The 136173-nt window shown below is 41.4% G+C and overlaps 2 protein-coding genes and 1 non-coding gene across 5 annotated transcripts; 2 read left to right on the top strand and 1 right to left on the bottom strand.

The window, feature by feature from the left end:
• The first annotated feature begins 31597 nt into the window (after positions 1-31597).
• Positions 31598-34723, top strand: Rps6 (ribosomal protein S6). Its single transcript, XM_036180136.1, has 6 exons — positions 31598-31679; positions 32176-32307; positions 32658-32868; positions 33446-33592; positions 34336-34493; positions 34592-34723. Exons 1-6 carry the CDS (start codon positions 31674-31676, stop codon positions 34685-34687), a joined length of 750 nt encoding a protein of 249 aa, XP_036036029.1. The 5' UTR covers positions 31598-31673; the 3' UTR covers positions 34688-34723.
• A 3668-nt stretch (positions 34724-38391) lies between these two features.
• Positions 38392-131481, bottom strand: Dennd4c (DENN domain containing 4C). Of its 3 annotated transcripts, XM_036177549.1 has the most exons (33): positions 131127-131479; positions 114868-115189; positions 106315-106567; positions 104362-104431; positions 102458-102627; positions 96677-96915; positions 93916-93982; positions 92792-92850; positions 90767-90911; positions 86074-86249; positions 83334-83434; positions 82149-82367; positions 78814-78959; positions 77025-77060; positions 76803-76933; positions 74376-74508; positions 70539-70745; positions 66719-66847; positions 65173-65317; positions 64784-64930; positions 61443-61562; positions 59354-59500; positions 56437-57593; positions 54267-54444; positions 53362-53471; positions 52913-53088; positions 48719-48901; positions 47571-47766; positions 45980-46225; positions 44896-45013; positions 42451-42601; positions 40949-41013; positions 38392-40156 (listed from the first exon to the last, which is right to left on the bottom strand). In XM_036177549.1, the coding sequence occupies exons 2-33, from the start codon at positions 115170-115172 to the stop codon at positions 40020-40022; spliced, it is 5862 nt and encodes a 1953-aa protein (XP_036033442.1). In that variant the 5' UTR covers positions 115173-115189; positions 131127-131479; the 3' UTR covers positions 38392-40019. The 3 variants fall into 3 exon arrangements, with proteins under 3 accessions (XP_036033442.1, XP_036033443.1, XP_036033444.1); XM_036177550.1 differs by lacking the exons at positions 104362-104431; positions 106315-106567; positions 114868-115189; positions 131127-131479 and adding an exon at positions 103752-103827; XM_036177551.1 differs by lacking the exons at positions 38392-40156; positions 40949-41013; positions 42451-42601; positions 44896-45013; positions 45980-46225 and having other exon boundaries at positions 47711-47766; positions 48681-48901; positions 131127-131481.
• Positions 114252-114358, top strand: LOC118578916. Its single transcript, XR_004944306.1, has one exon. It is a non-coding gene; the product is annotated as a U6 spliceosomal RNA (small nuclear RNA).
• Positions 131482-136173: the final 4692 nt, after the last annotated feature.

Here is a 136173-nt window from a genome sequence, read left to right as displayed (position 1 = left end):
GAGCAGGCCAGAGCCACAGAAGAAAATGCGCTGTTAATGTCTCCCTGTCAAGTACCAAACACCAGCGGTCCAGCAACAGATCTACTTTCTCATGTGATCATATTTTACTCTTCCCAATAGCTTAGGTGAAAATAAGCTGGGTGTGGTAGCGCATGCTTGTAATCCCCAAAACAAAGACTATCCACATTCATTCATTCTAATAACATAAAACACTGTTATTATATGTGTCAGTTTTTCTCAAGTTGTGGTCCACAAAGTCAAAAAGTTTCCTGTTAATGCTGTAACATTATCCACTGTAATTGGAGGTTTTTCTCTGTCCTGTCTGATCCCACAATTACTATAAATACTGAGTGAGTATTTAGTGAGTATTTAACTCACTCAGAGACTTATATTAATTATAAATGCTTGGCCGATGGCTCAGACTCATTACTAGCTAGCTCTTACATTTATTTGGTTTTTGTTTGTTTGTTTGTTTGTTTTGGTTTTTCAAGACAGGGTTTCTCTGTAGCTTTGGAGGCTGTCCTGGAACTCGCTTTGTAGACCAGGCTGGCCTCGAACTCAGAGATCCACCTGCTTCTGCCTCCCTAGTGCTGGGATTACAGGAGTGTGCCACCACCGCCCAGCTAGCTCTTATATTTAAATTAACCCATTTCTATTAACCTATGTATTGCCACATGGCCCGTGGCTTACTGGTTCTTTCACATCTTGCCTCTTGGGTGGCTCTCAGCCTCTGCCCTGACTACATCCTTCTTCATCTCCATCTTCGTTGAATGTATCACCTAACCTTATTCTACCTCGCCATTGGCCAACCAGCTTTATTTATCAATCAATGAGAGCAACACGTATTCACAGCATACAGAAAGACATCCTTGCTGTGGGATGTTCTGTATGTCAAATGTGTTCCTCTGATTGGTTAAAATAAAGTGCTGATTGGCCAGTAGCCAGGCAGGAAGGGTAGGGTAGGCGGGACAAGGAGGAGGAGAATTATGGGAAGTGAAGGCTGGGGAGGGAGATACTGCCAGCCGCTGCCATGACAAGGAAGATGTAAGGTAATGATAAAGCCAGGAGCCATGTGGCAATTTATAGATTAATAGAAATGAGCTAAATATAAGAGTAAGAGCTAGACAATGGTAGGCCTGAGCTAATGGCCAAGCAGTTTAAATAATATAAATGTCTGTGTGTTCATTTTACAAGTGGGTTGTTGGACTAACAGGGCTTGGTGGCACCTGGAGAGAAGCTCTCCAATTCTGTAGATGAATTTCTAAACAGTCTTAATAAATAAAAACACAGAGCCAAATAAGGGGGTGAAAGCCTTAGAGAAAGACCAGAGGAACAGGACAGACCATGAGCTAACCCCACCCCACCAACTCCGCAGCTTCCAAAGAGAGTAACTTCCTGTCTACTGAGGCTTATATGCCTTGCTGTTCTGGCATCTGATTTGCTCTCTGTCTAACTACATCATTTCCTCTTCCTGGCCAGCTATGTCACTTCCTGTCTGTACAGGCCTCCAGAACTATATGGTTGGTACTAGGATTAAAAGTGTGTGTCACCACACTTGGCTCTGTTCCCTAGTGTGGCCTTAAACACACAGAGATCCTGCCTGCTAAGTGATAGGATTAAGGGCGTGTGCTACCACTGCCTGACTTCTTTGTTTACTTAAAATGGCTTGCTATTTCATCTGATCTCCTGGCAAACTTTATTTATTAAAGAACAAATAAAATATCACCACATTTCAGGACAAATAAAATATCATGACATTTCTCCTTTTTTGTCTAATAAAAATTAAAATAATAAAAGAAAGTTATAACTAATATAAGAAAACCATATATAATAAGTACAATAACTATATACAATATATACAAGCAATAAATACATCAACAATGTCTAGTCCATTTGCATTTGAAAAATTCAGAGAAAATATTCCATTATCTATCCTATTTTGGTGAGTTCAAAATGTACCTAATTCACTTTCTATTGTAATTTATATTACCAACAGAAAACTATCTTATGATATCTTTCAAACTTACACACTTAACGCCTCTTAGTGAGTTTCTTTTCTGAATTTCTTAAGAAAAATTGTAACTAGGGTTGGAGAGATGGCTCAGAGGTTAAAAGCACCGACTGCTCTTCCAGAGGTCCTGAGTCCAATTCCCATTACCTACATTACATGGTGGCTCACAACCATCTGTAATGAGATCTGGCGCCCTCTTCTGTATGCATAAAATAAGTAAATCTTTTAAAAAGAAAGAAGAAAGAAAGAGAGAGAGAGAGAGAAAAGAAAAAACTGTGGGTTGGGGATTTAGTTCAGTGGTAGAGAGCGCTTGCCTAGCAAGTGCAAGGCCCTGGGTTCAGTACTCAGCTGGGGCGGGGGGGGGGGGGTAAGAAAAACTATAACTATATGCTGGGTGGTGGCGGCAGCGCACGCCTATAATCCCAGCACTCGGGAGGCAGGGGCAGGGGCAGGCTGATCTTTGTGAGTTCGAGGCCAGCCTGGGCTACAGAGTGAGATCCAGGAAAGGCACAAAGCTACACAGAGAAACTGTCTCAAAACAAAACAAAACAAAACAAAAAACCTGTAACTATAACTATCTAATCTTCAACTCCCTCAGAGACCCAAGCAGGAAATATTACCTAGTAAAACAGGAAGTGCAAACAAGTGACTTCCAAAAAATGAGTTATGGCAGAAACAGCCAGCTTCCTGGACAGTCACCTGAGGTTTCTCTACACATTGGGGCATCATCTTCGGCCTCCAGGCTTAGCATATATGATAGACTCACTTGTGAAGTAGGATCTAGACAAAGCCTACAGCTCGACCTCATATTTGGTGTGAGTGTTCCATGTACCAGATAAAATTTAATTCCGCCAGTGCCCTGTCTTGATTCAGGATTTTAAATTCTAGAAATTGCTTTTGTTTTTGGAATTAAGCTGTCCATTCTTCTCAGCTTGTGGGTGACTTCATCTCCTTTATTAAATGCCAGTCTACCATTGAGAGGTTAGTATTGGTGAAATTATTAAGGCCACTCCACATAGTTAAAAGGGAGGTTTATTTTGTGGGCTATCTTACAAATGAAGGGGTAGGTTGCAGGGTCTGGCAAAGGTATAGCGCAGTCCGGCGGTGTTCTCTGGAGAACTCTGCTCAGTCTACCTCCAGAGTCCAGGGTCCAGGAACCAAGCGAGAGACCTCTTCCCGATCCTTCGTCTTCCGCTTCCTCCTCCGCCCTGCCTTGTGGGCATGACCATTACCGAAGCCTCCATGGGGGTTGGAACTTCCAGGCCAATGCTGGGATGGCTATCCACTACAGGTTAGACTCCATCAGCCTAATTACTCTTTAAAGAATAACTGTTTTAACTACTATTCCACTGTGCACCAGAAACCATGGGTCCACTGCCTGTTTAGCTGCCTTCGAAGAAAGGAGCACTGTACCTTCTCTGGATTGCAAAGGCCACTTCAGTGATGGTGCCATTTTGCCCTGGCCTCAGAGGATGCCTGTTGCTAAAGCCACAACCACATTTGTCTTGACAAGGATCGGTAGTCCTCTGCTTTAAATCCTGCTTGTCCATCTTGGACAGCATATTGTCAGCAGTCGATGCGAAGGCACTTTGTTGCCAGTGGCTAACTTTTGCCACAGTGAAAGTTAACTCCATATGTATTTTCTTCAATGCCCATCTCTTCTCTGAAGTAGATTGGTTCTGAAGTAGATTGGGGCTGCCAGGAGCAGACATGTCTCATAGCCATAAAAAAAAAAAAAAAAGAAAAAAATCTATGTTATTAGAACATTTAAAATTCTGGAGATCTCCGAAGGGTTTGAAGATGACCTGTCTATCTAAAATATATCTCTGCTTGACCTTGAAAACATATCTAGTATGACTACAAGTTCAATTGTAATGTCTAATTTCCATCTCTTTATATCTTAGTAGTTGGTAATAATAACTTTCAAAAATTAGCAAATTGCATTACATTGTTAAGTGAACTAACTGTATAGGTAAATATCCTGAACAAGATTAGAAATACACGTACAGTATTTTCTAACAAAATCAATCTATAGCCTCTCTTTTTTCAGAGTAGATTCATGTACCTCATCTATATCCTCCTTTTTTTCAAGCAAGAACCTTAAATCTAATCACCATTGTTTAGCCTCTTTCCTGACCATTAATAATAACAACTTGGTAACCAACCATCCTAAACAATGACCATTATCCCAAACCCAAAACCCATTGAAAGACCATAAACCACCCAACCCACCTCTTGGGAATGTGGGCATCGTGTTCTTAAAATTGCTTCCTGCTGTTTGTGGAGAAAGGCATCTTTAGGGGATCCTGAGAAGAAAATTTTTGAATTAATTGTCAAGTTCTGGGAGAGGTAGTTGTATCATTTGTTGCCCTGTCTCTGTATAATGCAAAAGTGCAGGGCTTATCTCAAGTCCTCATTCAAATAGTCGATGAGGCTGGATCATTTTAGCTAGCCATCTCAAAATTGTCTTGAGCAGTTTGCAGTGCAAAGCTGATCTCCGGGTGATGTTTGTTGGCTTAGTGGTATTATTATTGTCCATTTGGAATTGTCGTTGTGGGGCCCCATCATCTTTCTAGAGACTTCAAATTTGCTGTTAGGCCTGGTCATGATTCCCTGCAGAAAACTGATAGAGACTCCAACACAAAAACATGTATAGGCAGGTAAGTGAAGCCTTTTTTCTAGAATTAGTTAGTACTCTATATGACCATTAATAACATAAGTTTAAAATATTTGTATATATATATATATATATATATATATATATATATATATATATTAATCCTATAAATTTTTACATAAAATTCATACCTTAAGAAAAGTTTAGAGAATCAAAATAGAACCAAAGAATTGAGATTAGTGGCAATAGAATAGTCCCTTAATTTTGGTTTTCTTCTGTCCCATATCACATGGCTCTTTCTTCCGACATGATACAGAGATTTTGCATTTTCCTTTTAACAAACATGCTTGGGTTTAGAGAAGGAGAGAGCCATTCTCCAACTCCAAAGCCAGCTTTAATTTTTAATTGAACTGGGACTACAAAAAGACCATTTGTGTTACGTGTTTGTAGAGAAGAGCATTTAGGAAGACTTATGAAATTTTATATGTCATATACCAATAGACCAATTTACTCCTTTTCTTGGGACATTTTTTCCAGATGATTTATCCTTTTTCTTTAGTTGTCTCATTTGTCCAGTGTTCCTTAGCCTTCATTCTCCTGAAAGACTAAAACAAAAACCCTTCCTCAAGCCTAACTTTGGAGAGGTTCCCTTTTGGCAAGTTATATATGATTAAATGAAAAGCATGTGTTAGTGGTATTAGTTTAAATTGGATGTTCATCCTGGTTGATGAACTGTCACCTCTTTTAATTAAGAGGTCTGTCTTGTTCAAATCGAACCTTTATCAATTTTGATGGTATCCACAGCTTATCTTCTCCTGAGGAAACAAAGGCAAAACCTTGTCTCCAATGTAACACATATTCTGGTTTCCATTCTGAGGTCAGCACATCTTTAAAGTATATAGACTGATTTAATTCTGTAGTTTTTTTCTATTATCCAATGTCTCTCCACAGCTGTTGTTCCTTTCTCATTAGCATTGAGAAAATTCAAAGTAAATAGAGCATTATGTAATCTATTTCTGGGGGATTTTGTTACCCCTTTCTGTTTATTTAGCATAACCTTTAGAGTTCCATTTGATCTTTCTATGACTGCTTGGCCTGTAGGATTATGTGGTATACCTGAAATATGCTTTATATTATAATAATTAAAAAACTGTTTCATTTTACCAGAGACATCTGCTGGAGCATTGTCAGTTTTAATTTGTGCAGGTATACCCATGATGGCCATAACTTCTAGCAAATGCATGATTACAGAATCAGCCTTTTCAGAACCCAAAGCAGTTGCCCATTGAAATCCTGAATAAGTATCAATGGTGTAGTGTACATATTTCAATTTTCTAAATTCTGCAAAGTGAAACACATCCATCTGCCAGATTTCATTCCTCTGAGTACCCTTTGGGTTATATCCTGCTGGTAGTGGAGTCTGATTGTAAAAAGAACAAGTAGGATATTTCCTTATAATTTCCTTGGCTTGTTGCCAGGTTATGGAAAAATCCTTTTTTAAACCTTTACTATTGACATGATGTGTTTTGTTTTGTTTTTTATAAAATTCTGAGATCTCCAGCACATTTCCTATCAATAGTTTATCAATCTTGTCATTACCTTGTGCTAGAGGGCTTGACAGACCTGTATGGGATTGGATATGAGTCATGTATAAAGGATGCTTCCTATTCCTGATTATGACTTGTAACTGAATAAATAGTGAAGCTAATTCTGACTCATCAGGGATAAATTCTGCAGTCTCAATGTGTAAGGCTACCCTTTCAGCATACTGAGAGTCAGTAACTATGTTGAGAGTTTCAGAAAAACCCATTAATAGCAGCAGAATAACATAAAATTCTGATTTTTTTAACCGAATTATAAGGAGTTTGAACCACTTAAATTTTCTGACTTATAACCTGCCTTTTCTTGTTTGTTTGAATCTGCATAAAATGTACAGGTTCCAGATATGGGTGTTTCCCAAACAGTTTGAGGCAGAATCCAATCAGCTCTCTTTATAAATTGAACTCTATCACTTTTGGAATATTTGCTGTTAATCTCTCCCAAAAAATTACTGCAAGCTCTTAGCCAAGGTTCACTTTCTGCCCATAATTTGTCAATTTCATCCTTAGTTAAAGGTACTACAATTTCTGCTGGGTCTATTCCTGCTAATTGACAAAGTCTCAATTTTCCTTTTAAAATCAAGTCAGAGATGTTTTCCACATAAGTGTTTAATTTTTTTTACTCTATTTATTTGGTAGAAATATCCATTCTAATATAATATCTTCCCTCTGCATTAAAATTCCTGTAGGAGAATGCCTAGAAGGTAAAATAACCAAAATGCAATCAAGCTTTAGATCCACATGACCCACATGTCCTTCTTGCACTTTCTGTTCCACCAAGGCCCATTCTCTTTCAGCTTTAGCTGATAATTCTCTTGGACTATTTAAGCCCTTGTCACCTTCTAAGGTTTTGAACAAATTACTTAGTTCATCATTTTTTACCCTAACAACAGTTCATAGATGGGAAATATTTCCAAATAATTTTTTAAAGTCATTAGGAGTCCATAATTGATCTCTCCTAATTTGCACCTTTTGGAGTCTAATTTTTGTAGACTAAATTATTATTTTATATTACATAAAAATATTTTATATCCTAAATAATTAATAGAATCTCCTCTTTGTATCTTTTCAGGAGCAATTTGTAGTCCCCAACAAGGCAAAGTTTTCTTTACTTCTTCAAACTTTCTAAAGTATCTGCATTTGAATCAGCTAGTAAAATATCATCTATGTACTGATAAATTATAGATTTAGCAAATTGTTTATGTATTACTTCTAATGGCTGTCATATAAAATATTAGCACAGGGTTGGGCTATTTAACATCCCTGTGGGAGAACCCTCCATTGATATCTCTTAACCAGCTGAGAATTATTATAAGTAGACACTGAGAAGGCAAATCTTTTTCCGTCTTTTTCTTGTAAGGGTATTAAGAAGAAACAGTCTTTTAAATCAGTAAGAGTCCATCCTTTAGGTAATAAAGTGGGCAAAGGAATTCCAGATTGTAGAGAGCCCATTGGCTGAATTACTTTGTTAATTTCTCTTAGGTCTGTTACCATTCTCCACTAACCAGATTTCTTTTTTTTTTTTTTTAAAGATTTATTTATTTATTAGCTGGGCAGTGGTGGTGCATGCCTTTAATCCCAGCACTTGGGAGGCAGAGGCAGGCAGATCTTTGTGAGTTCAAGGCCACAGTGGTCTACCAAGCAAGATCCAGGAAAGGTACAAAGCTAAACAGAGAAACCCTGTCTCGAAAAACCAAAAAAAAAAAAAAAAAAATCTAAGGAAAAAAAAGATTTATTTATTTATTATGTATACAGTGCTCTGCTTGTATGTATGTCTGCACACCAGAAGAGGGCACCAGATCTCATTATAGATGGTTGTGATCCACCATGTGGTTGCTGGGAATTGAACTCGGGACCTCAGGAAGAGCAGTCAGTGCTCTTAACCTCTGAGTTATCTCTCCAGCCCTAGATGTCTTTTTAATAACAAATACAGGATAATTCCAAGGGCTGGTTAATTCTTCAATATGCTGAGCATTTAACTGCTCTTGTATCAGCTCTTTCAAGGCCTGCAGTTTCTCTGTTAAAGGTCATTGCTGAATCCATACAGGCTTATCTGTTAACCATTTTAAAGGTTGAGCTGTTGGTGTCTTTGAAAGATCAGCAGTTGTTGTACCCTGTTCTTGTACAATTTGGATGGCTGGTGATTGCTCTTTATAATAACACCTCCTAATATTTCTTTCAGAAACGTGTGTTAGTTTATGGTTTGTTTCTGAGGTTGGAGGAATGTTAATCTGAGTATTCCATTGTTGTAATAGATCATGACCCCATAAATTCATAGCTATATTAGCCACATATGGCTTTAATTTTCCTCTCTGTCCTTCTGACCATATACATTCGAGCTGTCTTACATTCTGTTTCACTTGAAATAATGTTCCAATCCCTAATAGCTGAACATTTACCTCCTGAAGAGGCCAATGTGGATGCCAAAATTCTGGTTAATTATTGTAACATCTGCACCTATGTCTACCAAACCTTCCAGGAGAACGTCATTTGTTCATATTTTTAATTTTGGTCTTTGTTCACTTATAGAAGTTTGCCAAAAAATTCACTTTATAGTTTCTCCTGAATTTCCTGTTCTCTCTGCTACAGCTGTTCTATCACCCCTAGCATCCTGATTTATCCCAATAGGCATTTGGTTATTTAATTGCACTGAGAAGGGGGTTCTTCTATGATTGCAGGAAAAGTCTGAACTGAATTTGCTGTGGGGGCCTGCCTGAGGGCCCTCTGGGAGTTTCCTGGTGGCAGAGGCAAACAATTACCTTGTCTGTCCCTTGTTGATCTATATTCCTTGATCCAATGTTTACCCTTACCACACCTTCTGCATAATCCAGAAGGGAGGAGCATTCTGTTGCCAATGTTCCTTGAAGAAAAATTGTTTCTAGAAATGCCCTGTTTATAGTCCCTTTTCAAATGACTTTGTTTACCACAATTAAAACAGCTGACATTATTTTTCCTCAAAGCTTTTAATATCACCTCTCCTATCCACATATCATTGTCATGAAACTCAATATTAATTGTGTTCCTGATCCAATCCTCCAAGGGTGCTGATCTGGTCTTTAATGGCCTGATTATTCTTTTGCATGCTGCATTTGTGTTCTTTTTTGTTGTTGTTTTGTTTTGTTTTTTTGCTTTTTTTGTTATTGTTTTCAAGACAGCGTTTCTCTGTAGCTTTGCACCTTTTTCCTGGAACTCACTTGGTAGCCCAGGCTGGCCTCGAACTCACAGAGACCCACCTGCCTCTGCCTCCCGAGTGCTGGGATTAAAGGCGTGCGCCACCACCACCTGGCTTGTGTTCTCTTATATTTTTGTTGTGAGCCTAGCCTTTAATGGCTAAGCCATCTCTCCAGCCCTGCATTTGCGTTCTCAAAAGCCAATGATTCAATTATTATCTTTCTAGCTTCTTAATTTGGCATAATTCTGTTTACTGATGAAGACAGTCTTTGTATGAAATCCACAAAGGATTCTTTTGGGCCTTGTATAACTTTCGTAAATGATTCAGTTTTCTTCCCTGCATCTTCAATTCTGTCCCACACATTCATGGCTGCCATGTAGCATAGAATTAAGGTTTGGTTATCATATAAACATTGTCTTTGTATATCAGCATAACTGCCTTCTCCAAGAAGCTGATCCTGGGAAATTTTCACACCTCTAGTCCTACATTGTTGTTCTATTGTTTTAGCCTCTTCTTTAAACCAAATTTTATGTTGTAATTGTGCTCCAGCCTCTAGACAGCTGTAATTAATTCTTTCCAGTCCTGAGGGATAATTCTATTACAAATTGACCACAAGTTTAATAGCTGCTTTACAAATGGAGAATGCATGCCATATGTACTATAGCTTCTTTATATCTAACATTTCCACTGGAGTCCAGTTAGCTTTTACATGCCCTTGAGCAGGTAGTGCCTGCAAGGTTACTGGATAGATTAAGTTTGGTTGTTTGAAAACAGGCTGTCTCTCTGTAACCATATAATTCAATCCTGAAATAATTTCTGTCTAGGTCTGAATTTCTCTCTGATTCATTTTAATGGGTTTTTCTAAAGCTTTTATCTTGGCACTTAAATTGATCAACCTTTTTAATGCAAAAACAAAAGTGATCAAACAAATAATATTCATAATACGGGTTGGAGATTTAGATCAGTGGTAGAGTGCTTGTCTAGCAAGCTCAAGGCCCTGGGTTCGATCATCAGCTCAAAAAAACATTCATAATTCATGTTATGTACATCCCATCAACCTTAATTATCCTCTCATTTAATTGTTCCATTTTCAGACTACCTAATGTGTCATCAAACAAAGACCAAATTCTTTCCATTGTAAAAATGTTTCCCATTTTTTAATGTGGGAAAAAATTCTCTTTTAACTAATTTATCCCTTTAAGATATCTTCATATCTGTCTTCAAAGTACCCTCTAACCTTATTCTGCCTCACCATTGGCCAAACAGCTTTATCAACCAACAAAAGCAATGTGTATTCACTGTGTACAGAAAGACATCCCACAGCACTCTTTTTTATTTTTATCTATTTTTATATGTATGGGTGTCTGTCCATTACATGTGTGCAGTGCCTATGGAGACCAGAAGAGGGCTTCAGGCCCCCTGGAACTGAAATTATAGAGGGTTACGAGCCATCATATAGTTGCTAGGAATTGAACCTAGGTCCTCTGGAAAGGCAGCCAGTGCTCTTAACCATGGAGCCACCTCTCCAGCCCACCACTGGAACACATATCATCAGAAACAAATAATCCAGACTTAAAATCCAAGTCCTCTACAGTAAGAGGAAGCAAGCTCATTTACCCCCTCAGTTCTTATGTACGGTCTTTGGCTAGATTTAGGATTGCAATCAATACAAAAGTTGGTTTGTTGACAAGAGAAAAGCATAAAAGTTTTGTTATTTTCACATGTACCTGGGAGTCTTCACAAGAGAGTGAAGTCTGAAGAAATTCTCAAAGAATGATATTTTTGTATTTCTTAAACTAGAGAAATACTTTTTTTTTTTTTTTTTGAAACAAGGTCTGGGTGGCCTTGAACTCATGGAAATCTGCCTGCAGTGTTGAAATGAAAGGCATGAGCCACCATGCTCAGCCTAAGAGCAATAACTTTGTGAAATGTGTGCACAATGGATCTAGAGCAGTGGTTCTCAACCTGTGGGTTTTGACCCCTTGGAGGATGCATATTACATATCCTGTATATCAGATACTTACATTATGATTCATAACAGTAGCAAAATTATAGTTATGAAGTAACAACAAAAATAAGTTCATAGTTGAGGTCACCACACCATGAGGATGGTATTAAAGGGTCACAACATTAGGAAGGTTGAGAACCACTGCTCTAGGGGTTGCTGCTCAGAGAAATATGGGGCAGAAGGATGTAGGCACTAATAGATGATACAGCTTACACAAAGCACTTCTTGATTTGATTTCATATTACCAGACTCTATTTTCTACTCTTGGGATGCACAGGACATCCTTCCCCCACCAAAACTTTTTCACTGTTTTTTTGTCTCTGTGTGCTGGGGATAGAATTCAGGGCCCCAAACGTGCTAGGCACACTCTCCTATATGTCAAGCTGTCCTCCAGAGATTCCTTGTGACTTATTGCATATAGGGGAAAGGCTTGCTTCATACAGGGGGAAAGACCAAACTGCCCTTTAAGAAGGTCGAGATCCTGAAGTGATTGCAACTTGAAATCATCAATATATCAGCCCAGAATTTTCTTCCTTCCACCTCCTTGATACCTTCTTATTACAAACCACAGTGTGAGCCACTGGCTGTATGTAGGTGGGTGGCAGAGAGCACTAAAGTCAGAGACTCCTCCAGTGACACCAGTGCTGGTCTGCTGACCACTAGTGAAGTTTTTCTGATGATTACATTTCTTTCCAATAACTAGAATGTGCTAATTTAATATCAGAAGCTATTGTCAGGTAATCAATTTTGAGATTGAGTTCCATTAATGCTGTGGTGCTTTAGCAACTATTCAATGGTTTCATACTCAATTCTGGTATCTTGTGAACAGTTTTCAGGTGTGGGGAGTGGGTGGCAACAGGAACAAAGCCTGGTTCAGTTCAATGGTGAGTTTGCTCATAGTATCTTTGCTCTAAATATGACTCACTGATAGCCATGAGACCTGGATCTGGAGAGCCACTGTGCAAGCGAGCCAACATGCCCATGATATCTTCAGTACTTAATGTGCAACAATATTTACATAAGCAAATATCTGATGGGAAGTATCCAGCTCAGCTGGTTCCACAAGTGATATTTATCAGATCACAGTCTTCGCTGGGAAAAACACAAACAAAATTGTAGGTACCTGAGTAAACGAAGCAAGAAGTGCCCAATCAAGGATGAATTCTCCACATGTTCCGGTTTGGCCAGAATATCGGTCAGCTGGTGATTCCCAAGGTCAGACCAAACAGCAGCTGGAAACTTTTCAGACATGCAGATTGCCTGGCACCCACTACAGACACAACTGGATGAAACTGTGTGAAATACCCCAATCTACTCTCAGGAAAGTTCAAGAAGTGTGGAAAAAGGGGGGGGGGGGTGTACAATTCACTCTGGACTTTGCTTCTTTAAAAAGCCAAACCTAACAGTGGGTGAGTGGCGGAAGGCAAGGATGTGAGGTGACGATGGCAAAGGGTAATCTTTGTCACTTTGCCTGGATTTGGAATCACCAAGGCGATACAGAGAAGGAAGAGGGTCCCTGGATGTGGCCAGTGATCCCATTCCATCAGCTTTTGCCACTCACAGCTTCCAGAGGGGCCACACAGTGTGACCTGCTTGCCTTATGCTTGAGGGCATCTCCATGTTTTCCTTCTATAATGGACAATATTTCTATAAACTGTGAGCCAAAATAAGCCCACTCTTCTTGACAGAACCTTTCGTCAGGCATTTGGTTGCAGCAACAAGAGAAATAATTAAAAACATTTATGTTAAAAATGTCATAATGAAGCCCATTACTTGCTCATGATCCTCTTACCTCTGCCTCATGAGTAGTAGTTTTACAGCATGCACCACCGTACCTTACTCTTTGCTTTTAATTTGAGACTCTAGGCTCGGGGATGAGAGAGAGGAGTGTTTGTAATTCAGTGTGTGTGTGTGTGTGTGTGTGTGTGTGTGTGTGTGTGTGTGTGTGTGTGTGTGTGTTGCACAAGGCCTGGGTTCTATCCCCAGCACCAAAAAAGAAAAGGAGGAGGAGGGGGGGGAAGAAGGAGAGAGAAAGAGAGAGAGAAGAGGAAGGAAGGAAAGAAGAAAAGGAGGCAGAGAGGGAGGGAGGGAAGAAGGGAGAGAAAGAGAGAGAAAAACGAAAAGTGGGGTTTGCAGGCAGCAGGTCCTTGCCAGGAAACGCTGCAGCTCCAAGTAGGCACGTGGTTGCTGGGTCAGGTGCCTGCTTCTTATTTGCTGACAAGCCCTTGATGGCCGATAGAAGCGTCTCTCTTCTGGATCTAATCTGCACTAAAAAAACCACAAACAATATTAGGACTGCATAAATAATAAAAAGTGGGTTTGATGTTGGGCATGCACTTCATTTGGTAGAATGCTTGCCTAGCAAGCGTCATTGCTATGCCAGTGAGGCCCAAGGTTCCATCCTCAGCAGCATATAAGACTGTGTGGCAGTACACCCCTGTAATCTCAGCATTTGGGAGATGAAGGCAGAAGAATCAAAAGTTCAAGATCATCCTTGGCTACATGGTGAGTTTGAGGCTGGCTTGGGCTTTATCGGAACCTACTTCAAAAACAAAACAAAACAGAACAAACAACAACAAAAATAACAAGGAAAAAAAGTAGAAAGCTTTGCCTGCTTGAAGAGCATGGGGTAATTATGATGTGTTTTGTCTAATGCTTCTGGATAGATGGCTGTTGGCTGACTCTGGCTTGCAAAGATTTAGCAGACAGCTTTTAAGCATTTCCATATTAAGTGATGGATAACATAAGACCAATAAAAATGCTGCTCTTGGCCCAAAGAATCCAATCCACTAGGTGGAAGTTATAACACAACCCTGTAACCCCAGCACGAAGAATGTAGAGGTAAGAGCCTTACTGTACGTTTGAAGGCAGATCAGCTTCATAATGAGTTCCAGACAAGGCAGAGCCACAGGGTGACATCTCATTAGAAAAAAAAAAAATTAACAGGATTAATTGGTAAAAACTGAAGGCTGGATGTGGTGGTGAATGCTCTTAATCCCAGCACTTGAGAGGCAGAGGCAGCCAGATCTCTGAGTTCGAGGCTAGTTGACATACTTTCAAACCTATGGGCACAGGGCTTGGCCTATCCCTTGTTAGGGCCAACTGGAATTAATTTGTGCTGTACCTGAACAGAGGTCTGATCATGTTTTTTTCCCCCCTGTTACATCTCAGACTGAGGCTGTTCCTTGGCTTGGATCTTAGGATGAAGAAAATCTATGAAGCAAATCAGAGCTTCAGGCCAATACCTAACTTGGGCAAGTTGTACTATGTTGCAAACTACTGACTTAAAAGAGACTTTGTCCTCACCCCGGCATGACTGAATGAGCAGAGGCCAGCAAGCACAGGAGAGTCAACAAAGCCAAATCCCTAGGAAGAAATTAGGCCAAGAAAGAGTGGGAAGAAACAGAGACAACTTGGAATGACCTAAGTAGTCAAAACATAGGTTACCAGCCTGAAGACCATTTAAGAGGGAAAACGTAGATTCGTCTTGGGTCAAGATGCAGGCTGAATATCTGAGAAGACACATCACTCTGGCCACTGAAAAGGGGAACTAGGAAATTAAGAACACATTGGGATTAGATTTGTAGATCATGGGGATGAGATACTTGAAAGCTGGAGCAGGGGAGGAGAATGGGAACAGGGCAGCACCTCCTTGGGCATGTTGATTGACATCTACAGAGACATCTATGGGAGGCCACAGGGCCTGCCTACTGAGCAGTCAGAGGGGTTTAGAGAGAGCAATGGGCAAGGCTGAGAAGCAAGAGATGCGACACTTCCAGGAACTAGCTCAGGAGGAGGAGGAGGAGGAGGAGGAGGAGGAGGAGGAGGAGGAGGGGGAGTGGGGTGGTCCTGGTGACAGCCAGACCATCAGGACTTCTTCTCCATCGATAGCCATAGTAGTTTATGACTATATTCCAGCATAGGCAGGATGATGCAGGTAGATTGCCTGAAGTTCCAGGCCAGCCTAGGGCTACATTGTGAGACCCAGGAGGAGGAAAAAAAACTCCTTACCTACTCCTCACTACCAACAGAAGTATCCCCATGGATCTTGCTCAGGGTTACTAATGCAGATTGTGATTTAGCAAACCAAGGTTGGGTACACAATTCTGCATTTCTTTTTCCTTTTTTGTGGGGGTGTGTATTAAGACAGAGTCTCATAGAATCCAGAGTGACCTTGAACTAATGGCAATTCTCTTGTTTCAGCCTCCCATGTGCTGATAGTATAAGTTTATGCCATTGTGCCCAGCTCCACAGTTAGGTTTGATTTGATTTGATTTTTCAAGACAGGGTTTCTCCGTGTAGTTTTGGTGCCTGTCCTGGATCTCGATCTGTAGAACCAGGCTGGCCTCAAATTATTTTTATTTGATGTGCATTGGTGCTTTGCCTGCGTGTACGTGTGTGTGAGTGTTGGATCTCCTGGAACTGGAGTTAGACAGTTACCAACGGCCATGTGGGTGCTGAGCACTGAAACTAAAACCTCTGGAGAAGCAGTTAGTGCTCTTACCTGCTGGGTCATCCCTCCAGACCCCACAGTTATGTCTTAGAAGGTGGGCTTCATCTGTATGACATTCCTGCAAAGATGGAGCTATAGTAGAAAGCATATCTGTGCTGCCTGGGGAACTCAAAAGTAAACAAAGAAGGGAACTTTTTGTTTGTTTGTTTGTTTTTTGTTTTTCGAGATAGAGTTGCTCTGTAGCTTTTGGAGGCTGTCCTGGAACTCACTTTGTAGACCAGGCTGGCCTCGAACTCACAGAGATCCACCTGCCTCTGCCTCCCGAGTGCTGGGATTACAGGCGTGCGCCACCACCGCCCAGCTAGAAGGGAACTTCTTTAGAGCTATAGACTGAAGTGTTTATGATGAAGTAGAGCAGGTAAGGTCAGTATTGCTGTAATGGGGGTGCAGCAATCTTGGCCCAAAGGGGTAACTATGGAAACTAAGTGGCAGTTTTCAGAAACAAAGGGCTTAGCTGGGAGGCAGAGGCACCGGGATCTCTGTGAGTTCAAGGCCAACCTAGTCTACAGAGTGAGTTCCAGGACAGCCAGGGTTATGCAGAGAGATCCTGTCTCGAAAACAAAAACAAAAACAAAAACAAAACAAAACAAAACAAAACAAAACAAAAGGGCTTCTGTAGATTGTTTCCAAATGCATGGCTACCCACTGAGCTGTTTTGCCTGCCTCTCTCTGCCTCCCTCTCTCCCTCCCCCTCTCTCTGGTTTCATGTGTAGCCCAGGCCGCTTCAGACTCATTATGTAGCCAAAGCTGGTTTGAACTCCTGATGCTTCTGACTCCACCTCACAAGTACTGGTGTTAGCTGTATGCCACCACCCATGAAGTAAATTATCGTTCTGTCTCCCTGCCCCCAAGGGGTCTACATAGCCCCCACTGGCCTGGAACTAATTATGTAGACCAGGCTAGCTACAAACTCACCAAGATCTGCCTGCCTGCCTCTGCCTCCTGAGTGCCGGAATTTTAAAAACGTGTGCCACAACACCTGGTTTGTCAGCTTCCTTTTGTGACAGTCTCACTGTTTAGTGTATACACTGGCTTGGAACTTAGTCTGTAGCCCAATCTGGGTTAGATCCCATGATTCCCTGACTCTGCCTCTAATACTGTTGTTGCAGGCAGACACTACCACTCCTAGAAAATTATTGTGTGATATTTCATTGAGTGTGTATAGTCCAATTTATGTATCTGCACTTCTGTTAGTTATCTGTAGTCTTGGCCATGTTGGAGAGCTGCTGTGAATGTCTTTTTTGTTTGTGTGTGTGTGTGTGTGTGTGTGTGTGTGTGTGTGTGTGTGTGTGTGTTTTGTTTGTTTGTTTATCGAGACAGGGTTTCTCTGTGTAGTTTTGGTACCTATCCTGGATCTTGCTCTGTAGAGCAGGCTGGCCTCGAACTCACAGAGATCTGCCTGGCTTTGCCTCCCGAGTGCTGGGATTAAAGGCATGTACCACTGCTGCCCAGCATTCCTGTAAATGTATGTCTTTATCCAAGTATCTTGGTGAATGAAAACCCCATTCTATCATCAGTGTTGCTTTGAAGAATTTAAAAAAATTTAAACACATACACACACACACACACACACACACACACACACACACACAATTAACTCTCTTTCCCTCTTCCAGTCTGTCAGGTATTGTAGCTATAAGAACTTGAATAGGTAAATCTGTCAGTATTTTTAAAACTTTTATTCACTTATTTTATGTGTGTGTTTGTGTGTGTGTGCATGTAAGTATGTGTGCACATGTGCCTTGGTGCATGTGTGCATTCAGGGGACAGCTGGTGAGAGTTGATTCTCTCCTTCCACCACTTGGATTCCAGGGACTGAACACAGGCAATCAGACTTAGCCACAATCACCTTTACCCTCTGAGCCATTTTGCCAGCCTCCTGCCAGTATTTTTTAAATGACAAAAGTAAGTTGTGGAAATATAGCGTGATTATATCCACCTAATAAAAAGCTTCCAATGTTACAACTGAAGTTAAGGTCTTCCTGACCCATGTCATGCCTTGCTCTTCTCCTCTCCTCCCCTCCCCTCTCCTCTCCTCTCCTCTCCTCTCTTCTCTTCTCCTCTCCTCTCCTCTCTTCTCCTCTCCTGCTCCTCCTCTTCCTGTTCTTCCTTCTCCTCCTCCTCCTTCTTTTCTTCTTCTTCTTTTCCCTCCCTTTTTGTTATAAGTCCCACCTAACCTCTACCTGTCTAGCTATTGGCCAGTCAGCTTCTTTATTAAACCAAATCACAGTGACATATATTCACACAGTGTAAAGGAATATTCCCCAAGTGAGGATCCTTTCTTTTTCATTTCGTTTTTAGTGTGTGTGTGTGTGTGTGTGTGTGTGTGTGTGTGCATGAATGTTTTGCTTGCATGTACGTATGTGCACTACATACATGCCTGGTACCCATGGAGGTCAGAAGAAGGCATCAGATCCCCTAGAACTAGAGTTAGAGATGGTCATGAGCCACCATGCAGGTGCTGGGAATCAAACTGTGGCAAGAACAAGTGTTCTTAACTGCTGAGCCTCTTGCTTGTTTTCTATATGATTATTTTAACTGAAATGAAGTTAAAGAAGTTAGTTTTCATTTGTATTTCCCTGATGGCAAAGTGTGCTGACCACTTTAAAAACATTTACTGGCCTCTTGTGTCTCTTCTGTGTAGAACTGTATTCAGTTCATTTCCCCATTTATTGATTGGAAGACTTATGGTTTTGTTTATTTTGTTTTTTGGAGACAGGGTTGCTCTGTGTTGCCCTGGGTGTCTTGGAACTAGCTCTGTAGACCAGGCTGGCCTCGAACTCAGAGATCTGCCTGCCTCTGCCTCCTGAGTGCTGGGACTAAAAGTGTGCACCACCACCACCGGCAAGGATGACTTAGTTTTTGGATGCTTACTTTTTGAGGTTCTTTATACACACCAGATATTAACCTCTTCCTGATGTACAGTCAGCCAATCTCTGCCATTCTGTAGGCTGTCTCTTTACTCTGCTGATTGTCCTTGGCTATGCAGGAAGAGTTCAATGTCAGTCCTATTGTCAGCCCTTAGGTGCTGCCGCCGCTTTCTGTGCTGTTGGGGTCTTTGCAGAAAGTGCTTGCTCATGTCTGGCTTTAGGTACTTCCCCTGTTTTCCTCTAGCAGCTCTAACATGTCATTCTTGTATTATGCTCTCTAATGTTTAGTTTATATTAGAGTCTATAATCTCTTGAATTGATTTTTATACAAGGTAAAAAGATATGGATCTGCTTCTGTTATTCTGCTTGTGGCTATCCACCTACCTATCACCATTTATTGAAAAGGCTTTGTCCCCCAATGTCTGTTTCTGAAACCTTCCCAAAAGGAAGCTAGAGGGGTTGGGGATTTAGCTCAGTGGTAGAGCACTTGCCTAGCAAGGGCAAGGCCCTGGGTTCGGGCCTCAGCTCCAGGGGGGGGGGGGGGGGGGGAACCAAACCCAACAACAAAATGCCGGGGATTGGTGGCGCATGCCTTTAATTCCAGCACTTGGGAGGCAGAGACAGGCAGATCTCTGTGAGTTTGAGGCCAGCCTAGTCTACAAAATGAGTTCCAGGACAGGCACAAAGCTACAAAGAGAAATCCTGTCTCAAAAAACCAAAAAAAAAAAAGAGGGGGCTAGAACTGTGTGGGCCATTGTATGGTTGATGGAGATTGCATCGAAACTGTAGGCTGTTTTCAGAAATGTAGCCATTTTTACACCATCACTTCAGCCAATCCATAAACATGGAATCTGTGAGCCTTTCCAACTCCTAGTGTCTTCTTAGATTTCTTTGATGTCTTACGTTTTCATCACGGAAGACTTTCACCCCCTTGGTTTATTTCCAGCTTTTTTTTTTTGAGAGGGATTTCTCTGTATGGTTTTGGTGTCTCTCCTGGATCTCGCTCTGTAGACCAGACTGGCCTCGAACTCACAGAGATCCACCTGCTTCTGCTTGCCTAGTGTTGGGACTAAGGGTATGCACCACCACACCTGGCCAGTGCTTCTTAATTAACACTTAATAATTGTACATATTTATGAAGCACACCATGATAATGCATGTATATGGCATGTACCAACCAAACCACAATATCTAGCACTTCCGTCACACTGAACATCTAACACTTCTTTGTGCTAGGAGCCTGAGACTTCCTCTCCAGTTCTTTAAGAAATGTGTAATAAACTGTTGTAACTACCTTCCCCATGCTGTGCCATGGGCATTAGAAATACCCCTAGTGTACAGTTATCCACTCTGTGCCCCCAATCCCACCCTTTCGTGCTAGTTAGCTCTCTGTAGCACTGACAGGTTGCTTAAGGAACAAAACGGGGAAAGACTGGGGTCCTGGCCTCCAGGAGTCCACTGGCTCTCACCTTGGGCATTAGGTGCTAGAGAAGCCTCCTACCTCATGTTGGGCAGCAAAGAGACTGGGAGGAAAGGGCTCCAGACAGAATATTCTCCCAGGAAGCACCCTCAGTGACTGCTTCCTCCCCAAAATCCACCTGGCTCTGCCTCCCAAGTGCTGGGAATAAAGGTGTGCGCCACTGACATCTGGCATGCCAGCTATTTTTAAAATGTTATTGTGAATGGGGTATTTTCCTAATTTATGTCTTGGCAGGCTCATTATTGGTATATAGAAAAGCCTCTCGCTTTTGTATGCTGATTTACCATTCTGCTACTGAAATCCAGCAATTATTTCACAGGTTCGTTATAAAGGAGGGAAGGAAGGTTCTGTTAGTTACTTGGCGGTGCTCTTACCCTGTGAGGAAATGTCATGAAACATGACAGAATCCACTTACAAGCAAGCGTTTTATTAAGATAGGAAAGAAAGAGACAGATGTGAACAGGCCTGAGGAAACCACACGTTAATCAAGCAAGAGAGAAAGAGAGAAACCAGGGAATATGGCACCGGCTTATAAAGGGTGGGCACGCCTGCACACACGGCTCATGTGGCCACTCCACGCATGTGTGTAGATCACTTGGTTGCGCTGTGCGCTTTACACAACCATGCAAAGCCACAGGGTCCTGGTCACACGAGATGTTTTGACCCGGAGATGGCTAGGTGGAAGTGTCTAGGTCCTCTGATGCCCGACTGTGGGGGTATGTTGTGAATTTATATCAGGTTCCCCCAAGGGACCAGTAGCTAGAGGGAGTTGTTTAGTCAGGATGGACCTTTTAAAGATACCTACCTCAATATGGTTTTAGGTTGGTGGATGACAGGGGAATGATCTCAACACTTGTTATTTCCTGCCTTTGCTATATTTAGCTTACCTTTAAATTTCTCTGTTTTATCAACCTCCCATGCCTGCCTGCCTCCCTCCCTTCTTTGCTTCTATCCTTCCCAAATTCTGGGATCAAACCCAGGGCCTCAGGCATGCCAGACAAGTAGTCTTCTCATCAACTTCAGCCCTAGTCCCCCAGCTCACCCCTTCCCCCAGATTTTTGTGTGTATATATATATTTTATTTTGAGACAAGGTCTTTCTTAAATTACCCAGGCTGGCCTTGAACTCACTCCGTAGCTTAGACAGGCCTGAACTTGTGATCCTCCTGCTTCAGCCTTCCTAGTACTGAGATTACAGGCTTCTACCATCAGGTCCCTCTTTCCTCTTTCTGTGTTTCTTTCTTCATTAGATTAAGCATTCCCTGAAATGATCAATACTTTTTATCTAAGTATTTCCTGCCTATGGCTAGATTGCCTTGAAATAGGTGCTAGCACACATCCATGGAAGGATGTTGAGAACTCCCCCACAGGGCTGCCAGCATCTCTGAACAAATTCAGAACAATTGCTCTCACCCAGTTCAAGCTCCCATCCCTTCTCAGCAGCAAGCTCAGCTTGGGTTAGGAAGCTTAAGGAAAGATCCCAGAGGCCGTTAAACTTAAGCCAGGTCATGGGAGAGGAGAAAGGGGTCCTGGCTTTCAGAAGACTAGCATAAGCCAAGTCAGCAGCACTGGGGTCATGAGTGACATGGTGATGAGTATCTTAGTCACTTTCATATCACTGGGGCAAACACGATGATCCAGGAAACTTATACAGGAAAGTGCTTCATTGGAATTATGTTCCAAGGGTTAGAGTCCATGATGGTGTCACAAAGGCGTGGTGGCAGGAACAGCTGAGAGTGCACGTCTTGATCCACAAGTAGGAAACAGAGACAGAGCACTGTGAATGGTTCAAGTTTTTTGGAATCTCAAAGTGTGGTGGTATTGTGTTCCCCAAAACATTGTGCACCATAATAAACTTATCTGGGGTCAGAGACAGAACAGCCACAATATTAAACATAGAGGTTAGGCGGTGGTAGCACACGCCTTTAACCCTAGCATTCCAGAGGCAGAAATCCATCTGGATCTCTGAGTTCAAGGCCACAATGGAAACAGCCAGGCATGGTGACACATGCCTTTAATCGCAGGGAGTGATGGCAAAAACAAAAAAAGATATATAAGGCGTGAAGACCAGAAACAAGCAGCATTTGGCAGGTTAAGCATTCAGGCTTTTGAGAAGCAGTTCAACTATACTTCATTTGGACTCAAAGGCTTCCAGTCTGAGGAAACAGGATCAGCTGAGGAACTGGCGAGGCGAGACAGCTGTGACTTGTTCTGCTTCTCTGATCTTCCAGCATTCACCCAATAACTGGCCTCAGGTTTGTTTTTATTAATAAGTACCTTTAAGATTCCTGCTACATCAAAGCCTACCCCTAGTGACACACCTCCCTTCAAGAAGCCAAACCTCTAATCCTTCCCAGTTCTAGGAACTGGGTTGAAGTATTCAAACATAGGCGACAATGGGGAGGCATTGTCATTGAAACCACCACAATGAGGAAAGCTAACATTCACAGATGGCCTACTATGTCCCAAGAACTGAAGTTTTTGTCAGGTGTTAAAGCACTGATCTCCCACAAGAGCGCTACAAAGAAGGTATTGTCTTTGTTGTGAGGAAACTCAGGCACACAAAGAGCAACAGGTGGCCCAAGGTCACACAGTTATTAGGCAATGGGGGGTAAAGTGCTTACTATAGTAGCATAAGAACCTGAATTTGGATCCCTGCACCTACATAAGAAGCTATGTGGAATGTATGCATCTGTATCCAAGCACTAGGAAGGCAGAGATGGGTGGATCCCTGGAGCTCACTAGCCCAGCTGAGTTGATGAATTCCAGGTTCAGTGGGAGAGCCTGCTCAAATAATACATCATTTTCTCAAAAAAAGAAACAAAGAAGGAAATACACAGGGACATGGGGCAGAGGTTGCCCTCACATACTAACTTGACCTCCTACAGCAGACTTATTCTGGAGCTGGAGAGATGGCGCAGCAGTTAGGGCACTTGCTGTTTCTGTAAAGAACAGCAGTTTGGTTCCTAGTACCCATGTTAGGTGGTTCACAACAACCCATAAGTCTAGGTAGAGGGAACCTGATGCTCCTTCTAGCTTCCAAGGATACCTGCAAACACACACACACACACACACACACACACACACACAGAGAGAGAGAGAGAGAGAGAGAGAGAGAGAGAGAGAGAGATTGATTTTATATTTAAAAACACTCATTCTTTTTTTTTTTTTCCTGTCATCGCTCTTCTTCATAGCTACTACTAGGTCATTAATAAATATATGCTAGGTACTGGTTAAGGCCATGCCGACAGAGGAGAGTGCTGGACACGGAAGAATCATGAGCCATAGTTACCTTTTAGAGCTTTATTGGGAGAGAGAGAGAGAGAGAGAGAGAGAGAGAGAGAGAGAGAGAGAGAGAGAGGACAGTGTGGAGGCGGGGTACGGGAGGAGCAAGGAGAAAGAAGAAAAAGCAACGCACAGAGGGCCCCCGCTCGCTTTTTCGGCTGGGACACCACCGCAGGCTGGTGACGTAATTAAGGACAGAATCCTTACACTAGGGGATGGAGAGATGATACAAATGTGCTGCACAAACATTAAGGAATCTGCCTGACTCCATTTTGAAGGCAGGGACCATTGTGCTGTATTTTTAAAAATAAGTTTCTATTTACTGTGAGAGTTGTGTTGCTCTCTGTTTCCTGGAATCTGACCTTCCCCAACCCAAGACCTTGTTTTTGAGAATACCCTTACCCTCCCTGACCTTCCCTGACTCCTCCCTAATCACATGGTGGGCGACCACATTATTTTTTTTAAAGATTTTTTTGTATTTCCTTATTGCCCCATTCTCTCCCTTCTGTAAACTGCTTGTGGTTTTACTCCTTAAAAAAGGTCCCAAGAGATGGATTCAGGGCTGCTCTCTTTAACCGGACTTAGGAGGTAGTCACTGGCCAGCTCTTGGGTGCACCCCAATAAAAAAAACAAGTTTGCTTCAAATTTGGCTTAAATTGTGATAGTAGATAATAGGTCTTCTGCCCCTCCCCCAATAGATTTCTCCACTGATGCAGTAAGCTGATCAAGCAGAAATGAAAAAGTATAAAAACAGGTTTATTTGAGCAAAGCAACTCTAGGGCGGGTACTACAGTCTCAGAGATGGAGGCCGGAGAAGCCACGTGCCTGAACTAAAGCAGGAAGATTATATAGGTTGTAGGTGAGGGGTGATGATGTGTCTGCTACAAGCTGGGTTTGTTCAAAAGCTGATGATTGCTTTAGGTGGAGACTTAGGTGGCTGGCAACTTCAGAGGAGGAAGCTGCTCTACCCCTACCCCTAATCCCTAACCCTAACTGCTGAGAGATGCTGAACTGGGCTTCCTGGAGCCTTTGTCCTGAGACTCTCTGAGTGGGCAGGGTTTGGAGAGAAAGACAAGAATAGAGCTTTCTGATCATGCAGGGATGAGCTGGAGGTTCCAGCTAAACAGTGGTCTTATTCTCGCCTTTGGGGTTAACAACATACATGTAGATAAAATGCTCATATGCATAAAACAAGCAAGCAAACAAACAAATGCCAGATCTGACAGACATGGTGCTACATGAGTATTATCCCAGTGCTCAGAAGCCAGAAGCAGGGGGATCAGAAGTTCAAGACTATCCTCATCTATATAGCAAGTTTGAGAGCAGGTTGGGCTACATGACACCTTTCCTCCAGAGACAAACACATGGACACAGAGACACACAAGCCATGTGCCAGATCTTATCTTTCACACCTCTGTAAAAAGTATGTTGGTCCCTTATCCAAAGGGTGAGAGGTCCATGGCAATTTCTGCTCCTGAGGACAGTAACAGATGCTGTGGATATCGCTCTGTATAAATAAAATTCTGAGTGGCCAGTGGCCAGGCAGTAAGTATAGGCGGGACAAGAAGAGAAGAGAATTCTGGGAAGTGGAAGGCTGGGAGAGACACTGCCAGCCGCTGCCATGAGAAGCAACATGTAAAGACACTGGTAAGCCACAAGCCATGTGGCAAAGTATAGACTAACAGAAATGGGTTAATTTAAGATAGAAGAAGTAGATAACAAGAAGCCTGCCACGGCCATACAGTTTGTAAGCAATATAAGTTTCTGTGTGTTTACTTGGTTGGTTCTGAGCGTCTATGGGCCTGGCGGGTGAGAGAGATTTGTCCTGACTGTGGGCCAGGCAGGAAAACTCTAACTACAAACGGAAGTAATTCCAAAGGGTTTCCAACCTTCCTTTTGTGTGTATGATAAAGTGTGCCATGCTTTTAAATTAGTTTCCTCCTTATAAGTAAAAATTGTCCTTAAAATCTCTCTCTCTCTCTCTCTCTCTCTCTCTCTCTCTCTCTCTCTCTCTCTCTCTAAGATTGGGCTAGAAAAAAAACCGTTCTCTGAAACACTAGAACCTATTTCCTCTCCTATAACTTCTCTTCCTGTGTTTTCTTGTTGTTTTGTTTGAGAAAGGGTCTCACTAGTTAGCCCAGGCTACTCTGCAACTCATTACTTAGCCCCATGCTGACTTCAAACTCGTGACCCTCCTTTCTTAACTCACCAAACACTGGAATTAGAAACATGCACCCTCCACGGCTGACTGGTTGGTTTGATCCTCAGCTAGTCCAGGATGGCCTCAGTGCATTATATAGCTGAGGCTAGCCTTGCACTACACTGATCCTCCCACGGAACCCTCTGGAGTCCTGGAGTACAGGCGCACACTACCCTTCCTGGTTGGTATTTCCTCTTACAGTGGTCACTCTGCATGCATGGAAGCTGCATTTCTAGTTACAATAATCTTGACTATTTGAAAAAAAAGAAGAAACTGCACACACAGTGAATATTTGTAGACCTTTTCTTGCCATTACTCTTCTAAAACTACAGCTATTTACATAGCATTTTACTGTATTAGCATTGTAAGTGATCTGGGGATGGGTTAAAGATCACAGGAAGTTAGATGTGTGTGGCACTTGGTGTCACACTATTGTATATAAGGAGCTACAGCAGCCATGGACGTTGGTATCCACAGGTGTCGATAAAACCAACAACTAGAAAGCGAAGGGCAGACCCCACATTTGCTGCACACCAAAGGCTGGCTTTACACTCCTGACTTCCTGCCTCCTCTAGAGGCTGCAATGATGGCAGATGTGTGCCACCAAGATGGACATAGGGTACCACTACTTCAACCTTCAAGCCAGCTGTTATGTAGAACAGCACCCTTTCTGGATTTGCCCCATGACTTTCTTCATACTCAGAGTCCAAAATCTCTACCCCTCTGTCCTTTTAACACACGTCCATTAGTTTGTGAAATATCACTTTCTTTCTAGCACAAATATTCTAGATTTACTTTGTTGTTTATCTGCCCCAGATCTGGAGTCAGTGAAACTTGCTAGAGAATGCTTGATTTTCTGGGTAGGTCATGGATTTTAGAAACCAAGATCTGGGGGGTAGGTATGCCTCCAAGTTCCAGATCCTATCTAACCACCAAGCAGCACACAATTCAAAACAGATCTGACTGCGTACTGACACTTTACACCCAGCTCCTGGGATTCACCTCCACTATCTTCTCTATCCCACAGCAAACAACCAACCTCCATCTCTTTGCCTCTCTCTCCCTCACTTTATCTTTCATTTTGTTTTGTTTTGTTTGTTCTTTTAGACAGGTTCTCTCTACATAGCTTTGGCTGTCCTGGAACTCACTCTGTAGACCAGGCTGGCCTCAGACTCACAGAGATCCACCTGCCTCTGCTTCCAGAGTGCTGGGATTAAAGGTGTGCGCTACCTTGTACATTTCATTTGTTTTGTTTAAAGACAGGGTCTCCCTATGTGTCCCAGACACTCACTCATAGGTAAATGTGTGTGTGTGTGTGGTTTTTGAGATGATGAGTTCTTGCTAGGTTGTGGAGGCTGGCCTGGAATTCATGACTCTCCCACCTCTACTTCCTGTGAGTATTACAGGCCTGACTCTAGGAATCTTACAAAACGATGGTAATCAAACAGTGAACTGGCACTGGACAGACATACAGGTCAATGAAACAGGTCAAGTGTAGAAACAAACCCACACCATGAGTGCCCAATCTGTGAGGTAGAGCCCCCATCACATGTAGTACTGGAACAATTGGATACTCACATGCAGAAGAGACTGATTTCACCTCTGGAAAGTCACACTAGGACGACCACTCCATGTTTTGCAACGGCATGTGCCTTGTAGTTCCAGCCACTCAGAAGGCTGGAATAAGAGAACTGCTCAGATACAGAGACTAAGAGGCCAGCCTGGGAAACGTAGTGAGACTCAGTTTCAAAAAGAAACGAACCTCAAAGTGGACCAATGACCTAATGTAAGAACTAAGATAATTAAAAACAGGGACCAGTCTTCAAGATCGGATTAGTGGTAGCACGGGACTACAATCATCCCAGGACTTGAGAGGTAGTGGCCTGAGGATCAGGAGTCACCCTCAGCAATAATACCAAGTTTGACACCCGCAGGAGCTACAGTGAAAGCTGTCTCCAGATAAAAAAATCCTCAACATTACTTCCCCACCCAATCTCATTTGTTTGTTTGTTTGTTGCTTGAGACAGGCTCTCACTCTGTACTCCTGCTTGTCCTGGAATTTATCATGTAGACAAGCTGGCCAGGAATTTGTGGCAATAGCCCTATCTCTGCCTCCATAGTGCTGGGGCTAAAGGCACACATCACCAATGGCAGGACTAACATCCAAAATTTAAAAACAGGCAACAGGCTCCTGAGAGATGGCTCAATGGATAAGAGCAGTAGCTGTTCCTCCAGAGGACTAGGGTTCAATCCCCAGTACCTTCATGGCAACTGACAACCATCTGTAACTCCAGTTCCAGGGGATCAGACACCTTCTTCTGATGTTTGAGGGTTTCAGGTATGCAAGTCGTGTATAGACATACATGCAAAATATAAAGAAAATTTGAAAAAAAAACCAGGCAACAAATTCTTATATAATTGTGGTGGAACTGTCCATTGGTAAAACCATTGCATAAGACACATTTTTAATTCCTCAAAAATAAAAAACAGAACTACTTCCTTACTCTTGGGATGAATAGGCAGGAGAATTGTGAGTTCCTAGCACGGGTGATATAGTATAATCCTGTCTCAAGAAATTAAATAAAGAGAAAAGCTACTCTAGGACCCAGCATCCACATGTGTGGGTATATATGCAAAAGAGTGGAAAGCAGGGGCTCAATATTTGCACACCAGTGATGACTGCAGCATTATGTACAATAGCCCAAGGGGAAGTAATTTAAATGTTTGACAAAATGATCAATATACATAGCCACACACACAAATGCACACCATCCCATGCTAAAATATAAACCTTGACGTCTACATTTAGTGAGACCAGCCAGTCATACAAAGACAACTGCCATTTGACTCCACCCACACGACATGCTTAGGCAAAATTTTAGAGACAGGAGTTGGTAACATAGTGGTGAGCCTTCTAAATTTTCAGGGGCAGAAGATTAAAGGGTGAACAGGTAAAGAGGGAAGTGTTATTTGTTCAGTATGAATTCAGCAGCTGGAGAGATGCTCAGGTATTAAGAGCACTCACTGCTCTTGCAGAGGACTGAGTTGACTGTTGGGTGGCTCCCAACTGCCTATTAACCCTATTAACTCCAGCTCTGGGGGAGCCAACCCCTCTGGCCTCCTCCAGCAAAAGCGCTCACACTCACATACTCACCTACATATACATAATTAAAAATAGTCTTTTTTGGGCTGGAGAGATGGCTTAGAGGTTAAAAGCACTGACTGCTCTTCCCGAGGTCCTGAGTTCAATTCCCAGCAACCACATTGTGGCTCACAACCATCTGTAATGAGATCTGGTGCCCTCTTCTGTATACATAGTAAATAAATAAATCTTTAAAAAAAATAGTCTTTTTCATTGGGCAGCGGTGGCCCACACCTTTAATCCCAGCACTTGGGAAGCAGAGGCAGGCGGATCTCGTGAGTTCAATGTCAGCCTGGTTTACAGAGTGAGTTCCAGGAAAGTCATAAGGCTACACAGAAAAACCCTGTCTCGCAAAACAAAAAAAGTATAAGTTCACCTTTTACAAGATGAAAATGACTGAGAAATGTTTCTCAACAAAGTTAAGTACACTTAAGATTCCTGAAATGTACACTGAAAATAGTTAAAATGATATTTTATATATTTGTTTTTAAAAGTGCTTTTATTATTTTGTGTTTTAGTGTTTTACCTGAATATATGTTTGTGCAGCCTTTCATGTTTTCTGTCTGTGGAAGCTAGAAGATGATATCAGATCCTGGTTATATAGATGTGGAGAATTGAACCCAAGTCCTGTGAAAGAGCAGCCAGTATTCTTAATCCATAAGCCACATCTCTAGCCCCCTAAATTTTACATATTTTTACAATTTAAAAAACACATAAGGGGGCTGGAGAGATGGCTCAGTGGTTAAGAGAACTGGCTGCTCTTCCTGAGGTCCTGAGTTCAATTCCCAGCAACCACATGGAGGCTCACAACCATCTGTAGTGAGATCTGGTGCAGACAGAACACTGTGTACATAATAAATCTTAAATAAAGGCCAGGCGGTGGTGGTGGCACACGCCTTTAATCCCAGCACTCCCAGCACTCAGGAGGCAAAGGCAGGAGGATCTCTGTGAGTTCGAGGCCAGCCTGGTCTACAGAGCGAGTTCCAGGAAAGGTGCAAAGCTACACCTGTCTCACAAAAAACAAACAAACAAAAACAACAACAAGAAAAAAACCACCATATTTTTTTTTGATATCTATTTGTAGTTATGTGTATTATGCACATGTGGACAGGGTATGTATACATGCTAGTCCAGGCACCAATGGAGCCCAGGAAGCAAACTGGATCCCTTGAAGCTGGAATTACAAAAGTTTTAAAACACGGCATAGTTTATTTCCTTGAAGTGGAAAAAAAAAAAAAAGCATTAAAAATGTATTAATCCCAGCACTCAGGAGGCAGAGCCAGGCGGATCTCTGTGAGTTTGAGGCCAGCCTGGGCTACCAAGTGAGTTCCAGCAAAGGTGCAAAGCTACACAGAGAAACCCTCTCTCGAAAAACCAATATATATATTAGACAATAAGCTGATGTGGTGGCCCACGCCTAAAATCCAAGCACTCAGGAGACAGAGGCAGGACCTGTGGTTTCCAGCCAGTCTATATATTGGATCCCTGGTCAATAAGGGCTACACAGTAAGACCTTTTTAAAAAAAAAAAGACAACAAAGGTTTCTTTAGGATAGTGATTTTAAGTGGAGTTTCCTGTTTTGGAGGACTAATCAAAAAATATGATCTATTTTGCCACTACCCCCATCTTTTTGTACGACTAGTAACTACAACAATGCTGTTTGGAGATCCCTCTGCTGGTTGGTTCTATACTACTACATTCTAAACTAATACACATAGGGCTGAAGTTATAATCATTTAGCAGATATTTACTGAACACATTCTTATTTTGTGTCATGTACTTAGCCGCATCTTGAGGATGCTTGAACTAAAAACCTGGGCTCTGATTAAAGTTATCATCTAGAACAGGGGCAGACCAATCATTTACGTGTAATGAACAATAAATATAAAGCCAGCGCTACACTAGAGGAAGTAGGGATCCTATGATTATGGAAGAAAGGTTTAGAGCTGATATTTAATCGATTTACATAACATTAGTAAGTGTCTATACGTGAGGAAGTTTCTGAGGCCATGGTAAGAAAGTTTGAACAGCTGGTTGGTGGCCCAGTTCTTTAGTCCCAGCACAAGAGAGGTAAAAGGCCAACCCAGGCGGAGGTGGCGCAGGCCTTTAATTCCAGCGCTCCGGAGGCAGAGGCGGGCTCTGGGTTATCACCCCCACCCCACTCGCAAAAAGAGTATAAAAGATGGCAGAAGAGAAAGCATGAAGACTCAAGACTCCGAGGCATCTGACGGGTGTCTATGCTGGGTAAACGTGACTACTTGGCTCCAGCGATCCGGCCACTACAGGAGTCACTCTGATAGATGCAGAACGAAGCGTAGCTTTCAGGATTTCTTGCTGTCAATCGCTAGGACCAGGACAAAATCCTGAACTGGTAATCTTCCGCAGAGATGAGTGACAGGCCAGCCCGGGCGACAATTCTGGTTGTGCTTTTCCACTTCGGTACTACTTAGACGCCGAAGTCGGGAACTGACATTCAGCTCTTCGGAGCAGGCCAGGCACGTCCCAGGTCGCCGCGGGAAAGATGAGGCAGGAAGCGGCTCACCCTCAACACAGATGACCGACTCTCACGGGAAAAACCAGTAAGCAAAGAACCACACCGTAAACAGAGGATTCATCACCGGTCGTAATCCCACCCCCGGAAGTACCGCCCCTCTGGCCTCACTCCCGCCGTCTCCAGCACAGGCTAGTCTCGCGAGATTTGAGAGCGCTATGTGACTTGGGTTAAGCGGAAGTCAGGCCTCTTTTTCGTGGCGCCTCCTAGGCGGTCGGCTGTGTCAAGATGAAGGTAGGAGGTGGTGGCTGGGCCTGTGAGGCTTAGTTCGAGCCCCAGAGCGCAGCATCGCCTCGGCCCCAGGCTTTCGCAGATCCGCCGTGAGGTGGAGGCGGGTCTGGGGCAGGAGAAGGCTCTCTCCCTGGGGCTTAGGGCTTCCCGGGGGAGCGGATGGCGGGCGATTGCGGCGTTGGACCGGCGGACGGAGCGCCATGGCGGCGCCCGGCTCCTGGCCCGGCACGCGCGGGTTGGCGGCGGCTCGTGACCGTCGCCTCGCCACCACTTGCTCGGCGTTCCGGGCTCGCGAGGGGCGCTCTGGCGTCCTCACCGCATCCCACAGAGCTGGAGGAAAGCCGGCCCCATTAGTGTACTTAGCCACGCTCGGGCTTGCCGGAGCTAGAGTCCGTGCCGCCGGGTTTGAGTGTGGGAGCTGCAGAGCGCGTTAGTGCGACTGCGCCGTGGACGTGTAGGAGTGCTAAGGTTTTCTTTCCACCCCCTTTTAAAACCCTAGCTGAACATCTCCTTCCCTGCCACCGGCTGTCAGAAGCTCATCGAAGTGGACGATGAGCGCAAGCTCCGGACGTTCTACGAGAAGCGCATGGCCACAGAAGTGGCTGCCGATGCCCTGGGTGAAGAGTGGAAGGTAGTGGTGTTGGCGTTTGCCAAAGCTACATTAGTAGGGCCCCTTTGGAGGGAAGGTCCAAGCCGGGGCGGGGGACGGGGGGCACGGCTTGGTGCCAAGGGGAGTTGCTTGTTGTAATTCAGGACCTTGAAAGCAAGCCCTTTATGCCCACTCTGGTAAAACCTGGGTGGTTAGTGGAGTGGTTGTAATGGAGACTTTGCTAGTTAAACATAAATTGGAAGTGTGGGCGGAAGGTGAGGTTGGAATTGGTCTCATTCTCCCTAGTGATGGGTGGCTCATTAGAAGTCAAGATCCTGAACTCCGTAGGTTGGAACGGAACTAGTAAGTGTACTATTTTGGTTTCAACGCAGGGTTATGTGGTCCGAATCAGTGGCGGGAATGACAAGCAAGGTTTTCCCATGAAGCAAGGCGTGTTGACCCACGGCAGAGTGCGGCTGCTGTTGAGTAAGGGGCACTCTTGTTATAGACCACGGAGAACTGGAGAGAGGAAGCGCAAGTCTGTTCGAGGGTGCATCGTGGATGCCAATCTCAGTGTTCTCAACTTGGTTATTGTAAAGAAAGGTGAGGTGTTGTCGAATATTATTTCAAGGCGTGCTGGAGCATTTGTTTAATGTTGCAGAGATGTGTTGAATTAAGTACAATTCACCTGCGATCAGGAGGCGGAGTAGAGAGAGTTGCCAGGTGAAAAAGGATTGATATGGAGGGGTGAAGAGGAAGAAGCAAGAGAGCTCTCTGAAGAGCAGAATTCCACCTTAACCTTTGAGTCTTGAGTTGAAGGACAGACAGTTCCCTTCATAGCTTTGCAGAAGTCGGTCTGAGGGAGAATTCCCTCCAGCTATGGCCCTTTCAGCCTAACCGCTGCTAGTTCAGACTTTGAAGCCGTAGCAACAATTTAAAAAAGCACAACGGTGAGGCTCTTGTTCAAGTTCTGTTTGTTGAAACTGGTTGGCCTGGAAGTCAGAGATCTGCACGTGCCTCTTAACGAGTGGAACTAAAGGCAAACACCAGCACCCCTGGCCCAAATGGTTTTTAATTGGAATTGTGTACATGTTGATGGACAAACAATTAAAATTACTAAGTACACATTAAATTATGATGGTAAAAATTTAATGCCTGTGTTCTGATCCTTTCTCCTAAGGAGAGAAGGATATTCCTGGACTGACAGATACTACTGTGCCTCGTCGGTTGGGACCTAAAAGAGCTAGCAGAATCCGAAAGCTTTTTAATCTCTCTAAAGAAGATGATGTCCGCCAATACGTGGTCAGAAAGCCGTTAAACAAAGAAGGTAAGGACTGTATTTGTGGGAAGCCGTGTGTGTGTGTGTGTGTGTGTGTGCGCGCGCGCGCGCGCGCGCACGCACAGCAGCATTGCTTGCCTGGAGTTTGATTCACCAGACAATTAAGTTCATGGCTTTGGGGTTAGGAGTGACAAGGATTGGAAAGTGAGATTACAGAAGTACTCAATACATTTGGAATTTTAATTTTTTAAAGCGGCTTTTGTGTAGGGGCAGGACAGCTTGCAGGAGGTAGTTCTTTTCATCACCTATGTCTTGTGGAGACGAGGTGACTCAGGACTGTTGACCCAGACATCTAGCACAAGTATGCACTGAAGAAAATGTGTGACTTAGTTGACAAGTGTAAAAAGGTCGTTTGCTTCTGGGCGGAGTAGCTCCAACTATAGCAGAGCTTGGATATCCCATCTTTTTTTATAAAGGGTCTATGGTGTGAGAATATCGGGTTTCTGTTCCCAGAGAGGCTGTGAGGAGTGCTAAGTGCAAATCCACACAACTAAAAATAAAAATTCGTAGTAACCATAGACTTCTAATACTGAGTGAGTCTGTCTAGAAATAAAGGTTCAAGCATAGATGGGAAATATGGTGGAATTAGGACTTGTAAAATGAGTACAGTGCTGACATTGGGTGGATGGTGAGGCTTGAATTGGGGCCTTGAGGTTGCTAGGCTGGTGCTAACATACGGCATACTCATCCAGCAAGGCTATCGAGAAGTGTTCACTCATGTGTATTTTTAGGTAAGAAGCCCAGGACCAAAGCCCCCAAGATTCAGCGTCTTGTCACTCCACGGGTCCTGCAACACAAACGCCGCCGTATTGCTCTGAAGAAACAACGAACAAAGAAAAACAAGGAGGAGGCTGCAGAATATGCTAAACTTTTGGCCAAGAGAATGAAGGTAAGGTAGTGGTGTGACACAATGCAGGACTGCCATGGGCCTTGCAGTTTTCGTCCAGATAAAGCCTTAACTGTATTGTGTGGTTTTGTTTTGTTTAGGAAGCCAAAGAAAAGCGCCAGGAACAGATCGCCAAGAGACGTAGGCTGTCCTCTCTGAGAGCTTCTACTTCTAAGTCTGAGTCCAGTCAAAAATAAGTCTTTAAGGGTAACAAATAAATGATCATACCATAAGTCTCCTTTATTGCCTTTTTGTTAATGGAGTAACTGGATAAATGAAATGAGGCAAATGGATGCATAGTCAGGCTTGTGCTAGAAATAGGGGAAATGTGTCTTGTCTTGTTTTGTTTTTCGAGACACAGTTTCTCTGTAGCTTTGCGCCTTTCCTGGAACTCACTCGGTAGCCCAGGCTGGCCTCGAACTCACAGAGATCTGCCTGGCTCTGCCTCCCGAGTGCTGGGGTTAAAGGCGTGCGCTGCCACCACCCAGCGAAATCTGTCCTTTTAAATCCTATGCATGTAGCCCAAGAGTGCTGGAGGCATGGGATGCAGTCCCTGATGTGAGCCACCTCTAGTTCCCACTTAGTGTACATTCAGAGACCATAAAAGTATAGAAAGGGAATAAATAAATGACTCACTACGTGAGATAATAGTTTAGTTCAAGAAGTACAGCCTGGTTGGTCATGGTGGCCAACGTCTTTAACCCCATCACTTAAGGCAGAGGCAGGCAGATCTCTTGACATTCAAAGCCAGCCTGGTTTACAAAGGTCCAGGACAGCTAGGGCTGTTACAGAGAAACCTTGTCTTAAAGAAACACAGCCTATAAAGGCCTTTACAAAGCACAAGAAGTATGCTTTCGACTTTTTTTTCTTTTTAAAGATGACTGCTGTTATCCATTCACCAGCCCTGTAGCGTACCATAATTTCTTCACTGGCTATAGCCTATTTGGTTGCATTCTTGGTGAAGGGCAAGGCAGTTCGTTTTCTTTCAGTAGTGCTAGGGGTTAAACCTAGGTCTCAAGCAAACTGAACAGTCACTGCTACTTAATGGCAATCCAGCCTCTTGGGTAAATGTAACTTGTTTCCAAGGCAGAACCTTGGTAACAGGTTATTTTTTTTTATTGTTGAGACCGAAGGTGTGCTGCAAACACAAGGAAATCGGGAAATAATCCTTCCAAGGACAGGCTTGGGAATTGTAATACAGTAATTTAAGGTTTCTTTACTCTGGCAGAAGAGTTGATTCATGCCTGACTACTGTGGAGATCGCTCTGTAAATAAAATGCTGATTGGCCAGTAGCTAGGCAGGAAGTATAGGCCAGACAAGCAGAGAAGAGAATTCTGGGAACAGGAAGGCTTAGGCGAAGAGAGCTGCCAGCCACCGCCATGACAAGCAAGATGTAAGGTACAGGTGAGCCACGTGGCAAACTAGATTATAAGAAATGGGCTGAATATAAGAGTAAGAGCTAGACAGTGGTAGGTAGGCAGGCCTGAGCTTAATGGCCAAGCAGTTTAAATATAAGTGTTTATAACGGCTTGGCGGGGGCTGGAGAGAAGCTCTCCAGCTACACCTGACTGCTGGAGCACCATTCACAGGTGTAGCCAAAAGAAAAGAGTGTACAGACTACCCAGAGCAAAGCCACCTCATTGCAGATCGCCTGTGCTCAAATGAAATCTTGGAACCTTTTATTTGTAGAACACAGGTAAAATGGTTGCCTTTCATAGCTCCCAGCTGTTCTTGTGTCACAAGGGAAAACTTAGGCCACTGAAAACAGGACTGAGTCCAATTAAATGCTGGCTTGAAGTACATTTTGAGCTGGGCGGTGGTGGTGGTGGTGATCGCCTTTAATCTTGGCAAAGGCAGGTGGATCTTGAGTTTGAGGTCAGCCTGGGCTACAGAGTGAGTTCTAGGAAAGGCTCCAAAGCTGCACAAAGAACCCCCCCCCCCCCCCCAGTAAAGCGTATTCTGATTCTAGAAGTTGGTTCATTCTGGCTGTGAACATCAGAACTACATGGGCTGTAGTGCTTGCTTCATGACATCACATCTTGGACCTGCTCTCCAGCAGTTGGGGCTTCACCCTGGGAAGCTAACCATAACCTCCTTTGCTCCTGTCCAGGCTTCATCTCAGTAACCCATGAGCCACTGCTTTTTGAGGTGTTTTCTGTGCTCCACGCTGGCCTTTGAGTAAAGTGCTGCAGTCAACACAGCCAGCTTTGATTTGGGATTGTATAAAATGTGTTCTCACGGAGATCCGCCTGCCTCTGCCTCCCAAGTGCTGGGATTAAAGGCGCCACCACTGCCTAGCAAAATGTGTTTCTGTGCCACCATGACTGGAAAGAAAAATCTTAAAGTATGTTAGGTTCAAAGTAAGCAACACAAGCTCAATTTCCCTAGAAAACAAGTTCAAATAGTTACAAGCCCAGAGCTTTGCTTTATAACCCAAGTTGTGATCACTAGACAGGCTCCAGGTTATATAGCAAACTCAAACCCAATACTCAATGCCTGCTGCTTATGAGAGGCAATAGCAGGCCTAGTCCACACAATAAATTCTAAGACAGTCAGGGCTGCATAATTGTTTTCAACATGATCTCTGCTGCCTTAATATCGTGGGAAGAAATGCACATTTCTAAAGCAAAAAGGACTTTCCCCAAAAGGGACTCTTGTACTATGAGATAAGTTCTCATGTGTGACCCAAAGATCATCTGGCTAACTATAAATGTAAAGAACACCCTGCTTTCTAGTTGTAGAGATGTAACAAAAAAGATTTGCTTCTTGTTCATGATCAGGATTTCAGGTATGATTCGATGGCTTGGTCACTAGAGTCTTAAACTGGGTACTATGACAGCAGCCTGTAACCCTAGCACTCTGGAAGCTTTGTCAGTGGGGTATGCCACAAGATGTTACTTAAAGTTCTGTGAACTTGCTTTCCTCATGAAAGTCACTAACCATGTAGGCTGCCGGGGTCAGCATAAAAATCAGATAAATCGAAGTACCAAAATTTAAGACATTCTGACAAAATTTAAAATTTTTATAATTGCTTTTAGAAGTTAACAAAGATACTAGGACTTTGTATTTTTTTAAGGTCTCCTATAGCCTAGGCTGGCCTCAAACTGGATCCTCAACTCTCAATTCTGGGATTGTCCTATAATTGTGATTGATAAAGGTGCTAGAGAAAGCCTTTACAAAACATCGAACACATAGCCAGGTGGTGGCAGCATACACCTTTAATCCCAGCAGAAAGGCAGGCAGAATTCAAAGCTATCTGGTCTGCACAGCAAATTCCGGGACAGCCAGGCCTACATAGAGAAACCCTGTCTCAAAACAAACCCCCCCAAAAATCCAAATACAAGAATCTGATTCCTAGTTGGGCGGTGGTGGTGCACACCTTTAATCCCAGCACTTGGGAGGCAGAGGCAGGTGAATCTTGAGTTTAAGGCCAGCCTGGTCTACAAAGTGAGATCCAGGACGGCTCCAAAAGCTACACAGGGAAATCCTGTCCTCGAAAAGCAAAAATAAAGACTGGTTCCCACGAATCTAAATGGTAACAATGACTAAATTTTCTTAAAGTTATAACAAGCCAGGCTTTGGTGGTCCACGCCTTTAAATCTTACTTAGCATTTGGGATGTAGAGGCAGGTAGATCTGAGTTTGAGGCAGGCAATACAGAGTGAGTTCCATGACAGCTAGGGGCTACACAGTGAAACCCTGTCTCAAACAAAAAAAAGTGTAACTTCATATTTAAAGTAACTCTGGTAAGTTTGGTAAACAAAGTAGCAAGTAGCAATTCAGGTTACAAAAACCAGAAAAAAATCCCAAAACAGAAATGGAACACTCAATCCTAGAAATTGCAGCAGCCTTAGAAATGCAACAGACACCAAGTTTAAGTTTTTTTTAAATTGAACTTTAATTTTATATATGCAAGATAATAAATTTATTGGGTCAATAAGTGTTAAGGTATAAGCTGTAAAAATATATATATATATATATATTTGAAACTGTAAAAGATCCAATTTGAATGTAATAAAGGACTTTTCAAAATTTCTGATAAAATTTTCACTTCACACTCAAATTCAGTCAGATGAACAACTTGTAATGTTGAAATGCTGGTACATAATTTTAAAAAGTTCCCACCATGTAGAAGAGATTCATGCTATTACTGTGTACCATACTGAGGTAAGTTTATGTCAGATGGTTTAGTCCTCTGCACACATAACCACTGGCTTCCTAAACCACACAGACAACTTAAGGCAAATTTGCTGTTTCGTTAATGGATGTTTCAAACAAAAGCACAATCAATGTCAGGTGGGCACTTGAGGTCATGATTTTCTTAAACCTACCGGCAATGAGCTCAATAAGCTTTAAGGTTTTAAGACTTAATTGATTCAACCTAAAAAAAAACAGTATTTACAAATACACACTTTTTTTATTCACAAGCATATAAATCAAAATATTGTACAAGAATAAAACTTACGTATGTGCAGTGCAAATTCTCCATCCACAGGGTGTTTTTTGGGGGGAGGGGGTGATATTAGGAACTGAACCTAGGGCCTCACATACACTAGGCAAACGCTCTACCACTGAACTACATTCCCAGACCTTTCAAATTGTTATTCTGAGATAGGGGCTCACTAAAAGTTGTTCAGTTTGAGATCCTCCTGCCTCTGCCTCCCAAGAAACCAGGAGTATAAACAGTATTCAATATCAACAAGTGGCCTGCCTGAATTAACATTTCAGGGTCAAAGACTATATATATATATATACACATTAGTATTCTAAGCATGTTCTAGATAATTTTGGTAGGTTACAAAGTTTAATTTCACTCTACCTATTGGATTCCAATGGAAGCATCAAGGATGAACTTGGTATTGGAAGATGAAAAGGAGAACCTGGATATCCAAGGTACAAGCAAGATAACACATAATTTAAAAGGTAAAGATACAGAATTTAAGTCACAGGGAAGGCAGTTCTTAGGACTTTTAGATACTTTTGGAACTGCTGACTACAAACACATTTAGTAGTCTTCACTGAGCAACGAGGGAGGCCTCCTTCAGAAAACTATTGCAACATGCAACCTAAGTATTTTAATAAATAGACACTTATACACATACCTACTGCACAGCCCCACACATATACATACAATCATACACAGTTACTCTCATCATTGAAATATTTCACTTGTTTTGGGGTTAGGCAAATTCAATTTGCCATTTTCCATCCCAGCAGCTTCAATAAAACCAAGTTTCTAGAAAGATGACAATTTCGTTACTTTTACATATACTGTGAAATCCAAAAATAGTTTTGTTTTCAGCAGAGGCAGAGAGACAGGTCGGGAACTAGAAATCTCCAACATCAATAGAGCTCAGGGAGTTGAGGGGTCTTTTACATTTGAGATGATTCAGTATGAATTAGAGTTCATTTTCCCCCCTAAGAGTTACTTCATTTCAGCTTTCACCAAGTCAGGACTTGGGAAGAAACTAGAAAGGTCCAGATAGGACCTACTTCCCAGTACACTATCAGAATGTGAGTGAATCTTGTTTAAACGAGAGGCGCTCCAAAACACTTCCTGCACCACTCCACACTGACACTTGGTGGGGCGTCGATGTTATCTAACTTTTCAAGAATCTCTGAAGACAGACTTCTGTATGCAAGTCCATATTCATTGTCAAACGCCTCTGAAAGACATTTTCAAAAATGCAGTTGTTATTTTTAATCAACAAAAGCTATGTATTTAATTAAAGTCACATGACGCGGATTACACTGTCCACTTAAAAGTAGTAATTATCTAGTATCTTTTAAGCTGAAATTTCGGGGGTGGAGTAGAGTAGGGAGTATACACCACAGTGTATGTGTGGAGGTCAGAGGACAATTTGAGGGACTCTTTTCTCCTTCCATCATGTGGGTATTGGGGATCAAAGTGGGTTTGGGCCTGGTGGCAGGTGACCTGTGTCCACTGAGCTCGCTCTCACTACTGTTGTTGGAAGACAAGTCCTCCTAGCACACAGCCCACGCTGCCCTCCCACTTGTGATCCTCCCATTTTAGCCCCTGCTGCTCAGAGTACAAGCATGCTCACCAGGCCCAGCTAGAGGCAGTGATCTGGTTTGTTTTTAAAGAAAGCCTTGTTTTAGCTTATAGTTCCAGAGGGATAGTCCACAATGGCACAGAAGGCATGGCAAGATGGCAAGGGCAGGAAGCTGGTCACATTCCACCTTTCTAAGGCGACTATTTATTCTTACCAGCTTCGTTTTCTTTGTGTGTGTGTGCTGGTGAATAAATCCAGGTGTCTGTACACTAGGCATGTGGTCTAACATTTCTACCAGCTCCATTTAAAAAACAAAACAAAGGGTTGAGGAATTAGCTCAGTGGTAGAGCGCTAGGCAAGTGCAAGGCCCTGGGTTAAGTCCTTAGTTCCAGAAAACAAAACACCTTCAACGTAGAAAATAAAACCTTTTAATAATCAACTTACCAATATCAATATTTTCTCTTCCAAGAGACACTAATGATAAGAAAAGGATTTCTCTGTATAAACTCCTATTTAAAAACAAAAAAGAAAGAAAAGAAATATTCTGAAGTGGCCAACAACAAAAATAGGCAAGCAGCAAACAACACATGGAAAACATGCATATGGAGTTGGATTTGGGGATTTCTCTGTGACAGAGGCTCACTCGAGCTCAGGTGGCCTGAACTCACTTTGTAGTCAAGACTGGCCTCAAAGTCTTGGCCACCCTCCTGTCTTGGCCTTTTTTTGTTGTTGTTGTTGTTTTTCCCAAGACAAGGTTTCCCTGTGTAGTTTTGGTGACTATCCTGAATCTCGCTCTGTAGACCTGGCTGACCTCGATCTCACAGAGATCCACCTGGCTCTGCCTCCCAGTGCCGGGATTAAAGGCGTGTGCCACCGCCCAGACTGTCTTGCCTTTTAGTGCTGAGATTACAGATATGAACCAGCACACCTGGCAGTGTATAGTGAAAACACATTCAATTCCATACTTGGTTATCAGCTCTGTAATTATTTCCTGCTTCATGTAACACCTTGGGTATATGAGTTATCTTTGAGGAAGCTGACTGAAGGGTACCCTAAACTCTGTAAAAAATATCCTGTGAGCCTCTAACTCACATTTCAAACTTTTTAAAAAAAGTTAATGGGGGTTGGGAGGTGTGACTCATCACACAGCACTGGCTGAACATGCACAAGACTCCTGTCCCAGGGTCTGAACACCAGTACCATTGCTCTAGCTGTGGCAAAGTGGCATTGTGTCTGCCTAGCATGCATGAGGGCCAAAGTCTAACCCTTCTCTAGCATGGCAAATACTAAAAAATAAAGATGAGGTGGACCTGCCAGATGAATTTACTATCATGGTGGCACATGCCTGTGATCCCAGCACTCTCTGGGTTCAAGGTCAACCTGGCTTATATACTGAGTTCCAGGCCAGCCAAGATTACATGGGGAGACCTTGTCTCCAAAAAAGGAGAGGACTCTGGGAACATTCATAATGCTGGACATAATTAGGCCCCTGTCCAAAGCTTCACCACAAATGCACCTAGTCAAGATGGCAATGTGTACAGACCCCAGCAGAAGGGTCAGGAGAGCAGTTTCACATCTCAGAACTTCACTGCCACTTTCCCAGGCTGACCTACTCCTAGTCTCAGAATCGTTTCTAGCCAACAAGAAAATACTGTATGGTCATCACAGGATGGCAAAAGTTGTGCTTATGAATATCAAAGTTCAGAAATTTAAAAATTTCCAGTGAAGAGGAGAAAACTCCTAAAATACACCACGTACCTTCATCATCAATGCCTTACCTTGCTAAGATTTAACCTATCTTCTTTGACTTACTCACTGTTCACTGGTGATCAGACATGAATGCATGTATTTGAATACTCATTTTGTTTACAATTAGAGGCATTAAAAATAACATACATAAAATGTTAAACTGAGTGGAATCAAGTGAAAGATACTGAGATCGTTACCTTTGTCTCTTCACGTCTGGTTTCATGTTCTGGGAAAGCAGATTGATGGGCTTAAGAACGTCATTCTGCTGAATACTCTGTCTGATAGTCTCAACTAAAGCGCTGGTTGCCTGCTGCTCCTCTGATGAAAACGACAGTTTCTTCTCAGAATCTAAAGAACAGCACATGGAGAGCAAGTTTCCCAAGCAGTAACAAGGTTTCCAGAGCTGTCACCTTGAGTTGTCTACTGAAAATCACCTCCCATTTGCCAGTACATCATGTGACAACGTGCTCTCTAAAACATACTCCCAGCTCTCCTTAAATAGGGTAAGCTCCTTCCCTTTTCTCAAATTTACAGCTTCTTCCCTGAGGCTGAGGTATGATACACTATATTCCAGAAACTATAGTGGGACCAAGGAGCAACCTTTACTGATTGTAAAAGTGAATATATCAGAAGGAACCAGAACTCCCTATGAGGAAGAAATTGCTTAGAAACTATCCAGTTCATAATTAATTTTTATTAGAAAATAAAAATCATAGGCTGGGCAGTGGTGGGCACACACCTTTAATCCCAGCACTATGGAGGCAGAGGCAGGTGGATCTCTGAGTTTAAGGCCAGCCTGGTCTACAGAGTGAGTTCCAAGACAGCCAGGGCTACACAGAGAAACTCCATCTCAAAAAATCAAAAAAGAAAAAAGTTCATATGTATGTAATGTATACAATATAATTTCTAAAACATGAACATCAGAGAAAACTGTTTATGCCACTGCACTTTTTATATTAAATATTGGAGAGCTTAACTATTAGGAACAAAGACTTTATAGATAATAAAAGTGTGATGGAGGGGGAGTGGAGTTGAATCATATGCTAACATTAAACATGCATAAATTTAAGAAGTGTGTGCTTAGGCCTGGAAGAAAGGATACTTTGATGCAGATAATTTCAGGATTTGACCAGGAACTTTCAATGTTGTCTGGGCTGACCTTGACCCTGTGATCTTCCTGTCTCAGCTTTCTGAATGCTTGAATTATGGGTATACACCACCATACACAGCTAAGGAATTTCTGTGCTAGGGACTTAACTCAAGGCTTCTTGTGTTAAATTTTATTATGTGCATGTCTATGTACATGTGTATGTCTGTCTGTGAATACCCAGAAGAGGGTGCCTGATCCCCTGGAGCTGGAGGTACAGATGGTTGTGGGCTGCCTGACCACCCACTTGATGGGGATGCAGGAAGTGAACTTCCAGGAAGCACTCTAGGCTATTGAGCCATTTACCACTCTAGCCTCTAATGTTTGTTTGTTTGTTTTTTTTAAATAACGGTTTTCCTAAGGTACAATCACTAAATCAAGCAATTCATCTTTAAAAAATTCTTGTTATGTGTGTTCACACATGCATGCACACACATGACATAGCATACATGTGGAGGTCAAAGAACACTTTCAGGAATTGGTTCTCTCCTTCCACCACGTGGATCCTAGGGACTGAACTCAGGTGGTTAGGTCTGGAAGTGAGTGCCAAGCATCTCACTAGTCATCTGTTGTTTGTTTTCTTTTTTCAAGACAGGGTTTTTCTCTGTGTAACCCTTGCTGTCCTGTCCTGGGACTGTAGACCAGGCTGGCCTCAAACTCAAGAGATCTGCCTGCCTCTGCCTCCTAAGTGCTGGAATTAAAGGCGTGCACCACCACAGCCTGGCTCTGTTTTTTTTGTTTTTTGTTTTTTTTGTTTGTTTGTTTTTTAAATGTAAAAGCAAAGAGTGTTTTTATTCCAAGTTAACCCAGGGCCTCTCCATCTGTCTGATGCAGCAGCAGAGCAGGGGAGACCCTGAGTAGCAAGGGGATAAGGTATTTATAGGGAGTAAAGCAAGGAAGTGTCTTGGGGTCTACAGACAACATAGGAACAGACTCAGGATTGGTTTATGTGAGTGTCAATCATGGCTTTTAATTGGCTAGGGTAAGTTGGGAATTACAGTTACCCATTTTTGAGCAGGCCTGGACAATTCCCAGGCTTTGTCCTTGAGCTGCCATGGAGGCTGGCTGGGCTAGCATGCACTGACTGTGGGGGCTGGCTCAGTGGGCCAAGCTCGGTGTGTCCTATCTCCCTGTCCCTGCTGGCAGAGACATCAGTGATTAATTGTCTTTTGTTCATGACCCTCCCAGAAACTGCTTGCTCAAGAATCAAGAAACAGAAATTGAGACCTGATCTCCGAGAGAAGACTGGGCAGCCTGTAATGGAGTCTGTTTGGTCCTTTCACATGGAAGTCCTTCTGTAGTGATGATGTAGAAACATTGAAGAATTTAACTCTGGAGCTCTGTTTTGTCTTTTTTAAAAACAAGGTCTCACGTATATAACCTTGGCTGGCCTGAACTCACAGAAATCCATCTGCCTCTGCCTCTTGAGTCCTGGGATTTAAGGTATATGCCACCAAGTACAACCCTGTTGTGTCTTTAATTCTCTTTTACTTACTTAAGTTCCTCCATGAGACATACAGAGGTTCTCCTGGTTCCTGATGAAGGTTGATATTATCCCATAACAGTTGTATATACACAAGTTTGCTGTCCTGGGACAAAGATGACAGAGGAAGCTAAAAGGAATTAATAAAATTAGTTTCCCAAATAAAATGTTACCTATCAGTAATAAGAAAACCTAATCAGTATTATTTTTAAACTCTAGACCCAAAATTCTGAGCAAGTTTTTCTTTTTAATAATGCCTGATGATAAACTGCCTTGTTATTTGCTGGCACATAAGTTTTGTTTTTGTGACATTAGAAGACTGGATGGATGATTTGGTAAACGGTACGAAGGCATAGGAGAGGTTAACCATCATTACAACAAAGTCTAGAAAGACATGGTATCAGGGTGTCTATAACTTTACAAGGTATCTTTTTTCACTCACTACTTGTTAAAATAAACAAGTCAAACTAGAATTTATAATAATTTATGATACTTTAGGAAAGATTGTGTTATGTGCCAAGTGTGTTTGGGGCCTGGTATCTCCCAATGTGCAGTACTGTAAAAGTATGTTTAAAATGCAGTTCCTTGTCAGCAGTCAGTGATCCCATAAGTGCTTCCCGAGGCAGGTGTAGAGGCGGCCTTAGTGTGATCACTAACAAGGTATTGACCTTACATACATTACTTAACTATATTATCTGAAAATTAGGCTGAGACCTTTCAAATAAGATAGCTATGCGTATGTCAGGAGGGGCTATGACAGCTGATGACGAAGGTTTCTTTTCTAGTCACCTGCATAGCTAGACAGAGCAATCTAAGTCCAGGTCACATCAACTAATTTTCTCCTCGCTGAGATATGACTTACAGCCTGAAGACAGAAGTCAGTCACCCTGGACCAGAAAACCTTAAAAATGGAGATCATATACAGAAAAGAAAAAAAAAAAAAAAAAAAAACCAGAAGACTCTCAGACCCCCAAACACTGTACTATTCCACCCCAAGCCTTATCTACTACTTTGTAAAGCTGTTGCACACTTAGTAGCTTGACCTCATCCAAACTACACCAGTGCGCTCCAAGTACTACAGAAGTTGGCACCTCACCTGCACACCTTCATTACAATGCTCAGATGTGAGGATAAGTCCTGGCAAGTTGCTGGGAAGATCCAAACGTCTGAAATACCAGACCAGATTCCAGAAAATGATTGGATGCTGATTGATGAAAGAGGATGTGTGAATGACCTGATCGCCCTCATTTTCCAGCAAAGACTCAAGTTCCTTCCGAAGCACTAGAGGACTCAAATAGGGCACAGACACAGGGGGAGGATTCGGTCTTTTTCCTAGATGGTCCTTTAAAAATATAAAAAAAAGTGGACATTATTTAATTCTGTATGATTGCCAGTACTCTACGGTGAGATTATGCTTCTCTATCCTGTTAAAACTATATTTTGGGACAATTGCAATATGTAGCAAAATATGCTAATAAATGGAAGCAAAGAAAGCCACTAGATTATGCTTAAGCTAAATAATTACAGAAAATTAATAATCAATATTTCAACAGACCCTTTAAATAAATAAATGTAACAAAATAGTTTTGTTTTGTTTTTGGTTTTTCAAGACAGGGTTTTTTCTATGTAGCCCTAGCTGTCTTAGAACTAGCTCTGTAGCCCAGGCTGGCCTCAAACTCAGAGTCCCACCTGCTTCTGCCTCCCAAGTGCTGGGATTAAAGATGTGTGCTACCACCACCTTGCAAATATCTTATTTATTTTTATTTTATGTGCTTATCTGTCTGTGTTAGGGTCCCCTGGAACTGGAGTTATAAACAGTTGTGAGCTGCCACGTGGATGCTTGGGTCCTTTGGACGTACAGCCAGTGCTCTTAACCACTGGGCCATCTCTCCAGCCCCAAAATAGTCTTTAAAGAATTAAAACAAAACAAACCTGTGGTATTTATTTCACCATTCTAAAAGATGGATTTTTTTTTTTTTTAAACTCTTTGTTAGCTAGGAGTGGTGGCTGGCAAAGACTTATGAACTGCTCTAAGTTTGAGGCCAATGTGATCAACATATTGAATTCAGGGTCAGCTAGGGCTATATAGTGAGATGTTGTCTCAAAAAAGGAAACAGAAAAATGAAAGTGTAAAATCCAGTATGAAGCCCCCCAACTTCAGTATGGCTATTCCAAATGCACACAAGTAAGTTCATTGACATAGAGACTTTGGATCTGGTTAATTTTGGTGTCTGACATTTTTTATTTCCAAGTGTTACAATAAAGTTAATTTTAGAAAAAAAAAATTAAAATAAAACAGGCTGTGCAGCTAACCAAGATTTAAATGCGTGCTCGCATCCGTGCTTGCTTGTGCTCCGTGCGATCAAAGTTCGCCACTGGGTATTTCCCTCAATCACTCTCTACTTTCCTTTTGAGACACAGTCTCTCCTGACCTGGAGCTCAGCAATTCAGCTAGACTGACTGAGCATCAAGCCCAGGGATCTTGCTGTCTCCATTTACAGGGTGTCTACATTACTAGGCATGTACCATCTATATAGCTGATTCTTACACTGGTGTAGGAGACCCGAACTCAAGTCTTCACACTTGTGCAGCAGCACTTTAATGTGCTTACTGCATGATACTATGGAATCATGGACTGCTCCAAGCCACATTACAAGAACATACAGGACGATTACAATGATACGTACCACATCTTCCTGCAGACTATTAGGAAGACTAACTGTTGAAATGCCATGAAAGGGTCGCTGGGAGAAGTCAATATTTTGCAAAGGACCTCCAACACTATGACTTCGGGTCAAAGATACATTTCGTTTAGACACACTATTAGGCACAGATGACATTTTCACACTTTGGACATCAACACTGGCTTTCTTTATTTCATCACTTAAAGAAAAATGAAGCAATGCTGTTAGTCATGAAAACAAGTGAAATCTAGAGAGGTACATTATTTTCTACAGTGGACTGAAATTTCCTGAATCATCTGAAAAATGACATGTTAAGAATAAAATGTGGGGCTGGAGAGATGACTCAGCAGTTAAGAGTGCTCTTCTAGAGGACCCAAGTTCAGTTCCCAGCCTCCATAGGGTGGCTCACACTCATCTACATTGGAGTCTGATGCCTTCTTCTGGCATAAAGGTGTACATGCAGATGGAGCACTCATATACATAAAATAAATAAATCTTTAAAAAAAAAAAAAAAAAAAAAAAGGGTGGGTTGGGGATTTAGTTCAGTGGTAGAGTGCTTGCCTAGCAAGTGCAAGGCCCTGGGTTCGATCCTCAGCTCAAAAAAAAAATTAAATTAAAAAAAAAAGAATTAAATATGAAGCTGGAAGTGTGGCTCAATGGTAACCACTTGCCTCCCATGTGAGGCCCGCCATTCAATCTCCACCATCCTTCTCCCCATAAAATGAATAAACATTTTCTAAGCATTTTCAAACACTGGTCGGATGGATAGTTAACTGGTGAAGGACATAAGAGGACATGATGTGAGCTAAAAAAATTTAAGTGTCTATTTCGTTGCTTTATTCAAACATTAGTTCATCTTAATTAAACAAAATCTCAAAGAAGTACTCATCCACGTATACAAGTACAGATTTGCTGAGAGGCATTTAATTTCTACTCAGCCACAATCTAAGAAGAGAGACAGGATCTGATTTACATTGGCAGGGGGCAGGAATGGACAAGGTCTCACTGATTAGCACAGATTGGCCTTGAACTTGCAATCTTCCTCCCTCGGTCAGACATGCACCTACAAGCCCAACCAGGCTGTCTTTAAATATAGAATGTTTACAGGAATACCTCATTTCTTATAGTGAATTCTGTGCACCCTGTGGTACCTTGATTCGACTGTATAGTTCACTTCTTCTATTATAGTCTGGTTGTGTTTCGAGAAGTCCATAAAGCTGATCAAGTCAGGTTCTGCTGAACTGGACAGGGGTTTATGGTCCGAGGGCTCGTTTCCTGATGGGATGCTGCCACTTTGTAAACTGTCACCAGACGTACTTGGTTTCAAGAAAAAGCTAAATAAGGAACAGAAAGAAAGAAAGAAAGAAGAAAAGGCTTTAAAAAAAAATCCCTGAGCCTCGGTTAGCTCAGTGAGTAAACCTGCTTGCTATGCAAGACTGAGGACCTGAGCTGACAGTGTGGAGAAAATAAGATAGCTTTTTACACCAGTGGCTTTCAATGATTGCAGAGCTCTTCTGAGACCATCCCTTAGTATTTGATTCCAAAGAGACAGGCCCTGTGGAATTAGGCTAGCTTGGGCAATGGCACTCTGAGAAACATGGCAGCACTGAGGAATTAGCAGCATCATACTTTGTGCAGAAGCTGGCTAGTAGGCATAATAAAACAGCAAGGACACCAAGGAACTTCCAGGAAAAGTGGGTGGGTCAACTGCTCTCAACCTGTCTAAATCCAAGTCTTCATTGGCCAGGATCCCAGAAGTATCCCTTTCACTGTATGTGAGAAGATGTTGGTCAGGATCCAAGCAACAGTAATGTTGGAGAGGATGCTGATAACCCACCTCCAACAGTCTTGCTGAGATGAAGCCAAAATGCAGCAGCTATTCACCACGTAAGTTTCAGGTTCACTTAACTAGGGACAGTTTCCACATTCACCTGCCAACATCTGAAGTCCCTGGCAAGGGATGCTGCATTCACTCTCATGCCAGCACACACAACACACACATATACACACTTTAAAAAAACACACACAAAGCAAAGTAACAATACTAAAAGCTGTAAAGAGGGGTTGGGGATTTAGCTCAGTGGTAGAGCACTTGCCTAGCAAGCACAAGGCCCTGGGTTTGATCCTCAGCTCAAAAAAAAAAAAAAAAAAAAGCTGTAAAGGAAAAATCATTAGTTAATATATATAGGCAGAAACATCAGAATAACAGACTTGTTGCCGGGCAGTGGTTACGCACGCCTGTAATCCCAGCACTCGGGAGGCAGAGGCAGGCGGATCTCTGTGAGTTTGAGGCCAGCCTGGTCTACAGAGCTAGTCCAGGACAGGCTCCAAAGCTACAGAGAAACCCTGTCTCAAAAAAACAAAACAAACAAACAGATTTGTCACCAGTACCCCTAAAAGCCAGGAAAACATGAATAGTATATTCCAAATCTTGGAAGGAAATACTTATCAACCAAAAGTTCTTTTCCCAGCCCCACACCAGCCAGCCAAACAATAAAGCCATCGGCAACATGAAGAAGTAAGAATATTTCAAGACGTATCTAGCTCAGAAGTTAGGAGCACTGGATGCTCTTCCCGAAGACCCAGGTTTGATTCCCAGCATCCACATGGTGGCTCAACAACCATGACTCTAGTTCCAGAGGATCTGATGCCTATTTCTAGCACTGCAGGGTACCAGGCACATATATGATGCACAGGCATACATGCAACCAAAACATTCATATACATAAAAACTAATTATTAATTTAAAAAAGAGAGCATCACAAGACAAACACAAGTCAAGGCAATTCATGACAATCCAGCAGTGCAAAAAATTCTCACGGTAGTGATTGAAGACAGTTTCATACACAAGAATATAGGACAGAACACAGTTCATGAATGTAGCAGAAGAGAACAGGGAGGGAATCAATCATGCCCAACACAGCAAACCAGTGAGCATCCAACACTAGCAGGAGTGGAACAATTACCAACTGACCAGCCAACTAGAACAACAAACACAACTATAAAGAGCAACAAGCCCAGGGCTGAAAAGATGGCTCAGTGGTTAAAAGCACTCACTGCCTGCTCTTCCAGAGGTCCTGAGTTCAACTCCCAACAACCATATAGTGATTTACAACCATCTCTAGTGGGATCTGATGCCCTCTTCTGGCATAAAGTTGTACATGCAGATAAAACACTCATATACATAAATAAATGATAATTTTAAAAAAAGAGCAACAAGCCCTTCTCAAACATAACCTTGAGCGCAAATGGCCTTAACTTACCAATTAAAACCAACTGATTAAAAACATGACCCAGGGAGATGTGCTGTGGGATGGTCTTTCTCTATGCTGTGACTATGTGTTGCTACCATTGGTTGAAAAGGAAGCTGCTATGGCCTATGCAAGGCAGAACATAACCAGGTGGGAAGGAAGTCTAAGAGGTACAGGGAGGAAAAGATGGGGTCAGAGCAATGGCGCAAGCCGCTCAACCGGAGAAGCAAACTCTGAGAGCGCAGTAATCTCACGAGGCCACGTGGCAAGACATAGATGAATAGGAGTGGGTTGAGTTGTAAGAACAGTAATGAGCCTAAGCCATAGGCCATACAATTTGTAATTAATATAAGCGTCTGTGTGTTGACTTGAGACCGAGCAGCTGCAGAACACAGGAAAGTTTCCAACTACAGAGATGTCTCAGTGGGAAAAAGTGCTAGCCATACAAGTCTAAACAATCTGAGTCTGACTCCAGGAACCCACATAAAGAGACATGTGTAATCCCACTCCTAAGGCAAGATGGGAGGTGGAGGCAGGAGAAATCACCAGGAGCCAGCCAGCCTGGAGTATTCAATTAAGCAGCAGAAACAGGAAGGACCTTGCCTCAACAAGGTAGAAGATAGCAACCAACTACTAAGTTGTCCTATGAGCTCTACATGTGCACTGTGGCATCCATGTACCTGTACTCACACACATATAATAACATTAATAAGTATAATTAATAAATAAAAAATAAAGAAAAGAGGGACTTTGCAAGGCTAATGAAGATTTTATGTCAGGAGTATGATCCAAGCTTCATTGAAGTTAATAAGAAAAGTAGTAAGAAAACACTTCTAAACTTGAGGATTGAACAAACATTATCATCAACAACAGACTCGAAGGGAGCTAAGACTGTAGCTCAGAGAACATGCATAGACCGTGTGCAAGAAGTGCTGGGTACAATCAAAACAAAACAAACATCACCAAAGCAAATAAAATATTAATGTCATTGATTAGATCAGCACACTTCTCAATTACTTACGAAACTCTCAATGGATTACAAACTGATTAATCTCGTTTCTTAGGTTTCCAAGGCCAGGGCCTTATGCATGCTAGGCCAAGTGATCAACTACTGAGCCATAGCCCAGCTTCTAGTGGCATTTCTATTACTTAGGATTTGTTTATATCATTGTGCCAGACAGTGGCAATAAGATGTGTTGAAGATTTAATTTAGGTCACCAAGGCATAAGTGTTGTGTGCATACGTGTTTGTGTAGCCATGTGCACATGTGTATGCGTGAGTGTAGATGTAGGGTCTGGAAGCCAGAGGTCAATGTCCTGTGTCTACTTCAATCATTCTCCAAGCCTGGCTTCAGTGTATTCCCTTCCTTCTCCCTCCCTTGCTTTTTCCTTTCCACAGTGTCTTTCCCTGAACCTGGAGCTCACTGATTTGGTGAGGTTCACTGGCCAGTGAGCTTTAGGACCTGCTTGTCTCTACCTTCCCAGTGCTGGGATTCTGACGGGTGCTCAGCTTCTCCCTGGAAGCTAAGAATCCAAACTTAAGTTCTCACATTAGCTCAGGAAGCACTTTCAAAACCAAGCCCCCTCCCTAGCCCAACAGGTTTTGAAATAACACCATTAGAGTCCAATTTCAAGAATCCACTCCTGGTAATCTGTAGTGGATAGCCATCCCAGCATTGGCCTGGAAGTTCCAACCCCCATTGAGGCTTTGGTAATGGTCACACCCACAAGGCAGGGCGGAGGAGGAAGCGGAAGACCAAGGATCGGGAAGGGGTCACTCTCTTGGTTCCCGGACTCTGGACACTGGAGGTAGACCGAGCAGAGTTCTCCAGAGAACACGGCCGGACTGCACCATACCCTTGCCAGACCCTGTAACCTACCCCTTCATTTGTAAGTACCCCACAAAATAAACCTCCCTTTTAACTACGTGGAGTGGCCTTAATAATTTCACCAATAGTTATCATACATTAAGTAAAACAAAAGCAGTCCAGAGATCAAGGAGATGTGTTTGGACCCACTATGAATGCTTTACCCTTGACCGAAGAGCCCTGACTTCAGGGCACTTACCTCCTGAGGGAGCTTGCACAATACTAACCTGGCAGAGCCTCTTAGGTCTTTAAATTCTACATTGAGAAGAGGCAAGAAGTTGCTTTTACAAAATGGACAGGTTGTATTCAAATTCGAATCATCTGCGGTCCATCCAGCCATGATTTCTTCATCATAAACCAGAGCTCCACAAGCTCTGCACTGTGAGCAGCTTGACATCAAAACCTAAAGGGAAAGCAGGACACTCAGGGTCTCTAAGGTGGAAATGAATGTCCTAGTCAACTGAAACAAATGAGATTTTAGTTAATCTGCTGGTTTCAACTGGCATTAACAGCTCTTTTCTATTATAGACAAAACTACCAGTCTGTTGGCTCAAAGGTATCAAGCATGCATATGACTATCCACATGGATCCCATTGAATCCTATCAAGTGCTAGTATAAGGTAAGAATACGTTTACAGTCACTTGACCACAGGTACAATGGCTACAGAATCTTTACCTCCATTGCACAATTTTGATAGATGCTAGACATACTGGTATTCTGTGAAGAACCATGTTCTGATTTTTCAAAGTCCTGCCCTTTGATGGTTCTTGAAAATGGAACTTCACCTAAAGAGGAGTAAGAAATAGAATATATAATGTAGGAGAATGTTCTTAATGCTTTGGAAATAAGGAAGTACCATGAAATATGGTCTTTATAGACGGTTCACTATATAATTGTATGCGCATATAAACATTGATAAAATTAATAAATTTAATTAAATCTAGGTAGAAAATATTTAACTGTTTACTACATAATCCCCTCAACTTTTTCTAATGACAACCTAGATGGTTCAGGTGTGTATCTGTAATGCTAGTATTTGGAATGGGGGAATAGGAGAATTATGGGGTGCAAGCCTAGCTATGTGATGAGTCTTTGTCTTAGAGAATCAGAAAAAACAGAAGATAACAGTTGTTTTTAATAAAAGATGTAAAAATTCTCTCTGTCGTGAAATTGCAATTGTATCCCAAGAGGTCCTTAAAATCTTTCAATCACTGATTTACCCAGAGAAGAAGTTAAAAAATACATATTTCCAAGGCCCCATTCCATAAATTCAGCTGTAAAGGCTTTAGCTTAAGGTGGAGGAGAGAGAGAGAGAGAGAGAGAGAGAGAGAGAGAGAGAGAGAGAGAGAGAGACTGATTGATTCTCTAATTGATTCAATTGACAGCACATGGTAATAGTACTTAGATGTCATATAAAATCAGAGTAGAATGGGTATGTGGGTATGAAGGACTATGGGCATTTAAACTAAAACTGAGTTCCAGTGTAGCTAAGCCCAGTCTGCATAGGCCCTTATTCAATTTCAGCACCACAAGTAAGTAAAAGCAAGCAGAAACAAAGAGAGAAGGCCAGTCTCCCCTACCTGCTGGACACTGAAGCTTCCCAACATCTCCACTGCTGCTACTACTGCCAAGGCTTGTGCTGCTCTGGGTGAGTTCACTGGGAACCAGCCCTGAGACGCTGGCATTAGGCAGCACATTCTCCCCAAGGAGATGATCTTCTAGGCCGGCAGGGAAACTATAATCTTTATTAGTTTCTTCCTTTAAAAAGAATAAAACCAGGGTTGGGGATTTAACTCAGTGGTAGAGCACTTGCCTAGCAAGCGCAAGGCCCTGGGTTCAGTCCTCAGCTCCACATACAAAAAAAAAAAAAAAAAAAAAAAAAGAACAAGAAGAAGAATAAAACCCCACATATATAATAGTATCTTCTGCAGTGGAAATATATTCACTCTACTCCTTTCAGAATCAAACTCCACTTCTTAAGCAAATAACCTCTATGTTTCTTCAAAGCTTTAAAGTTATCTGACTGACTTAAAACTTACAAAATCTACGACATTCAAAGAGTGACCTACCTGGATGGGGTGCTCAAACACCGTCCCCTCACAAAGTGGCCTACTGCAAAAAGGACTGGGTTGCACCCGAGGTGAACTCATCATCAGCCTATGTCCTACTACCTAGTTAGTAAGTGTCCTATTGCTTCAGCACCCCAAATGCTTTGATTCCTTACTAGGATCAACACTAACACAGAGGTCAAGTCTAAATGGCCGTGTCAAAATCCTTTCTAAATAATTTTAGAGAACATTCCAGAAATAAAATGGTTCATTCAGTTCTTTATCATAATGCTAAACTAAACCCTCTACCACACACACACTCTCTCTCTCTCTTCCCCCGCCCACCCCCTCTCTCACTCACTCTCTGGAGGAGAAACCAAGGGCTTCTATGGGATAGGCTGACCCTCTACCGAGTCAGGCAGGTTAACAACCGTTTGAAGTTATTCTGTGTCGTGTTGACTGATCTTGTAATGCTCTCCAAATACGAAGATTAAGAATGAAGCTAGATGGTTTAATGCTAACCTTGCATGTGCAAAGATCCCAGTAGCACACAGACAGAGTTTGTTGTCATAAGCCTGTACTTTTTATTCAGTTAGTACTTTTCCTAGATGCTTTCCTTCAATAAGCCTTACTTTTCCAGTTTCTTTCCTCACATCTTTACTCTGTTACAGCCTAGAGCTTTAGCAATCTGGAATTAGATTATCTTAAAATACTCAAGTATCATACAATTCTGTGCACAAGAAAAAGAAATTACAACTTTTTTCCACCTATAAAATAAGTAGTTTTTCTATCCGCTTTCACAAAAAGAAAATCTAATGATTAAGTCTATTCACAATGTTTTATGGACAATCATGCTGTATGAGATCTATGGAATAAGCTGCAGGGTCATTTCATGAATATTAAAGGGGTAACACATGTAAAAGCTATGTAAAAATGAAAGTGCTCATTGAAAGCGGGGTGGTAAATACAAGCAAAAGCAATGCTGAAGAGGCTGAGGCAGGAGGAAAATAAGCCTGAAATCTGCCTGGCCTGCACAGTGATGCTCCCATCTCCAAAACCAGAAGAGAAAGTAAAATGTTATGCAAATATAACAATGATGTTATTGTAATTTTAAACACTATTAGTGCTTTCAAAAGTTTTAATTTAGATTTATTTATGGAGCTATAAAGGGCTTCTAATGTCATTTCGTTCATTTTTAATATATATATTTTAGTTTTTATTTTTCTTAATTTGCATGGGTGTTTTGCCTCCATTTTGGTCTATATCATTTGTGTACAGTACAGGTGCAGATCAGAGAATGGTATAAGATCCTCTGAAACTGAAGTTAGAGCTAGGAGCTGCCATGTAGTACCAGTAATTGAACCCAGGTCCTCTGAAGAGCAGCCAGTGCTCTTAATCACTGAGCCATCTCTCCAGCTTCCCATTTTTCCTTTTTAAAGATGACCTTGAGCTCCCAATCTTCATGCCTCTTTCTCCCAAGAGCTGAGATTATAGGTGAGTGCCGACATGCCTGGCAATTCTGACATTATATTTTTACATCATTATTTATCTTAAGTCACTTTATAAAACAGAACATGTATAAAGTTTTAAGATATAAAAATGCCATTAGCAGAAATCTCTAGATTATACAAACACAAATATATACATTAAGGTGCTACAAGCATTTCTATATTAGACAGACTACACAGTAGTATATTCTTACCTCGTCGTCTGAGTAGCTGTAGGCAGATGCGACAGCCACCCACATCTTACTGGCTACTGTTGCTGCTTGTTTCATACTAGATTTTAAGACATCTATCTTGGGCCCTGATAGTATATTGTCCAACTTTAGCCCTGATAAGGAATTTACTACAGAACCCAGAGGGCTAGTTGGTGAAGAACGCACTAATGCTGATAAAGAAGTGGGCCGATCTTTGTAAGTGCGGTAAGGAGTCTGCGGCTTGAAACGCCCAGTCAAGGTTTTAGACCTGGACACTGCAGGGGAGCTCTTCTCAATGTCTGGACTGTCTTGGGATGGTGGACCGTGTTCTAAAGGTAGACTCGATCTCCTTTCTAAAGGGTGAGCAAATGAAGCAGCGGAGCCAGACTCTTGGTTTCCCTCTCCATGCAATTCCATACTAGAAGATTTACTACCCAGAGGACTTTTTAGGTTCATGTAACTTTCAATTTCATCAGCCAGATTACGTGAAATTACTGGAGAAAACTTATCTTCAGAATCAGAAGTTTTTTCTACGCATTCAGTGGCTAAAAGAGACAAAGGATCTAGTCCAGTTTCAACATCTTCCCTCTCAACGGCTTTCCCAACACCATATGAACTACTTCTCTTATTCATGGTATCTTGGGATCTTGCTTTCCTGTCTCTGGACTGGATATTGTTTCTATCATTCTGTAGACTGTCACATGTATCCTTTGCTGTAGTCTCTGCGACATTATCACCAACCACAGTTTCCAGGGGCTCTTGGCTTTCCTCTAACATCTCTAAAACAGGAGATGTTCTGTGCTCAGAATCCCAAGTGCCTTCCAACATTCGAGTCCTAGTATCAGCTGGACGGCAGTTAACAGTCTCAAAGCTATGAGTTCTTGAGACATGAAGTGGACAAGTGTTAGGACAGGTCAGTGCTGCTGTGAGGATCTTGGCATCTGCTCCCATCATGATAGCCATTTCACTTGAATTCAGATCCAAACTGCTCTTCTTACGCAGCATCCCTGCTCGACTTTCAGAACTAAAGCTACAGCTCCTCTCTGAGAAATGCTTCTGTCTCTTTTCTCCTCTCTCACCGTTCTTAAAATTAGCAATCTCACCGAAGACTGCATCTTCAGCTGGAGCTTGAGTAGAAAACAGCACATTTGATGGACTACCTAAAGGGGGCAGTAATAGACTCAAGTGAAACATCAGTATTTTCCAAAGTAACAAAGAAAGTGATTATTGTTCTGATTATGCCCAGAGCGAAGCTACAGAGAATCTGGAAGGTGTATAGAAGCAGCATCTCCCATGGGGTCTAGCAGTTAGTTAGAATGCTCAGTTTCTATCTAGAAACTATATAAAAGATATGCAGGAAAAGTACACTCCAAAGCTATTCAAGCCTGCCCCCACCCTTTTTTGTGTGTGGAGCTGAAGATCGAACCCAGGGCCTTGTGCTTGCTAGGCAAGCACTCTACCACTGAGCTAAATCCTCAACCCCTCAAGCCTGCCTCTTAGCGGTAATATTTAAACATCTACCCTCCTCCTCTATGTACAGGCATTATCTATGAAAACACAGCATGCAGTCCATGCTGGATATGACTGCATTGCTCACCCTTATCAACAAACATATGCCTATCATTCTTAAATTTTAAAAGTCAATTTAGGAAAAAATTCTGAGTTAAACACCAGACTCCAAAAGAAACAATTTCTTTTAATTTAACTTTTATATATCCAATTCAGCCAGGAAGCTGGGATATAGCAGAGTAGTATATCACTTACCCAGCATAAAAAAGGAAAAAAAGAATTGGGCTTAATACCACACACATACAGACACAGACACACACAACAACAACAAAAACACCTGGAAAAACAAAGACTTTTAAGTCCAACTGAACAGTTGTTAAATCCCCCCTACAGTATATATATAAACAAAATTTATGCTGAAATATGAATATAGGAGATAATTAGGTTACAAAGGCAGTTCTCTCATGAATGGATTAGGGTCCTTATAAAGGAGAATCCAGACACCTGACCTGTCTTTGATTTCTCATCTTACCTGTCTCCCACGTTCTGGGATTACAAACATGCTCTATATACCCAGGTCCTTACAACATGAGGACACATGAAGTAGGCAATGTGCAATCTAAAATGACCCTCAGTCAAACTCATCATGTGACACTCCAGTCTTTCCAACCTCCAGAACTGTAGTTGCTGGACATGGTGATGTGCTCCTGTAACTTAGTAACTAGGAGGCAGAAATCTACCAAAAGGCATTTCTGCTGTTATATAAAAGCTGCCAAGCTGTACCGTATTCTTTCATAGCTACTCAACTAAATACCACCATTCAAATTCCATTTTCTTGTTTTTAAACTTATTTTATGACTTTATTTGAGTGGGTCCATGGGAGCTTGTGTGTGCATTCAAACGCAGCAGCCACAGTGCACATAGTTCACACGTAGTACCAGATGACACCCACAGGAGCCATCTCCTTCCACCACATGGATGCAGAACATGGAACCGAAGTTGTAGGCCTGGCAGCAAGCACCTTTACCTGCCCTTTTTTAGAGGTGGAGAGTGGAGGGTGGAGCATCAGGGTCTTACTCTACAGTCCTGGCTGGCCTTGAACTCAGAAATACACCTGCCTCTACCTCCTAGGCGTTGGTGTTAAAAGTGTGCACCACCACAACTGGTTGTTCATATTTTTTTCTTTGACGGGGGAAGGTGTTTCAAGATGGTCTCACCATGTTGGCACTGTCTGTCCTGGAATGCAGGCCCATTCATGGCTTCCTAGTGTATCCATCATTATAAGCAAGCAGAACTAGTATCATTAAAGACACTCTAGCTGGGCATGGAGGAGAGAATGCCAAGGTCAAGGTCAGCTTGACACAAGGTGAGACTCTGTCTCCAAAGTGGGTGGAAGTCACTTTCTACTTACCAGTACTACTTGTCCTATTGCTGGTGTCAAAGAACCCAGATGGAACTTTCACAATACTGCTGCCCCATGCAGGAGCTTCAGTAGGACTCTGAGGTTCTGGACTAGGTTGCGATTGTTTTGAGGCAATAGCAGACACATCACACACCTCTGGAAAAAAAAAAAAAAAAACTGGATGTTGCCATTCCTACTTTTGACAATAATGATCAGAAACCAGAGATTTTCACAAATGGATGCAGTCTTTCTTTAAGTAGGGACAAGCACATCACTATTCTTCACTGACTTACTGCTGTTGAACAATCCTTTTCTATACTATGAATTTGTATTATTCTCATTGGTTAATAAAAAGCTGACAGGCTGGTAGCTAGGCAGGAAGTTAGGCAGGAAAGTCAAACTAAGAAGATAGGAATTAGGAGAGTAGAGTCTAAAGAGACACAAGCCAGTCACCAGGGCAAGCAGGACATGTAGAAAATGATGTTAACAAGCCATAAGCCACGTGGCAAAGCATAAATAGAAATAGGTTAATTAAAGTGTAAGAATTCACTAGTAACAAGCCTGAGCTATCAGCCAAGAAATTATAAGTAATATTAAGCCTCAAGTCAATTATTTGGGAAGTGGCTGCCAGGTATTTGGGAACAGGCAGGTGGAGGAAAATGTCAGATTACAACTTAATGTATCTGGCTTACTTTATGCCATAAATACCAAGAGTATTGACTGACATGGTGTTTTACTCTAGCACTCAATAATCAGGACTTGAGCATTTCTCAGTAAAACAATTAAGCCCTTGGCTTTGACTTACATTCCTTCCATTATCAAGTAGTTTACTTTTTAATTTAATTTAATATCTTATTTATTTATTTATTTATTTATTTATTTATTTATTTATTTATTTATATTTTAGCTCTGTCTGCATGCCAGAAGAGGGCATCAGATCTTGTTACAGATAGCTGTGAGCCACCATGTGGTTGCTGGGAATTGAACTCAGGACCTCTGGAAGAGCAGTCAGTACTCTTAACCTCTGAGCCATCTCTCCAGCCCTTTGTATTTTTTTGTTTGTTTGTTTGTTTTTGAGCTGAGGATCAAACCCAGGGCCTTGCACTTGCTAGGCAAGCACTCTACCACTGAGCTAAATCCCCAACCCTTTCTGTTTTGTTTTTTGAGACAGGGTTTCTCTGTGTAGCTTTGTGCCTTTCCTGGATTTCACTCTGTAGTCAAGGCTGGCCTCGAACTCACAGAGATCCGCCTGCCTCTGCCTCCCAAGTGCTGGGATTAGAGGCGTGTGCACCACCGCCCGGCCAAGTAGTTTATTGTAACTCTGGAGCACGAAATAAGTTCTATAACTAGCTGTGGTGGCACACGCCTTTAAACCCAGCACTTGGAGGTAGAGGCAGGTAGATCTCTGTGAGTCCAAGGCCAGCCTGGTCTACAAAGTGAGTTCTAGGACAGCCAGGGCTGTTACACAGAGCAACTGTCTTGAGGTGGGGGTGGGAGGGGCAGGGATCAAAGGAGCCATAGCCTGAGGATGCACAGTATTTGCATTCTAAGACCCTGGGAATAACTATCAGGTCCAGAGTTGGGAAGGGAAATGAACAGGAAGTATCACTTTTGAAACCTCAGAAGTTTGGTCTTCTTGCTTGCTGGGCATAGTGACTGGCATATCCTGTTGTCCCAACACTCTGAAGACAGAGGCAGGAGGAACAGGAAGAGTTCAAGGCAAAATTCAGTCCTACTTTTGTTAAAAAATTATCCAACGGACGACACTTTTTTCAGTTTTTTGAGACAGGGTTTCTCCATGTAGCTTTGGTGCCTGTCCTGGATCTCGCTCGTAGACCAGGCTGGCCTCAAACTCACAGAGATACACCTGTGCTGGGATTAAAGGTATGCGCCACCACCACCAGGTGACACTTTTTTTGCAAAATAAAGGATGATCTACAAACTTTCTAAAGTCTGCTAAAATCTAAACCTTAGAGCCTATCAAAATCTATCTTATTAAGAAAGCCTTGAAGTCCTAAGAATAATTGTTGAACTAATTATGTAGGATAAAGCAATCTGAGCATGCTTCTACACAAAGCTCACAAACATCAGCACTAGCCTTCAATGTGCAGCTCCGTGGCAGTCAGGTCTTGTGGCACAGGCTCCTCAGGTGCATGAACTTCGGCATCCTCCTTTACTAACTCATCCTTGGACCCATAGCCTTGGTCAGATTGACCGCCTGTTTAAAAGATGCATGCCTGTAAATACTTTCTTATGTTTAAAATAGGTAATAAACATAAAATGCTACAAAGCTATACAATTAAACTCAACAAAAAAATAAAATAAAAATAACTCTCACAAGACACATTTCAAAAACAATGATAAGCAAAGACGAGGAGAGCAGAACAGATTGAAGATAGTTCTAAGTTGAAAACACCAATCTTCATTTCCTCACCTAAAAATTAAAAGCAATTTGGACAAAACACTTTGAATCTCTTATGAAGAGGGCCTATAGCATATTATCTTCTTTATTTTATTTATTTATTTATTTGGTAAGAACAAAAGGAGACTGAAACACATACCTGCCACTTTTGCAAAAGAAATAAAGGAAGGGCAATAAAATAAAAATGGTTTATCTACAAAGGGTAGAGGGAAACAGATTTAAAAAAAGAGAGAGAAAACTTCCTAAAGTATGGTTTACTAAGTTGATTTTATTTTTAATACATTTTTACATATTCAAAAAGTTAAATCAACAAAATTGGGGGAGGTCTCTAAAACTGATGCAAACAGAAACAGATAGCCAGCTAATACTATTCATGAAACAACATAATCAAGAGAAGGATAATCTACCTAACTTTTGAACTGAACGTTTTAAAATTACATTTATTTTACTTGTATTGGGGGTGGTGCATATGTGGGGATCGAGACAATGATTCTTTCTACCATATGGTCCCAAAGACTGAACTCCAGTCATAAAACTCAGCAGCAGGTATCTCTTTACCTAGTGAGCCATCTTGCCATCCCCTGTATTGAATTTTGTTTCTTTTGAGACAGTGTCTCCTATAGCCCATGTTAGTCTCAAATTATGTAGCTGAGCCTTGCCTTGAACTCCTGATCCTCCTGCCCCCAAGCTGGCCTACAGGTGTGTATAACCGCAAACTCCAAGTTTAGCCTTTAAATACTTTACTTGGAGTCCATCCACATTCAAAGAATGGAAGTAAGAGTCAAATCTGGAAAGGCTGAGTAGGTTTGTTTCCTATTGGGGTGTGTGTGTGTGTGTGTGTGTGTGTGTGTGTGACTTTGAAAAACCAAACACTTTAAAACCTATTCTGTGACAATTTCATTCTTGTGAACAATGCATTTTTTTATCACAGTCGCCCCAAACCCTCCCCACCCTTGAAGCTGCTTTATGCATACTGTAGGACTGAGCAAACAACTAAATGGACTGGTAGGAGACAAGGTTTTCACCATGGGAGAACATAGGAGGTTGTGTATGTGTGACACTAGGAACCAAACTCAGCACTGTGCATGCTAGCACTCCATCACTGCCCCCAGTTAAAAAAGAAAAAACAACCAAAGAAAGGTTAAAAAACAAAAAAAAAAATCCTGTGGGGTTGACTTGGAACTGGAGGTATTTCTACAACACTGTACGTAATGTTTCCAGTCCTGTTTGCTGAAAAGTCTAAAAGCCGTGCTACAACACCCTGGTGAGCAGTGAGCACACCGAGACCCAAACTTGGACTTCTAATCTAGTCTCCACTGAGCAGGACTTGGGGTGGAGAATGATTGCTGAGCTCAGGGAGGGTAGGTACAAAAATGAGGTAGGGGTTTCTTGCCTCAGAAAGAACCATAGCCACCATCTAAGAGGCATAATAACCAAGTTTAAAGGAACACACACTGGGCCAACACTGAGGTAATCTGAGAATGGGCAATAGAGCAATCCATAAATCCACACTGATAAGAAAAAAACAGAAGTCCCAGGGGGAGATGGGCAGGAGGGAGGATGTGCTCTTGCAGAGGACCCTCCAGACTCTCTTCTGGCCTCCTCAAGACACCAGGCATGAACACAGTGCATACACATAACACGTACGCAAACATCCATACACATAAAATAAGAACAAAATATTTTTTAAAAAGTCCCACAAAAGTGTCTTGCTAAGTTACAAACAGGGTTGGAAAGGTTAATTACTAACAAGATGGCAACCTCAGACTCACGTTGTCTTCAGTGGTTTACAAACACTCCTGCAATAGGAGCAAGGCAGTTTTAGGCACAAAAGCTAAGCAGACTTCTGGAAAGTAGTAAGTGCCTCAACAACTGAACAATGGATTTTTTCATACCCATGATACCATTTCATGTAACGACATGACAAACAAATCTTAAAATTATCATTACAGCAAAACATACTTTATTTCCAAGTAAAATAATAAATGTTTGTAAACTGGTTATAAATTGTCACATGGAGATTTTTGAAAGCCTATATATGGTTACCCTGTCTAAAGAAGAAAAGCCAAGATATTGAAAATTGACCCTTAAAATATAATACTTAAAAAACAATCAAGTATCTTTCCCCCACCTCTGAATGTCAGCAAACTTTAACCTAATAAATGGGAAATTACCTGAAGTAGTTAACATTCAAGGGTAGAATTAAAGCACACGTGACTCCATAGCTCCAGTTCAAAAAGTCTGTTTGCCCCACACCTTGACAGCCCAGGACAAAGGCAGCACCAAGAAACAGCACAGAGCAAAGAGCAGAGCAGCAAAGAGCAGAGAAAAGGAGACTTCAGTCATCGGACAAGGTCATTGGAGGAAGCACAGGCACTAGACTGGAGTTCTGTAAAGGAGGCTTGGGTACCAGCAACCAGACAACACGCACGGGCAGGGGGTGGGGTTGGGGTGTTGGGGTGGAGGGTGGAGTTTGGGGTGTGTGTGTAGCACGCACGCACGCACACACGCCTGCCCAGTGGCTCTCAGAACAGTCACTCTGACTTCAGGACAGAGGCTGGGCCTGCAGCTACACACATGTAAGCAGCTTCTACACTTAGAAGTCCTAAATGTACACACCCCTTTTCAAAATGACTTACTTTCTTCCCTTTTCAGGTATCTATAATTTCAAAATTATAAGTTAAATTTTCAACTTAATTAAAAAAGGATTTATAAATTGTGTCAGTAATGTTCAAGTTCTCTTGGTTGTGATCTCTGTCAACTGTCTCAGATACTTTCATAAATTTAAGATGAACAAATATAAACATACCATGCTAGCACACTGTACATACACTGCACCCCAAAGTTAGTTTCATACTCTAGGAAGTAAGTGCAGAGGTGTAACCCTCTTGGTGATATATACTACTTTCAAAGCATTCCCTTGAGGAAAACTCAAGAAATATAGGTTTGGGTTTTTTAGAAAAAGAAACATTCACATGGTGGTGGAAGAAAGGTTAGTCAAATACAGACTTTAGTACCTGTGCTCGAGTGATTATCAGTGGAATCAAGGCTGATTAAGTCTCTGACGAAGACTGTGTGCTCCCCACTGTTAGCATCGTTAGAACTGTCCACACTCCCATGGCTCACGGAGTCCCCATCACTTCCGCCTGCAGCCTTCTGAGGAGCTAAAGACAAGGACAGTGCAGTTCAATACTTCATGCACTGGTATTTCTAAACTAAACATAATGGCCCACAGTTAATTTATAATTATGCAACAATTTGTAGATTTCTGTGACAAAAGCATAAGGAAATCTATCTTTAGTTCTAATGAAAATGACAAACAGAATTAAGCTCCCTACTTCATAAAATTAAAACTTCATGTCTATAAACTTATAATTAAAAATATCTTTCCAATCACATGTGTTACCTGATATTGAAAAGACCAGTGATTTTTGCCCAGTCTTTTTAAGTGGCTGCCTAAATTGGGCCAAACCATGTACGACATTCCGTACTTTCGTCCATAAGAAAATACCACTCCGAGTACTGCTGGGCCATGGGCTCTCCAAAACTACCTAAAAGTAAGTTAAAAAACAAACGAACAAAAAGTTATTTAGGGCCAGTGAGCTGCCTCAATGAGAAACAAGCCTGATACCCCAGAACCCTAAGTTGGAGGAAAGAACCAAAAGTTGTTTCTGACCACTACACAAATTAATTTTTTAAAATTTTATTTATTTATTTAACATTTATGGGTGTCTCATCTTCCTATATTATATGACTATGGACTGTGTGCATGCCTGGTGCCCACAGAAGCCAGAAGAGGGTGTTAAATCTCCTGGAAATGGAGTTAAAGCAGGTTGTGAGTTAAAGATGAGTTTAACCATGTAGGTGCTGGGGATTGAACCAGGGTCCTCCTTGAGAACAGTCAGTGCTTTTAACTGCTGAGCCATCTCTCCAGCCCACAAATTAATTTTTAAAAAATTAAAATAAATTAAAAATAAAAAAATAAGAAAAAGAAAAAATTATATATGTTAACAAATACGTAGAGAAAAGAGAACTTTGCACCATTGGTGGGAATTTCAATTAGTAAACCCATAGTGGAAAACAATATGAAAGTCCCTTAAAAGCTAAAAACTACTAAATACATATCCACGGGAAGTGAAATCAGTATTTCACATAGGCATCTGTACTAGCAAATTCACTGTAGCCAAGAAAAGGAACCAACCTAAATGTCCAGGAATGGATAAAAAGAATGTGACATATATACACAATGAAACACTAAGCTTAAAATAAATACATTTAAAAAACAAAACAAAACAAAACAAAACAGGCGGTGGTGGTACACGCCTGTGATCCCAGCACTCGGGAGGCAGAGGCAGGCGGATCTTTGTGAATTTGAGGCCAGCCTGGTCTACAGGCTAGTCCAGGACAGGCTCCAAAGCTACAGAGAAACCCTGTCTCGGAAAAACCAAAAAAAACAAACAAACAAACAAACAAACAAACAAACCCCACCAAAATCTTATCACAATAACCTGGGGGAGCCCTGAGGACATTACATTAGGTGAAACAGGTGGGTTACAGGATCTTGCCTTTCCCATGGAACCCATGAGGTGAATGCAGAAGTAGTAATGCAGATGGGGAAAGGCAGGGAGCAGTAAAGAGGTGTGGGTACAGCTAGACAGGAGGGATAGATTTAAGAACCTATGTCAGCATGGCAACCACAGTTAACAACAACGTACACACTGAGAACTGGTAAAAGTAGATTTTAAGTGTTCTCACCACAAAAATTAGTAAATGAGGTAATATAAATGTTAATTAGCTTGAAGGAGCCATTCTAAAATATAGACATATTTCAAAACATGTGTATTATTTATACAATCTCTGTCAATAGAGATCAGAGAATAAATTAACTAAAGTTTAACAAATAATAAAAAACTTAAAAATATACTGCCTTGCCTAACGTTAATCCAACTTACCTTATTATAATAGCCGTAAGTAATAGCGTTTGGTTTTATTCTAGCAGTTTTCATTTCGAATAAGACTCTCACTGCTAAGACAGGATGAACCCAAAGTCCGCAGAGCTGCATCACTACCCGATAGCACACCTAACAAGAGGAACAACAAAGCAATATCTTTAGCATATTAGTTTACTTGTGACTTACAGAGATTTTAAAGACTACGTATCCAGGTGTGGTAGTTATATGGGAGGCAGAGGCAGGAGGATCAGACGTTCAAGGCCATTGTCCCATACGGAATGACTTCTATGACAGCCTGGGTTACAAAAGACTTTTGCCTCAGAAACAAATAAACAACAAATAAATACATAGATAAAATACAACACAAATAAATACCTAGATAAAATACAACAACAAACCCTATTCAGCCTAACAGATAATAACCAACAGTATTAACTATTCCAGGCACATCTCATCTGAGTATGGGAGGCCAGCTCCCACATTTTACAGGATTCCTATGAGGAGGAGAGAGGAATAAGGAATTTATAGATAGAAAGATTATGGAGATGAGACAAACAGAAACACAGAATAGCTTCAGGAGGACCTGGGTCAAAATCCACCGGCCCCTTCTGTCTCTTCAAAAGGGCTTATTTTATTTTATTTTTTAAATATTTATTTATTTGTTTGTTTGTTTATTTATTTATTTATTATGTGCACGCCTGCAGGCCAGAAAAGGGCACCAGATCTCATTACAGATGGTAGTGAGCCACCATGTAGTTGCTGGGAATTGAACTCAGGACCTTTGGAAAAGCAGCCAGTGCTCTTAACCTCTGAGCCATCTCTCCAGCCCCCAAAAGGACTTTTTATAACAATGCCAAGGGGTGGGGCAAAAGACACCCCCTATCCCCCAGATCAAAGCATATCGCACAGCCAAGTGCAGATCTTTCCACACACCTGGTAACCACATCTGTGGTCAAATCATCCCCTTATGCAGCCCTGCTGGGTAAAGCAAGCTCCAATCTCACTAGCAAACCTCTGTGGGCCTGTACATTTGAGAAAATAAATCTATATACAGAAAATGACTACTGTTCTCCATAATATGAAAAAGAATTTATTTCTAAAAACAAATATAGGGTTAAAATAACTTTTGCCCCAATCAGTATGTGTTACATGCTATGCTAAATGAACAGTAGCTTCAGGATGTCTAAGTTTAACAGATGGGATTTGTAAAATAATGTAAAAAGACTGACAGAGTATGCACAGCAAGGTATTTCAGTAACTGAGCGACTGGCCAGCTTGTGTAAGACTATAGGTTCAATCCCTAGGGGTACCACCAAAACAACAACAACAACAACAACAAAAAAAAAAAAAAAAAAAAAAAAAAAAAAAGAAAAAGAAGAAAAAGAAAAGAAAAGAGAGGAAAGGAAAGGTGGCAGAAAGGAAGAAAATTAAAGACAATGCCATATTATTAGCAAAGACAGTTTTTATTTTAAATTCTGATCTGGCTTGAGTGTCACTTATAACTACTGCAATGCCCAAAGGCATAGTGGCTCACACTTTCAGTCCCAGCACTCTGGAGGCAGGGACTGAGGCAGGCAGATCTCTGAGTTCAAGGCTAGCCTGGTCTACATAATGAGCTCCATGCCAATCAGGGTCACATGGTGAAAAACTATCTTTTTTTTTTTTGGAGCTGAGGATCGAACCCAGGGCCTTGTGCTTGCTAGACAAGTGTTCTACCACTGAGCTAAATCACCAACCCCATGAAACACTATCTTTAAAAGTAAAAGAAAAAAGGCCAGAGGGTGGTGGCTCACGCCTTCAAGCCCAACACTCAGGAGGCAGAGGCAGATGGATCCTGTAAGTTTGTGGATAGTCTGGGCTACAGGGTGAGTTCCAGGAAAGCCAAAGCTATACAGAGAAACCTTGTCTCAAACAAAACAAAGAAAGAAGAAAAAAAAAAGAAAAGAAAATTAAAAAAAAAAACAAAAAAACTTTCAAAGTGGAGAACAGAGAGAAAAGCTAAGTAAGTTCTTCAGTTTCTCCAAGTTCCAGCTAGATGATATAAATACCTCTTAAGGTGGATCTAAGCTTGGAGAGAGAAAGAATATATAATGACATGTAGCACATCATTTACTAATGCTGACTATAAGCCAGGAATGATCTGTCTATTACCTGACTTAACTAAGTCAACCTTATGAAGAAGTGTTATTATTCTCTCTATAAAAAGTTTTCCAGGGGCAATGACTGTCAAGACCTAGGAAGGGGAGAGAAGGATTATTACTGGCCTCTAGTGGGTAGGAGCCAGCAACCCTGCTAAACATCCTGTTACGTACAGGACACACACACCACCACCACCAATAATTTTGTTCATCGTAAGTCAACAGTGCCAATGTTGAAAAATGAATCACATAGTTTCAGATGAATAATCTGAGTTTACATGATTTACCTACTTAGAACAATGCTGTGGGGTGTTCTGTATGTCAAATGTGTTGATCTGATTGGTTAAAATAAATAAAGTGCTGATTGGCCAATAGCCAGGCAGGAAGGATAGGGTAGGTGGGACAAGGAGGAGGAGAATTCTGGAAAGTGAAGGCTGGGGCAGCTGCCAGCCACTGCCATGACAAGAAAGAGATAAGGTACTGGTAAGCCACGAGCCACGTGGCAAAGTATAGATTAATAGAAATGGGCTAAATATAAGTGTAAGAGCTAGACAATGGTAGGCCTGAGCTAATGGCCAAGCAGTTTAAATAACATAAATGTTTGTGTGTTTATTTTACAAGTGGGTTGTTGGACTAACCGGGCTTGATGGCACCTGGAGAGAAGCTCTCCAACTACAGAACAAGGTACTAAGAACCACTTGCAAGTCTTTTACCTCTGTTTCCTAATAAAGTTATATTAAGAACAAAATGAAATCACTATTACATTCTGTGTAAGAACAAATAATGTGACCTAAGTAAGGACATCCTTGCTTCATTGCAAAGTGACAGTTTTTCATTGTTTTAATATGAGACAGCATCTCACAAAGTAACCCAGGCTGGTCTTAAACGGGTGATCCCTGTCTTGCCTCAGGCTCCCAAGTGCTGAGACAGATGCACCACCACTCCCAGGCATGGCAGTAATTTTGTTGTTGTGGGTTTATTTATTTATTTTAAACAGGGTCTCACTATGTAGCTTTGGCTGACTTTGAACTTATTATGTGCATCAGGCTGGTCAGTGCTGGAATTAAAAAGGTGTGTACATTTCCACACCTGTCCAAAGCAGTAACTTTTAATAAATATTTTGAACAAACAATATATATTAGCACCATGAAACAGAATGGTAGTTTTACTATAACTGCTTCATGAAAATGATTTGAGCAAGCTTTAAAACGACTAAGAGCTAATTTTTTGTTTTTTGAGACAGGGTTTCTTTGTGTAGACCTGGCTGTCGGGGAACTCACTCTATAGACCAGGCTGGCCTTGAACTCACAGAAATCCATCTGCCTCTGCCTTCCAAGTGCTGAGATTAAAAGTGTGTACTACCAGGCCCTGCTGACTAAGAGCTAAATTAACTAACCTTCCTACCTTCCTTTTCATTTTTTATTTTTAAGAATGGGTGTTGCTCTGTAGCCCAAGGTATGCCAGCCTGAAAGCTGGGACAATCTCTTGCCTCGAAGGTGCTAGAATTATAATCGTGCATCAATCACCATAACTAACAAGACCCAAACACTTAAAATTATAAAACAACATGTATCAGCATGGGCTAGGGATATAGCTCACTTGCCAAGCACAAACAAGGTCCTAAATTCATCTACTACATTGGAAAAAAAAAAAAAAGGTAACAATATGTGTCTTGTACTTGCCTCATCTAGTGGATCCACATCTGTCTTCCTCATTTTAATAAGTACATCATATGCTTGTTGGAGCGCTCTGACCTTGGGGTGAGAAACTCTAACATAGGCTGGGAGACAGATGAACCACAAGCTGTAACAGTGACTGAAGAGACACTTGGCCCATTGTGGTGGATTCATATAACATCTCTTCGCCAACTTATGAGCTGTTTTTATCTCCTATAAAGAAATAAACATCATTGTATTCATTATAATCCATTATAGTGAGTGATGAAGGAAAAAAAAAGGAAATTCTTTTTTCTTTCTTTTTCTTTTCTTTCTTTTTTCCCCCAAAACAGGGTTTCTCTGTGTAGCTTTGGAGCCTGTCCTGTTACTCACTCTGTAGACCAGGCTGGCCTCGGCCTCAAACTCATGGAGATCCACCTGCCTCTGTCTCTCGAATGCTGGGATTAAAGGCGTGTGCCACCACCACTCAGCAAAAGGGAAATTCTTAACGTAAACTTACACTTTCAAAATGAAACATTTTATAGTCTTAATTCTGTGCCACATGCATGCTTCCATGAACTTTGGTTTGTAGCCCAGCGTCTAAAACTGTGGGTCACAACCCCAAATAGAGTTGTGTAAGTGAATAACAGAAACATGGAAACTCTGACAGCAGTAAAATGTCTGTCTGATGCTGGGCGGTGGGGGCGCACGCCTGCAATCCCAGCACTCGGGAGGCAGAGGCAGGTGGATCTCTGTGAGTTCGAGGCCAGCCTGGTCTACAAAGCGAGTTCCAGGACAGGCTCCAAAGCTACAGAGAAACCCTGTCTCGAAACCCCCCCCCCCCCAAAAAAAAAGGGTTGGGGATGTAGCTCAGTGGTAAGTGCTTGCCTAGCAAGTGCAAGGCCTGAGGTTCGATCCTCAGCTAAAAAAATAAAAATAAAGTCTGTCTGAGTACACCCATGGCAAAGAGTAATTCAAAATCAAGTGTGTAAAGATTTCAAGGTGTTTCTGAGTGCTCACTGTGTGCCATCACATCCCCAATGGCAACAGAAGTGTCTAAAATGCCTTTCCTGTTATTCAATACAATTGACTGTTAGGAATCCAATATATTTACAACACATTGCAGAAAAAAACGAAAAAGAAAAGAAAAAAGATTTACAATTTCCCAATCACAATTCCTCAGTATGTAAACATCAAGGAAGGATGTGTTTTGGACACATGCTCCTGTTTGCATGTGTGCACGCACGTGCATGTGGAGGCCGAGGTCCACCTCAGGTGTCACTCCTTATCATCTACCCTGCTTTGCTTTTCTTTTTTCTCTTTGGTAGGCTCTCCCATTGGCCTGGGCCTCTCTGATTAGACAAGGCTGGCTGATCAACAAGCCCTAGGGACTCTCTTGTCTTTGCCTCAATAAAGAGATTACAAGTTTGCCTCACCTACCTGGCTCTTTGATGTGGGTTGAGGCCAGAACTCAGGTCCTTATGCTTGTAGACTGAGCACTTTACTGAATGAACTACATTCAGTTTTACTTTTGGACTGCATTGCATCAGAATGTTTTACTTTTAAAATCGTGGCATGGACTTGAGTTTTATTTAAAAAAAAGTCACTTGAGTGACTTTTGGCTTAGGATTAGGACAGAATTTCCAATAACTTCTGGACTGGTCCTAAACACACTTTTGTTATTTCGTATTATATATTTATGTAAAGTTGCATTTTCAACACTAAGTATAATCCAAAGTATTGATCAACTCTGAAAAACACTCAATATGCTGAATATCCTGCAACATTCAGTCAAGATTTAATCTTTCATGTAAAAATGAACAAGGATATCAATCTCATTAGCATGCAAATTTGTCCTGGTTGTTAATGTAATTAATTATATATAATTTACATATATGTTTTTAAAAGTTTTATGATACCTGGGATCATATAAAAACTCTCAGGTGAAAAGAGATCATAAGCGAAAAAAGTTTAAGAAACCCTGGTTTACAGTAACATTTCACACTATTCTACAACTATCTGTTGGCAAGTGTTATGATATTCATTTTAACTCCTGATTTTCCTGCTTCCACCTCCCAAACGCTGTGATTATAGGCATGCACCATGATGCCTGGCTCTCTAACTTTTTAGTGTGTGTGCATACTTGCATGCATGCATGCATATGTGCTACACATGGGTCATGGCTCATGTGCAGGAGTTAGAGAACACTGTTGAATCATTCTTTCCTTCTACCTTTAGATGGGCTCTGGGGATATGCTCAGGTTCCCAAGCTTGCACAGCAGGTACCTTCCTTTTGCCAGGCCTCTTTAATCTTAAGCAATATTTTTCTCATTCTTCTCACTACTAAGAATTAAGATGCCCTAGAATATTTCCTGCCAAGATTTCCACTTAACTTTCCCTTCTAAGTGTATTGTCTACATTGATTCTCTGAGTAGGTCTTTAAACATAACTGGTCCAAGGCTAGACAACGTGGCTTTTATACCTGTAATCCCAACACTCAGGAGGCTGAGGCAGAAGAATTGGCACAATTTCAATTCATTCTGAAGAACCTCAAAATACCTGTGTATAAAGGATGTTATTTTAATACATCTCAGCATAGCTTAATCCCTTATTCCTAAACCAGATGCTGTAGTAAAGTAAGATGTCTATCTAGGCTGTCCTGTGTTTAACTCCTTTTTATGTAATTTTTGCTGTACTGTACCTAAGACACAAAGGAAACATAAATCAAAGCCACAGTGAAGTATCACTCCATATTCACCAAATGGCAGTAATTTTTAAAAGGCAGATAATAAGAACTGAAAACGATACTGTAATATCAGAACCCTTGAACAATGTTAATGGAAATGTAAAATAGTGTAGCATTTTCTCAAAAGATTCAACAGAGAATTACCATAAACACAGCAGCTCTACTCCTAGATATACTAAAAAGACACGAAAACATACATCTACTTGGCAACTGCACACATATGCTTGGATCAACATTATTCACAGTAGCCAACAGTAAGGACTGTACATGCCTATGAACAAATAAACTGCTGTGTGCATGCATTGGAATACCACTCAGTCCAAATGAAGCATTAACCCCTGCTAGAGGATGAAAAGATTATACTAAGTTAAAGAAGACAATCACTAATACTGCATTATCCTTCCTCTGAAATGCCTACAATAGATACACTGCACCTATGGGGGCTGACTAGTGGTTACAGAGGGTTGTGAGAGAAAGGCTGTGGTGGTGAATGGCTAAAGGATGTGGGCTTTTCTTCTGGAGTTATCTGCATCTCTAAATTAAACTGAGGTGGTGGTTGTACAACCTTGAGAACACATTCAAAGTCCAAGAGTGGAAGAGAAGCTACTGAATTACACTTTAAGTGGGTAAATTGTGCAGTCTATGGATTATATCACAATGAAGTTATATATAGGCTGGCCTAGAAATCAGAGATCTGCCTGCCTCTGCCTCCCAAGAACTTGGATTAAAGGTGTGCACCACCACTGCTAGGCTAAATTATAGACCTTTTATTTTATTTCTTTTAATTTTTGAAACAGGGTCTCACTATGTAGTAATGGCTGGCCTAGAACTCACTGTATAAACCAGGTTGGCCTCAGACTCATAGTGAGCTTCCTGAGTGCTGAGATTCAAAGCGTATGCCACCATGTCCAGAAAGGTTATAGTTTTACTTAAGGTATGATTGGTTCCAAGACTTCTCTTAAATATGAGTGAGTGCTTTAAGCTTCAGCTTTAGAAACAGAGTTAACTCATGAGAACCACAGAGCTTCGGACGGCTGCTGAGGATTCTATACTACAAGCTGCATGCCAGACACAGTTTGTATTTTCACTGAACTAGGGTTAGGTAAGGAGGATCTGACCTGTTTGGTTCTTTTAGCCATGAGAGCAGGGCTGTTTGTAATGCTATTCCCAGGAGGATGTCTACTGAAGCACAGTTTCAGCTCCTGTGGGCTGTCAAAAAGCTTAGGATCCAACATTGGAAAGCACGTGTAACTGAAATAAAAAGCAAAAACAGAACTGCTGAGTGGAAATCCATTATTTCTTCAACTACTCAGGACTGAGGTAAAAGTTTCACATACCCGATAATATTCTTGAAAATCCCTTACACTTTGTTTCAATTTCTTTGTTTCAAAATTGAGGAAACACAGCTAGGAGCTATAGAATTTCCCATCTGGAACTCCAGCTGCTCCCACCTATTTGTTATTCTGAACCAGTTTCTAAAGAAAAATCCCCGACTCTTACTTAAAAAGAGAAATTCATAACTCTTTCAATAAAATTCATATGTTCAAGGATAATTATATTTAAAAATACCAACTAGTATATTTTATAATCGAGGTTTTCTTTAAGACATTAGTTTAGGTCAGTATTAAAAAAAAAAAAAAAAAACACCTAGTCTTTTTTGTTGTTGTTGTTTAATTTCTTAAAATGAATACTAAACCAATGTTTCTCAAGGGAACTGGACTTATTCTTCCCCACCCCTACTCCCTCAAACTGCCCCCCCCCCCAAAACCCCACAAGAGTTTCTCTGTATCGCTTTAGAGCCTAACTCTGTAGACCAGGCTGGCCTTGAACTCACAAACATCCACCTGCCTCTGCCTCCTGAGCACTAAGGTTAAAGGCATGTACCACCACCGCCCAGAAAGAATTGCACTTATTCTAATCAATAGCAGATGATTTCAAAAAACACTCCAGCAACACAGCTCAGCCTCCATTGGGTAAGTTAAAATGCTTCTGTTCAACAGTTTGGTGTGCATTTCTTTGAATGTTATTACAAGAATGACTCTTTCTCCTTGGAAACTGTTTCTGATTTAGTTTGGCAAATTCTCTTCTCAGAAAGATTGCCTTTCTCTTCTTGATTGTGCCTTACGTGTCAGAACTAAAAGCCTCAACCACACAAGTCAAAATAAAAATGAACTCTACAGCATGAAATCAAACTAGCACTTGACTCTCAAGACACTCAATTGCAAGAACAATCCTGTCTCACTTGGTCCTACTGAGATTACAGTCCCTTTACAAAGGTCCTTGACTTTTCCTTAGAGAACTGTAACATGAATCTTAAATGGTCTTATTAATAAAATCAAACCTGAGGCCAGGTATTGGGATGAATGCTGGAAGATCAGAGAAGCAGAACAAACCACAGCTACCTCACCTCTCCAGTTCCTCAGCTGATTCTATTTCCTCAGATTGGAAGCCTCTGTGTCTTCATCCAAATGGATCTCAGCTGACTGTTTCTCAAAAGCTGGAAAGCTTAACCAGCCAAATGCTTCTAGTTTCTGGTCCTCACGCCTTATATACCTTTCTCTTTTCTGCCATCACTCCCTGGGATTAAAGGAGTGAGTCACCATGCTTGGCTGTATCCTTGAACAGATGCATTTCTGCCTCTGGAATGCTAGGATTAAAGGCGTGTGCTACCACTGCCTATCCTCTATGTTTAATATTGTGGCTGTTCTGTCTCTGACCCCAGATAAGTTTATTAGGGAGCACGATATTTTGGGGAACACAATACCACCACAGAGAATTATTGTACAAATACAGCCTAAAACAAATAAACAAAAACAAAACATGTATCTGCAAAGATACAAAGAACTATGAACAAATCACAGGAAAAAGGTAGTTACAGTAACTGTATACAATGTGGCCACTAAAATCACAAGGCAGGAAAAATTATGATGGCATGGAAGAATGCTCAGACCTGTCATTTAGGCAAGCACAAGTTACAAAGAAAATGAACTCATCTATACAATATACACACATACCTATTAATAAATCTATGATTAGTACTAATTATGTTAGATTTATTTCATTTTTAAGTTTACTAAACTATGAACCATGATGATTACAAAACAAAAACAAATTTATTGTAATTTCTGAAAAGATTTTCATCCAAATCCTATTTGTTAGGTTTTCTTTAAACACAGAATGAATGATCCTTGGTCTTGTACTTTCATGGTTTTCTGTATCTCACTAACTCAAAAATTTCACAGGATTTAAAGTCCTAAAGTTAATAGGAATCTCAAAACAACAACAACAAACCCCTAAACCCAAATTCTAAAGATGAAAACATGATGAAACACTTAAGTGAATGATATCAATGTCTGACTTCCCTTCTAATAAGGCCATTCATCCTTACACTGTTAATGCCTGGTGGCAACTCCATAGAATGCTCATATTATTCACACTGAAAATTATCTACATAAATTACTAAGATGTACATCTCTTAGTAAAAGCAAAAATGGAAATAAACTACCGAAACTATGCCCAAGTTGTTCTTAAAAAGTTCATGCTACCTGTACTGAGGTGACAAGTTACTTCCATCATCAGGAGGTGGCTCAGGTGGCATAATAAACACAGTGTGCTCACTCTTCTGTGAATCATCTAGCTCTATCAATTTGGTGTCTTCTGCTGAATCCAAGTCAACCTGAAAATAAGTATGTTCTCCAATTAATATGCATATAAGCAATATCTAATTCTGAAACCTGACATTTCGATATAAGGAAAAAAAATCATACCTTGTCTGTTTTCTCTATGCCTTTATCTGGAAACAACTGGAAGAGGAAAAGAGAAATTCTTGGTAAAAACCTCTACTGAATTCAATAGTTTAAAATTTTTTAAAATCCTGATTAAAAAAGGAGACGAAACTCAGGGCTGGAGTAATAGTTCAGTGGTTAAGAATTAAAAAAAAGGAGAAGAAACTTGGGGCTGGAGAAGCGGCTCAGTGGGTCAGAGCACTGGTTATACAAGCACAAGGCCCACATAAGAAGCAGGGCAGCTGTGCATGCCTGTAACCCCAGTGCAGTCGAGGAGGAGGATGGCAGAGACACAGAGACTGCTGGAGCTGGCCAGCAACCAGCCCAGCCCCCGGGTTCAGTGAGAGACCCTAGAACATGGTAGAGAGTGGTACAGCAGGACATCCAACATCCTCCTCTGGCCTCTCTGCACATGTGCACCACCACACACGTGTGTATACCTCACACACACAAATAAACCTTCTGTTTCAATGCCAGGCATATACAAAAACATTTCAGAATCTACTTTTAGGTCCTATATGTTTAGATTCAAGCACATTTGTCTTGTGGCTCACAGGACAGGTTATTCCTTTTCGTTAGTTTTCTTCCCTTCCCTCCCTTTCTTGCTTTCACTCTTTGAGACAAGTCTTACTGTGTAGCCACAGCTGGCCCAGAATTTGCTGTGTAGTGTATGCTGGCCCTGAACTTTCCATCTTCCTGCCTTAGCCTCTCAAGCAGGGGGATTACAGGTATGTATTATACTTGATTTTGGTTATTTCATAAACAAATCTTATTCATACATGGTTTCTAAGGAATATGAATCAATGAAGGTCACCAAAAATTAAAACATACTACTCAGTCATTCATGGATACAATCTCAAATCTTTTATGATTTGTGTAAACAAATGGCTCCAGAAATCTAGTTAGAAAAACCGTGAAATCAATTGAAAGGTGGAGGCAGGAGAATAAGGAGTTCAAGTCATTCTTAGTAATGTAGCAAGTTCAAAGCCAACATGGGTCACAAGAGACTTTGGCTCAAAAGAAACCTTGAACAGTAACAAAAAAGCCTTACGGATACTAAACTATTCAGAAAAACTGTAAAGCAAGAAGACATAGTGTACCACTATATATAAATCCATAGCTTTTTAATAAAGCTAATTGTATCCTGTTCATTTAGCTAAAACAAACTGTTGTGGAATATTCCCTTATACTATGTGAAGATGTGTCACTGTAATTGGTTTAATAAAAAGCTAAACAGTCATTAGCTAGGAAGGAGGTATAGGCAGGACTTCTTGACAGAGCTCTGGGAAGAAGAAAGGCAGAATTGTCAGCTAGATGCAGAGGAAACAGACATTAGGAGGAGATGAGAAAGCCACATGGCAACACGTACATGAATAGAAATGGGTTAATTTAAGTTATAAGAGCTAGTGGGACAAGCCTAAGCTATAGGCTGATCTTTCATAATTAATAATAAGTTTCCATGTTTTTTATGAGCAGGCATGCCAAAGAAAAATCCACCTACAACAAACAAACAAACAAAAAGCCAATAAGACCTAGAAAGGTAAGGATACATTCTTAACACTTAACAGGCTCAGAGAGAAAAGTAAATCAAGCAAGGAGACACCACAGAGGAAAGACAGACATAGACACACAGACACACAGACACAGACACACAGACACACACACACACACATCTGTCTGTATCAGATTACTTTGAGCTAAAAACCCAATTATTATGAAGTTAAACCAATGTGTTTTTTTTTTTAAGGTAGCATATAAAACAAAACTTTACCTTCTCAATGCAGTCATCAAAAAATGCCAATCCAGTATCTTTATCACTTACAAAACTGCATTCTTCAATGAAACGAATAAAAATCTGTGTTTTGGATAAAAGGGTATAGAATTTTGTATAGGCTCGATCCCGACTTTTTAAAAAACCTGAAAAAACAGAATTATAACAAATTTTAAAGAGGAACTAATCATATCAAACATTATTTTATACTCATCTATATTATATTACCTTTATACAAACCCACATTTATGGAAATTTCTAATAATCATGTAAAGCTCTTCCTGCCTGATTCAACTATGAAAACCCCAGATACTAATCTCAATGAACTACAAATTTTCTAAGGAACCTCAGCCCTACATCCTCAAACAGAAACTCTCTCAGCTGGGTGTGGTGGGGCACACGTTAAGTCCCAGTACTACTGAAAAAGAGGCAGGTGGATCTCTGAGTTCCGAATTCAGCCTAGCATGGTCTACAGAGCAAGTTCTTGGACAGCCAGATCTACATAGAGAAACTTTATCTCAAAACTAAACCAAACAAATAAACATTCTTCTCTGAGACTCTAAAATTCTATATATTTAAAGGGCTGTATTTTGGTGCTATGTGGCAAAATTACTAAACTTAAATCCTTAATAATCAAGTCTCCAGATCCATACTGTTTATTTCAGTAACCATGCATGGTAACACACCACCTTAAATGCAACTATTGGAACTGTACTGTAAATTATAAAACACATAATGCATTTCAAAGACAATATGAAAATAAAGAATGTAAAGCTATTTCATTAATAATTTAAAATTTTTGATTGTATGTTGAAATGATACTGCTTGGGACATGTTAGAGGAAATGTAGTTATAATTAATTTTTCTTAGTTGTTACATGTTTATTGTGGCTACTAAAAATTTAAAACCATATTGTAGCTCACATGGTATTTCTACTAGGCAGAGTATCTCTTGATACAATCAAAATCTCCAAAAAGTAGATGTAACTGTTAAATAACAACACAGTGATATAGCAGCTCATACATGTGAATCTAGGCAGTTCCAAAGTTGTCAACAGTTACAGGAGAAATGATAGCCTGTTTGCACTTTAAATGAAGTGGATAGGGCAAACAAAAGCACTGAAGTTAATGACACCCATGTGAAGGTGGTGTTGTCGCAATCTAGCAGAGTCACTGTGTCAAGGGTAAACAAGGGTGAATGTTGCTTTCTAGAAGTACTTTGACCCTGAAGAATCATTGTGGGAAGCAGTGATTGTTTTCTGCGATTTGTAGTACTGTTTTTCTGAGGGGAGTGTTATAGTTTTTGCATGATTTTGGTCTTAAGATGCTCTGGCACACCTGAGGCGTGCTGCAAATGATAATGTAATAAGGACTAAGTAGCAAGGGCATGTGATGTTCCTTTAGAGAAACATATAGATTAGATTAGGGACATAAGGAAATACTTTTCCTGAAAAAAACTTTTTTAATATCGATCAATAAATACGCCTTTGTACAGCTGTTTGAGGGTCAGTTCATCAGAGCCTGGACCTTCCTGCTGCCACATAGGCATAAAAATTTCATCTGCGAGTGACCTCTTTCCTTGACCCACTCACTCAACACAGAACACCCCAACACAGAGATTTTGTTTGCATAAAAAGTTAAGCCAAGGCCACTATCCGAGTCCTACCCATTCTTCACTTTGTTATGTCTTCAGGAAAGATCTCTTACCAAGTTAGCCCTTTCATGTAATCAGCCCTGTAATTCATAATTGTAGTACTCTGTTGTCTAAAGTCTGCATTCTCTAAAAAATGTTGTACTATTTATATAAAACCTCAGATCAATGTCATTCTCAGAGAAAGACAGGAGAGACCACTACTGTCCGCAGAGGTTAATATTCTTAGACTGTCATTTAAGGCAACTAGTAACCTTAATATAATCTTAAATTTGATCTTCCATTTAATCTTTTAACATTTACATTTTTTGGGGGGGGACACAGACATACTGTTATGAGCTGGACTGCTTCCCCCTCAAAAAACCAAAGAAACAAAGAAAAACCCTTATATGCTAATGTCATAACTCCTATTATTTTAAATATGACAATATTTGGAAACAAAGTCTTTAAAATCAATTACAGACTTAAAATGGAGTCATTGGATGGGTCCTTCTCTGTGAGACAATTGGTGTCCTATGAAAGGAAATTTAGACCCAAAGTAGTAATAAACAGCCATCTATAGGCCAAGAAGAGAGGCCTCAGAAGAAACCTTGATCTCAGCCTAGCTACCAAACTATCACAAATAAACCAGCCCCTGACACTTGCCGACTGCAGCCCCAGGAAGCAACTCTGCAAGCTTGTGGGTCCTGAGGTTTCTTCCATTTCTTCACCACTATGGTACTAGCTACTACTGTTAACACTGAAGGAACCGTTACTAGCTGCTCTCCTCAGATTCTTATGCCATCTGTACAGCTGTACACAACACCCTCATTTTGTTAGGAGACATGAAGGCCTAAGCACATCTTTACAAATGGCCAAGAAGAAATTCTAACTCAGATGTGACTTTGTGGATGCCTACAAAATATTTTCAGTTTGATAATGACGTCTTCCAAACTACTCATTTGAAAGAATGCTGCCAGGTGGTGGAACATGCCTTTAATCATAGCACTCAGGAGGCAAAGGCAAGATCTCTTTGAGTTTGAGGCTAGCCTGGTCTACAGAGTGAGTTCCAGGACAGTCAGAGCTACACAGAGAAACCCTGTTTCGAAAAACAAAATGCAATCACTAAACAATGTATGTTTCCTCCAGGAACAAAGTTACAGTTTACAAAATGAATAAAAACTGGTGGCTTCAGTCTGTAAATTAATTGTTGGGGAGTCTTTTAAAAGTACAAACTGCAAAGCTGAGGGAAGAAAGGCAGGTGAGTCGCAGATGTGTCTTCCTGAGATAACTTGACTATTTGGGATTGTGAATGCACGTAACACATTGGACTTCAAATCAGACACCTTCAATTTCAGATTTTTAAGGGAAAATAATGGGGTATAAATTTTTAAAATTCGGGGGCTGGAGAGATGGCTCAGAGGTTAAGAGCACTGATTGTTCTTCCAGAGGTCCTGAGTTCAATTCCCAGCAACCACATGGTGGCTCACAACCATCTGTAATGAGATCTGATGCCCTCTTCTGTATACATAATAAATAAATAAATAAATCTTTAAAAAAATTTTTTTTTAATTCTCTACTAATAGAGGTAGGTTACAGAATATGGAAATTCCTTACATTTGAATATGAATTTCTATGGATGTATTAAATATGTCGGAAATACCTTTGACTTCAGTGAAAGCAACTGTGACTTCACTGACACTCACCCTGTCGATCAAACAATGAATCCACAGCTGTGGCTTTATTTGAAGGCGCTTCTGTGATTGGTCTCAGATACGACCTATACCCTTTTAAAACAGATGCCATAAATCGCAAAAACGTCTCTTGGATTTCCATCTCAAGCTGTGTCATCTTTTTTTGCCAAGAGAAATCTGCTTCAATTGGAGTCATCTCAATGGCTGAACTTTCCTGAGTTTTTCGGTGAACTGACAACAGAAGTAAAAACAAACCAAGGCATTACTCTAGAACACCTGTTTATACAATGACTGAACGATAAAGAAGAAAATAGTCAAAGCCCACAACTTCCTCTTTCTTTCTCTCTTTCTTGTTTTGTTTTGTTTCCGAGAGTCTTGCTATATTCTAGCTATATAACCCAGGCAGGCTTCACGCTCAACATCTTGCTGTCTCATCCTTCCTAAGTGCTGGGGTAACTCAACTGCACAGTTGGAACCAGCCCAGATAAACATGAGATCCAGTCTCAAAAATCCTATACAACCAAACAGCCAGGATAGGGACATGACTCAGACAGTAGAGTGCTTACCTAGCCCAGGGTCCACTCCCCAGAACTACACAAACTGGGCCAGTACCTTCCATCTATCTGGAACCCTAACACTTGGGAGGTAGAGACAAAAGGATACGGAGTTTGAAGTCACTTTTAGTTCCCAAGACAGAGAGTAGCAAGGAGGGCAGGGTACAGAGAAAATGCTAAAAAAAGAAATCATTAACTACACATTGTTTATGTCTGTTATGTAATAACTTATTAAGCAGCACACAATGTTTAAATTAACAATTACCTTATTTTAATTATCTTATTCTCTCATTTAAAATACTTTTGTAGGGGAGAGGCAGAAACAAAAGGATCACAAGTCCCAGGCCAACTTGAGCTATATAGCAAAGACACTGTCTCAACAGCAAAAAGGAGTTAGAGATGGGTCAGTGGTAAAGAATGCATACTGTTCTTGCACGGGACCAACCATGCACACTAAGCAGCCTAGGGATCTGACACCCTGTTCTGTGTTCTACAGGTACCCACACATGCATGCACATGACACACACACACACACACACACACACACACACACACACACACATTATTAGAAATAAAATACTAAAAAGAGACTGACAGAGAGAATTCATTTGTGGTCAGTGCCCTACTCCCCCCTCACATTCACCTGAGCAGAGCTGGGGATACAGCCTCCTCAAGGTCCCAAGCAGACTTTTGCATGGCTTTTTGGGAAGCTGCTTCCAGTTTATGTTCTTCTTTTCATCAGATCTATTAAATCAGAATTAGAAAATCTGTTATTTATAATGCATTTGTACTAAACAAAATTCTTATGTCAAAGTTAAAGGGCATTTTTTTATGCACTGAAGACAGACACAGGGAGTGAGATGCTTTTAGGATGCTTCTCTTTCCTTTTCAACAGACCTTAGTCAATGTGGCTGCCTCCATCTAGGCCTCCAACAGCCTTCCCCACTGGAGTAAGTAGTACAACACTGACCTGAAGTCTGACTTCCAAAGTTACAATAAATATTATAATATTTTAAGGGTTAAACTAACTGACTTGAGATATTAGCCTATTTGCAGACCTCTAAAATACTATATGCCCAAACCAAGAACTAGAATTTAACAAAGAAGTAAACTACACTTAGTTCACTGCATTCCTCACAGAGGTGTAAAAAGAAATCAAACACATTATTTAACATAGTCTATGACCATAAAAACATTTTTTTAAAAAAGACACAAATATAAGCTAAATAAAAGTTAAAATTTACAAAATTTTCTAATTCAGAAACATAAAATACAGTAGAGACAATGGTTTTGGAAAATGTTCTTCTACAACTCAGCGTGTATGTACGAGGCTTTCCAGTTTTCAGTGAATGGAAACCTACAGAAACACCACAGCCTCATCTGACCTAAGGCTTAGTTTTGGTCACAACCAAGTATGATGTTAGAACTAAGGAAAATAAAACTAAGACTCATTAGTGTTTGTTTAGCTTAGATTTTAAATGGGAAGAAGGTATTCCCCCTTCAATTACTACAGTCCAACCAAATATTGCCAGCACGGTCCAAGAAAGTCCAAGTCGAAATTCACTTCTAATATTCCCAGGGTGGTAATACCACCAGCACAGAAGCAAATATAGTGTCCTCCCTGGAAAGATAACTGACTAAGGGCTGTAACAATTCCCATGGCCCATGTACTGTTAAAAGACATACTGTTAAAAAAAACAAACAAAAAAACTAAAAACATACTGTAGCTGGGTATGAGGACAAATACCTATGACTTAGGAAGCAAAGAATGGAGAACCACCCCAAGTTTAAGGACAGCCTGGTCTATAGCAAGTTCCAGGCCAGCCAGGGACACACAGTAAGATCTTTCCTTTTTGTTTGTTTTATTTCTGTTTTTTGAGACAGGGTTTCTCTGTGAACAGTCCTGGCTATCTTAGAACTCGTTTTGTAGACCAGTCTGGCCTCGAACTCACAGAGATCTGCCTGCCTCTGCTTCCTCAGTGCTGAGATTAAAGGTATATGCCACGACAGACCTGTATAAGATCTTTCTTGTAAATAAGTAAGGAAATAAATAAGATGTCAAATCAACTATGAAACCATCATGTGTTTAAAATTGATAACATGCCACATTTAACTCTAATCAAGTATTTTCACTTGGTGTAATCACGTAGTATTTATAATGCTACTTTTTAAATCCCCAAATCAACACTGCCATCCCTGTTAGTATTATCACTACCAGTTTGACTATCTATCTGACTTTAAAAAAACAAGCACACACTTTGAAAGTCTGTTACTCAAATTTCTTCTCTCTAAAATGACAATGATAATGTACCTGATGTATAGGAGGAAACTGCCATATGTTCACATTCCATGTTCTGTCTAACGAAGGGACCATCAACTATAAAACTTGTATTTTTATAGTCATAAGAGAAAAGATGTTGGGATGAGTGTATGGTACATACCTGTAATCCTAGCACTTGAGAAAGCACAAAGATCAGTTCAAAATCACCCTTGGCTACTGCAGCTAGCTCAAATTCAGGGCCAGCCTGGGATATGTGATACTTTCAAAAACAAAATTTTACAGCTACCTATGAGGCTCAGTGGTAGAGATCAGATCTAACTCACACCAGACCCTGGGTTCAATTTCCACGAGAAAGAGGGAAGAAGTGTAGGAAATGAGGGAAGCTGAATTCATGAAGTGATTTACTTCTTCCAAGTTGTCTATAAATCTAGATATACATAATAATGAGCCACTATAGCCACACAGTTTCAAAAGACATTGGTGTATCCATTTCAGTATATTTTAACTTTAAATTTTTGTGGGGTTATTTGAGGCAATGGCTCACTTCATAGCTAAGGCTAACCTGGACCTCACTATGTAGAGCCCAGGATGGTCTCCAACTCATGGTGATCTTCCTCTTTAATCTCCCAAGTACTGGGTTTACAAGCATAAGCTACCATACCTGGCTTTAGTATTATTTTTAGCAAATGTTTTCTTCCCTTCATACAACTATTCTTTCAGTTCATATACAGGTATTGTCCCAAACAACTGCACTACAGTGACCACAAGGGCCTGGAGAGAGGGTCTCAGGTAGCATAGGTTGGCTCCAAAGTCATCATAGAGTAGAGGGTCCATGAATTTCTGATCCTGCTGCCTCTGCTACTTGAGTGCAGAGATTACAGGCATATGCCACTATAGCATATACTCAGTAAAGGAGAGGAAAAACAAGGCTTCAAAAGAATGCTAAGCAAACCCTCTACCAACCAAGCTACATCCCCAGCCTCCAATTTTTTTTATCTACACCATTTCCTGCCAATTCAACTTATTTCTAGATGTTTCTAAATAGCTCTAATTATATATGATGGAAACTACCCATGGGAGATAATAAAGATGGATCACTTACACATATATCATGTTCGTATCCAAGTCAATGCAAACAACATCTTGTGGTGGGTCATGCAGATCAAAGTACCTCGAGTCCACTCCAACTATAAATGGTAAAGGTGCGCTAAGCACTCCAGCCAGTGAAAGAGGACAAAGGGGGATATATGGGCACTGCCACTGAAATGGGAAGATCATCTAGGGAAAAGGTTTTAAAAATTAACCAAATTCAAATCTGCAATGACAATTACACAATTAACTAGTACTGAAAGGGACCAGTGAAAAGCAACGCAATCTATGTTTTAACTTTAAATTTCATTCCAAAATTGACACTACTACAAGAATAATATTGATCTCAGCATACTTAAAATCCTAACAGCTCTTTGCAAGTTAATTCTTCTGATGGCTATACAAATCCCACATGCTTTATTTTATGGAGAATCAAAGCAGAGATGACACTGCCTCCCAAATCATAAAAAAACTTATGTTTTTATAAACTTAGGCATTTTGCCCACTAATGAACTCTGACCAAAATCAAACTAAATGCATGAGAGAGGGTGGGGCTTGGGAGGGACAAATTAATGTGGGGCGGGGGTTAAGTTCAATGGTGGAGTGTTTGCTTAGCATACTTAACATCTTTGGGTTCTATCTCAAGTACCACATTAAAATTTAAATATAACAAATCATTAAAACTAAGGAATCTTTTGAGAATCACTTGAAGATCTAACAAAAACATTTTCGATACTTCTAATAAACATATAAAAGAATTCAACTTCAGTGAAGCTTGACCTCTACAAAATATAGTTGATATAAAATATTCTCTGAGAATCTTAAATAAAAAGTCACGCATAATGAGTTCTTTTAGTGGCAGATCTCTGTGGCTGGCTAGCCAATTAGCATAGCCAGTGAGAGAGATGGTCTCAAAAAAAAAAAAAAAAAAAAAAAAAATGGAATGTGGACTGTACCAGAAATGAATGACATCAGAGGTTTGTCTCTGGTCACCATACACATATACCCTCATCCACATAAACACATGAACATGCACAAACAAACATATATACACAAAAAAGTTAATAGGAGTTTTAATTTACAAATTTCTATCTTAATTGGGGTGTGTGTGTATGTGTGTGTTGGGAGGTTTTTTTGTTTTTTGGTTTTTTTTGGGTTTTGGGTTTTTTGAGACAGAATTTCTTTGTGTAGTTTTGCGCCTTTCCTGGAACTCGATTTGTAGACCAGACTGGCGTCGAACTCACAAAGATCCACCTGGTTCTGCCTCCCGAGTGCTGGGATTAAAGGCGTGCACCACCATTGCCCGGCCGTGTTGGGAGTTTTTTTGTTTGACTTTGCTTCTGTTTTTAAAAACAGTTTTAATAGGTTGAAAAAACAGACTAAGGGTGTGAAGAGATGGCTCAATGCTTAAGAGCACTTGCTGCTCTTGTAGAGGACCTAGATTCCGTTCCTAGAACCCATATTGAGAGGTTCACAACTATGGGGGCCCACAGAGGCTATCTAGTGAGACCTTACTAGGGTCAGAGAATCTGGGCTTGTTTTACCCAGCAGGGCTGCATAATGGAACGATATGAACATGGGCATGGTTACCAGGTGTTTGCAAGGGTCTACACTTGGCTGTAAGGTGTGCTTTGATCTTGCAAGGGGAAGGTCTTTTGCCTCTCCCCTTGGCACTGTTTAAAAAGCCCTTTTCAATAAACAAAGAGAGGGCTGGGTATTGACCTAGGCCCTCCTTAAGCTATCCTGTGTCTCTTTCTCCTCATCATCTGCTGTGGATATCACTCTGTGTAAATAAAGTTCTGATTGGCCAGTGGCCAGGCAGGAAGTATAGGCGGGACAAGAGAGAAGAGAATTCTGGGAAGTAGAAGGTGGAGAGAGACACCAACCGCCGCCATGAAAAACAACATGTAAAGACACTGGCAAGCCACAAGCCATGTGGCAAAGTATAGACTAACAGAAATGGGTTAATTTAAGAGTAAGAGCTAGATAATGGTAGGCCTGAGCTAATGGCCAAACAGTTTAAATAATATAAGTGTCTGTATGATTATTTTATACATGATCTGTGGGACCACGGGAGCTTGGTGGAACCTGGAGAAGCTCTCCAACTACAAATGGCGCCCAACGTCGGGCACGAACCCACGACCCTGAGATTAAGGGTCTCATGCTCTACCGACTGAGCTAGTGGGCGCTACCGCAACAATCATCTAGGTCTATCTTTCTGATATTTCCTCATTACTCTCTCCTCCCCGCAAGAACCTTTCAAAAGGTAGAAGCAGGTCAGAGCTGGATTCCCATGGTCCCCTCCACACAATCTCCTGTAACTCCAGCTCCAGGAGATCTGAAGGCTTTCTCTGGCCTTCATGGGTACTAGCCCATATATACACAGACACAAACACATAAAAACAAATCTTAAAAAAAAAGACTAATTATTATTTTTTGGTTCACATAGTTACCTTCCTAACCAATGTACTGTAATAACTACAAAGGGTCATTCAAAAAATATTTTCTATGAGACAGAACATTGTATAGTATAGCTGGCTTCAAACTCACTATGTGATGGAGAATGACCATGAATTTTACCTTCACTCATCATCACCCATCCCAAAGAAATACTATACCACCACCCTGCCAGGCATTACAGATTATTATTCAAGACTGTGGCTTCTGTACTCAACAACTATATACTTAACAGGTACACAAGCATTTATTAGATGCTAAGTACTCTTAGACAATGAGACCACAGTATCAATAAAACAGACCACTGCCCTCCTACTTTCAGTCTAGAATATTAGTCTACTTTTTTTTATAAAACGCTGAGTATTTTAGGCCTCACAGCCTTTGTAACAACTACTTAATTCTGCTATTGTACAAGAAAACAGTAAAAGGTAATAAGTCAATAAGTAGCCTATGTTTCAATAAAACTTTATTACTCGTACTATTCCTGGTAGACATGAACTGGCAGGCCAGACTTGTTCTGTCTGTTGCTGCCTACTCTGACAGGAAGAGGGAGAAAAGAAACATAATAAAGTATATACTCTATTAGAAAGTAAATAATACTGTGGGAAAAGAAAAAGACTCTCAGGAACATGGCTAGAGTTCAGAGCAGGTTATACTAGCACAGACAACATGCGCTGCATTATTAAAATACAACACCTGAAACACGAACGTAAGTGTTCCAGGAATAAAGCAAGAAAGCAGGTGACAAGCATGGCAGCTCTCACCTCTAATCCCAACACAGGAGAACTGCTAAAGTTCAGACCTGTACCAACCTGGTAAGTTCCAGGTCAACGTCAGCTGAGTGTGAGCCTGTCTTTTAAAAAGGGCAAAACCAGGGGTGGAGGAATTAGTACATTCTTGCAGACAACTGAGTTTGGTTCCAGGCACCCATATCTAATGGCTCAGAACCATCTGTAACTCCAGCTCCAGGGGATCCACTGCCCTTTTCTGGCCTCCCCAGGCACCGACACTCATGTGTCCAGGTACACACATACCCCCTCCCCACACACACACACAGAGCAACAAAAAATTCAGCACAATCTGATTTCTAAATGCAGTAAGAAAGTATGACAGTGTTTTAAGTGGAACTTGACTTTACTTGTGATGTACCCAAAAGCTAAGCATTTTATATTACCCTATTCGCAATAAAGCTGTATGTATAACTAAAGAAAAGTTAAAATGAGAAATCAACCATGTAATTAATTTGCATAATTTAAAATAAAATCAACTAGAGTTTCTTTGGTGTTTTGTTTTGTTCTGCCTTATTATTAATTTATTTATTTGAAGCAGAATCTCTTTTTTTGTTTGTTTTTTTTTTTGGGGGCGGGGGGTTGAGACAGGGTTTCTCTGTGTAGTTTTTGGTGCCTTTCCTGGATCTCACTCTGAGACCAGGCTGGCCTTAAACTCACAGAGATCGGTTGAGGCAGGATCTTGATATATATGTATTTCTGTCTCAGCCTTCCAAGTGCTGTGATACCGTGTAGCAACTTTCTTCAAATTGAAACAATTTCCCTGGAGAAATCAGAGTCAAGAGATTCCAGGCCGGGAAACCGACTCAGCCTCAGTAAACAACTGCACCAGCTCACTAATCTGACCTGTCGTGCTGCCTGTAAATCCTGCAGAGATGGCTAGGGTTCCAGTACTGTGGGCTGTCCTGTAGGCCACAGCGGGCACTTCCATGCTGCAGCTGCCTGTGAGCTGTCCTGTAGGCCACAGCGGGCACTTCCATGGTGCAGCTACCTGTGAGCTGTCCTGTAGGCCACAGCGGGCACTTCCATGGTGCAGCTACCTGTGAGCTGTCCTGTAGGCCACAGCGGGCACTTCCATGGTGCAGCTACCTGTGAGTTGTCCCAGTCAGCTGACTGATTTCCAAGTTGGACTTTGGAAGGTTTGCCCCTCCAGTCTCTTCTTGGATCCCTATGACAATGACCAGACCTTTACGTGTGCCTCCCCAGGAAACATGGGACTACAGGTAGACACCACCAGCCTCTACTTACAAGCTTTACTGTTATGTAATAAGTAAGTATTTACTCTCTGGAGAACACTAAAATATTAAAAATTAGAAACTGACTTCTTTTTCTCAAACAAAAGTCACCTTTGTTTTCTTCATACATCCAAATTACATTCATATTAGGCTGACTGGGCTGGAACTGAAAAGATGCTTTCTGTAAAGAAGAGTACAGATCCTCTAGTAGTAAGTCTATACTTACAGCAACAACAGCCTCAGCTACCCCAGTCAGGACAGCTGGCCTAAGAGAATGCAGCAGAATTTTACTCTCAAGCAAAACCAGCAGCAGCAATGTTGCACAATTCTCGGGACCCAAATTCATCAGTAAGGTACTAAAGTTGGCTCCACTAAAAACAGAAAAAGAAAGGGTTGTAAACTACTTTGCCAAAATATACCAAGATTTACTTCCTAAACAAGTTAACAATTTCAATGTGTAACTTAGCAATGAGAAATAGAGTGTAGCTAACTAATGAGGTAGTATATGGTGTGATTCAAATGAGTACTTATTAAGGAAGATTTTCTGAAGCCCAAACATTTGAGCCGAGTTCAAAGGAGCAGAGGCAAGGGTGTGAGGGGGCTGGGAGACAGCATTTGTAAAGGCTCAGGAGAAAGCTAAGGGAGCATGTGAAAACAACAAGAGAGTAGGCTAAAGAGAAATGACTGACTCAGTTATCCTTGTACTCCTAAGAGACGCACTGGCTGCAGGGTGGATTAAAAACTGAAGGAGTGAGGGTAAGGAATAATTAAGAGGCTAATAATCAAACAGTCCAGAGAGTAGTCTGGATTGGTGAGGCAGATGAAGAGCAACAAAGGGGTATGCAGGAGATTAACACCAGCTCACCAGGAACATTTACTTACAAACTGCATATGGGAAGGAAGGACAAGAGGTAAGCACTTTCTGTGTCAGATCTTATAATTCTGGGTTTTGTGGAACACGTGTACATGCCCCTGTGCACATGCGGTATGTGGACATGCATTTGGTGGTCAGAAGACAGCCTCAGGTGTTGGGCCTCAGCACCTTCCATCCTTTGTTTGCAGAAAGGTCTATCCTTGGCCTACACTTCACCAAGTGGGCTACCTGGCTGGCCAGTGAGCTTCCAGGATCCACTTGTCTTTGCTTCCTGTCTGGCCTCTGCTGGGGTTACAGGCACGTACCACCCACCCATGCTTTCCATGTGGGTTCTGTGGACAATTCAGATCCTCACACTTACACAGCAAATGCTTCACCTGCTAAGTCATTTCCCCAGCCTTGAATTCTCTCAAGTGCTAGACCACCCACCGGTATCAAGGATGACAATACTAAGTAAGGGAAGCCTACCTTTACCTAGCTACACCACCCACCGGTATCAAGGACGGCAATACTAAGGGAAGCCTATCTGATAGATAATTACATGTTCACACGGTTGGGCTTTCCCGGTGGACCACCTATTTCCGGTGTAGAATAGCCATCTCCGGGTCAGACATCTTGCGGGACCAGGACTCTGTGGCTTTACGTGGTTGCGTAAAGCGCCCGGGGGCACAGCCATGTAATCTACGCGCATGCGTGGAGTGCCCACAGGAGTCCCTGTACGCATGCTCGGCCCAACCTTTAAAAAGCCGGAGCCATCTTGCATGAGCCCCCTCTCTCCTTATCTCCTCACCCACGTGTGTTTCACGCAGGCCTGTCACCTCTGTCCTCTTTAATAAAACTCTCCCGTGGTCTTGTCGTGTTCGGGACGTGTTCCTAGCGCCTCATAAGTACTAACACTACCTTTACCTAGCTACACCACCCACCGGTATCAAGGATGGCAATACTAAGGGAAGCCTACCCTTATCTAGTTTGTCAGCCTGCCACTAAAGTACTCTACCTTTTCTTCTTTTCTTTATTGGAGATTGACTCAGGGCTTGTGTAAGCTAAGTAAATGCTCTTCAAGTACTACTACAGGTACCCACAGCCTTTTATTTTAAGACAGGTCTCACTAGGTTGCCCAGGCTAGCCTTAAATTTACAATCCTCCTGCCTCAATCTTCTAAGATGCTAGGATTACAAGCTTATGCCACCATGCCTGGCTCAGTAAAGTAGTTTAAAGTATTCTGACTTAAGCAAATAAATATAGCATGTAAAATACTATCAAATGAGATGAGGGTGTGGCTTTTAAGGCCCAACATACATAAGGTCCTGGGTTCTATCCACGACAAATTAACAACAACAAGCAAACAAAGCAAGCAAATGAGCAAACCATTATTACCTCAGTGGTAAAGGTGTGGAAACAGGTTGTGATAATATTAACGCATCATGGACTGACAGCTTAAACAAACAAAAATTAGATAAATTAGCCAAATCAATTTTATGGTCTCAATATTTAAATAAGGGTAAAACAGAAAACTGTTTAATATGCAGAAAGGTATATAATTTTAAGCACACTGAGATATAAACGGTAGTGGTAATTACTCAGAGATATTTGTACTAGTTCTTAAACTGCTGACTGAATTTTGACCTAGTTAATAGGTTAAATGCAGGTATGTAAAAATTTGGAACAATTTTTATAGGAACCTCAAATTTATTCACTCAACAGACTAGTTAATCATTTGTAGTTGTTTAGTACAAATTAATACTTGCTGAACCAAAATACATTCAAGACCAACAGTGTCTGGCTTAATCCTGCTATAGAGTATAGATAATATCTTAGAAATATGAAATGGATCGTTTCATTAGACTAGTGCTACTCAGTGTCAGTTTGTAAACAATTATGATTCAGGAAGAGACAGAAAATAAAATAGAAAGCTAGATATTTAGCAACTTTCACAGCAACCTGATCTGATTCCCACAGCCAAGAAGTCAGTCTATGGAATCTTGTTTTTACTGACCCTTCATAGTGTCACAAGCTGTGCACCTGCCAGGGCCTGAGAGAGAGGCAGGTTGTTCAGCACAGTCTGAAGCACTGTTTAAACTCTTTTAATTATCCCCTTAAATAAAATTTAAATACTCAGCATTTAAATTTTTTTTTGAGCTGAGGATCGAACCTAGGCAAGTGTTCCACCACTGAGTTAAATCCCCAACTCTGCATTTAAATATTAAAATACTAAATATTATCTGCTACTCTGATACTAGGAACATGGGTTTACATTACTAAATTTAGTTACGCAACGGCCAAGCATGGACCAATAAAAACATGTAACTTATGATGCCATGAATCGTAAGTCATACTTACTCCAGTTCTATTCACCTGGGGTCTAAAATACGATTAGGAAAAGAAATGTTCAGTAAAGCTACTAAATAATGAGACAGTCAAAACTCCATAAACACATAGCACTTCATCTCAAACTCAAAGAACTTGGCATGAACTGACATGAAAAGACTTTTTCTCATTACCTGTACAAGGATTCTTGGTCTTTGTGGTGAAGGAAAAGGGATGTTTTGCATAAAGTGTGAGATGTGCCTAGAAAAGATGGTGAAATGCATACCACGTTACTCTTCTTAAACATATCACAGATTTTAGCAAACCTTTCATTCCACTATATATGATCCCAATGGAAAAATCATTTAAAACTGAGCTAAAGAAATAAATGTTTATCAAGCATGGTGGTGCTTTTTTTTTGTTTTGTTTTGTTTTGTTTGTTTCGAGACAGGGTTTCTCTGTGTAGCTTTGGAGCCTGTCCTCGATCTCACTCTGTAGACCAGGCTGAACTCAAACTCACAAAGATTTGCCTGCCTCTGCCTCCAGAGTACTGGGATTAAAGGCGTGCGCCACCACTGCCCGGCTGGTGGTGCATTCTTGTAATTCTGGTATTTAAAAGGCTGAAGCAGGAGGATTACTACAAGTTGAAAACTACCCTGGGCTGCATAGTGAGTTCTAGGCCAGCTTGCACTACAGAGTAAGATCATGTCTAATAAAACCAACAAAAACACTATTTTCATCAGGAAAACAGTAACATAAAAATAGCTCTCCCCTAAAACAAACAAACAAATAAATGGATGAAAATAAACAAAGAAAGAAAGAACTATAGTTCTCATAAAGTAAAAAAGCCAATTTGGGAACTGTAGAGACTGCTCAGGAGCTAAGACCGGCTACCTGCTTGAGAAAGACCGAGTTCAGCTCATAGCCATCTGGTGGCTCACAACCACCTGTATCTCTAGCTCCAAGAGGTCCAAAGCACATCTTCTGGCCTCCACAGGCAACCCCATGCATGAGGTGTACACATGTATACTCACACACTCAAATAAAATAAATATTTTTTTTAAAAAAAGCTATTTGTGCCAGGCGGTGGTAGTGCATGCCTTTGATCCAAGCACTCTGGGAGGCAGAGGTCAGTCTGATCTACAAAACAAGTTCCAGGATGGCCTGGGTTACACTGAGAAACCCTGTCCCGAAAAACAAAAAACAAACAAGCAAGCAAGCAAGCAAACACTACTGTTACAGTCCTGGTTATCAGTGACAATATAAAGAAATATAATTAAGGAATTTAAACCTAGATTTATTACTAGAACTTTAGACAAACCACCCAAATGCTGTTTCTCTACATAGAAACAATGTTTCTCAAGTTTCTCCAGAGTTTTATGCTCTTAGGAGAGACGTAGAATTTACCTTAACAGAAGAACAAGAATCACATTGATCTCGAGTCCGTTGCAAAAATCATAGACTCTCAATTGTCCACAAACTTGCTAACTTGTCAGCAGTTAAATTTTACCTCATTTTAATTAATCTGACAACCGAAAGTTAAATGTAAAACTACAAACTACTAACTTGCATTCTGGGAATAAAGTGGAAACTCTATTTTTCATACCAAATTTTGATATTGTGATGACTTTATACAGTTCTTGACCCTTCTACCTTTCTTGCTTTGTTACTAAAGTCTATTATTGTATACAGTAATAAACAGAAGCCAGCCAGGCGGAGGTGGCGCATGCCTTTAATCCCAGCACTCGGGAGGCAGAGCCAGGCAGATCTCTGTGAGTTTGAGGCCAGCCTGGTCTACAGAGCAAGATCCAGGACAGGCACCAAAACTACACAGAGAAACCCTGTCTCGAAAAACTGAATGAATGAATGAATGGATGGATAAACAAACAAACAAACAAATAAATAAATGCCATGTCCCATTAGAAATCAAAACCGTTTATAAATGACAGGGTTAGGTTTACAGAGATGGCTCAGTGGGTAAATGTGTCTGCTACCAAGCCTAACAACCTGAGTGTGATCACCCACAGCACACATGGTGAAAGAAAAGAATTGACGCTCACAAGTTATCCTGACCTCATGTGCCTTGGTGGTATGTGTCCATGTGTTTGTGCACAGACATACATGCACACAAACAGCAAGTTTTTATTCATTCCTTTATTTTGACTGATCTTCTGTTCATGTGTATGTCTGTACACGACATGTAGAGGTCAGAAGGTGGTATTGGATGTCCTGGATCTAGTTATGGATGTTGTGAGCTGTCATGAAGGTGCTGGAAATGGAACCCAAGTCTTCTGCAAGAACAAGTGCTTTTACCTGCTGCGCCATCCCTCTAGCCCCAATATACAGATTTAAAATGACAGGATGAAGGCTGTGAATACCTATAAAGTCCCTGAATTCAGAAACTAAGAGGCTTAGAAGTTTCCAGTCAGTCTGGGCTACAAAGGGAACCCTGGCTGAAAACAAAACAAAACACAAAGACTGCGTTCATGGCTCTATATCTATTTTTCTTGTCTATAAAACATATCCATGACAAAAAGAATTATGGAATATTCTGCCTTGTGCTAGAACCAAAATCACACAGTTAACATCAGTTAATTTACCTTTCTAATTTCCACATTAGTTTAGAGATGAATATTCATTATACCTAAATCATGTACTGGCCACTTACACAAAGCACGTGTATAAGTTCATTGTCTTGGTTTCTGAAGAATAAACAGGAAGAAGAGCACATACAACTATATAAGTTATTGCCTCACCCAAATTCTCAAAACAATCCTAAGGCCTATTTACCAAGACTCCCAAGTTCACAACCAATGACTTAGGTGGAGAAGGAACATATAAAAATAGGGTAACTATGATTCTCCTTCCCTTTCAACTCTGCTAAGTTAGCTAAACAATGAAATGAGCATTACATATCTTATTTCTACAGACATGACACCTCATCATTATACATACTTTTCAATGGGAAGAGGATGTGGTCCAGACACAGAAACTTTGTAGATAAACATAAGAAATTTCTTAAAAGCATCAAAGAAAGGCCAGTGTGAAAGCAAACAAATGCACTTGTTTGAATTGATGGGTTTGGAGACCACTTTTCTCTCCACAGGGGTCAACAGGCCCAGCTGCATAAGTTGTTTCTCTGTTAGAAGTTCTCGAGGATAAGGTTCATAAAACTGGATAGCAGCTCCATATACCTACAGTCAAAGAGTTGTAAGATTGAAGATTGTTTCTGAAAATTCCTCTTTTTCTACACATTTTCACTTTTTATATTTCATGCTGGAGATTAAACTCCAAACCTTAAGCATCCTAGCCAAGCACTCTACCAGTAGATCTACATGCCCAATGCTCTTTTTTTCTTTAAACAAGTATCTTCTGGGGCTACATACCAAACAGATAAATGAAATATCTCATCCCAAACGCAACCAGATTTTGATGCAAATCCATCTAGGATCCTCACACACGCTGTGATTATATATTTAAGCATATATTTTTTACAAAAAAAGTAAAAAAAAGGAAGGGAGGAAGGGAAAGAAAAGAAGAAAGGGCAACCTCCTGCAGTCGGGGTGGCTCATCAGGCAAAGCATTTATTTAACCTTGCAAGCCTGACAATCTGAGTCCAAATTGCAGATTCCATAGTAAGAGAGAACTGACCCCTGAAAGTTGTTCTCTGACCTCTATAAACATGTGCAACATAAGTGTTCCTACACTCACATATGCTTTAATTAAAAAAAGGAAAGCTTTTTGACTTGTTCTCACTTTTATCTACTCAGTATATTTTTCACTTACTCTATAGAGTACTCTAATGACCTCACTCAACTTGGACTTGCTTGTATGACATGTTTTAGAGCGTGTAATATACAGAAACATAAAGTTGACCACATTTGTCATTTTTTCTATGTCCATTCATGTGAAGGTGCATGTGCACACATGTCAACCCTCACCTTCCACTTGGCAGGGTCTCTGTTGTTTGCTACTCTATGTGCCCAGCTCACTGGTCTGTGAGCTTCAGGGACCCACTGTCTCTGCCTCCCATCTTGCCACTGAACACTAGAGTTACTGACACGTGCCACCTTATCTGACTTTTACACGGGTTCTAGAGATTCCAACTCAGGTCCTCAGACTTGCATCACAAGCATTTCATGCACTGAGCCATCTTCTGTGCCCACATGATTTTTTTCCCTTCAGATAAGGTCTTCCTATGTAATCCTAGTTGCTCTGAAACTTCTTATATAGACCAGACTGGCCTTGAACTCACAGAGATTCACCTGTTTCTGCCACCTGAGTTTTGGGATTAAAAGTGTGTGCCACCCACCTCTGGACATTTTAACCATTGTTAAGTATACAACTCAGTGGTATTGTCACAATCATGTGTAAACATCACCACTACCCACTTTCAAAACCTTTTTTTAATCACTAAAGAGAAGCTCTGTACCCCTTAAATAATAATTTCCCATTTCTTCCACTCCTAATCCATATTATTGGTAGTTTCTATTCTACTTTCTGTCTCAATGAGATTGCCTATTCTAATGATACCTACTGTCTGTAGAATCAGTGTTTATTCTTTTTGTGTCTTTCTATCTTACTTAGCATGTTTCCAAAGTCCATCCATGTAACAGGATATATTTTGAGTTTCATCTTTTTTAAAACTGAGCAATATTCTATAGAACATACATACCAAATTCCACTTTTCTTTCACTCTTCAGTGGACACCTGGGCTATCTGATAATACTGTAAAAACACTGGCATCCAAGTTCTTTCTGAGATCCTATGTTCAATTCTCTGGGTACAGACCTCAGAATGGAACTACTTCATCAATTCTGTTTTCCTTTAGAAGGAAGTGCTAATCTGTTGTGCACAGAAGCAGGATTCAAGGATTCTGCTTTCTCTATATTCTCAACAATACTGTTTTTCTGATTTTTGCTGTTACAACAGATAACTTAATAGATGTGAAATGCTACCTTATAACTTTGCATCTCCAAACTACATGAAGCTGAGCATCTCTTACAAGCTTACTGGTCATTTATGTGTCTTTAGAGTAATGTCTATCTATTTAAGACTGTGTGGTGGTTTGAATAAGAATGGCCCTATAGGCTCCTAGATTTGAATGCTTAGTCATTGGGGAGAGGCACTACTGGAGAAGGATTAGAAGGCATGACCTTGTTGGAAGAAGTGTGTCAGTGGGAGTGGGCTTTGAAGTTTCAAAAGCCCAAGCTAGGTCCAAGTGGATCAGGATGTAGAACTCTCAGCCACCATGCTCCCCAACATGATGATAATGAACTAAACCTCTAAACTGTAAGCCAACCCCAGTTAAATGCTTTCTCTTATGAGAGTTGCTGTGGTCATGGTGTCTCTTCACAGTGATAGAACACTGACTAAGTCTGTGATGACTAATCTTGGTCATCAACTTGACACACCTGAGAAGAGGTGCAGACCCTTAATTCAAGAACTACTACCACACAGGCCTGTGGCCATGTCAGTGAGGCATTTTCTTCATTGCAAATTGATGTCTCAGGGCCCTGCCTACTGTGGGCAGTGTCATCCCTATGAAAGTTGAGCCTGGGCTGTTTTAAAAGGTAGCTGAAAATGAGCTGGAGAGACAGTAAACCATTTTCTTCATGGTCTCTCTTGGTTCAGTTCCTGCCCTGACTTCCCTCAGTGATGGACTGTGACTTGGAAGTGTAAAATGAAATAAACCCTTTCTTCCACAAGTTGCTTTTGGTCATGGTGTTTATCACAGCATCAGAAAACAAACTAAGAGCCAGGTGGTGGTGGTGCACTCCTTTAATCCCAGCACTTGGGAGGCAGAGGCAGGGGGATGAAAGCCAGCCTGGTCTACAGAAAGTTTTCTAGGACAGCCAGGGCTGTTAGATAAAGAAACCTTGTTCAAAAAACAAAAAAAACAAAAAAACAAAAAACAAACAAAACACACACAAAAAACAACAACAACAAAAAAAATCAAACTAAGCCAAAGTCCTTTGGCCCATTTTTAAATTGAGATCATCAAGAAACTTTGTTGTTGATTGGGGATTTAGCTCAGTGGTAGAGCACTTGTCTAGCAAGCACAAGGCCCTGGGTTCCATCCTCAGCTCAAAAAAAAAAAAAAAAAAAAAAAAGAAACTTTGTTGTTATTGTCTTTATATACTCTAGATATAAGCACCTATGAGCTAGAAGTATAAATAGATATAAACAGAGCACTTTGTCTATCAAGCAAAGGTCCAAATTCAATCCCCATCATGAAAAATAGAAACCTTTTAAGATATGTAATTTGCGAATATTTTCTCCCTTCTTGCCATTTGTTTCAGGCACTCTCTTAAATTGTTGGGGTTGTTTGTTTGTTTGTTTGTTTTGAGATGGTCTCATGGAGGCCTGGCTGGCTTCAAACTTGAGATGCTAGTTTTCCAAATGCTAGTGCCACAGGAGATCAGAGGACTCCACTGTGGAGTCAGCTCTCTCCGTCCACCTGTCAGGGATCAGTCAGGTCGCCAGGCTTGTGGGGCAAGCTCTAAGGCTGAGCTAGGCTCTGAGTTTACTATGTGGTTGGTCGCTTGTCTGGTGGTGGGAATACAACTCAGGGCTGTGCACAGAAAGCTCTCGATCACTGAAGGATAGTTGATTTTCACATGGTCTAATCCCTACCTGTTCGTCAGTTACACATCCAAATTCTTTTCTCTTCTCTGCTTTTTTGTTTTGTTTTTGTTTTTAGTTTTTTTTTGAGATAGGGTTTCTCTGTGTAATAGTCTTGGCTGTCCTCAAACTCACAGAGATCCACCTGCCTCTACCTCCCAAGTGCTAGGATTAAAGGTGTGCACCACCATCACCAGGCTCACACCTAAACTCTCTTTATTCTCCTTTTCTCTCCAGTTATTTGAAGTTATGGGTCCCTATGTAGCCTGAATTATCTGCTGCTCCCCCAGCCTCCCAGTGAAGCACCTTAGCCTTGTTCTATGTTAGCTAACTATTCTTCACCTCAATCCATTACAACAATTCTAACCAAGATTACCAATAATAACCTGGCTGAAATACTTTCAGTGCTTAATTCCTTTTTTCTCTCTATAACAAAAATTCGGCTGACAGTCCTATCTTCAAAATCTTTATTCCTTTGTTATGTTTGACAGTAAACACTTCTCTTTATTCTACTAACTTCTTTCTTTCCCATACTAGATCCAATTCTGCCCATCATTTAAATATTGCCATTTTTCAAGTTTCTCATCTAATTCTATTGGGAAAATTTCATTTTCTAATTGTTTGAACCATAACCATCTCACTAGCAGAACACTAATCTTTATTTCTGTCTGCCCTCTTCCCAGAACTCAATTCCTATTTCCAGATGACTTGGCAACATCTCAATCTAGACAGACATCATAAGTCATTACTTTCAGAAGTGAACAGAGACTGGGAGGATGTCTCAGTGAGTTAAGCCATTGTCACACAGCAAGAGGAACTGAGCTCAGAGCCCCAGCATCCAAGTAAGTGCTGGGCACTAAAAACCATGTCTTCTATCTTTACTAGTCTGCCCTTTTGGAATTCATTTACTGAACCTTTTACGTGTTATAATTTTGTGTTATTTGCTTTTTGTTTCTTTGTTTAAAACAGGGTCTCACTGGGTAGCCCTGGATGAAGTAGAATCAGACTGGTTTCAAACTCAGAGATCTACCTGCCTTCCAAGTGCTGGAATTAAAGGTGTGTACCACCATACTCAGCTATCTGGATATTTTAAAAGTTCATGTTTTACCCTTTTCTGTGCTATATATTAGAAAAATCTACCTTTCTCTTCATTAATTCTCCCTTTGGGTATTGACTTGGTGCTGCTGAAACCACTCGCTGAAGGCTGGACATGGCGGAACATGCCTATAATTCAACACAAGAGGTTGAAACAAGAAGATCCATATATGAGGTCAGCCTGGGATACACAGAAAGACACTGTCTCAAAAAAAAAAAAAAAAAAAATCAGCCACTGAATTTTAATTATATATTTTTTAATTTTAATTTTAAAGATCATATTTCTAATTTCTAGTCAATTTTGTTTGTTTTGAGACAGGATCTCTCTATGTAGCTCTGGCTACCCTGGAATTTGCTATGTAGACCAGGATGACCTCAAACTCACAGATCTCTCTCGGCCTGCCTCTCTGCTTCTCAAGCGCTGGGTTAAGAGGCATGTGCCACCATGCCCAGCTGAATCACACATTGAATTCGTAATGGCTCTAATGCTTCCCTTCAACCATTTCAGTGTCTTGAAGGTCTCATCCAGCTGTTTTATGTAATTCTGATTCTTCCCAAGGTACCTATGTCTTTATATCATTACCATAATCTCATTTTAAGATCTGCGTTTGGGGGTACCTCTTTTGAAACACCTTATTTTGATATATAAGACTCAGGGACATCAACATATTATATAATCACAGGTTTCATGTTGACTTTTTAAAAACTTTATAAATTATTTATTACTTTAAAAAACTTGGAAATAAAAAATAAAAAATTTAAAACAAACAAACAAACAAACATCAAACACTAAAATTAACCAGACCCAAAGTCTGCCAATTCTAACTGTAAAGAAGTTCACTGAGTTGTCCAGACTTTGGGTCTGGTTACTTTTGACTTCTTACAATGGGTGTTATAGTATAAATGCAAATGTCTTTTATCCAAATAATCCTAACATTCAAATAAAACATAAATTAACTACTTTACAACATTAAAATATGGATAAAACAGGCTTAATCAACAAGGCACACAATATACCTTTTCAGCTGAAGAACCTGTCAAGACAAATGTTGAGAAGACGGGAAGTGGATATTTGGTTTGAGGATCCCAGCACTCAATAGTGGCTCCCATAGGAAGGCAGAAGAGAGGCACGGATTCTGAGAGAGGGAAAGACTCATAATCTTCTTCCGGATACCGAAAAATCAAACCTTTCAGAGAAAGGACAAGATTTCTTTTTAAAAAAAATCACTTTTACATAAATTATTCATGATACATACTTAATAACACATTGTAATACCAAATTTTTTGCTATAACAGACATTAAAATAAGCCAATCTATCCTTTATTATGTTATTCCTGAACTTTTTTTTTTTTTTTTTGCTAGAGCTGAGGACCGAACCCAGAGCCTAGCAAGCGCTCTACCACTGAGCTAAATCCCCAACACCCCCAACTTCTTTTAATTACATGAAAATGTATTAAAAATACTAATAAACACTGAAGTCAGCCAATCTTGATCACCAATCAACACATTTTTTTTAACCTAAGTATGTCAACAATCTGTGAAGAAAGGTAAGAAAGTTCAAAGGAAAATTTGCTAATTACTTCAGTTAGTCTTTGGGAAAAAATTCAGAGAAGGGGTAAGTGTTATTTGAAAAATGCAAGGCAAGAAGAGTGATGTCAGCCCCACAGCAGTGCTGAAAGCTTCGGCCCGAAGGCCCTCCACGTGACCGTGACCGGAGACTTTTGGAGTGAGGAGGGAGACCCGGGAAGGAGGGCAGGAAGCAGCACTGAGCCTCACAGAGCCCGCCCTGCAGAGCAAAGGCGCTGCACACCACCCATCCACTGGCCTCTAATGTTACCAACAGACAGTCCACTTCCAAGTTAAAAACTTGAAAGTAAGATTCTAGTCCAGTTCAGTCTCCAAAACTCTGTATTCTAAAATATGTGTCTCATAGTAAGTACCTAAAATTTAGACTGTAAATACTTTTGCAACCCTTCTGCAAAAGTCTTAGTCTGAGCTGTCCACAGCTTCTCCCTTCCAAAGAAAAGACATCAAGGGATCATGTAGTACAGACATATTACAGCAATATTGTAGTCTACAATGATTCTAAATTTCTATTAGCTGTTGCTTTTATTTTTATATAGAGTAAATGGTTTAGTTCATTAGTATGAATGGATTTATGAGGACAATCAAGAGTTTTCAGATATGGATTTGCCTAATTTCCCTAAAATAAAATTTCACTTCAAAAACTGCATAAGCAAAAAGTAATTGGCACTGCTTCTTTTTCACAAAGAAGCATTCCAGCATCTTCTATTTATAACTGGAGCATACCTGTATTTTCAGATTTTATCCCACCATACCAGTGGGATGTAGAAGTCACACTTAAATCTTTACAGCCCTTGACACTTTTGTGTGCAGTTAGAGTGTGGCGATAGATTTCCCAAAAACTTCATGGCAGAAAAGTTTCTCAGGCCCTTCTCTCCTCCACATAGCTGATTCTTTGCAACAAGAGAGAAAGGAAGCAAGTCCACCTTTCATGGCAAGTAGCATGTGATTCAAATCAGACACACAAAGAAAAGGAAATATAAGAAGTATAGATGCAGTTTGACACCTTTATGATTGTCCAAATACAAAGATCAGAGAAAAGAAATTTCCACTGAAATTCAATCTATTAGTGTAGACCAAAGCTTGGCAGTTTATGCCTCATATGATGGCTTAGACAAAAGTTTAAATTTAACAACATATAGAGGTTGGTATTAGTAAATCTTACAACATATAATGCATTTAGAAAACTTCAGCCTTTACATGCTAAAAAGTATAGATAATTAACAAATACATCAATTCCACAAAGTACATAAGGGAACACATTTTGTCTTTTTTAGCCAGCCCAATGTTAGCATTCACTAGTTTGTCGACTGGGACAGATCTTCACTTCACTTACCAGCCTTATATGCTATTGCATTTGAAGCAGGCACAGACTTCTTATAACACAGAAACACATTGGAACCCCACTGTAAAAGACAAATTGAGTTTTCAAAAACAAACAAAAAGTGAAAAGGAGGAACTGATGATTTTGAATGTCATCTAGAAATTATTTATCCAGACAAGTCAGTTAAAATTCCTAGTTAGCCAGGAGTGGTAATACCTGCCTATAATCCCAGCATTCAGGATGAGGAAGTATAGGGTAGTGAATTTGAGGCCACTCTGGGTTACAAATACCCTGTCTTTAAAAAACAAACAAAAAGAGCTGATGTCTTGGTTAACAGTACCTGCCTAGTATTCATGAAAACTAGGTATGACCCCCCCAGTGCCACATAAAATTAGGCATGGTGGTACATACCTGTTGTCTTGGCACTAGGGAAGTGTAGACAGGGCACTGAGGAGTTCAAGGTCACCTACATTGTCATTTCCAGACTACCCTGGGATGGGATACATGAGACCCTGTCTCAACAATAATAAATATTTTAAAATTAAAACCTATCTTTATAAAGGTAGGAATGTAGCTCAGTGGTAGAGTTCAATTCCAGCACCCAAAAGAAAATCAAAGCACTGTTTGTAAAACAGTAGCCATGGAATAAAGTAAAAACAGGGTTGACAAAGGAAAAAAAACAAGTTGGGTTTTGTTGTTGTTGTTGTTGTTTTCTTTTTTTAAAGACAGTTTCAAAAAGTTTAGAGTTGATGAGGTCAGTGGGACACAGATGAGAGAGCAAAGGTGCTCACTGTTAAGCCTGACAACCTGAATTCAATCTTTGAGATCCTCATGTTGGAAAAGAGACTCAATTCCCAAAAGTGATCTTCTGTCTTCCATGTGTGCACATGTGCATGGCCACACACACACACATACACACACACACACACACACAGTAAAATGTAATTTTTCAAAAAAAGCTTGCAGTTTTATGATCATTCAGAGACTACTAACTAGTGCTTGAAAGAAGCCACACAAGAAGGAGTGGATATTGGAGCCCAAACTAGGAGAGACTGGGTTCCCCAGGAGACTGTGAAGTCATCACCTCCACTAAGAGTTACAAATGCATGCACCTCTGCCTATCTTCAAAATAAATTTGACCCAATAGCAAAGGTTAGTCTTATAAAACTATAAACTAAATATGTTTGCCCTGTTTCCTTCTCCACAACTCTGTGTGCTTATTTAAGGCAGGGTCTGAATTTGTGGCCCATATTGGCTCAGCAAAGCCCTATTCAGAGAAGGTTGGCTTTGAACTCCTGAGTACTGGGATTACAGTTATGTCTGAGTTTTACTAACCCTTTCAAAAAGTAAGCATGTAAAATCACAATATTTCAAATAAATAACTATAAAGAGAGTTTCCACCTAACCTATTTGTAACCGTCCTTAAAGCTACTACTGAAAATCAGAGGTTAATAAATCTATATGTTGATGTAACAGGCAATATTAAGATATACACAGACATACATAAAAATCCCAAGCTTAAATTATACTTATTCTGTGTGTCATCAGAATATTAAAAATAATGATTTATACACGTTAGAAAGGCACGGACAGTACCCCTTAATAAGGGAGCTAGTCTCGCATGTACAAGACCCTGGCTTGATCCCCATCTCAACAAGTCTTTTTCAATGTAAAAAAAATGGAGAGATAAAAATATAAACAGGAGGTCTAGAGAGATGGCTCAGAGGTTAAGAGCACTGACTGTTCTTCCAGAGGTCCGGAGTTCAATTCCCAGCACCCACATGGTGGCTCGCAACCATCTGTAATAAGATCTGGCACCCTTTTCTGTATACATAATAAATAAAATAAAAAATATATATATATACAAGAATCATAAAAATGTGAAAATAAATTATGGAACCAATATTAAACCTTTTTGGCTTATTTCCAAACCAAAGTTTGAAAAGGAAACAACTTTGTTCTTACCATGCCACAATTTAAGTTCTTATCAACTTTGCAGAAAGTGTGAGGAGGGGTTTCCCCTTTACTAGTTATAATAACACAGATGTCAGTTACAGCCAAGGAATTCTGGGACCGAGCTGGAGGAGCCCTGCGATAGGTGATAAAGATTCTTTGAGAAGTAGTTGAACTATTGTTGACATTGGCACAGCGACCATAGGGCGTGGCTTGGATAACTTCGCATCCTGGAATAAGCCTTTCTTTCCCTTCATATAGCACTCTGCAAGGCAGCAAGGAAAGGGAGAGAGAGAGATTTAAGTTAATGCTGTTTTCTTCTTGAAATGTGGAAACAAAACTTTAGTTATTCCTATTCCTCTCCAAACTTCAACCAGAAACCAAAACTAAAATGACTACTTTAGGAATTAAAAAAAATCTCTGGATTATTTTTCAAAAGCTAGAACCTGATTTAAGAAGTAAAAGCTGGGGCTGGAGAGATGGCTCAGAGGTTAAGAGCACTGACTGGTCCTGAGTTCAATTCCCAGTAACCACATGGTGGCTTACAACCATCTGTAATGAGATCTGGCGCCCTCTTCTGTATACAAAATAAATAAATAAATCTTAAAAAAAAAAAAGAAAAAAAAAAAGAAGTAAAAGCTGGAGTGAGCGATTGAATTTTTCATGACAAGAAACCTACGAAAGGAATTGGGAACACTACAGACACCCTCAGGTCAAGCTTTAGAAAGTCTACAGAGTGCTCAATTCAGGTGGTTTCAGGAAAACGTTCTTCTCAATTCCTGTCAAACCTTTATTTTTAAAAGTCCTTAGACCAAGTGAATCCCACTCACTAAGGAGGCAGAAGCAGGAGGATCTGTGAGTTCAAGGTCAGCCTGGTCTACACAGCCAGACAGGGTAAGAAAGCAAACCACAAACCCGTCCACACACAAATGACACCTACCATCAAGTAAGTAAAGTGTGCTAAGATCCCAACGGATGCACAAGACAAAGGCCAAGACCTGCCTTGGACACACAGGGAATTCCAGTTCAGCCTGGGCTACAAAATGAGATCCTGTCTCAAAAAAACTGAAACACACCGGGTGGTAGTAGCACACCCCTTTAATCCCAGCACTCAGGAGGCAGAGGCAGGCGATCACTGTGAGTTCCAGGCCAGCCTGGGCTACAGAGTGAGTTCCAGGAGAGGCGCAAAGCTACACAGAGAAACCCTGCCACGAAAAACCTAAATAAACAAATAAATAAATAAATGAAAATAAACAAAAAGGCACAAAGCTAGGTGACGGATATATGTGAACTCTGTTACTCTTGTAGTTTCTGTGTAAAGTTAAACTGAAACTAAACTGGATTTTGCCAGGACTCAGGACAGCTAGCCAGGACTGAAAGCTCTAGAGCAGACTGGGCTGTGCAGCTAGGCCATGTAAGTACTATTTTTAAAAACTGCTTGAAATGAAATGTCTCTATTTTTTTTAAAGTAGGCAAAGAATGTAAATAGACATTTAAAGTCATGCAAATGGCCAAAACACATGTAAGCTGCTGAGTATGTCAGACCGCAGAAGGACAAGTCAAAACAATGAGCTATTACTTCACATTATGTGAGAAGAAAATCATCCAAAAGGTAACAGGGGCTGGGTATGGCAGCATATGTATCGAACACACACACACACACACACACACAAACACACACACACACACACACACACTTACATAAAGAAAGAGAAAGGAGGGGGATTTTTAAAGAAAACAGGTAAGTATTGGTGAGGATGTAGGAAAAAATGCTGATGAAAAGTTCTTGATTTAGATAAGTTTGACGGGTGCTCAAAAACTCAGCAGTCTACTCAGGGTATACGACTAAGACAAATAAAAACATAAATGCTCATAAAATCATTACAGTAGTCAAAATGTGGAGGGGTAAAAAATCAAATGCCCACTAACTAAAAGACACAATATGAAAGTTCCCAAGAGTCTACTGCCCAGCAATTAAAACAAGGCAATACATGGGAAAGTCCACCCTGTGAAGTGAAGGCGGCCAGTCACAGACAACCAGGCAGCAGCGTATGACTGCCTTTATAGGACACGTCCTGAAGAGGCCGATGTTCAGGGACAGAAAGCAGAATAGTAACTTCCTAAGAGTAGAGAGGAGTCAGGAACATGAGCAAGTGGCTGCCAACTAGGTACAGAGTTTCTTTTTTGGAAGATAAAAATGTTCTAAAGTGGATTATAGTGACAGCTGCACAAGTCTCTAAATATACTTTTAAAAAAAAACCTACTGAGTAATGGGTTAGTAATATGTAAACTTTATTCACATAAAGCTCTTAAAAAGCCAGCTAAATATTAGCACATACTATAAAGAAAGGCCTTGTGGAGTTTGGGATTTAGCTCAGTGGTAGAGCGCTTGCCTAGCAAGTACAAGGCCCTGGGTTTGGTCCTCAGCTCTGGGAAAAAAAGGAAAGAAAGGAAAGGAAAGGAAAGGAAAGGAAAGGAAAGGAAAGGAAAGGAAAGGAAAGGAAAGGAAAGGAAGGGGAGGGGAGTGGAGTGGAGGGGAGGGGAGGGGAGGGGAGGGGAGGAGAGGGAAGGGGAGGGGAGGAGAGGGGAGGGGAGGGAAGAGGAGGGGAGGGAAGGGAAGGGAAGGGAAGGGAAGGGAAAGGGAAAGGGAAAGGGAAAGGGAAAGGGAAAGGGAAAGGGAAAGGGAAGGGAAAGGAAAGGAAAGGAAAGGAAAGGAAAGGAAGGAAGGAAAGAAAGAAAGGAAAGAAGAAAGGAAGAAAGGAAGGAAGGAAGGAAGGAAGGAAGGAAAGAAAGAAAGAAAGAAAGAAAGAAAGAAAGAAAGAAAGAAAGAAAGAAAGAAAGAAAGGCTTTACAATGTAAATCAAGACTATCTGCCACTGGGTGAACAGAAACAACAAGGGGCTGGAGAGGAGGCTCAGGTTACTAACATGGACTGCTCCATCAGAGGACCCGTTAGGTTCCCAGAATCTACATCAGATCACGACCACCTGAAACCCCAGCTCCAGGATTTCCAACACACACACACACACACACATACACACACACGCACGAATAAAAAATATAAACATTAAATTTAAAACTTAAACACATAGAAGCTTATGGAGCACATCCGTGTATGGCTGTAGGTCTACCCATTTTTCTGATTTACTTCATTTTATGTGTATGGGTGTTTTGCCTGCATGTATGTCTATGCATCATGCATATGCAGTATCCTTGGAAGCCAGAAGAGGGCATCAGATTCCCCTGTGTAACACAGATCTACAGACTAAAGCAATTCACTACTCTAGCATTCATAAAACATTAAACAAAAAAATACTTAAGAATTAAGAAAATAGCTGGGTGGTGGCGGCACATATCTTTAATCCCAGCAGATCTTTGAGTTCGAGGCCAGCCTAGTCTACAAAGTGAGTTCCAGGACAGTCAGGGCTACACAGACAAAACCCTGTCTCCAAAAAACAAAAACAAACAAACAAACAAAAAACAAAAAAAAAAAAAAAGAAGGAAGGAAGGAAGGGAGCAGGGAGAGAGGGAGGGAAGGAAGGAAATAGATAAACTTCTAAGATGAAGAAAGGAAAATTAGTACAATGCTCTCATTACTGACTCAAATATACAATCTTAACTCTCCAACTAAAACATGAAGACTGGCTAAGTGGATTAAAAATAAGATTCAAGGGGCTGGAGCAATGGTTCTGTGGTTAAGAGCATTGGCTGCTCTTCCAGAGGACCCTGGTTCAATTCCCAGCATCTCACATGGCAGTTCATAACTAACTCCAGTTCTAGAAGATCTGACAACCTCATATATATGACATCTATGCAGGCAAAAAACAACACACACACACACACACACACACACACACACACACACACACAAACCCCACAATGTCAGGGGGCTGGAGAAATGGCTCAGTGGTTACAAGAACTAACTTCTGCCAGAGGACCCAGGTTCAATTCCCAGCACCCACATGGCAGCTCACAACTGTCTATAACTCTAGTTCCAGAGTATCCAATGCTCTCATATAGACAAAACACAAATGCAAATAAAAAAATAAGATTCAACTGTTTGTTGTATGCAAGACACTCAAAAACACACAGATGGAAAGTGGAATGACAAACAATACTCCAAGAAAAAGAGAATCTGAAAGCAAGCAGGATCACCTATACGCCTATCTGACAAGGCAGACTTCCAGCCAAAATTACTCAGGAAAGATCGTCCTTACACACTCTCAGAAAGAACAAGCTAGCTAGACATAACAATTACAAAGCTAGGGCTGGAGAGAGGGCACAGCGGCTAAGAGCGCTTCCTGCACAATCCTTAGGGTTAGAGTTCAGACCCCAGCACCCACACAAGAAGCCAGCATTCCTCATACCTGTAACTGCAGCTCAGAGCTATCTGGAGAGACAAAGTTCCAGGTTCAGGGAGAGACCCTGCTTCTCAAAGGAATAGAAGGAAAGTGATAGAGTAAGACACCCTACACCCTCTTCTGGCCTCCAAGATACGAACAGGAGCACACAAGAATCCAACATACACACACACAATTATACACACACAGATAAACAGAAAAGCAAATGAATAAATAAATGAAAGTCATAAATACCCCATTTCATAAAACAAACACTACTGAACACAAAGGGATAGATAAGATCAGATACAATTATAGGGGGGTACTGCAATACTATACTTTCATCAGTAAATGCATCAAATTAAACTTCAGATTTAAACAGTACCATAAATCAAAAGAATTCTGTAGAATGTCATCCAACAGCTGCATAATATTCATGTCAGCTTCCTGTGAAAACTTTGTCAAAATAGATCACAGTTTACAACACACAAGTGTGCATGTGTGCGTGTGTGTGTGTGTGTGTGTGTGTGTGTGTGTGTGTGTAACAGTCTATTATGTAGCTCTGGATGCCCTGGAACTCACTATGTAGACCAGGCTGGCCTCAGACACAGAGATCCACCTTCCACTGCCTCTGCCTCCCAAGTAGGAGTGCTGTGGGAAAATCTTTTTGTTCACTATGAATATGTGTCACCCAGATTGGTTAATAAAAAGCTGCCAATGGCTAGACAGGAATTTTCAGGACAGAGAGGACACTGGGAAGAGGAAGCCAGGCATGAAGGAAGCAGGAAAGCAGCTTGGGCAGTACAGAGTAAAGGTAATAAAGTCACGAGGCAGAAAGTAAATAATAGAATTGGGTTAATTTAAGTTATAAGAGCTAGTTAGAAACCAGCCCAAGCTATCAGCTGAGCTTTCATAATTAATAAGAAATCTGTGTGGTTACTTGGGAGCAGGTAGGTGGGACAGAAAAATCCACCTACAGACATGCACCACCATACCTGATTTTTTTCAAACAAGTCTTAGCAATATAAAAATTGAAATAATTTCTTATATCTCATCAGACTATACTAGAAAAAAAGGAAATAATACCAATAACCTGTCAGTAATCCCAGTATTCAGGAGGCCAAAGCAGAAAGATCAGGTCAAGGTCAGCTTAGGGTCAAGGCCAGCCTAGGCAACACAGCAAGCTCCAGACCTACACAGTGAGGCTCTGTCTCAAAAAACAGGGGCTCTGTATATAGCTCAGTATTGGAGTACATGCCCAGCATGTACACTGCTTTGCATTTAATACTCAGCATACCACTCTACCCCCACCCCCAGAAAATGAAACAAAAAGGAAATGATATCAATAGCAATATAAACTACAAACAGGGATAGCATTCAGTATATTTTGAATATTTTGAATGATTACTGTGGTGGTATTGTGTTCCCCAAAATACTGTGTGTTCCTCTAAATAAACTTATCTGGGGTCAGAGAACAGGACAGCCACAATATTAAACATGAGGATAGGCAGTGGTAGCACACGCCTTTAATCCCAGCACTTGGGAGGCAGAGCCAGGTGGATCTCTGTGAGTTTAAGGCTAGCCTGGGCTACCAAGTGAGTTCCAGGAAAGGTGCAAAGCTACACAGAGAAACCCTGTCTCAAAACAGCAAAAACAAACAAACAAACTAAACTAAACAAAAAACAACTCCTAGAATCAAATAAAAACATGGGGGTATATTTAAGCCAGCACAGAATTTACATATATGAAGCCATTGGTGTGGCTCTGCATAAACCAGGTGTGGTGGCAGAAGTTTATAATTCCAGCATTAGAAAAGGCAAGAGAATCAGAGGTTCAAGGTCATCCTCCCCTACAAAACCAGGCAGTTTGAAACCAGCCTGGGATACTTGACACCCAGCTGTAATAATCTTTTTTAAAGACCCCTGCCATTAAGCCTGACAAACTGAGTTCAATCATAAAGTCATGAGAGAAAGAAAAGGCTGACTCTCTCAAGTTGTTTTGTGACCTCTGTGTATATGTGTATGCACACAAAATGAACAAAAACATAATACAAAACAAAAAGGCATATAGTAGCACAGGCCTTTAATCCCAGCACTCAGGAGGCAGAGGCAGGCGGATCTTTATGAGTTTGAGGCCAGCCTGGTCTACATAGCAAGTTCCAGACCAGCCATACTAAATTCCTGACCTGGGCGAGTGGGGATCTTGAAAGCCCCTGAGATGGTTCAGTAGGTATATACCTGCAATAAGTCCAACAACTTGAGTTTGACCCCTGGAAGCTATATGGTGGAAGAAATCCTTCAAGTTGCTCCATGACCCCACATGCACACCCTATGTGTGAGCACACATACAAAACACATACATACATACACACACCTTGCATACAAAAGGACAGGACAGAGCAAGGACATGAAAATGAAAGCAGAGGAACTATTTGTGAAGAACAGCAGGACCACTGGGGAGGGAGGGGCAGCAGGGGCAAATGAGCCAAGTACACTAGATACAAGTGTAGAAATGTCATAAATGCAAAAATATGATATTTATGAAAAACTGAGAGCTAACACTTTCAATGATAAACTCTCAAATTTTTTTGCTTAGACTCAGGAATGAGACCAACGGCTACTATGACCACTGCTACTCAGCACTGTAGTAGAAGTTCTAGCCACAGGAATTGAACAAGAAAATAAAACTATCCAAACTGTCCGGGAAGGTGAAACTATGGACACTTGCAGATGACATCATCTTGTATTTTAACATAAAGCAGAACAAAGCACAAGTCAGCAGCAGGCTACTGAACTCACAGAAGCTGGAGGACAGTATTTACATACATGCCCCAACTGCCCAACTGATCCCCGTTTAATGTACTCTCCATGAAAACTGCATGTTTTGTATAAACGGACAAACTGAACCCAAAAATACTTGTCAAGGTGCTCTCCAATGGCTATATATCTACAATCCCTGTGTGTGTGTGTGTGTGTGTGTGTGTGTGTGTGTGTGTGTGTGTGTGTGTTGGGGGTAGGGAAGTAGTTCTGAGACAGGCTTTCAAGTAATCCATCAAACCAGCTATGTAGCAAAGTAGCCTTAAACCCTGATCCTACTAGGATCCCATGCAAGTACCTTTACGGCCACATGGCTCTACCATCAGTTTTTACTAGGGATGGTTATAATAAACACAACACTTGAATATAATATCCACACATGGTAAATTACTAGGGGATTATATCAGCAACATTTTCACAGACAAGTATCAACACATATTTTTGAAATAAAGTCTTTGCAGCAATAACAAAGAAGAAATCTCCACCAACTATTGACAAAATACTTCACAACAGCAATGTATTTATTTTCACTTATGTCTGTGTGAGGGTGTCAGATCCCCTGGAGTTACAGACAGGCGTGAGTGGCTGTGTCAATGCTGGGGAAAAACCCAGATCCTCGGGAAGAGCAGCCAGTGCTGAGCTATCTCTCCAGCCCCCACAACAGCTATTGAAAAAAATGGACTGTGTTTTTTTTTCTTTTCTTTTAAAGTAGTCCTGGGCATTGAACCCAGGAACTTGTATGTGTTAGGCAAACAGGCCCATCTCCAGTCCCCAACTTAGAAAGGAAGGAAGGGTGCTCGCTTTGGCAGCACATATACTAAAATTGGAACGATACAGAGAAGATTAGCATGGCCCTTGGGCAAGGATGACATGCAAATTCGTGAAGCGTTCCATATTTTTTTAAATAAAAAAATTTTTAAAAAAAGGGGGGGAAGGAAGGGAGGAGAAACGACTTCCTCTAACCCCAATATTTGAGACAGGATCTCATGTAGCCTAGGCTGGCCTTAAACCTGGTATACAGACAAGGATGACTTCAAATTTCTAATCCTCCTGCCTCCACCTTCCAAGTGCTTGGGATTACAGGTACAAGTCACCACACTTGGCTTCCAAATATATATATTATATATTTCTTTAAAAAAAAAGGAATGCCTTTTCCTAAAGGTGCTTGGATTTATAATCATTCATCATACAACACAAATAGTCCCTTAAATACAATGTCTTTCATCATAGCTCTTCATATTTTTATATCTAATTAAGATTAGGTATAGACATGCAATATATCCTTGAACTTAATCTTGAAATAAAAAATAATAAAACTACAAGAAAATTCAAATTTCTACTACTATATACCTTTTTTATTTTTAAGTAAATTTAATTCCCTTTACCATAGCAAAAGAAAGTGATCCTACCCAATATCTGTAAGGGGCGGTTTATCTCTCCCTCTCTTATAACACAGAAAAAGCTCTGGGCTTTTCAGACTTCCATAGTTCAGATTGGCCTGGAGTGCTGATGGAGTGGCTTCAACACAGGTGTATCCTTCGGGTACAGCTTCCCCAGCCGATTTGATAATCACTGCAATGTCTGTGATTGGAGCTTTAGGGCCAGTTGATTTAGTATCTATACGATTTATTTCTTGATCCAAAAGAGTTGACGTATCAGTGAGACCTGCCACAACAAAGTAGTCTGTCACTCTTGGTCCTTTGTCTTCTATCATGACTGCTGTTCTGCTACCTAAAACAGAAAAGAGAAGGTATCAATGGTTAGAAATACTTCATACTGATCAAAATAAGACATCCTTAAGTTAGGAATAATCAACTATCACACTTCTCAGACTTATAATCAAACTTCATTCTGTAGGTTTTAGCACATCACTTTTACCTACAACAAAGTAGGTACATTTGCAACACAACTACAGTCATTTCATGTACCTATAGCTCTTATTTAAGATCTTAGCTGGGTGTAGTGGCTCAATCTGTAATCCCAGCACTTGGAAGCCTAAAGCAGGAGGATTTTGAGTTTGAGGCCAGCACTACACAGTGAGAGCCTGTAGCTAGAAGTTTCTCTGGTCATGCTGGGCCCCCACATTCAGGGCAAATGTCTCCCACCCGCATCCCGCAGTTGCTTGGTCCCAAGTAAACACACAGAGGCTTAAATTATTTACAAACTGTATGGCCTATGAGTGAGGAGTCTTGTTAGCTAGCTCTTATAACTTAACCCATTTCTAGTAATCTATATGTTGCCATGTTGCTGTGGCTGTGGCATTACCGGTCTGCTGACATCCTGTTGCTCCTTGGGCAGCAGCTGGCATCTCCCCTTACTTTCCTTTCTCCTTTCACTATCTCTTGGATTTTCTCATCTGGCTCCATCCTGCCCTGCTATAGGCCAATGCAGCTTTATTGATTATCCAATGAGAGTAACACATATTCACAGCATACAGAAAGACATCCCACAGCAAGACCCTGTTTCAAAACCTGGAAAAGGGGGCCAATGAGATGAATCAAGGGGTAACTCAAGAGCCAACTCCCCTGCAAGCTGTCCTCTGGCCTCCACACTCACAATATGGCATGCACACATACACATACACACACACCCCTATCCACAAACAAGTACACATACACACTACTATTCAGTAAAGATTTATGAACTGTTGAACTAGGTAATAATATGGATGAATAATAAAATGATATGAAAGCAATCAGATCAAGAAAAAAGAATGCATATATGATTCTATTATTATTATTATTATTACTATTATTTTGAGACAAGGTCTACTATGTAGCCCTGGCTGGCATAGAACTCGTTGTGTAAACCAGGCTAGCCACGAAGTCACAGAGATCCATCTGCATCTGCCTCACCAGTTGTGAGATTAAAAGCATGCACCACCATGCCTGGCCCCATATAAATTTTAGAAACTTGTTGGAATGATGTTTTCAGTGGTTAAGAACACTAGCTGCTCTTCCAGAGGACCCGAGTTCAGTTCCCAGCATCCACATGGTGGCTCAAAATCATCTGTAACTCCAGTCTCAGGGGATCTGACACCCTCTTCTGACCTCCAGAGGCACTGAATAAATGTAGAGCATTCTTACAGGCACATTCTTAAAGGCATACTTACAGGCAAAACACCCACACACATTAAAAAAAAAATCTAAAAAAAAAAAAAAAAAAAAAAAAAAGCCAGGAATGGTAGCATACACCTTTAATCCCAGCACTTCAGAGGCAGAGTCAGGTGGATCTCTGAGTTCGAGGCCAGCCTGATGTACAGAAGGAGTTCCAGGATGGCCAGGGCTACATAAAGAAACCCTGTCTCAATTAATCAATTAACTTAATTGATTGAATTTTTAGAGGCTATGTTGATAACAGGCAAAATCAGGAGAAAATAGTGAGATAGGAGGAAATGTGGGATATTGATGGATATTCACTATCTTGAATTGGCAATAATTTCCTAATTTGAAAGAAGGGTGTCAGGACACAAAAACGTAATAATTCTGAGTGTTTGTGAGAAAACTCCAAGGAAACAAGACAAGAGTCTTGTGACCTCTGTTTCTTCAAAACACAGAATTGTTCTTGGAATGTGTTTGTGTGCTCCTCCCAGGTGTGGGGTAGGAGTGAGTTTCCTTCAGCTGTTGTTATGCATGTGCCTCTAAGGAAACATGTCTTTGTCATGTGCAGCTTGTCCTGGTGTTGTATACTTATTTGGGTGATTCTTCTTAACTCTCAAAGCATAAACTGTCTGATGCTCTGAATAAAGCCGGCTACTGCACCAAATTTGAGTCAACCCATTTTTAGGTTCACCCTGAGCAGTAAACAAAAGGGATCAGTGGGAGTGGGGGGAGACAGGAGAGGATGATGAAAGGCTTAAAAGTTTTGCTGCTGTTGGTTTTTCAAACAGAGATTCATTACGTAGCCCTAGTTGGCACGGAACTTTGTAGTAGACCAACCTGACTTTGAACTGTTGACCTCTGCCTCTTTTATTTATTAAAGATCTATTTTTATTTTTAAATTATTGGGGGGCTGGAGTGATGGCTCAGAGGTTAAGAGCACTGGCTACTCTTGCAGAGGACCTGGATTCAATTCCCAACATACATAGGACAGCTTACAACTGTCTGTAATTCCAGCCTCAAAGGATCTGACATCCTCTTCTGGCCTCCAAAGGCACTGCATGCAGGTAGAGCACAAATATACAAGCAGGTATATCATCCATATTTGTAAAAATAAGTAAAAATTTAAAAATCATTTAAAAATATATGTATCTGTGTATGGTATGTGCACATGAATAAAGAGGCCCTGAAAGGCTAGAGGTATTTGGGTTCCCCTGAAGCTGGAGTTACAGGCTGCTTTGAGATGGCTGGTGTGGGTGCTGGGAATCAAACTCAGGTCCTTTGAAGTGCCCCTAGTGCTCTTAACAACTGAGCCACCTCTCCAGCCCTGAACTTATATTTTTATCTATTTGAGGTTTTTGTTTTGTTTTGAGGAGTGAGACTCAGTCACAGCAATCCTTTTATCCTTTTTTGCCTCACCCTCTGAAATGCCCAAACACTAGACCTTTAACTCTCTTTACCATGACCACTCAGACTACATCCACTTTACAGCTGAACACCTTTTCTCTCTGTGTGTACCTCACATTTTTATTCCTACAGCTACTTAAGGACACTAAGTTGTCTCCATACCCTGCTGCTATCGAATACTAAACTGAGCCTGAGGGTGGAGGGGTGCAGGTTGGCCTCAAGATAACAATTTCACTCTGGCTAGCTAGCTAGAGAAGTTTAATTGCCAGTCCATACAGTAATTCTATTTTTGGTTTTTTTCTTTTCTTTTCTATTTTTTTGAGACAGGGTTTCTCTGTGTAACAGTGCTAGGATTAAAGGTGTGCACCACCACCGTCTGGCCAGTGATTCTACTTTTAATATTTGAATAATCTCCCTAATTAATTTCCCACGTTTATAGAACGTGTTCCAGGACTCCCTTTGCTCTAAACCTCATGTAGCAAAAGCTTTTCTGTTTGGATTTTCACACTCTGAACCCCAGGCTAGCTAGGACTCACTGTGTAGCCCAGGCTAGCTCAAATTCTCATTAGTCCTCCTGCTTCAGCCTCCCAAGCCACTTAGCTTTAACAAAGCTTTTTAAAAAGTATAAAAAAAATCAATTTATAAGGCTTAATAATTATTCATTCTCCAATATAACAAAGATAATCTTTCATAATTTAATTTCATACTTCTTACTGACTATGCCCCCCTACCAGAGTTTCTGTGTGTTGCTCTGGCTATCCTGATACTCCCTCTGTAGACCAGGCTGGCCTCAAACTCAAAGATCCCTCTGCCTCTGCCTCTGCCTCCCCAGTGCTGGGATTAAAGGCATGTGCCACCACACATGGTGACCAAGAAATCCATTAATGTAAACAAAACACCATTAGCTTCAACTTACACAACTAAATATCATTCACACAATTCTTCTCATTGTAATAAAAAGGTTTCTTCCAGAGTTTCACAATTTATCTGCACGTTCCCACACCATGCAAAATGAATAATTTTTTCAATCAAGAAAAACAAGAAAAATACCATTTTATCAGTTAATGGCTACATTTAAGCAATGTGAAACAGGGTTTAGTGTTTTCCTTTAGACAACTCTATCAAGATCAGTTATGCCTATATCAGAGAACTAGAACACTGAAGTCCTTTCAAATAAAATCAGTTGACAAAACAATGATATTCTCCATTGTTGTTGTATCTGTGGTGCCAAGTTTTACAGGAGTAATGTAAAGAGAGGGCCAGAGAGTTTCATCCAGGTCAGCCGAGACTAAGAGAGTGAGGTCCTATTTCAGAGAGCTGGAGGGGGCGGGGGGAGAAAGAGAAAGAGAAGAAAGGAAGGAGGGAAAAGAAGGAAAGAAAAGAGAAAGCCAGGCAGGATAAAGGAGCCCTGGAAAGTAAAGGATGCAGCAGCCACTAATAACTGGATAAATCCAGTTGTTAACAACCAAATCCCCTCAGGAAAACTAAAATTTCCCTTTTTGAATGCTATCCAAGTGTGGTAGCAAAGGCAGAAGGATCACCAGAGTTTAAGGCTGGCCAGGTCTACACAGTGAGTTCTAAACCAGCCAGGACTGCTTAGTGAGATCTTATCTCAGAGAAAGAAGGGGATGGGGAGCCAGCCTGGGCTTCGTGGCTGTACCAGTAATGCCAGAATTTATGAGGTAGCAGCAGAAAGATCAGGAGTCCATGGCCAATCTCACGGTGGCATTCTGAGGCCAACCTGTGCTTCGGGAGACCCATCAAGGAAAGAGAAGGAAGCGGTTAGCTTTACCACTATGTATCAAAGTGACACTATAACAATATGTCTGAGAAAATTAAAAAGGACAACTCTGGGTCTCAGTAATTTTGATGTGTTTTTTTTTTAATTTGCAAGGTTTTTTTAATATATAAAATAAAGTTTATTTTTTTAAAAATGAATGAATGGGGGCTGGAGAGATGGCTCAAGAGGTTAAGAGCACTGGCTGCTCTTCCGGAGGTCCTGAGTTCAATTCCCAGCACCCACATGGTGGCTCACAACCATCTATAATGAGATCTGGTGCCCTCTTCTGGCCTTCAGGCATATACGCAGGCAGAAGAACACTGTATACATAATGAATGAATAAATAAATAAATAAATCTTAAAAAAAAAAATGAAAAATGAATGAATCCCAGTATCATTTGAACACAGTAGTTTGACAAGAAGAACTAAAACAGAAATTTTGACCCTTACTTTTTTTGTTGTTTTGTTTTTAGAAGAGTTCTCATAGTGGTATTGGTGTAATAATTTTGAAATTAGACTGTACCTACTCTGTAAGTGAATAATTGTTGGAAGTCAGAATTCCTGCTGTGAGAATTTGGGGGAATATGGGACTGGAGAGATAGTTCAGCTGTTAAAAGCACTCACTGGCTGTTCTTCCAGAGGACCCGGGTTCAATTCCCAGCACCCACATGGCAGCTCACAACTGTCTTTAACCAGTTCCAGGGGAACTCACACCAATGAACATAAAATTGAATTTAAAAAAGTATTTTACAAAAAAAGACTTATAAAAAAAAAAAGAAAAAATTGGGGGAACGTAAGGCAAAGAGTCAGAGTACTAGAATGAAATTAGAAGCATCAGTGTGAATACATAACTTTACAACATGTATGCTAAGGCAATTCTGTGCCTTAATGACTCCTAGAACAGAAAAAGCATATTAAACCAGATGTGGTGGCACTAGTCTAGCCTGTAATCCCAAGACTCAGGAAGCTAAGGCAGGAGGATTTCCAAATTCCAGGCCAGCCTGGGTTAAGTAGCAAAGTTCTAGCTCAAGAAATCCAAGCAAGCTGAAACTGAGCAACTGCTGACTGCTCAGGCAATTAGAAATCTATACCAACCACTCCAGGGCTCAGGACATCAGGAGAGAGACGGTGGAAAGACAGCAGGAGTCGGCGGTGGGGTGGAATGTTGTGGGAGGCTGTCACCCAGTTATGACCTGAAGCCCCACAAGCCGTGATTTCCAAAACATGACCAGACACACCAACATCCTGTATGCAGGGAAGACTGAGTTATAAGGTCCAACCCACTCCATGGGAGCTACAGACAATTGCTGGAGAAAGACATTTTCTTCAATGTTGTTCCTGTAAGTAACCTTCATCTATGCTCCTGTAAACAGCCTTAATTAAACTCATTAGGTCACTAAAAAGACAGGAGCAGATGTAGGGCTAGGAGGAGATCCGGAGAATAGCAGGGGAACAAGAAAGTAATGGGGGTGGGGGTGTGAACGTTAAAATACACTATATACATGGATGAGGATGTCAAAATGAAACATTATTATGTATAAATAATGTTTATGTGCCAATAAAAACATTAAAACCAAATAAATAAACATACATTCACATAAAACTAAAGTCCAGACTTTGGTTAATGTCAATGTCATTAGTAGGACAATTATGCCATATATATAAGATGCTTTATTTTGGAGTTATGTGTTTTTTGCGACAAGGTCTTACTTTGCAACTTACTATGTGGCCCAGTGCAGTATGGAAAGCATGACAATGCTCCTGCCTCAGCTTCATGAGTGCTGAAAACTACTAGTAACATAAACTATGCCCAACTATTAACATGAAATGTTATCAGGAGGAAAACACAGAAACACCATCTTTTCAACTTTTCTATAAGTCTAAAATCATTCAGAAATCAACATTTTAAAGGTGGGGATATATCTCAGTGATAGATCACTTGCCTAGCAGGGGAAGGCCTGAGTTCAATCTACAGCATCACTAGAACTTGATTTTATTGTTTATTGAGGGAAAGGGAGCATCCACAAGAATGTGAACACATCCTTGTGGAGACCAGAGGTGGATCTTGGGTTTCTTCCTCAATTGTTTTTCTGTCTTATATATTTTTGAGAAAAGGTCTGTCACTGAACCTAGAGTTCACCAACTGAGTAGACTAGCAGCAAGACCCCAGGGATCCTATTTTTAACTTTCTCAGTTTGGTGATTATGGGAGCACAATGCCACACCTGGTTTATTAATGTGGGTGCTAGGAATCTGAACTCAAGTCCTCTTGCTTGCACAGCAAATACTTGAACAACCATGCCAATTTCCCTGCCACAATAATTTAAATAGATATAAATTTTATTAAGTTATTATGTATGTGCATGTGAACAGTATTGACAACAGCAATATAAACAAGCAAATCAAGGAAACAGCACACATGTCCATCAATTGATGAACAGACAAAATGTGGTACCTACATATATTTATTTACACAATGGAGTGTCATTCAACAGTAAAAAGGAATGAAGTACCAACACATGCTACCACCAAGATAAACCTTGAAAACATTCCACTAAGTGGAAGAACCTCGTCTCAGACAACCACAGGCAATTCGGTTCCACTTCAGGAAAATGCTCAGAACAGCAAATCTAGACACAGGAGTGGATGAAAAGCAGACTCAGGCAGGCAGGGGTTCAGGAAAAATGTAGAAGGCCTGCTAATGGATAGGAGGTTCCCATTCAAAATGCTTCCAAGAGTCAGGCATGAAAGCACATGCCTATGATCCCAGTACTAGAGAGGAGAGGAGGGTTGGAGATGTAGAGGCCAACCTAGGCAACAAGAGATTGTGTCTCAAAACAAATAATAGGTGCTAGAGTAGGGATTCTCAACATGTAGGTCAAGACCCCTGGGTTTGATAGGCCCTTTCATGGAGGAGGGAGGGTCTTAAGACTATCGGAAAACACAGATATTTATATTATGATTTGTAACTGAAGCACAATTACAGTTATGAAGTAGCAATGAAAATAATTTTATGATTGGGGTCACCACAACATAAGGAACTTTATTAAAGGGGTGCAGCACTAGGAAGGTTGAGAAACACTGTGCTAGACAGTTCAGCAGTGAAAAGTGCTAGCTGCTCTTCCAGAGAATTGAATCCAATTCCCAGAACCCACACGGGGTGATTCACAACCATCTGTAACCCCAGCTCCAAGGGATCCAACATCCTCCACGGCCTCTGTGGATACCTACATTCACACACATACCCAAATGCTGATACACATAAGAAATAAATAAAAATATTGCATGTGTGTCCTTCTTAGTTCTGATTGCTTAAAAGCACACCCAGCAGTGTCACCAAAACAACAAACAGTACCTAATCCACCTTACAGTAACACATCAGGGCAGGCCCCCTAGAGACGACAAGGCTGAAGTAAATTAAGGAAAATACATGGTACAACCAGAATGTCACATGCAAAGGACAAAAGGTACTTCTAAGATTAATGGGGTCCTGTCAACAGTCACAGGGACTAGCTTAAAGAGTCTCCTATAGGTCAGACTGTGGATGATCTCTGAATCAAAAGGAGTGGCAGGAACCGGGAATGTGACTCAGGGGTAAACCGCATGCTTAGCATACAAAGAGTCAAGAATGGTAGCGATGCACTAGAATATATGGTTTTGAGCCTGGAGTGCATTCAGTCCTACAAAATGAAGGGCAAGACGACTTTTCACAGAAGAATACCAACAGATACTTTGGGGTGAAGGAATGCTAGAAAACAACCATTTAATAATATATTCAGATTCAAGACTGTTAGGTTTCAATCCCAGGACAAAAGGCTGAAGTGCCTACTTAACATATCAAAGCGAACCTCACCGCCAGGTTCTCTTAGCATCCCTCAGTCCATACCTGTACAGGGCCCTCCTGGCTGGCATACCCCAGTCCCTACTCTATCCAACCCTGGGGTTCCCTTCCCCCAACTGCCCTTCCGTATATAATCCAGCCATTTGCTTACACCTGATCCTCGGGCCTCCTAGCTGCTGCTCCTGGCTCCTCTCTCTTGCCCAGCTCCCCTCCCCTGGCCCTCTCCTCACATGGCCCAGGGTCATGTCCACTCTGGACTCTCCCAGATGTCCCTGCCTCTGTCTATGTTCTCCCCTTTATCTATAACAAACTTTCTCCTCCACCATACCTAGGAGCAGTCATGCCTTTCCTTTTTACTTTTTATTTTTCATTCAATGAGTACTAAGTAGAAAACAGCACAGCAATAAAACACTGGTCTGGTGAGAAAGGGTGCACCTGGCACTCCAGCACTCAAAATGCTGAGGCAGGGGGATCTTGAGTTTAAGGCTGGACTGAACTAGATATGGAGCTCTAGGCCAAACTGGACTACAAAGAAAGATCATGTCTCAAAAATCAAAACAGATGGGTCAGTGAGATGGCTCAGTAGATAAAGGCACTTATCACTATACCTGACAACCTGGGTCTCCAGGTCTCACATGGTCTAAGGAGAGAGCCAATTCCTGCAAGTTGTCTCTTCTGTGTCTGTCTGTCTGTCTGTCTGTCTGTCTCTCTCTCTCCCTCTCTCTCTCTCTCTCTAAGTCAGGGATGGCCCGCTGATTAAAGTTCTTGCCTCATAGGCAACAGTTTGATCCCCAGAATCATGTAAATTCTGAGTAGGCTTGGTAGCTTTCCTGTAATTCCAACCTCTGAAGGCAGAGATGGGATTCCCAGAGCAGGCTGGCTACTGAGATTAGCTGTGTGGGAGCTCTTTGTCTGATCCTGCCTCGAAAGAAAAAGTAGAAGAGTGACTGAGGAAGATTCCTGACCTCAGCCTCAGCCCTCTATATTCACACTCACACACTTGCACACACACCTACACATACATGTGCTGCACATATGTAAACACACACACACACACACACACACACACACACACACACATGAAAAAATTTTAAAATAATGACATCAATAAACAAAAACAAAACAAACAAAAAAGATCCAGGCTTGGTAGTGCATATCTTTAATCTCAGCACTCCAGAGGCAGAGGCTAGGGGACAGATCTCTGTTAAGTTCAAGGACAGCCTGGTCTATCGAGTTCCAGGCTAGTCAGAGCTACACAGTGAGACTCTGTCTGGGGGCGGGGGGGGGGGGGGGGGGGGGGGGTCTCCAAATAATTGATAATTACACTTCCAGCCAGGTCTGAGGCTAAGGCAGGAGGACTTCTGCAAATTTAAGGCCAGCCTAGACTACAAAGCAAGACCCTGTCTCAAACAGAAAAGAATAACATAGAAGCCGGAGAGAGGGCTCTGTGTTGAGTTTAAGAGCACCAACTGCTCTTCCAGAGGACCTGGGCTCCATACCCAGCACCACATGGCAGTTCACAACCATCTGTAACTGCAGTCTAGGGGATATGCATTCAGGCAAAAGACCCAGACACATAAATAAAAATGCTGGGCTTTATAGGTGAAAATACAGTCTTTCAGGAAAAACAAAAGTTATCATGGCATGAGGAAAATACCTTTATAAGAGAGAAGAAAGCCTACAGCCATAGTTAACTAAGTCTTTGCCTGAAGAGTAAAGAGCCCCGCACATCTCAAATGACTTACAGTTACCACTGTGTTACAGTATACAGAATAAAAGGTGCAGCTATGCAGCATCCAAGTGGAGGTCAGATGACAACTTTTCAGGAGCTTTTCTCTCCTTCCACCGCGTGGGAACCAGGGGTCAAAGTCAGGTTGGCAGGCTTGGCAGCTAACTTTATCCCCTGAGCCAGCTCACCATCTCTGAATAATTCACCTTTCTGTGTATTAAAATCTCTTACATAGAGCTGGGAGTCTAGCTAAATGCTGAAGCACATACATGATATGATTACCATGTAAAAGAAGACTCCAAATTCAGGGTACAGCACCCTTAAAAAAAATCACATATAACCTTAGGGGGGGCGGCGATCTACCTTCTGTTTTGTTCCAGTAGCCAATCCCCAAGCAACATCCAATTAACTGCAATTGGTCTATGTGTTTTGATCTAAATTCCCTCTCTTCACTCTTACCAAAACAAAAAAACTTTTCAGGTTTATTCATTCAGGCTTCTAAGTTTCTGGAGGAAAATAGAGCTTGCTTAGTGGTACACACCTCATGTATTCATGTAATACATACCTCATATACTCACGTAATAAATATACACCTCATGTACTCATGTAATACATACCTCATGTACTCATGTTATACACACCTCATGTATTCATCATGTTATACACACCTCATGTACTCATGAAATACACACCTCATGTACTCATGTTATACACACCTCATGTACTCATGATGTTATACACACTTCATGTACTCATGTAATACATACCTAATGTACTCATGTAATACACACCTCATGTACTCATGTAATACACACCTCATATAATCATGTAATACACACCTCATATAATCATGTAATACATACCTCATATAATCATGTAATACACACCTCATATAATCATGTAATACATACCTCATATAATCATGTAATACATACCTCATATAATCATGTAATACACACCTCATGTACTCATGTAATACACACCTCATATAATCATGTAATACATACCTCATGTAATCATGAAACTCAAAAGGCTAAAAAAAGAGATTTGCCAATGAGTTTGAGGCCCATCCATGTCATATTGTAAATCCAGGCCAGCTTGGGATAAAAATCTCATTCAATAAACAAGAAAAAAAAGTTTTGGAGGGAGGCAGGTGGAGAGTTATGTTCATCTCTACTTTTTAAAAAGATTTGCTTTATTTATTTTATGTGTCTGGGTGTCTTACTGCCTATATGTATGTGTACCACATGCACTCAGGGCCTGTTGAGGTCAGAAGAGCTGGAACTAGAGTTACAGGTGACTGGGAATTGCTGGGAATTGAACCCAGGTCCTTTGCAAGAGCAGCAAGTGTTCTTATCCACTGAGCCACTTCTCAAGCCCCAGAACTACTTTAAAGCACAGCACAGAAGCACTGGGAGATGGCTCAGTGGGTAAAGCAGCTTACTGGCAAGCCTTGTTCAAAAAGTTAAGAATTCGAGCAACGAATATACTGAAAGCACTGGGCATACAGGTCCATCACTTGGAAGGCAAAGCAGGACGGCTAGTACATGAGTTTGAGGGCTGAGTGGGGCAGGGACAACTCTTCTGGCCTCCACAGGCACAGACACAAATAAACATGATCAAAATTAATAAATCGTTTAAAGCAAAAAGAAAAGCAAGCTTAACCATTCAGAAGCAGGAAGGGGAAGTGACACAAAGAGGTTAGAGAGGCAGTTCTGCAGTTAACATCTGCCACTTCTCCAAAGGACCCAAGTTCAGTTCCCAGCACCATATCCTTCAGTACACAACCACCGGTAACTACAGCTCAAGGAGATGTAATCGATCAGCCTCCTCGGCCACTACTAAATATACGAGCGACTACAACAGAGAACGGCCTAGATCAACAAAAAAAAAATCAAGAGCCAATATGGGGGCACACACCTGTCATCCTACAACTCGGAATCAAAAGTAGGAAAATCTCAAATCCAAGGCCAGACTGGGATAATAATTAGCCCAGCCACACATACTATAGCTCCCACAAAATCTCACCAGCGTATGACCACCTCCACTGTAAACAGTCCCTTCAGAGTACTATCTGTATTAATTAATAACTGATGAATAAATAGTCTCTAATTTATATTAGGGCCCCCCCCTTTTGATGGTATACAGTCTGTGGCTTTGAACAAATGAATAGTGCACACATCTACTACTACAGTTTCACATGTAGTTTTAGTGCCTTAAAGTTTTCTATGTTTTGCCTTCCCCCACTTTTCCTGCCCCCCACCCCTCCTTACAGCTTTTTAGAGACAGGGTCTCATAGCCCAGGCTGGCTTTGAACTCCCACTTCGGCCTCCCAAGTAGGATTACTAGCATGCACAGCTTTTTGCCGTTACTGGGGTCTTGCCTTTATTATTATTATTATTATTATTATTATTATTATTATTATTAACTTCTTTGTGTATGTGGGTGGATGTGCGTGGTACAGCACATGCATAAAGATAAGAAAATGACTTGCAGGAGTCACTTTGCTCCTCCTAACGTATGGGACCTAGGGATCAAACTAGGGTTGGTGACAAGTGCCTTACTTGCTCAGCCATCTCACTGGCCCTTATTTTATTTGAGACAGCATGTTAAACAGCCAGGCTGGCCTCAACCTTACTCTGAAGCCGAGGCTAGTCTTGATCCTCCTCCATCCACCTCCTAACTCCAGGGAATCACAAGCATGTGCCATCACGCCCAGCTATCTAATTCCATTTATTGTTACCTGTTTTAAGCACAGGGCCACTGAAATTTCTAAACTACATATGTGAGTTGGAGATATGCAAAGTTTCTGGGTTCAAAACCTAAAAACCACAGTAACACAAAGAAGTCATGCATGAGAATTATACTGCAGTTCCTCCACAGCAATAATCTAGCCAGTAGTAGTAGGATAGGGAAAGATAAAAGTCACACCAATCTGAAAGAGGAAGTATTACCAGCCTTCTTAGCAAACATTATGAACGTGCATGGGGGAAAAAGAAAAAAGCTAACAGCAGCTGGAAGTCAAATGTACGTAAGTTCAAGCAGACCATGGAGAAGACCTGCGATCCCTGCACTTGAGAGCACGAGGCAGAAGAGCTCAAGGTCGCCCTCAGCTTCGTAGTAAGTTCCAGGTTACCCAGGCATGTATCTTTCCCAGAATTTAAGGGGCCCAGGCAGGAGGATGGCAGCAAGTTTGAGGCCATGTTGGTCTACACAGCAAGTTCCAGGTATGCCTAGACTATACAGCAGGACTTGTAACAAAAAAAGGTAGTTTTCAAACTGGGCATGATGTCTCATGCTTGCCTTTAGGACTCACACTGAGGCAAAAGCAGGAGAATTATAGAAAATTCCCACAAATACTATTATAAATTTCAAATAACAAACTATCTAGATTTGGAATTCCTTACACCATGATGCTAAAAGATGTCTTTTACTAGGCTATAACACATGAAATTCTTTCCCCAATCTTCAACTTTCTTTTTGGTGCTCCGTTTTGTTTTTTCTAAATATAGTCTCACCACTTAACCCAAGCTGGCGTGAAACTTGTTTGCTGAGCAGTGAGGCTGGCCTCACACAATCATCCTGCCTCCACTGTCCAAGTGCTGGGGAATCAGAGATGTGCAACACTACACCTGGCTTCCCAAAGTTTAACTGCTAAGAACATCCCATTCCACCAAGACATCCCACTGCTACAAATCTATAAAGCTGACAACCTGAAAGAAGGTACAGTTTGTGAGGCACCACCCCCAAAAAGTTAACATTCTAATTCGTGTGCTATGAAAACTTGTGTCCTAATTATAACAGACATTCTGTTTTCAAATCAGAACAGTCAGATGAGACAACCTGCCACTGACTCAGCTGCTTTCTTTTTCACTTTACAACCTGCACTTAAGATGCAAGAACGAGACGAACACATAACTCTGAAAGTGAGCAGCAAAGCCAATATGGTGTTTGTCTTGGCAGGAAACACCAATGAAAATATAAGATGCCTCAGTCTCGGCTGGCAGATATACAAAAAGCAAGGGTGCCTTGTCATTATTTACCATGCAAAATCCTTCATGCATAAGCTACACACTGCCTTTTACTACAGATGCTTAATATGTTTCCTTAGATAGATCACCTGCCCCAATAACCATCCAAATCTGGCACCAGGAATTGTTACAGCCTGCACAACACGACAATTCCTTGTAACTTAAAACATTTGCTTTTAAAAACTCTCCACCTACAACTTCTCTACCAATTTCATCCAGCTACAAGCTCAAGTTTATACTATAATATGCTGTATTTATTCCCAGAATGCACTTATTTACAAATTACACGGGAGTAAATTATTAAACTACAAAAACATCAACTATTCTAATATATCTTTTCTATTATTCAAATAACCAAACAATTATACCCCAGGCAAGGTATTATCAGCCAAAAATCAAATGATATGGGATTATTTCACTAAAGCAGGTAATAAAGGCATTAGCCCCTTAATCTCGATCACTGACTTTATAAATAGTCAAAGGAGTCACCATGTGCTGGGGAGTAGACTGAATAGCAGAAAACGTTTGCCACTAACTAAAAAAACGATTCACAATCCAGTAAGAGGCAGGTCATGTTCACGAACACAATTCTAAGTTTATATCTGCGATTTCTGAGTTCAAGAAGGCAGTTTGCCAACCTTTTAACACTAATATGGAGAACAGAGCAGAAAATATAGCGGGTTTTTATGGTTATAATGACTGAGATACAAAGAATGGTTTTCCTTTTGCAATTCACTTTTTTTTTTTTAACAGAAAAGTCACACAAAGCGTTCTAGATTTGAGGTAATTTAATATACCCGATTACCTCAAATCAAATGTTTACTGAAAAACTTAGCAAGAGCACATTGTACCTAAGGATCTCTTCTACCTACTTCTCCTTGGAAACAGAGAGATAGGAAGGGAAGACCTACTACTCGTAGGGTTAACTGGAGTGTGAGAACATCTTAATTGCAGTTGCACACAATTAAGCAGACGCAGTAGGTCAACTGCTCAGGCTACACAGTGCATGACAACCTCTGCAGGCACAATCGCACAAGTAGCGCTTTCATTCCGGGGGATGACACCTTCCCTCACATTTGCTCAAGTAACTACGGTAACTGCCCTAAATTTTCCCGTGTGAAACCAACAAAATGTGGGGGAAGAGAGGGAGGGGGACATTTTAAAAACTGGGTCACTCCTTATTTGTTCTCTCCAAGCACATTCTTCGGGAGGGAAACGGCCAGAGAGAGGGGAGAGGAAAGCCCGTGACAGCATCTCCAATGCTTTAAAGTTACAGTTCTTACCGGAGTCGGCACTAGGAGCTCATTAGTTGGCTTTATTTGCGTTTAGTCACTCTGGAGCTGAATGGAGCCTTCCTCTAAGTGACCCCCAACAAAGCAGCCCTAAGCATCGGCCACAGTCCGGCAGAGGAGGAAATGCCCTGGATTCACCTGCGGCACCTGCCTGCGCCGGCTGCCTCCACCTCCGCAGCGTCAGCCGACCCCTCCGCTCCACCCCAGCTCCCTGGAGGCACCGCCACCGCTCCACGACCCGCCGGTCGGGCCAGGGCCCCGGAGTCTGGCTCCCGCCCCACCCCGGCGGCAGAGGCCAGGCCCTGGCGCAGCACCGAGGCGATCCTCACGAGGCCCTCGAGCCGCAGCCACTTCGCACCGCAGCCGGCAGGCTCCGGGCACCTCTCGCCCGCCGCGAGCCTAGGCCGGCCAGCCCGCCGCTCCCCTCCTCGGACTTGGCCCTGTACGCTACCTGGGCGGGAGGCACAGGCAGGGCGGTGGTGCGGACTCACCTGCGATGGCCGGACACTGCAGCTTCCTGGGGCGAGAAAGCGCCGGCTACGCGGCCTGGGCACCCTCGCTCGGCACGCAGGGCCGGGACTCCAGCGGCCCCTCTGCGCCTGCGCCTCCGCGCGGCCGGGTCTCGAGGGGCACCGCCTGCAGCGAGGGCAACTGCCGGCCGAGGGGCTCGCGGGCCGCGCGCGGGCGCTGCGGGAGGACCGACGTCTAGGCGCTGCCGGCGGCGAGCCTGTCCCGACCGCAGACCGCCATGTTTCTGTTCCCTTTTCTCTTTTGCCTTCCCCTCCTTCCGCCCCTTTCCACAGAACACCACTTTCCCTCCCTTCTTCCCTCTCCCTTTCCTTCTGCGGGGGCGGTGGAAAGGGCGCGGGGAGGGCGGGGTCCGAGGTCGGCCCCGCCCCGGTAGAGCCACGCCCCTACGGTTAGGCTCCGCCCAGTGGTTGACCCACGCCCCCAGACTTGAACCAAGCCTCTCGCTCAGGCCACGCCCCTGCGCCCGGACAGGAGAGCTCCCTAGCTGCACCCGCCGGGTTTCTGTCCCTTACCCCTCCTTCTCCTTGCAGAGGGACCCATCCTGGCCGACCTCGGGGCGCGCTCTAAGAGTCCTGACGCTGGCCTCGCGGACCCCGAAGCGAAAGATAGTTAGCGTTCCATGCGCTGCTTGCAGCCTTCCCCTACGCTCTGTGTTTATTGCGGTGGCCTGGAGCAGGTGACCGCTGCCTCTCCCAGCTCGGGCTTTCCAAGACTGGAAAAGTGACACTGGATAGCTCAAGGTCAATGAAAAGAGAGCCAAGCGAGACGTGAAGTTCCCCTTTAATAGAGGCTGGAAGTCCCACTCATAACTGGGTGACCCCCGCCCCCTAAAATCCAAGGGACACAGGAGGGTTGCCCCTTTCCAAGCCGGCTACAGACCTCTGGAGAGACCTTAGCTGCGTTGGCTTTCGAGTAGAGCTCTTTAAAATTATCGGTACCCCGCTGCCTCCCAAAGGTAGCCTAGATTTGGAGGTACACATTCTGAGTCCTCCCTGTAATGCAGTTTGGGCAAAGTATTTCTGACTTGTTGAAGCGGAGGTGGGGGAGCAGGCTCTCACTATCTATTCTTGGCTGTCCTGCAAGTCTATTTGCAGACCAGGCTGGCCTCTAACACTCAGAGAGCCTCCATTGCTAGATTAAAGACGTGCGCCACCACTCGGTGACGACTTTTTTAAGGCACCAACTTTTTAAGGGACAAACGGCTTAAAATAAGTTACAACTTTTTCCTCTTGGAGAAAAAGGATTAGCCAGTGACCCGCAGCTGATTGAAATTACAACTAATAAGGTTTTTTTTTTGGGGGGGGGGGCTGAGCGAGGCGGGGGGGGGGGGGGGGACAGCGTATAATGAACGACATGTGTGAACATGCCTTAATAAAACCCGTTTCTTTGTATGCAGTTAAAAATTCACTAAGTTAAAGATTTGTACATATTTGGTGAGTACTCATGTACATAATGATAACTTTGCTGCGAATTATTCCTTATTCACTATTCTTGCTTACAAGTGGAACATCAAGTCTGATTGTTGTCAATTTATTTCTGAAGTTTACTGCAGGTTTGAAAATTTTTGGCCTTCGTAACTGACACCGTTTTCCTCACCGCATTAGCAGTCAAAATTGATTCAAGAAGAAACACTTAGCAATATAAATTCGGCACCATTAGCAATAGTTAGGAGTTAATCTGGAGCCCTGGAAACATCCTAATACTAACAATCTAGACAGCAGAAATTTTAAGGACATGTTCATATTTGAAAACCTAACTTATGGACTTCTTGTACTTCCTCACCAATGTGAAAATTAATACTTCCAAAATATTTAAATTGAGTTAATGGGTTTAACTTGATGGGAGAGAGCTTATTTAGCCCTCATGAGGCGCTGGGTTGGATCTCTAGCTCTGAAAAAACAAAATGTGATTGGGTAACATATCATTAGCCCTCAAGCACTGAAAGGGCCTCCCCTTTCTCCCCAACCCCATTCTTTGGTACCTGCAAAAATGAAAAAATGGGTGCTAGAGAGATGACTCAGTATTTAACAGTACTTGCTGCACTTTTAGAGGACCAGAATTTAATTTCCAGCACCCTATCCAGAGGCTCACAACCACCTACCTGTAACTCCAGCTTCAGGGGATCCAACACCCTCTTCTGACCTCCAATGTTACAAATACGTACATGCACATACTCACACAGAGACACACAAGCATACAAATCAATAAAAGTTAAAACTAAGAAACCCTTAAAAAGCAATAAAATGCCAGGCAGTGGTGGTGCATGCCTTTAATCCCAGCACTCGGGTGTGGTGGTATTGTGTTCCCTGAAATATTGTGTGTTCCTCGAAATAAACTTATCTGGGGTCAGAGAACAGACAGCCACCATATTAAACATGAGGATGGGCAGTGGTAGCACACACCTTTAATCCCAGCACTCGGGAGGCAGAGCCAGGCAGATCTCTGTGAGTTCAAGACCACTTTGGAAACAGCCAGGCATGGTGACTCACACTTTTAATCCCAGAAAGAGAGCCTTTAATCCCAGGGAGTGATGGCAGAGAACAGAAAGATATATAAGGCGTGAAAACCAGGCACCAGCGCTAGTTAAGCATTTGGCTGGTTTAGCATTTGGCTGGTTAAGCACAGTTCAGCTGAGATTCATTTGGATGAGGACTCAGAAGCTTGCAGTCTGAGGAAACAAGACCAGCTGAGGAACTGGCGAGGTGAGGAAGCTGTGGCTTGTTCTGTGTCTCTGATCTTCCAGCATTCACCCCAATAACTGGCCTCGAGTTTGAATTTATTAAATAAGACCTGTTAAGATTCATGCTACACTCGGGAGGCAGAACCAGGTGGATCTCTGTGAGTTCGAGGCCAGCCTGGTCTACAGAGCAAGATACAGGACAGGCACCAAAACTACACAGAGAAACCCTGTCTCAAAAACAAAAACAAAAACAAAAACAAAAAAACAAAGTAAGTGTGCTGGAGTGTTTTATGTTAGAGCCTGCAGAGAGTTTCAGTTGACAAAATGCCTCCGTAAGATCCAGGTGTATGCAAAATGCCTGTGGAAAATTTTCTTAATTTGTGATTGATGGGGGAGGGCCCAGCCCATGTGGGTAGGGCCACCCTTAGGCTGGTGGTCCTGGGTTCTAGAATGCAAGCTGTCTTAGAGTGAATATTGCTGTGATGAAACACCATGACCTAAGCAACTTCAGGAGGAAAGGGTTTATTTGGCTTGCACTTCCATATCACTCACTGTTCATCACTGAAGGAAGTCAGGACAGAAACTCAAACTGGGCAGGATCCTGGAGGCAGGAGCTGATGCAGATGCCATGGAGGGGTGCTGCTCACTGGTTTGCTCACATGGCTTGCTCAGCTTGTTTCTTATAGAACCCAGGACCAGCAGCCCAGGGATGGTGCTACCCACAGTGGGCTGAGCCCTCCCACATCAATCATTAATTAAGAAAATACCCTACAGCCCAGTCTCACGGGGCATTTTCTCAACTGAGGCCCCCTCCTCTCTGATGACTCTAGCGTGCGTCAAGTTGTCATAAAAGTAGCCAGGACACAGGCTGAGCAAGATATGAGGAGCAAGCCATTCCTTTGTGACCTCTGCATCAGCTCCTGCCTCCAGGTTCCTTCCCTGCTTGAGTTCCTGTTCTGACTTCTTCCAATGATGAGTAGTGATGTAGAAGTGTAAGCCAAACAAACCTTTCCTCCGCAATTTGGTTTTGGTCATGGTGTTTCATCACAGCAATAGTAACACCAACTAAGGTAGTCAGGGATGCCAAAGGCATTTCCTACTTTAAAAAAAAAAAAAAAAGAAAGAAAGAAGGAAGGAAGGAAGGGAGGGAGGGAGGGAGGGAGGGAGAGAGAGAGAGAGAGAAAGAAAGAAAGAAAGAAAGAAAGAAAGAAAGAAAGAAAGAAAGAAAGAAAGAATATTGGAAAAAGCCAAATTTTAACATAATGGATTACAAGATTTTAGAAAATCTGTAATTTTTCTTAATGTTTTCATCATCCTAAAGTTTTATCATAAAATTTTCATCTCCATGCCCTGCTCAGTGTCTCCTAGAAGTAACTCATAAGTCTAGCTTTTCATTTGAGCCACCTATTTTTCACTTTGCATGTTCTTGATCACTCTTGCACATTCAGGATAAATAAGTTCACTTTGATGTTTAACACAGACATATTTTTCTGCCCTTACTGAAGAACTATTTGCAGTTAATAGTTGCTCAGGGAATGAGAATTCTTTTTTGAGGATCTGGCTACTTGTAGGAGTCCCATGCTCCAGTGGTGGTCCCTTACCCATGGCCAAATGGGAAGTACCAACTGAATTTAGTGGGTTACTAAATATATACATATAAATAAATAAATAAATAACCATGAAGTTGGGGATATGGCCAGAATGGGATGGGATGGGATGGGGGGGGGTTGTAGATAGGATCATATTTCATTGTGTACATGTATGAAACTCTCAAGAATAAGGAAAAAATTTATTCTCAATTTAAAAAAATAAAGAGGACTGAACAGGTGGGTCCAAGATTAAGTTCCTAGCACCCATATCAGGTGGCTCACAACCACCTGTGACCCCAGTTCTGGGGGACCCAATGCCCCCTTCTGACATCTGTGATCACCTGCACAGACATGGAATACATACAAATGCTCAAACACATGCAAATATACACATAAATTGAATAAATCCTTATAAAATCAGCAAATTATTTGTCTAAAAAGCTGAAAGAGAACCAGAGAGTCCAACAGCCACATACCTGCTGTGATCATTACAGCATCACAGTCTCATCTGAGTTTATAGATACAGGAATACATATAGGCTGGGCATGGTGGCACATGCATTTAACCCCAGCACTCAGGAAGCAGAGGCAGGAGGATCCCTGTGAGTTCCAGGCCAGGGAGGACTACATAGTGAGATCCTTCCTCTAAATACATACATACATACATACATACATACATACATACATACATACATACATAGGGAATGGGGGCGCAGATCAGTTGTAACCCTCTTGCCTA

This window comes from Onychomys torridus, chromosome 2, assembly GCF_903995425.1.
Source record: "Onychomys torridus chromosome 2, mOncTor1.1, whole genome shotgun sequence".
NCBI classification, from domain to species: Eukaryota; Metazoa; Chordata; class Mammalia; order Rodentia; family Cricetidae; genus Onychomys; species Onychomys torridus.
Note: the sequence above shows the minus strand (reverse complement) of the source record. Positions and strands in the feature narration are given on the sequence as shown.

Coding starts and splice junctions, on each gene's coding strand:
- Rps6 (XM_036180136.1), top strand. Junction 32,869..33,445: donor CTTGGTTATTGTAAAGAAAG/GTGAGGTGTTGT, acceptor CTTTCTCCTAAG/GAGAGAAGGATATTCCTGGA. Junction 33,593..34,335: donor AAAGCCGTTAAACAAAGAAG/GTAAGGACTGTA, acceptor GTGTATTTTTAG/GTAAGAAGCCCAGGACCAAA.
- Dennd4c (XM_036177549.1), bottom strand. CDS start 115,172: ATGATAGAAGACAAAGGACCAAGAGTGACAGACTACTTTGTTGTGGCA. Junction 77,061..78,813: donor TTGATGACTGCATTGAGAAG/GTAAAGTTTTGT, acceptor TTCCTCTTCCAG/TTGTTTCCAGATAAAGGCAT. Junction 59,501..61,442: donor CACGGAGCTGCACATTGAAG/GCTAGTGCTGAT, acceptor TTTTTTTTCCAG/AGGTGTGTGATGTGTCTGCT.